Source organism: Dicentrarchus labrax, unplaced genomic scaffold, assembly GCF_905237075.1.
Source record: "Dicentrarchus labrax unplaced genomic scaffold, dlabrax2021, whole genome shotgun sequence".
In the NCBI taxonomy this organism is placed as follows: Eukaryota; Metazoa; Chordata; class Actinopteri; family Moronidae; genus Dicentrarchus; species Dicentrarchus labrax.
Window position 1 is genome coordinate 30,999,933 of NW_026136719.1, and position 144,179 is coordinate 31,144,111.

The 144,179-nt window shown below is 41.3% G+C and overlaps 1 protein-coding gene and 2 long non-coding RNA genes across 3 annotated transcripts in view; 2 read left to right on the forward strand and 1 right to left on the reverse strand.

The window, feature by feature from the left end:
- The window catches only part of LOC127351376 (uncharacterized), a 9,686-nt gene extending 5,072 nt beyond the window's left edge, over window positions 1–4,614 (forward strand). Inside the window, exons 2-3 of the long non-coding RNA XR_007880895.1 lie at window positions 4,176–4,285; window positions 4,376–4,614. This is a non-coding gene — a long non-coding RNA (uncharacterized LOC127351376). The remainder of the gene's footprint in view (window positions 1–4,175; window positions 4,286–4,375) is intronic.
- A 19,869-nt stretch (window positions 4,615–24,483) lies between these two features.
- LOC127351373 (uncharacterized) lies at window positions 24,484–46,941 on the reverse strand. The gene is made up of 3 exons (XR_007880882.1): window positions 46,808–46,941; window positions 46,543–46,640; window positions 24,484–28,423 (listed from the first exon to the last, which is right to left on the reverse strand). It is a non-coding gene; the product is annotated as an uncharacterized LOC127351373 (long non-coding RNA).
- A 124-nt stretch (window positions 46,942–47,065) lies between these two features.
- tshz3b (teashirt zinc finger homeobox 3b) lies at window positions 47,066–89,966 on the forward strand. The gene is made up of 3 exons (XM_051378844.1): window positions 47,066–47,602; window positions 48,035–48,523; window positions 84,679–89,966. The coding sequence occupies exons 2-3, from the start codon at window positions 48,484–48,486 to the stop codon at window positions 88,305–88,307; spliced, it is 3,669 nt and encodes a 1,222-aa protein (XP_051234804.1). The 5' UTR covers window positions 47,066–47,602; window positions 48,035–48,483; the 3' UTR covers window positions 88,308–89,966.
- Window positions 89,967–144,179: the final 54,213 nt, after the last annotated feature.

Sequence of the window (144,179 nt, forward strand, 5' to 3'; positions counted from 1 at the left end):
GTTCCAGAGCAGTGGCTGTCATTAGAAAGACAAGCCTCCTGGCAGGAAGCTCCTGTCATGTCACAGCCTCACACTTAAACGCTGTCATACCTGATTGATACATACATCGCTGCTATTTGTGTGTGTGTGTGTGTGTGTGTGTGTGTGTGTCTAAATAGTATTCCAGATGAATGGTTCTTATCACTACATTTAATTGTAGAACCATTTTCCACGACCTGCGGTATATGTCATTTTCTCTATCATTCATTTAGGGATCGATTTATGGGATGTTGTTTTCATAATGGAAGAGTGCAGAAGAAAATGTTTCCCTTAAGTCATGAATTTAGATTTTTTCTGCCCTACAAAGGCAAACGATAGAAGGAAGTGGTTTGGTGTTTAAAAGGTCAAAGGCCATGGCGTATCCATCAATTATATTCAATCCACTCTTTTTTAAATCCATACCTCTGTACATATAAGGCATTCTGATCATAATAAGCACCGTAAACACACTGCATTATGACAGTAATTATGATCTAGCATATATAAGTGAGCAAAATGTCTGTATAAACTTTCTAGTGCAATCATTATTGCCACTTGGCAGCTTGGATGTACTCCCCTGCTCTGATGTGATGTGAAGAATACCTCAGTGCACCACTATAATGTCACTCATTTTATGCTCCCATCAAAAGTGTGTCAGCTATTACGTAATTTGCATGCAATTAGCATAGTGATGCCCAAAGGGCCTGAGGTCACCCGGAGCGATAAAAGCCGAACATGTCGGTTAATCGGATCACAGCTCACATCCAGTGCAGAGACGAATGTATTCGCTGGAGGGATTCTTTAATTGGACAGGGCACATTGTGCTTGGTTGTACCTGAGGACAGTTTATATCATTTCCATACTGTATGCTTTATATGGCCTTGCACAGTTGAGCCCGGATTTGTGAATTGGTTTCACTAAAAAACTAGAAAGACACATCCTCCATTTATAAATCATATCCATGATTTGAAAGGATAAATAGAAACAGCCCTAAGACAGGTGCTTTATCTTTGGACACTGGATTGCAAACTTTTATGAATAACTATTTTTACATGATTACAGAAAAATCTATGTATGCAGTAAGACTCGTCGCTTTCTGCTTTTTTGTTGACCCACTAATAAAAGTTTACAAAATTACCACAGTAAAATTAGACTCTCAAAAATGTATTCTATTGGTTGACACATAATGTCAGTCTTCACTCATTGGAGCAGCCCTTGATGACCTTGCAATTGTGGAAGTATAAATGTTCTATTATTACTGGCTAGTGCAATGGCAGGATGACTGATGACAGGGACTTTCTGCAAGAGCTCTTGAAGTTCCTCAGGACATACTGTACAGGAAGGGACTCCTGAATCCCAGAGAACACATCAGGTAGAAAGCAAAACTGGAGCACACCAGTTTCATAATTTTTTAGCACAGTTCAGAGATGAATTTCAGTAGTGAAGTATTAACAATAAGCTCAACAAAAGTGTAGCTCTTATGGGTGCTCACTACACTACAAAACCAGAGCGTATTTAGGCAAATGTGTAAATACGTAAATCAATGCAGTACTTAAGTACAAATATGATATACTTCACTGTACAACATTGAGGTATTACTTTTTCTTGACATTTTCAATACAGCAATTTTGCTGCAGAGTATGTTTACAGCATACTTTTTGTTACTTTTTTTTTACTTGAGTAAAAGAATACTTCTTGGCTTTCAGTCTTAGATTTATTAATCCTGATTTGGGCTTCGGTTTCGTGCAACAGTTACAACATGACATGCTTGCTTTCGGTTTATATTTTTTTAATATGCTTTATGTCAGCTATCTGTGTGTTATTATGTTTATGTGACAATACAGTATGGGCCGGAGGTCTTCATAGGTCCTATTTGTGCCTGAACCCACAAAGACCAGCTAATGTACTTCTTCGGTACTGAATGGGACCTGTGCCGGTCCTGTGCTGGGGCAGATCCTAGAGCTAGGGGTTTACGGTGGCCGACAAGGGCAAATGTGCCGCAAACGGCAAAACACTGCAAACACAGGAATGATGCAAAACCAAAAACACACAAACACATAAAACAAATGCAACAGAAAAACGCAGCAACAGAAAAATGTTGTAATCACAGAAACAAAGCAGAAGCAAAAACTTACAAACCCACAAAACAAATGCCAAAGAAAAATGCTGCAATGACAGAAATGAAGCAGAAGCAAAAACTTAAAAACCCACAAAACAAATGCCAAAGAAAAATGCTGCAAATACCAAAAACACACAAAACCCAAAAACAACTGCAAGAGAGAAATGCTGCAAATTCACTCCACTCCCTGTGAGCGGAAAGAGGAGATTATTAAATCGGCGAGGTTACGTCAGAGAGAGTGGATATTTTATTTTCCTGAACATTTAAATGAAATGAAATAAAAAGACCTTTTTTAATATTCCACTTTCAGTAAATTATATGGCTGTTTGATTTGTGTTTTCTGTGTTCTGGTCTCATTTGAATCTCTCTCCACCACCCTCCTCCTCTATCGTCTAACATTAGTTAATTAGAGATAATGGACATCTGGCCGGGCATTATCCCTTAGATAAACACAAGCTCTTATAAATATAAAATAAAAAGTTTCTAGCACGCTAACATTAGCTACGTAACTATAACTTCTTCTTCTTCTTTGTCTTTCGGGTCTGGTCCCACAGGACTGGTCCATCCCTCAGGTCGGGTCCCCCTAGTGGCCTGGCACACTTCCATTTTGTGGAGTGAATTTGCAACATTTCTCTCTTGCAGTTGTTTTGGGGTTTTGTGTGTTTTTGGTATTTGCAGCATTTTTCTTTGGCATTTGTTTTGTGGGTTTGTAAGTTTTTGCTTCTGCTTCGTTTCTGTGATTGCAGCATTTTTCTGTTGCTGCGTTTTTCTGTTGCATTTGTTTTATGTGTTTGTGTGTTTTTGGTTTTGCATCATTCCTGTGTTTGCAGCGTTTTGCCATTTGCGCCGCATTTGCTCTTGTCGGCCACCATAGGGGTTGGGGTCTTTAGTGATAGAAGACTGGTGGGACAGAAGGCATGGAGTTAAATTGGTTGAAACAAAGTTGTCCTAATGTCGTCATCTTGATATTATGTTCCCAGGTGTGTAGGAAAGTTGAATGTGGGCAGAATTTCATGCATCTTGGACCTGAAAAACAATAAATAAATTCTTATCCAGTATGAGGAATATTCAAGGATTCTGCAAAACCCTGGATACCATTTTTTTTTAAATCCTTCTTTCTACAAGGTCATCACAAAGCAACTACACTATGGATAATGTTAAGGAAAGATTGTGGTAATGGCAAATCATTTATGGTTAAGGTAAATGGCAAGGCAACTAAAAAATTTGAAGTTGGGAAAAGATCATTGTTACAAGAAAAAAACAAAACAATACTAATTGCAAGTCTGTGACTTGAAGTGATCTCTCCCACATGAAAGTCAAATCCTCAGTCGAACAATACAAACACATTAGTATGTAACACCAATGAAAAGTAGGCACTGAATGCAGGGATCTGTAGGTCACCATCCATTCAGACATTAGAGCTCTTCTCATTAGATGCCCACCATGATGCCCTTGAAAGTGGAAAGCCGTCCTAAGTGGGTATACTCCAGAGAACAGGTAGTGAATTACCCTAAGGAAATAGTAAAAAACAACAGTAATAAAGGCGAGGCTGTAGGTGGCTCTCAGAACGCTTCGCCTCATACTGTACATTAATCATCCTAATGCCTGACTTAAAAACTCTGCATTCTTAAATAGGGAGGCGGGGGTATAATATACACACAAATACCAACATGTATTATACATGCATGTAAGCCCTTGTATTCAGATGTGGACGTACATGTAGCGTATGAATTCCTGGGTCATATTCTAGAAAGGTTTGTATCCCGCATGTCTTCAGCCCAGTTGAGACACTCATCACTTCTGCTGAAGTCAAAGGGACAAACTCCACACCTGTGCTGCATTTGTTTGTACTAATTAATTACTCCTGGCTTAATTGGCGTGCCTGGGACATTTGACCATCCAATACCTAAAAGCACACTGTCTGCACACCAGTTATCATAACTAAGGTTAAGCGACAAGACCTGAACTTATCACCTGTGCCTTGCTAATGTGCATACCTATATAAGTGTGTCTAACCTCTCTCTCCCATTTGTCTCAGGTCTCACAACCCTCCGCCTAAACCCAGTTCTTCTCTCTTTCCCGGCTCAGCGGTCAGCACTGTGGCCTCATAGCATAGGTCCCTCCCGAGTGGAGTTTGTTCTCTGCCAGGTGCTCCAGTTTCCTCCAACCATCAAAGACATGCATGTTAGGGTTAATTCTTCCATCTAAATAATTCTTCTTTTTCTTCATCTATTATAGGAACCACTGGGGATGATGAAGCCATAAGCTCATCGAGACGTGTCCAACCTGAGTCTCAACCCCTGTGTTCCTAGCCGCTCCAGCCCCACCATGACTCCATGACTCCTCCCAATGGAATCACCTCCTATTTTCATCCCACCCTTCGACCCCTAATCAGCCCACAGTACACGACCCTGATCCTATCAGTACCCAACATTCTTCCATAGTTTTACAAGCTTTTACCTTTGTTAGATAGTGGAGATGGGGCAGGAAATAAGGGAGGGGGAGATGTGGGTCTGTAACAAAGGTCCTTGGTCAGATTTGAAGCAAGGACACTACTCTTACAAGGTCAGCGTCGCCTAGGACACCCCCTTCCACTTTTCAGCACATTTCGTCAAGTGGTTGTATATCAAAAGTGGGAAAAATGAATATTTAAACATGTGTTGCCCAGACAGCAGTCTTCCTGGAGTGGAGAGGATTACTCACCTACAAAACAAGCACGCCTAAACAAGAATCTATGACACCGCTCCGATCCGCTTAACAGACAAACGACAAAAGAAACAAACGCTTCCAGCAGTCTCCACTCTACCTGCCTAGCAAGGCCTGCTGATGGAAAGCAGCGGTGGGTGGGTGGGAGGATGGGCGGGGGGGGGGACTGATATACATGCCGTGCCCTTAAGGAGATGACGGCCCCTGTCACAAGGCAGAGGGCCCTGCGACACGCCGGGATATAAATCTACACAGGAGATAAAGAAAGTACATGATGAATTAAGCCGGTGCATATAAATTCTTAAGAGCCTCCATTTTAATGCCGGTCATTATTCAACAAATTTTTCTAAGAAATGCCACATGGGCAGGAACAAGTAATTAGGGGGAGAAAAGTGAAACTGTCACCCGTAATGGTTTACTCCGCCGCCTCACCTTATCAGGGGAAGAAGAGAAAGAGGGAGATCGAGAGAGAGAGGGAGAGAGAGAGAGCTCCATGGGGCCATGCTGTAGCCACCAAACTGCCATTAGGCCAATTCTGAAGACTAAGTGTTCAGGAGCTGCAAATCTACCCACAGTCTCAGTCCTGCATTCAAAGCATTGTTAAAGGGAATGTTGTTTTCCTTACCTCAGTCTTGCTCTCTCTCTCTCTCTCTCTCTCTCTTTTTCCCCTCTCTCAAATCGGCCAAGGCCTCAATAAATCTGTGGTCACGGGGGATATTGTTAGTGTTGGCCAAAGTACTATTAAAATGAAGGTAAATTTATGGATGACACTTTGTAACAATTAATCAGGAAATGTTGATTAATAAAGTTGGTCGGTTATCCTCCTGAAACCGAGGGAGGCTTCGCCGCATTGTCAGACTGATCATTTTATTCATTATTTTTGATTAATGTACCCAGATACCCTGACTCTAAGAGAAGAGGAAAAGAGGAAAAGAGAAAAAGGGGGAGGGGGGTATGAGGGGGGCACTTATCCTCTATGCAAAATCATAAATAGTGAATGAGTGTGTATACGGGTATAACCTTGGCCGTGGCAAAGGGATTTGAGGGGAGGGTGGGTGGGATGGGAGGAGAGGGGGAGTGAATGTGCGCATTCAGCAAAATAAACTGCAAGTGGGGATTAAGGAAACAAAATGGGTGGGGGGGCAGTTTGATGAACATCACCTCTCTGGACCTGTCCGTCTTCGCTGGACGCCCATGATTAATTAGTTTGTTTAGATACTCAATTAGCCCAGCCATGCAGAGAAAGACATGGAAAGAGCGTGTGTGTGTGTGTGAGAGAGAGAGGACAGAGAGATGAAGGGTCAGGGAGGAGGGATGGGGGGGCATTAAATGAAACTGAGGAAAAAGATACAGAGAGGAGGGGAGCTGAAGGAGGGAGAGATGGAAAACTGAGATATGAGAGAGCAAATCAGGAAAAGTGTGCAGATTACTTAGTTTCAAACACTCGATGTAGATAATTCTATCTTGTGTAGATCTGATGGTGCTGTTAAAATCCTATATCAGGGGTTTAAAACTTTTTTACACTACGGATCCCTGAAATGCTGCATTGCCTTGTCTGCTGTTGCACCAATGAAACCTACATTCTGTGCGACGTACAACACAAACTGATTTGCTCTCATCTTTAAATCATTGTTGTTTTGGGCCTTAACATGTTTAAAGTCCACATTTATGATTGAGATATTCACATGAAACCAAGCAGATACTTCTGTTGTGTTGTTTCTGCTCAGATTCAGAAATGTCAGAAGTCAGAAATAAATGTTTGAACAATGAAATCTGTTTTCGAGATCGAGGTAGAGGCGATAGTGTGACTTTGACACAATTTATGAATTTGCTAGTCCACATTATTGGTTCTCTTGAGACTTGAAATTGAAGTTGGTTACTCCTAGAGAAAAAAAAGAAAAGGGACTTTCATCAAACTTAGGATCAGAGGTGGATCAGATCAGAGATCAGAAGAGTAAGTAAGAACAGAAGTGTACCTTCTGGCCAACAGTTTATAGTGAAATATCTCCGTTTACAATTGCCACTCTCGAAGGCCAGAGTGCACCGTGAGGACCAAGACTTCAAAATCCAGTACTCTTTTAATTGCATAGAGCAACAAAAAGCCTGTGACTCAGGGGGCAGACTTTCAAATGGTTTATTATTATTAGGTCTATTTACAACATCCTGGACCTGTTGGAATTCATCATCAACCAGTTGTGTGCCTCTAAATGCAGAATAAATGTAGTGGCAACTATACTGGCAGCTTTCTCTCTGATAAGAACCAATGCTAGGCTCCATTACGGGAGTAGATTTGTGCCACTGACGGGTCAACTACATTTGATTCTATGAGCTCATCTAAAAATCCTTGTCAGGTCCAGTGGCCCTATCATCAAGTGTTTCAGAAAACCATTTTTCCTACCCATATTTGTTAAGAATTTTTGTATAAACATGTTATTGTGCTTTTATCAAGCTGCAAAGCAAGGTATGGGTGTTTTCATTTGCTTTAAATGATATGTCTGTATGGTACTAAATCACCTTTAGTCGCCTGAGCTTGGCAGTGTCTTGGCAGAAGTCACAGGTCTTCACCAAGACTTGATGAGATGCAAAAAGGTGCCTTCGAGGACAATTCAGCAGGGGTCACTTGCAGCATTCAAACTGCTGACTGTAGGTCAAAAAGCTCTTGTGAGACACTTGCATTCGCAACAGGCAGACAGGTCAAAATCGAGCAAACAAGAAGAACCAGTAGGCAGGTAGGATGTCTGCAACAGGTAATCATCAACATGACAGGTAACCTGACAACATGTTATAAATGCTAGGTAATCCATGACTGAACTTCAGTGATGCTCCCAATGGACAGAATAAAATAAAATATAACTGAGTTAAATTCTTCCCTTAATTTTGTCTGTCTAGAGATTTCAGTGGATGGTGGAAGTAAATGGGGCTGACTGGAATTATACACTTTATCAACTGTCCCTTTTACTAATACAGAGGTAGGCAACCTGCAGCTCTTCAGCCTCTCCAGTGGGTCCCTGTGGCTTCGACAAAAAATAATATGTATGGCATTTTCATATATCATTGTTGCAGGCCTAAAGTCGTTCTTACAATCTCCAGTTGCAAAAATGTGTAGCCATTACACGACAACCTAAGAAAAATCACATGTAGTCAACTTAAATGGTCATCATGTGTTACATTCTGGCCTTGCCTATGCCTTATAAGAAAAGTCTGGGGAAAGCCTTAATTGTTCATTTAACCTTTTTTACATGTACTGTGTGAGTTATAATATATTGTTTAAGTGTTACTATGTTTTTAATATGTTTGTTAAAATGTAAATGTCTTGAAAGCACTCTGAAATGCCTTGGTTTTGGCGGTTGAGTAACTTTTGCTATTCATTTAATTGGCCACCAACTCTAATTATTCACAAGTGTGATTATTACAAGTGATTTATTAGCCAGATGATTACATTTTAAACACCAACCTTAACGTTTCGCTTTTTCAGCATCACAGTGAACTGTTGGGTCTCTGTAAATAATGTTATAAGGAGTACGGTCTAGACTAGCTCTATTTGAAAAGGGTTAACTTTTGTTATTAATTGGCGCTATACAAATAAAATTGAATTGAATCACAGCTGATGATATGGTATCTATTTGTAGGACTACTACTACTGTTGTGTCAATGACGCTTCCTTGCTGTTTGTCTGTGTTGTTTTACATACTCTCAGTACTTATTGTGTACAGCTAATATAGCTTTGATGGCAACATAGAACGTGTTCAACTTGCACCTGATGTTTTAACATTGGGGTCGGGTTGTTAGCCAAAAATGGCTCTTTTGATAGTAAAGGTTGCTGATCCCTGTTCTAATAAATGGAAACGAGTCAAAATGTCCATTAAAATTACAATCTTGGTGCCAACAACCTGTTTGCATGATTAAGAGCACCATGTCCACCTTTATTATCATACTGATGTACAAGGATTTGATTAAAGTTGCTGCAGACTGTGGAATAAACTGAAATAACACATTCTGTACCTCTTGAGAATCAACTTGATGAGGGCCTCCATGTAAATGGACTTTAAATGTGTGTATTGTGTGTCAAATTTTTGTTGGTAATGCATGTTTTGTGCATTTGAATTTGCGTGTATGTGTGTGAGAGAGACAGAGCTGTGTGCATATGTGAACTCAGTATTGTCCTGTGAGCGCCGCCACTGAGGCATGCTGACTCTAAGACTGGACATTAATTATGGACACTTCTATCTCTCTGATCAACACAAGCTGCTAGACATACAAACACCCTTCTCAAAGGTATACAAGTGCTTAAGGCTTCATTTTCTGAAGACTGACATTAATATTTATTTGGATTATAGCAATAGAAGATATACGCTTTATATCCATAGATAAAACACAGCAAGTGCATCATGCTATATCATAAAAAGCTAAAGCTGATTGATATGTGTCAAACAGACCATGTGCACACCCATATTCTCACACGGTCAAGCGTGTGTTCAGTCAGGAGCAGTGTGGTGCCAAGAAGCCCTCTTTTTCACTTCACAGCAAATTTGCAAAAACAACTGTGAAAACACAACTGTTCTCTCTGACTGTCTCTTCTCCTTTGTTCTCTGCTCTGCTCCCCTCCTATCCACTCTCTGCAAGCTGGGACAAATGGCTGCTTTGGGACAGCGCGTATGTGTGCGAGTGTGTGTGTTTTTGCGTGTGTGTGTGTGGGGGGGGGGTGTCTCATTGTGTTACGTGTGATAAACTGCTGTGACAGCAGAAATGTTTGTGTGACAAGCGCTCCGCAGTTGGAGTCCATTAGCTGCCTCTTTTGAGTCTCCTTGGCGGGTTATCACTCTGACACACGCACACACACACACACACACACACAAAATAAATGCATATACTTAAACACTCACACACACGTATACACTGCACAAACAAGACAGCTTGCTACCACTCTTGGTGCTTGTGTCCTAGCAACATGTGTCTCAGGGCATCACTCTTGTGTCTGTGTGTGTGTGTGTGTGTGTGTGTGTGTGTGTGTGTGTGTGTGTGTGGGGGGGTGTCATTTCCTGCAGCATTCATGTGAATAAGAAGAAATTGTTCTAATGGTTGGACTTGTGAATAATTTGTAAAATAGTCTCAATATATACCACCTGCCAAGTAAATAATTCAATTCTCATGCATGGTATTTAAATATATAAAGGTTCCACTACGACTATAATGCTCAGACGTAATTATGCACCATTTTAAGTGCATTATACACACAATATGAGTAATGATGATTGCTACTACAATCGGGTATAATAAACCCAACGTGAAGAAATGTGTGTGTTTGTAATGCACCACGATGGATTTTCAAATCAAATGTGTTGTCATAATACAGTATGTTGTGGATCTGAAACCTTACTTTGTACTCTTTATATTGCAAATGTAGCAAAACAAAAGTTACCAGCCCTGCACAAAATAAGAAAATTATATTGTGATTGGTAGTGACAACTGTACAGCTATAAGAGTTACAATATACTTAATATGTGCTTTTGATTGCATGTTATATTGACTTATTTACTGAAGTTATTAAAAACCCTTACTTTATAAAATATTTGGTAATACGAATGATATATGGCCATTTCACCTTTATAAAATGTGCATGCCCAATTTGTGGCAAAGGAAAGGGTCACCACTTAAATACTTTAATACTTTGGATACTTCATTAGTTGTCCTTCAAGGCCTACCTTTATCAGGAAAGTATAGCCACATTCTTTTTACTAGTAGGGCTGTGTATTGGCAAGAATCTGGCAATACAATACATCTCACGATATGAATGGTTATGATTCAATATATTGCGATGTATTGCAATACTTAAAGCAAGGTGATATATATATATATTTTTAAATCCAATGTTAGGGCTGTCATAGTATAAAGACCATATACATAAGAGTTATTACTTTTAAGAGTTTTTACTATGTAGTGATTGGGGATTTAAAGACAAAAACTGAAACGATGTTTTTGAGAATCCATACAATATCACAAAACTAAATATCGCAATACTCGATGTGTATCAATATTACTAACACCCGTATTTACAACCAAGCGCACTATAGTTACTTTCCATTCAATTTCAGAGCCAAAAAGTTCTCATGAAATTTCTGTACTGCGTAGTGTCCTCAAAATTCCCATAGTGGCCGAGAAAGGAGACCATATAACTGCAACATCCCCGGTTCAATTCCAGCCAGGGTCGTTTGATGCATGTCAGACTCCCATTCATTCAACTGTCAAAAATAGATGGAAATGCTAAAAAACAATCCACAATGGATTAGAATAGTTAGTGTCATTTGCATGTATACTACTTAAAGGCAGAGTTAACCATTTTTTTATTTTACCGTGTGACACCTGTCAATGATAACACAGTAATATACTGCTCATTATAACATCATCTTTTAAGCACTTAATCATGTAGGCAATAGTGAATGAGTAAAAGAAATTTGAGATTTCAGACACACCAATGTTTCAGTAAAAATCACTGGGTCTTTTATGTCTTTTACCCCTGGTGCAGGATCAGTACAATATGAGCCCGCTTCTGAGACCCAGCATCCCCACCCCCCTCCATGGCTCCACAGTATTAGGCGCAAATCGCTCCATTCCCGGAGTCCAAATTCCCTTTGGACCAGTGCTGCACTCGTATCACTGCTGTCTGGCGTTTAGCCCGGCCTCGCTTTCCAAATGGGCCTAACCTTGAGGGACTTGTTTGACCCCCCGACCAGCTCCATCACCACGCCACCCCCAAACACCCCAATTCATGCACATGTGCACAAACGCACACAGATGCTTGCTCTTCCAAACCAAGTGGATTGAATAATTGATGCATATCTTTCTGATGCATTTGTTAGGCTACACAAGTCAGACAGACTGTCAGAATGTGTGTATGTGCATGTCTCTTCTGGTCTGTGTGTGTGTCGTATTCAGCGTGTCTCCCAAAATCCCCCACCCCCCATCATCACAGAAAACATGTACTGTCCCCTCCGACATTCATCATAAACTCCATATGTTGTTTTTTCCCTCTCTCTGTCTCTCTCGTTTCATTCTTCCGGAGACCCAGTACTGACAAACACACAAACCGTTTCTGATGTGAAACAGTGGACCAGACGAGCTTTTAGACCTCTCACACTGACAGTTGAGGGAATAGAGTGTGGAAGGCTGTGGGAGGGCCATGCAAGTTTAAACAGACAATAAGAGAGGGGAGAATAGTTTGTTTTTTTTTTTTAAAAGAGGGAGAGAGATGTTGACAGATGAAACAGGGAAAAAGGCAGAGAGGAGCCAGAGAGGCATTGAATTCACTTTGTGTATTTCCAAGTCAAATGTCTCAACTATTTTGCCTCTGCGGTGGCAAAACTGTATTTGTGGCATGGCACCATGTCTTTTGTGTCTTGTTTGAGGGAGAAGACTGTCATAACAAAAATGCATATGAGCCTTTAAAAGACACAAGACCAAGGGCAGGGCAGCAAGTTATTCAAAATTTGGTTTTACCCTTGAAACACACACAAATTTCTACTGGAAAACAAAAGTTTTATTTTAATGTAGTTCACATTACAGTAAAGTCAGGTTAGGTCAATAAATATATTACATCAGTGCTGGTTTGGTTTGCTGTAAAGTGGTAAGACAAAATGCAGAAAATACCACTGCTCCATCCTAGCAAGCAGCTGGTGAAAATGACAACAGAAAGACACAATAACAAACATTCATCAAAACTACAGGGAGGATGAGGCTATTCATTCTAGAGGCAGGGAAGAGAAATATCATCAATATTTGACATTGTTTTATGGAGAAGCCACTTGATTTCGTCCCGGGTCCTGTGCGGGTGACCAGCAGCAATCAATTACCATTGACAAGATTTGTGTACATGGAAGGCCTTCGCACTTTGTTTCGCTCTGCCCTGCCTCTGTGAAGTTGCCTCCTCAGAGATCACAAACCAAGTCCTTAGTGAGTGCTCCATCTTCCCCCTGACTGCATGGCATCATTACTCTGAGCCTGCCAGTATAAGGAGAATATTGGACTAATTATGTGGCGTGGAAGTGAAATTCAAAGTGGTAGCAAGGCCGCTGCTCTCCTGTGATGTTGAACAGACTGAGAAAGTTTACAGCAAATTTCGTGGACTCCCTACCCACTGTAGGTGTAGATATAGTTAGATATAGTTGTAGTCATTTGCCTATTATTTAGCAAAGTGCTTTCTTTAATTATATATTTCATTATGTTGCCAGTGCAATTACTGGACAAATATTTGTCATAGTGGACTACAATAGGAATGCTAAAGTACCATCATGCATCCCTCGTTAGACAACAACATTGATGTTGAACCATTCTGCAAAACCCTGGCATACATTCAATGACAGTGTTTTATAATATTCAATGCCAAGGTTTTTAAACATATCTGTATGACAACTAGGTTAGAAGGTTAGGGAAATATTTAGATTATGGCAAATAAACTATGATTGAAATATATGGTAAAGGTTAGGCACTTTGGTACAATGTGGTTAGAAAAAGAACAACCAAACTTTAATTTCACATCTGTGACTCAAACCTCTTGCATAAAAGTTGGAAGCACTACAGTCCCATCCACTATCCCGACCTCCACATTTCCTGCATTGACACTGAATGCTGTCATTGGATGTGAATCATGAGGTCTGGAATCTCCCTTAACTCTCAGGGACACTGGGCTGGCAAACGTCATGACAATACTCCACAGTTATCGCAATGATTTATAGGCAAGAGAACAACATATTTACCTTTGTGGGTGATGTTTTAAGCTGCAGTTCTGTCTCCGTCCAAAGAGGTTCGCAGAATGGCATTCATGTTCGGGGATGGGAAGAGACATTTGAGGGCTAAGGGCTTGATTCAAAGAAGGGCTCCTGCTACAGCCATGCTTTTTTACTGGAAAGCCGTCTGCTCCAACAAATAGAGGAATAAAGACACATGTACAGTAACTCAACCAAAAGCAAAACATTAAAACTAAGACCAAGTCACCTATTAATTATATTAGTAATCTTAACAGGTCTGTTTTCCCTGCACCTCTGGGTAATATAGTATTAGCGTGGCATTGGTTTTAACAGCCTTGAAATACCGAATGGATAAGGCTTCTGTCAGGACTGCTTAAAGAGTGTCTGATGAGCTTTCACCGACATGTATACTAATGCAGCACCTATGACCTGCATTTGCTAATCAGGGTAATGATTTTCAACCATGAAAGCTTAAGTGCTTGTTTTCAGTCAGCTTGAAATACTTTTTTTTTCAAATTCACATTTCTTTATACAAAGTTTACTTTTTCAAAAGTCAATCTGGACTACACCGTGGATTACTATTCATTCCTTTCATGCATAATAAGCCAATGACCATATCTTTCAAATTTCATAAAGTGCTTTCTCACTTAAACTCCATTTTGCACATTTTGACATATTGTTGTTAAATGTACGTTGCGAACCTAACATAAATCCTAAATGGATATTGAGCTCCTATTTACATTCTTTAAAAGGGAGCGAGCGAGGCACAATCCACAATGTCACAATGTCATTGTGTTTGTAATATTCTGTAAATGTTGCTCTTGAGATGTTGTAGTAGAGAACCAGTTCATATAACTTACTAATTTCATAAACTACTTTTCTAAGCCTATAAATGAAAGGAAATCATTCTCCAATCCAATCCTTCAGTGCGCTAGAGACACCATACAGCCATACAAAGGCAAACAATACTACCAATGAAACTGAGAAAAATGGCCTCTAAGTTGTTTGAATATACAGCCAAAATGGAGATACTGCACTCTGCTTTGTATTCCTGTGAACAGATATATAAGTTTATCCAAGGCAGTGTGCAGTAACTAACTGCTACTCTTAATGTCTTCTTCCTGAGAAAATCTAATTGGATCTGTCATTACATAAAATCAGATTTTTTTTTTTATTGTTTGGATGTTCAACTAATTGTGTAATTAAGAAAAACTCAAGCAATCCTCAAACATTATTTTGTAGGGTTTAGGATGGATTTCTTTTAACTGTAAAATTCATGTTAACCTATATTGAGACTTAGGTTGTATGTATGCAGTGTAATATCTGATTATGATTATGCTGACAATTGGTCCACCACTGCTTTTGTTTTTAGAGTGCGGTTTTGGATTAAAGATGTACGTAGTAACTGTAACTGTAACTGTCATTACAAAGACCACCCTTATTGTGAAAGTAGGGAAATGTGTAGAGGGCTGAAATACATCAAATTTAGGCACTATTAGTTTTACAGTGTTACAATTATACCTGAAACCGTCTTGTGCATCCTAGTTAGCACCTGCAGCCTATTTCATTGAAGAAATCCAGCCATTTGATGATAAAAGCTGATTAAAACAAAAAGCACTTAAGCTGCCTAATGCTTCACTATTTTCCCTCTTTAATATGCAAAATCATGCTGCAGCACACTCCAAAATCTAATCAGATCACCTACTCCATAAGGACACCTGTAGTTTCTATATGGAGTTGCATGTATCGTTTTTTTTTCTTTTGTAAAATAATATTAACACATAATACAATAAAAATGCAATCAATGGGATGCTCTGCACATCACCACTTTGTTTTAAAGAAGTGATCTCACTTCCTCTTTGAACATTGTTTTTATACTTCAAAAAAATATTCACAAGGGGAGGCAGCTGCATAAACTGACACCAAAAAAGCAAAAGGGGCCTCAAGCTGTAGAGCCTTTTACTTGTGGATTATGCCGCACTTAGAGCTTGCACATTTATCGTAGGAGTTTTGACTGTGACCCACAGTAATACTAGATGTATAGAGAATATTTTTGCATTGCCACATAACTCACTCATAATGGCTGTGTGAACGGCTGGTCACTTTAGACTGTTGAGGCTGTAGTAATGTAGCGTAGGTAACACCGGTCCCTCTGAGTGCCGCAGCACTAGCAGGTGATTTGTAGCTCAGGGAGACTAATGAAGTGGTCGCTCTGCCACCCTGCTTCTTTTGCAAGATCAATTCGGCGTCAGGGCGCGTACGGTGGCCGCACTTTATGAATGATGGAAACCTCCTTAGGCCATCCATATACCTGAATCCCCGGCATCACTACGCAGCCCCCCCCCCTCCGCCTGCTTTCCCCCTCAGGCCCCCCTGCTCCAGGAGGCAGGGATTCAGCAATCTTTCTTGTTTGGAGAAAACTACATTACCATCAGCCTCCTTGGCTCTCCGGCCTTTGCCCAGCACACAGGCACACACATATACACTCCCTGCATAGCTCAACTCTAAAAACACTTAATAATTGTGTGTTTTGGTATGCATGTGAAGATCTATGCACACACTCCTCTTCCCTTTGTGCACGTTCCCCCTTTTTTCTCCCATCAAACCCACTCCCAGAGTTGTCATCATTAGTGCAGATGATTTGATCGAGTTGACGTGAGGCTTTTCCGCCACGCTTTGGCCATGATGACATCCTCTAATACAGAAAAGGTGTTCAAGAGGCCGGAGAAAAGAGGAGCTTTTAAACTGTTAATGCATAATGCGATAGATGTTTTAGTCAGTGGATAATAATGAAAATGAGCTAAAGCGGCGGGCAAGGGAGCCAGTCGCTCTCTCCCTCACTGGCCTTTGATCCCATCCAGTCTGGCTTTTAAAGCATCTGCTTCCGTAATGAGGAAGAGTTTACCATAGCCGATGCAGATTCAGGAAATGAATTCAAAAGTTAATGGTGTATTTGTCCCGATGATTAAGAGCTGTGCCTTGTTCTTTATGACATTGCTGATCCTCGCCATAAAACAGGTTGTGTCGAAGGGAAAAAAAGTATTTATCATAAGTTATAACAATTATCCTAAAATACCCGGGGAGTAATTATGGCTGTTTTAAATGTGGGTATATTCAGTGTAGGTGCTTTTAATGTGACGGGATGAGTGAGGCCTTGGGCTGGCGGCACACGGGCCGATCTCGGTTACAGCGTGTGTCAATAAGAAAAATCTGTCAGGGGTGTTTTGGTATTCCGAGATCACAGTGCAGCTCATCTAAAGGCGTCAGTGGCAATTTGAGAGCAGGGCGTCATATATAAAGATGTCATGAGCCGAGGCCTCCAGCTGAGAGGTTGAAAGGGAAAAGTAGAACGACAATGAATACTTGCCACAGTTTTCTGGAAGCTATGAAATTTAAAGGCCTCCCCTTTCATTTCTCGCTTAGATTAAAATATGAAGAAAAAAAGGGAGGGAGGGAAGGAGGGAGGGAAATTGAGACAACAGATCGTGAGTAAGACTCAGGGGAGGCGGCAATGGGGTAGTGAGAGGACAGAGAAGAGGGAGCTTGAAGCCTTTTACTGTTAATCTTAACTTTTGAGATTGATTGGTTCAAGCTCGCTGCAAATCAGCACCTGCATGGCAGTCGTCTTCTTTAATGATAATCTGGGTGTCAGCAGCAAAAAGAGGGGGAACAAAATAGGTGGCAGTGAGAAAAGGCAGAGTATAGTCGTCCGATTGAACCCGGTTGATAGCCTCCATCCCTCCCTTCTTCAGCATCTCTCACCTTCCCTTCATCCTTCTTCTCCGGGCTGAGAGGAGAAGATGAGCATGAAGAGTGTTTAATGTTTCCTCTGATTCCACAGCAGAATGAGCTGGGCCCCTGGCACCTGTACTAAGAAATCAGCTATATGCGGATGATACTGTAGTTTAGAATATTTTATTGTTGGGAGAAACTTGATTTCATGTTTTATCAATAAAAGAAATGACACCGGGTGACGTGTGCATGCAGTATGATTCATTTAAGGTAGTTTTATGGAGAATGAAAAGTTTGGTACAAAAATAAATCTTGATTTCAGATCTGAAAGATTTACTTTTTTTAACTGCAGCTGATTTCCTTTATCAATTGTCTTGATTGGTTTTCAAATTATTTGGTTAATTATTAAGTCTATAAAATGTCAATGTCAATCACAACCTCCCACAGATGAAGATGGCACATATACATTTCCTCTTTTGTCATTTGAAATGGTCATTTCAGCCATGTAAATGACCGAGGACCGTTAGATGCAGTTGAAGAAGTTGTCACATAATAATGACTTTACTAATGCACCTTATAGTTATAAACATATTAGCAAACAATAACCTATTTACACATCCAACAGAGACAGAACAACATTTTCTGTCATTGAAGTTATGTCTCCTAACAATTCATTCAAGTCCAATATTCACTAATTAATTTTAGTCCTGTTTCGGTCTCTACCAACTCCTGAGGGAAATATCTTTGTTTAGCTGCTAAATGCTCCACTACATTCACCAGCTAGCTGCCAACTTTGACTGTCTGCCATTTAGTAGTGGACTAATCTATATTTAGGACATTTAAGCAATGTATTTATCATTATACAAGACAAGGTTATAAAATGAAATAAATGTTTGCAGTCCCTTCATGCCACACATAGAAAAAGAGACACATAACAAAGAAATCAATAAAATGAAATAAAGAGTAAACAGAGCTATTCATATACTTACATACATACACGTATTTACCCAGTATATAATTCTGCACTGCATTTTTAGAATTTGCGTCTGGTGCAATGTAAAAAGATAAAAATAAGATAAAACTGATAAAACCGATATCTGCATATGAGTGCTGAACGGTAGGCAAAGGACACGATTTTGGTATCAGAGGCGTTCTGGTTTCCTTTTGTAGTCAGAGTAGTATTGACCAATCACGTTTGAGTGATCTCTGGTTGCATGCAGATAAACAGTCTGAAACCGAATTAGCATTCATATGCAGATATCTGTGTATAGATAACTGCCTCCTGTGGCTGGAAATGATGCTGGTGAGAGCAGTGAAACTAAAACAGTAAGGTTGCAGGTCATAAAATCAAAACAATGAGCTGAAAGATGCTACAATGGTTTGTAGCGCTGAGGGGAAGTGCAGAGTTGGGTGATAATTCTTTGTTGGTTTTGTCACCATGAAGAAACATCTTTTATATCACACATTGTTATTTGAGCCATTGTAACATATAGAAATAAATTAGTGCAGCTTTCTGTGGACAGAAAACATTTTAATGACGTGAAACATGTTAGCCTGCCAGCATCAGAGCACTTGTGCTTGTTTGATGTTTCCACATGAATGGTATAACAAAGCCCAAACATTTAAGACAAAACTTAACTTAACTGTCTTGAGAATCTTTTTTTCTCCCGCATATTGCTTTTTTTCCAGGTTGGTTCCAAATGTCTCTTCATCGTTACAAAATAAAAAAAATAAATAAAAAAAACTGCATTACACCCAGGTTTTACTTTACTTTAAAGGTCCAGTGTATAGGATATAATGGCACATAGCAGTGTAGTTGCAGATTGTAATTGGAGGGTGGCCCCAATACGTACAGAAAACATGAGTGCCCCTATCTAGAACCAGTGTTTGGTTTGTCCCTTCTGGGCCACTATAGAAACATGGCAGACTCCACAGAAGGGCAACTCTATAAGGTTCATTCTAGGTAAGTTAACAAAAACATAACAATTCCAATATTCAGGTGATTATATACTAATGAAAACACAGTTATGCATATTTTATAATGCCAATAGAACCTCCTGAATGTTACAAACTATCTTTGTATGGAGTACTTATTCTAAATCATAGACATGAACAGCAACAATCTGGAAGCATATTGACACTGTAAGGAGTCAGCCACACAAACCTTCATTTTCTTTCCCTGCTGCATACACACAGACAAAAACTACACTGCAACACACACGTAACACAGCTGGCTGCTCACACACATGTATGCACACCACACACACACACTTTCCTTCAGAGCAACAGGAGATAAGATTGACTAAGAGATACCGTGCAGCAGCCGCAGCAGCAACGGCGGCGGCAGCACTGAAGCCCTCTGCTTGTTTCCCCTGAGTGTTCTACATTTATTTTTCCTTTATATATTATTCAAGTTCAAATAATTAATTCAGGATATCAAATCAAGATGTAGGAAATCAATCAAGAGCCTTTTTCAATCTGCCTTTCATTAAGCCAAACCCCCGGTCCTGGCTGAGCCTGTAGCGGAGCTGGCCTGGACTTCTATAAAGACAGACTGAAACACTTACGTGGCATCCCGTCCGCTGGAGAAGATGACTGCCTCGCTTCGCACGGCCATGCTGAAGTACTTAGGCTGCATCCGATTGGGTGGTTGGAATTATTTTTGTTTAGCGCTGATATAAAAATGAACCACATGGCAAGCTGGGATCTAATGGTCCAGTTTGATAATGACTTTGTTCACCATTTGTACGTGCTTCCTTTTTAAGGATTTTTAGAGTAAAATTCATGATATCAGTGGTTGTATTCTGCTAGATGTGACCAAGACTACTTTTTAGAGGAAAAAAAAGATCACCTTCTTCCTTTGATTTCACTCACTTTATTGTCTTTATTGTCTCAACATAAAATGTAATTTCACAGCCAGAAAAGAAATAAATGCAGTGCATGAAACACATCCTCTTTGGATACACTCCACCTAAAACAAAAGGATCAGATGCGTTTGTGCAAGATGAAGCAGCTTGTAGCCTGAGCAGAGATTAAGTAAGAACAGATGTTATTAGAAGAAACGATCCCCAGTCACCAGACATGTATATGTATTATCTTTATGCCCTGTCCTCTTCTCCTGTCTGCCGTCACCGTGGCCGCTGACTTTATGGGAAACCCACTCTGATCCCGCTCAGCTCTGTGAGAATCAATAACCCTGGTCAAATGATACCGAGGGGCCGGATTCATCTCATCCCCCCTTTTAGGTGGATACTTTAGCTACATTTGGTGCGGCGACGGCTCTCCCATCTCGAGGCAGACGCAATAATGTTGCGGTAAAAATGTCAGTCAGAGAGCAGTGAATGTGAGGAAGGAGGAGGGGGAGGGTTGTGGACAGGTAGTGAGTTGTGTGTGCGCGGCTGTGCAGCGCTGGTGGTTGGAGGGGGCAATTTATTGAAGGAAATGTATCTATATTCTCATAGAGCCACTGTGAAGCCGAGATCTCCATCGCGGTGATAATTCGCGGTTGTTAAAGTGACACAGTGTTGGTAGGCTGGCCGAGGCGAGGAATGTGGGGGCCAGACCTGACAATTAGAGCTCTGTATATCACACACACTCTCAAAGGAGAGATGGAAGAGAGAGGGCAGGAGAGGTCAGGACACACACACGCGCAAATGCACACTCAGGGACAAATTTAACACACTCGCAAAGGCAGGCATGCACGGCGGTGGACATACTGTAAATACAAGCACTTGGGAGCAGTGCATGCACGCAGACAAAGCAGATAACAGATGGCTCACATTTGCAAAAGCAGAGGAAACAACAGAACAACAAAACACTTCTCAGGTAAGTGCATAATAGAAGCTAATTTAATTTCCTCTCGCTGCTCATTTCTAAGTCACGAGACGAATGTGACTGATGGCAAAAAACCTTCGCATGCACATCTGTGCATTGCACATTTGTATGAGGCTCACCTGAATCATGTTTTACATCATTAACCATCACTTTCTCTGACACTGCCTCAGAGTAATACCATCTAATTGGACAACAGAGGAGCCAGCGCACTGTACAGTACATAATAAACAATTCAAGATTCCCATGCAGGTTAAAAAAAAATCTATTTCCATCCTCAATACACTCACAAAAACATGCACATGCTTCATACATTTATTTTCCCATCGCCCTTTTGGGTGCATCATCAGACAAGCCAGGCCGAGGCGTAAAAACAAGAGTCAATATGTGTCTGCGATATGAAGGTGAATAATTGTTGTAATTAATGACCTGTGGGTATTAACTGGAGCCATCTGATGGACCTCTGAGGCTAATTCAGCGACTAAACCTATCTGGTATCGGTAGCATCATTCACACTCTCACAACAGCATATTAAAAGATTCTGTAATTACACTTGTGTTGCATTATGCCTAATATGTATCTGTGTGTTTGCCCTTGTGAATTGTGCGGCCCTAAACTTCTCCGTGGATGTGCACGAGTCTGCCGGTGTGTTGTTTTCCGCTCACGTCCGGCCCCCTTACTCCTCCGTGACACACACACAAACCTGTCCAAAGTGTCTGAACTTATTCCGTGTAAGATAGCTGGAGCCATTAGCTTCCTGTGACCTTTTACCACCCTTTCTCTGCCGTCACATTCCGCCTCGTCTGTGTGTGTGTGTGTGTGTGTGTGTGTGTGTGTGTGTGTGCAAAAGAGTGTTTGACCACAAAATAAAAATAAAAAAAGCTACGAATTTCCACAAATCCATGCACCAAATGGTAGCAATGTCTGAACAATAACCACTCGTAGATATGTGTAGGTATGTGCTGCAGTTAGTTGCTGAAGGTACATAACCACACACACACACAAATACCTACACACACACACACACACACACACACACACACACACACACATACAGGCATGTATTTGCAATGGATTTTTCTTTTCTTTTATTTGCTGTAATTGGAAAATAATTCAGGCAACGTCAGGACGAATCAATAAAGAATTAATGAAAGGAGAGGGGGAGTCATTAAAGGCAATAAAGAGGGAGAGGTTATGATGAAGATGGCATCATGGAGACACAGAGGAGACAAGCGCTGCTGCTGCTGCATGTGTGTGTGAGAGAGAGACAGAGGGAGTGTGTGGAGAGATGTTTTCCATGTCGCAGAATAGGTTGCAGTTTGTTTCAGTGTTTTGCTATAAAAAGCAATAAAAGCTGAATTAAACATACACAGATATCATTTATTTTCTTTCTTAAAATCGCAGCAAAGAAGCAAAATGGAGCTCCTGTGTTGTTGTTCAAAGTTTGGTTTGACAGCAGAAAATTACACTTTTTAGTGTTTTTAACATAATTCCAATAGCACATCTGTTAATTAATATCATGTTCGTAAGACACCCTTTTATCATTTTATGCTTTAATAAAAAGACCGTCCGATTCTACCGTTTCAACAGCCGGTGTCACACTCAATCATTCAAAAGGGTAATTATATGACACTGCTACACTAAAATACCTACAGTCCCTTAATAGGATCTGAGCCATCGAGATCCAACCTTAAGCTTCCATCCCAGCCCCTACCACTCATCTGAGTGCCGTAAAGCTGCCAGAAGAAACAATACTGCCTCTCTCCTCACCGCTGAGGTTAATGGCAAATGGGGCTATGGCTGCCGGTGATATTGTTGGATAAATGATTATTGATTAGGTAAAGGTTGAGCTAATCATTAGGCTTCATCCATTTTACGGACTCTCTCCGTGACCTTTCTGCCTGGCCCTCTTGGATCACCAGGATTTCTCCATACGATGATTTGATCGCTCCGCAGATGGGCACAGGGGAGGAGAGGAAGGGGGGGGAAGCAAAGGCAGATTATTAGCAAGAGGGAGCTGAAGGAGCGATGGAGGAGATGAGGGCGTGAGTGTGCTGAATGTGTATGTGTGCTGATATGAGGCTGATGCGGATGATGAAGTCTCACTTAAATGCTCCACCTGTCCGCCAAATGTGCAGCATTTGGGTTGATGTAGTGGGTCATCTTTGATTTTAGAGAGGTTAAACCTCAGTCAAAATGTAAGATAAAAAACAAATTTAAAGTCTTTGAATTGCATCGATAAATACTTTAATTATCCCGATATTGAATATTTGTGCAGATGTGGGGTTTGGGGTTTGGAAAGGTGCATGCATCACAAATATTTATGATGTTCATCTAGATGAATATTTAATTCTTAATTACAGGAATAGTTTAATATTCCTCAAACACATTTTTTTAACCGTCCAATTGGGAGTTATTTACGCTAAACTCCATATTATATAAAATATTTAGTTGGGAAAAGGATTTTGGTGCAGAGATCTGTTTTGTTGTTTCAAAATTAAAATAAGAAAATAACTAAAATGGCTTCATTAATCTGGGTTTCACCAGAATATTTCCGCATCCTGATACCCTTGAGCATCTAAATATTATTATATAAAATATATGCCATACAGACTTTTGGTCCAAAATCTTGTGTATGGCCATCCAGAAACCGTAATCAGTTGAACTCTAATACACGTGTGAATCCAAGCCTGAATTCAAATTCAAATGCATCATTTAATCTGCAACTGCAGCCTCTCAATAGCAGCATTCTTGAGTTACAGTGTTTTATATTCAGCTGGGTGTATAGGCTAAGCATTAGATACAGTATAGACAGAGTGAAAACACTCAATATGAAACATCCGTTCTGAAACCTTGACATGGTGACAAGGAAATGCCTTGCTCCTAACAGCTCTATTTATTGAATTGTAGCGAATATTCCTGGCAGCGGGACTTTAACCAAACCCAGACTGGGGCTCACATCTGCACCCAATCAGCGCAGGAGAAAACCCCTCTGTTCCTTCTCCGTTCCATTTACTCACCAAGCCCGGCACTGGGAAACAGAATGTTTATTTGAAGTAATACTTTGCTCTCAACTACTGGATGGCAATACGTTAGCATTTTCATTGCTGCATGCAGAATCTGTTCAGGAGAATAATGAAGAACATGAGTTTTTCTCTCTCTCTTTTGTTTCGCTACAATAACCGGAAACTGATGGTATGAATATAGAACACATACATATTGGCAGTTGTTTTCTCTAGTTTTCTTGTGCATATGCCATTCACCTTACTCACAATGACCTGAAGCCTGTCTAAAATCAGTGCAATGCTGTAAAATTCAAACAACACACTTTGCATATCAAATCTTCAGTTTTTATTGACTTCTCTTTCCAATTATTATATATTTTTTTGCAGTTGTACACTGCAGGAGTAAAATTTGCTTCACTTTTTTGGCCTCACATTTAAGTTTGTTGCCTATACATGCTGTCAAACTTCTCTGACAGACAGGCCTGATGTCCAGCTCTGCAGCAAGCACAGTCCTTTGCAAGCATGCCCATACAACTGTAATGCAGCATACATAAAGAGGCATAAATTATTCTACAAACACAAACCCATGCACACATATATCTATGTACAGTACAATTATGTACATACTAAACACACAAATGCATGCACCTATGCACAACCAGCATACAGCTATAAAAATAATTCAGGAGAGCTTTTACAGTAAGTGGATGTTTGGACACACACATAGACCTAAAGGTGCTTCTTTGTTGTATCTTGAATTGGAAATGGAAGCAAACATAACCGAAAGGTTCTGTCTGCAATCCTGGTTTTACTGCAAAATTGTAAAGATGGCACGCAGTAAAGTTCTCTTTTATCGGTCAAAATAACCGGCACCCTAAAGGCACTCTAAATATGTAACATCAAAATAGTATAGCTCCTAATAGTAAGAACAAACTGCAAACGCCTAATCTAAGGCTGAAATTTAAGCAATGAATTGGAAAACAAAGAGACAGTGTTGTTTAAATACACATAATCACTGTGTTCATTATTAAAAGGAATTATGATATTTTGGCACATGCACAGCTATACATTTTAAATACTTATATAACAATGGAATTAAAAACAATGCAAAAAACTATAAAAGAAAATGTTTCTCTACTAATTTCTGCTGATGCTTTCTGTCCACTTGTCTGCTGTTCTTTTGGTCTCTTTTCCGCTCACACAGTTGCATCCGCTTTCTTGCATCAGCAACTCTGGTCATTTAATGCACACTGAACATTTCCTACTGCTGCAGCTTCACATTAAAAGCATTTAACTGGCAAAACACAAGTTGACTTTTATTATGAAGTAGTCGTCACAGGAAATGCAGAAAATTGTTTTTTCAGGAAGTTTGACGCTGGCTGCCCGCTATCGTTCATCAAAAGTGCATCTACAAAAGAAGATAACTGTTTGATATATTGCAGGGAGTAATAGAATAAGAAGGAGCAGCCACAGTGAGCTGTTAGATGAAGAGCTGCACACCTCCAACTTCTCAGCCAGGTAACCAAAGATACTTTTACTGTCGCTGTTCACAAACTCATGGCCTGTGCAGAATACAATCAGATCACGGTTGCTCACAGAATGATAAAAAAAAAAGGCCAAAATATTGCCTGACTTCCTTATTAAAATGACAATAGTTTGTTTAGCTGCCCCCAGAATCATGTAAGCTGTAGTATTAAATCACATTTAACTACAGGTGTCACGTGCAGAATAATGGTGTAACTGCATATTGCATTTCAACTGGTTAAAGGTGATTAATATTTCCTGGAAATCAGGACTGCGTCCTGCAATTACAGATTTCAACATCTCTCCTCAGTGAGGTGGTGGAGGTCTGAGAGCATTTTCTATCTAAGTATCTAGTTATAATTATGGATTAATTGCCATGTTTTTTAGTCTGTTCACACTGAGTCAGGCTTATGAAAAATAACTTGAATTGTGTAAGAAAATTAAAATATGAAACAATAATAGGCTAATTAGGCCTAAATTAAAGTTTTAATTATTTACTTTTTCATAGTCTGGCCCTCAAGTGTCAGCTTAGAAAAATTCTGGCCCTTGGACAAATGCAGTTGAATACCCCGGATCTCAAGTTTAGAAGCTAGAGGTAAAATAAAAACAGCTTTTCACCAAATTAAAACGAGCCAGTTGACGTTTGTATCAGTGATAGTCATAATGTCTTCAATACAATGATCAACATAAGGTCACAGAGCAATGAGGCAACCTGGTAAAGAGGCAAAACTGCATTAGTCCTCAAGTGTACTACCTGAGCACTGATTGGCTTTGCAGTTGAAACTTTATCAATAGAACCTTTTCAGACTGTAGAACTATTGGATGGATTGCTGTGATTTGGTAATAATAATAACATTCATTTGCATATTAAAAAAACAATGTTACAAAATGCTTTAACAAAATATATCTGCAATATTTAATCTGTAACAGATATCAATATCATAGATCAGATGATTCATTGATTGGTAATCGCCCTACTTTTTGTCTACGTTTTTGACTTATCCATTGAGATATCTCAACAAATATCAGATGGATTGCCATAATATTTGGCACACTACTCCTTCATATTCAGTTAAAAAAAAAGTTACAAAAGTATTTAGTTTGGTGCAAAATAATGGCAAAGGTCAAAGGTGCCAACAAATGCATGCAAACAGAGAGCAGTTTTCAGGTGTTTATTTGTGGCTGTGAACAACAAAGATTATATAAAAAAAATATATAAGAATTCATATAAACTGCTGTTTGCATTTTTTTAAGTTAGGAATGGAAACGTTTTATATTTTATTTTGAACATAGCACTTTTTTGCAGTACTTGAATGTTGATTCGGCCCTCCTGTGAAATGACAATACCAAGCCAATTTGAGTTTGTTAGAACGCTAGCATAGTGAAACAAACTTTATCGATCGAGTAAGTATCCTGTATACATGCTAAACATCAGCATGTTAGCGCTGTCACTTAGCATGCTGCCATGCTAGCCTTAGCATTTAACATTTCTAACGGATAAAAGTCAGACAGAACCTTATAATTCTACGGTCATAAAATCCCATTTCATTTGGTCATGTATGAGATTCATTGCTCTCCTACAAGCAGCTGAGCTGGCACAGTGCTGAAAGTACTTCGACACATACTGAGACGTGCAGATGATTCCAAGACAAAGCAATGTGATCTCACTCTATATTGGTTTATTTCTCGACAGGCTACTTTGTAGGTGAAAGCCGATTCATCTGCACTTCTTGTCACATGGCCCTCTCTTAGCCAGGAAAAGAAATCCTTCACATTCTGCTCACCATCTGAATATCGTCACTGTCTCCTTCCCTCGTCCTCTGTCCTGTATTCCTTTCTCTCTCTCTTTTTCCCCCTTCCTTTCTTCACCTCTTCTACCCCTGCCGTTTTTCATTTAAATATTTCATCCAGTTGTCTCGCGGCTTCTGCGGCTTGCCAAGTGTCATCTAGATCCCAGGGCCCGACACTAAAGTGGAGCATGGAAGTCATTTTTAGAGGCGTGTGTGTGAGAAAGGGAGAGACAGAAAGAGAAAAGAAAAAAGGGGGTGGGAAGAGAAGGAGAAGCAGCTCGGCTGGGGTCTGAGACATCGGGTGGTGATAAGAAGTGAAAAGGTGCAGAAGACATGGGAGTGATAACTAATGTACTTCCTGTGTACTTCCTCTTCTCCCCTGTCAACCCCTCCCGCTGCCAACACCCCCTCTCTCCTTCAGCATAAAAGATATAACTGATGTGTGATGCATTGTGTGTGTGTGTGTGTGTGTGTGTGTGTGTGTGTGTGTGTGTGTGTGTGTGAGAGAGAGAGAGAATCTGGGGTGATCTGACGTGTGATGTAAAGGAGTCGGCCTGTGCGTGAATGTGAAGATGTACATTTATGTGTCTGTCGGACAAACTGATGGCTGATGTGTAGAGAGAGTGTGTGTGTGTGTGTGTGTGTGTGAGAAAGAGAGTGTGTGTGTGTGTGACTAACTGATGGGTGATGTGAAAGTGGAGTAGTGAGGGATGACATGGACAGATGGGGGAACGAGGGGGGAGAGATGAGTGAAACTTCTACTTAGTAAAGAGTGATGTGTTCACTCCATTTAACAGACGAGTGTGTTTCTTTGCACCTAGGTGTGTGTGTGTGTGTGTGTGTGTGTGTGTGTGTGTGTGTGCATACGGTCTCTCATACCCCAGGTGGATTGCTGGTTCCGGCCGAGGTCAAATGCACTGGATCATAACCAATGATCTTGCAAATCTGTGCATCGACCTGTAAAAACAAAGAAGAAACAGAGGGGGTTTTGAGAATGAGATTGTGACCACGACGGACCAATCTGTGCCGTCCTTTTGTCCCCACGGTAACGCTGACTCTTGTTGTAGTTTAGGTCATAGCTGTGAAAACACAACGACAAACACGGTTTGCCTTTTAACACATTTCTGCCCGCGTTGTCAGGTAGCTCAGCCTCCCCCTGACATGATGCGCCACAACCGCGCGGTATAAGACGTTAGGAGCGGTAAAATCACATCGTCTGTACATGTCCATTTCCTGCTGAGAGGATCGCCTTATCCCAAGTGTAAATGAAAGTCATGCTTCTGTCGCTACTGCGTAGGTTGACGGGCTGAGCTCACTGTGTCTTATAAATAGAGTAAAGATAGAGAGAGGTTTCATGGAGTAATTATAAAATGCGTAGCCATGGTGTCCACTTGGTTCACAGTTACTAATACACTACCTCTTAATATGAGCAATATTAGCAGTGTAAAATAGTGTCACATGCACAACATTTATTTTCACATGCTTTTAAAGTCCTAGAGGTACTTTAGGACTGTTGTCTTTTTGCTGTGTAAAATTACTTGTTAGATCGACAACAAGAAAATGAAATGAAATGGAGCTACAAATAGACCCACATGCTGAGCAATTATCAGACACAATGATTGTGTAGTATTCACGTTTTCACCCATTAATGGTATACAGACCCAGGACTAAATTTACTAGTAAAAACTTCACATATTCTTTTCCAGTGCCTGAATTGGACCAAACAATCTGCCAGTGCTCTAATTCAGCATAACCCTAACCCTAATTCTTTTGGAATTTTAACAAGGACCTTTTCAGTGTTGTTTTCTAAGTGTTGAGCTAGCTATCACACAGTTACACTGTTTTAGAAATACCAAGGTCCATAAATGGCAAGGGGGTTTATATTTCCACGACCATCAGACAGTTATTTCACAACCTTTATTGTATACCCCTTCGAAAAAATACTGGTGACCTCAGTGGTGGGTATGGCCATGTCCACCAGAAGTGGCGCTACTCAAGAAATAAGGGTACTCTGGACAAAACTCAGGAGTGCTGGTACTCCAGACCAATTCAGTCACTGTTTTCTTCTATAAATTGGTATCAAACATTACATAACTTTTTTTTTTACATTTTCTGGTACACAGATAATAATGAACTGGTGTTTTTATTAAGGTACATGTTCGCTAACTCCTCTACAAAGACCAACTCCACTCTGGAGCTTTCCATGTTTTCAGTCTGGTGCCATCCAGATCACAAAAGCACTGTATGTCAACGCATCCAGTGTGTTGTAAAAAAGACCAGAAGTGGCCACTGTAAGGTTTTTCACAGCTCAAGGCCTCAATAAAGATTTCATATGAAGCAGTCTAATAAGGGAAAAGCAGTCTTCAATTCAGCTGTTCACAAGTCAAAGGCATAAAGGTCAAAGTCAAAGGTTTGCAAGAGTCATTGCTTCATATAAAGGGGTTGCAAACAAAATAGGCTGGGAACCAATGTATTAGCCTGTATTTATTAAAGGCCTTTAATCGTTGAACATCCACCGAGTGCCTGGGATTGGATTTTTTGTGACCCTACCATAGATGAAGGCATATTATTTTTCCTTTTCTTAAATATTTGTATCAATGGGTGATAGTATAGTAGTTTTAAAGTAAAATTAGCTACCAATTGTTAACAACAGAATTTTTGGAATAGGTCGGAATAACAAATTACATTACTAGTATTATCTGACCACAACCCGCCAGAAACTACTTTTATGATTACGGCTGTTACAGTCCTTTGTAATACAGACCAAAGAGGTATGGTCTGACATGTAGGCCATATGTAATTATAGACTGACACGACGAAAAACGATTTTCTGTGAAAGTAACTCTAAGTTAGATACACACAGACACATACAGATGGCATATATGCAAACAGTGTGATTCTATGTCTTAATGGTTTTCATCTTCGAAGTCTCATTCCAATTCCCTCACACACACACACACACACACACACACACACACACACACACACACACATAATAACTGACCCGTGTGTTTCTGTTCTCTGTTCCGCTTGCCAGGCTGCTCACTGACCCCCCGCATGTGTGTTTGACCTCTCAACTCTGCTCTTTCCCCTCAGAAGAAAGGCCCTGCTCTCTGATGCACCTTTCTAAGTCCACATACACACACACACACACACACTGATCCATCCTTTGAGTGCGTGGATTTAGCCTTGCGGGGCGACTCTGGTCAGGCTTGTGCTCATCCACAGTAACAGATAAAAGGATATATCACTTCTTCAATCCCTAAAACCACAAGTGTGGGCTGCTGGACACACACACACACACACACACACACACACACACACACACACACACACACACACACACACACACACACACACCAGGCACTGAGCTCCTGAGTCCCCAGCTTAGCACTTGATCCTCTCTCTGGGAGCTTGACACTTCAGAGGGAAAGCCTTCACAAACTCCTTCGGACTACACACACACACACACACTACTGTATGTTCCCTCACAGGGCATACAGTAGACGTCCAAAACCTCGGAGGGCCTGTTCATGGTGATCTGCTGGTCAGCATCTGTTTACTGTCGAGGACGCTGCTTCATATTTCCACGACCATCAGTCATCACTTGCACCAATGAGAATCTCTGTGTTTGAGGTGCAGGGGACACATCGAGAAAATCACGCCAGGAAACAATCCTCTGAGTGACTAAATATCCTAAAGCTAAGACTGCTCGTTCTCTGCAGAAGGGTAAAATCATTTGAGCATATTGACCTCTACGCTGGCCTCCCCCGAGGTAGGGCAGATTGTCGGCTGTTTCAGCCCAGCAGTAAAGCCCTAATTCAGACAGGCGTGGAGCAGACGTGGCTCCGACGTGGATGTCAACTCAGCTAGCGTCTTTGCGGGGCCCAAGGGCACCTGAGCGCCAGCTTGTAAGGGAGAAACTGTGGCCACTGCACCCGAGGGTGTCCACATTTAACACAGTATCCTATCTACTGTTCAGGCATACGTGTGGACAAGCGATATGGATGTTGGTTCAACGTGAGGTCAGTGTGAGTGTATGGGGGGGCATACATACAGTTCAAGTGCATGAAATGCAAAAAGCTTATTTTAACTGACAGATGTTTCTCTTGTGGATTTATTGTATGTGGGATAGGGAGGATTTTATTACATACTATAACTCCTACTCCACCCTTTACCCTATACATAGTTTAATATATGGCTAATTCAATTTGTCAAATGTAGCTGATGGGTGACAAATGAAATAAAAACCCAACATTGGTGAGGTGATGGGCTATCATGAGCCCCCAAAATCAGAACTCCTTGTCATAGATTCTCTACAACTCTACTAGAGAGATTAACAGGTTCTCCCAAAATATATTCCCTCTTAGGTGACTGCAAAGGCCAAATGGGCATATGATTCGCATCATTTTCATACTCACAACCCCATTCAGTTGTATGTTTGTTGTATGTTGTGGAGGTTTAAAGGTTTTCAAAGTCTGACACTGTGGGCTCTTCAGAGAAAACTGAGACGACTGCCACTTGGGCTAGTCTGAGTAAAACCAGGCTTGATGGACTGTTCCTCGTATTTCCAGCAATTTGGTTTGGCTCCTTTAGTTCCTTTTGGTTCAGTATTGAACAAGTCAACGTGTCTTTCAAGTCAGCCTTTTGTCAATATTCAAATCAAAACCACAGACCTTCCCAACCCTAAATCAAGTTCTTTGAGTCACCTAAATAAAACCATAACAACGTTAATCGTGCTTTAGTTGCCATGGAGCTAATATTGTAGGAAAAACAAATTAAATATACTGACAGTGAACATTTTGCAGACACAGTCCGTGGCCTAGGTCAGTTTGCAGATACTTTTAATATAAATGTTTGCTCATTATGGTGATAATAAATGTGATCTTACAAAATGTGTTAGGTGATACAAATTATCTGTATATGAACATAATTTTTAGGATACAGACATGCAGCTAAATCCTAAACCCTAACACTAAATACTTGGGAAGACCTTGAATTTCCCTTGGTTGATTTCTATATCCCTTTTTACTAATTCAAGACTCTAACCTAAACCTCACAAATTTAAAAAGGACACAGACCCACGCAGTTTAGTTTTTACATATGTAGAACCAAATGACCCTTGTGTCACATCTGGGCCTCTCATAAGTGAGAAAGCATCAGCATTTTCACAGCAGACTGGAGCGCGCTCATTCTCTCTCTCTCTCTCTTCCTCTACGTCACTTTCTCTGTAGCTCTCTACCACCATTAAATGAATCTATCTCTCTTTCCATTTAGCAGGTATCTTACACAGGGTAGTGTTGGTGTGGAAGAGGGTGGAGGAGGTAGGCTTCGGTGTAACAGCAGGGAGAATGTCACAGTAAGATAAACACAAGGGTGCAGCTGAAGTGGCTTTGGGCTCAGCTCAGGCTGATGTGACAAGAGTATCGGCCCATGGTTTGTATCCACAGAAGCTGTCAGTGTGGAGTGGCTCCCACACACTGTCGATACATCCAGAAATATACCGCATTTGACTCCTGAGTGTTTCTGTAACCTGGTGCTGTGTTTGTATATAACCAGCAATATCATAATAGTAAGTTAGCAGAGCTAATATGAGGATGTTAATGTTTCACCTGATCCATCAATACCTCCTAAAAAGAAATTGCTTTCAGCACTGTATTGTAATCAACGGCAACCTCTGTGGCTGAGAAATGAAGCCAGCACGGAAGTAACAAAAGCTGCAATTCCATGAACGGCCCCTTGAGGCTGGGAGTCAATCGCCATAAGGCCCCATATTAAAATTTTAAATTTTACCACAGAAACACACGGTTCTGTCTCTATAGCTAAATCCCCCTTTAATGACTGTATGGAGGGTAGATTGAACAAACTAAAACAAAAAAAAGTCATGAAACTTATATTAAGGCTTAAATGTATGCATAGATAATGGCAAGGTCGTCACAGGTGGCTGTTTTCAGTAACCAGGCTTCATTCAGCTTGCCTCAGCTCCACCCATGCTCCTCATATTTGCTCATTTTTGGATTTGCCGGGAGTCGGCAGAGTCAGGACTGCCAAGACAGTGACAGTCAAAGCAGACCACACTGAGCTTCACAATTTTCACATTTAAGTGATTGATGAATTTATCTTTTTCCCACTCTGATGCTGTCCATGTGCATCATGCAATGCAGCAAGTAAAAACTATGGCTAGAAAGAAAGGGGGAAGAGTGTAGCCAATGTTATGCTGGTAGTTTGGAAGTAGGGGTTTAGGGAGGTTTGATCTAAAAGGAAAACTATGGATTATTACTTATTACTCACTGAGATCTTAGAATACAGTGGATGTTCAGACAATAACACTAAGACTATAATATTTATATGTATATATATTTAGAAGAGGTTATTAAGGGGAATTTGTTATAACCTGCACTGTCAGTTGTAAACAACTACCACAGTTTACAGACCCACTAATTAAACTTTGACATATTTTACTTTGTAGTTTTGTGTGCTCATGGTTGTCTTGTTAAATGAAAGATGCAATGATCCCCTTTGAAGAGGGGCCTCAAAACTAAGACCCAGACCCAGCCTATAGCTCAGGCAAGCAGCCAGATAAGCAATCATAACCATAATCTGAGCTGGTTTTGACAGTACAATCCATACTAGTGCATTTAAGTTAGTGCTAGCAAAAGTGTGGGTCTACAGTGGTATGTACTGCTTACAGGAAATAACCTTATGCTCACTCAGTTCTAAAAAAGGCTCGCACCTTCTCCCACCTATACTTGGCTTTTATATATTACCAGATTAATTCAAAACAGAAGCATGACCATGTTAAACAGGGTTACAAACTCATTCAAATACTGTGACAAAGCACTACAAACCCATATACTCTACTCAACCTGACTTCATTTGGCTGCTGCTAATACCAGATCTTTCAAGAATACCTTTCATTCACATACCTGGCAGCAAAATTGTCTCTCTCCTTTAATGCTTCAAAATGAAGGGTGATTAATCGATTTTACAATACTGCCTTTAAAAGATTCCCAAAAAAATGCATTACCCGGTTAGCTCACCTGGTAGAGCTGGTGACCATGTACCGAGTCCTTGCTGCAGCGGCCTAGGGTTCGTATCCGACTTGTGGCCCTTGCTGCATGTCATCCCCTCTCTCTATCTCCCTTTCTTGTCTATCTTCAGCTGTCACTATAAGTGAAAGGCAATAAAAGACCCCAAATTTTTTTTTTATTAAAATGCATTACTGGTTTCTACAAAGAACTTGGAACTTACTGAGTTAATATCTAAAAATACAATTACTATAATAATAATAATAATAACAAATTTATTTGTAAAGCGCTTTCAGGTCAAAGTGCTGTACAGAGCATAGGAAATACAGTTTAAAAACATTTCAAATAACTAAAACAAAATTAAACACACACTCGGACTCTCAGGAAAACATACAGAGAAATTAGGCCTCATACACAACAGTAAACAAATGGGTCTTTAGCTTTGCTTTAAAAGCCTCAACAGAACAAGCCTGCCTGATGTCCAGAGGTAAACTGTTCCACAATGTCGATGCACGGAAAGAAAGAGCCTGTTCACCAATTGTCTTCTTTTTAACCTTTGGGACACTCAGAAGACCCGTCCCCTGAGAACGCAGGGCTCGAGCAGGCACATAGGTAATCTTATATGTAAGATTAGAAAATGTTTCATGAAAGCGGTGTACCTACATGTTTGAAGGATTTCATGTACATTTATGGGTTTTTAATACAGATACATTTTATGACTCATAAACCACCATTACTGTTTGCTATTTTCCAGTGGCCTTGCAATCAGTCTGAATCCCAAAATTGAACTCATATCGGCGGGTCTACTTCATAAAACACCCAGTATTAAAACACAACTGATATCAGCAAGCGCATAATCGCAGCATGAGATGGGAGGTCACATCCTCTTCAGTATATGAAATATGGAAATTTGTCCCCCTCAATATTTGGCCAGACATCAGATCTTCCAAAAGCTGAAAGACAGCAATGTATTTATATTCAGAGGTAAACTGATGCCCTTACCACTGCTTCATGTTGGTGTACATGTCAACCATCAACAGTGAACACAATAGCTGTGTGTACGGCTCAGCAGTGCATTCCAATTTTTTGGGTAATTCTATATTTTCTGCACACCATGCACAGATCCCTGATGTACAAGTTGGTCACTTGCATGTCTAAACAAGCAAAGAACCATCTGCATCACTGATGCACACACAAAGACTGTCAAAGAAGTCTTTCAATGTAACAGGCTGGAGGATGATCCAAGATTCACTCAGTCAATTGTCTATTGAAAACTGGGTTTGTAGTTCATTTGTCACTAAACTGTGACACTGTGCTTGTGTAGCAGAGTACCTCAGGTCGTATGAGTACAGGCACAGCTTCATTCCCCAAATCAGCAACATTGACCATTGGTGCTTCATTTTAATTTGCTGATAGCTGTTCATTAGCCTATTTGGTCCTCCCCAGTGTCTTACTGAAGATTGAGTCAATGGGACTGGAGGTTGTTGGGGAAAATGATTTAAAACAATGGGAACGACAAAATTCCTGAACTTTTTTACTCATAGCAACTTGATAAATTAATGCGCACAAACATCGTTGCAATGCCTAAAGTTGAAGTTTAGTAAAAAGTGAAAATTGGTCTTTTTGAAAATTAAACACTGTTTTATCGAGAGGGAATTTTGAAATTAAATGCTGTTACACTATCAATGTAATATCCACAGGCGGGACTAACACTAAATGTACTTTTTCACAATTTTTTCTTGTAGGTAAATATGTAAAGCCAGAGATACCAATAAGTCTATCACCATTCAATCAATCAATTCAACAATTTTATTTGTATAGCGCCAATTCATAACAGAAGTTATCTCAGGACACTTTTCAAATAGAGCAGGCTAGACCGAACCTTTAACATTAATTACAGAGACCCAACAGTACCACCATGAGCAAGCACTTGGCGACAAGGGCAAAAAACTGCCTGTTAAAAGGCAGAAACCTAGGACAGATCCTTCGGCTCTAGGTGGGTGGTCGTCGTCTCGACCAGTTGGGGGGGAGAGGAGGGGGGGGGGGGGGCGACAGACAGACGACAGGTGCACAGCAACAACAGTATTGGCAATGGCAGTCAAGCAGGACCATGGCAGGAGGCTCCACCGGATCCATGAGAACCTGCGGACGAACACAAGAACTCCGGGAGAGTGGGTTCACACACCCTTGTGTCACTTCTGATTTTATTTTAAATACTCTTCATTCCTTCTATATAATATATTCCCTTCTCCCTGATCTCATTTTCTCTTTTAATTTGCTTGTAGTGAAGCTCTCTCTGTCTCTGCTGTCTTTCTTTATTCGTAAAAGTGATTTGTGTGTGAAAACAAGCAAGGAGGTAGAGACCCTACCATCTTAATGTTGAACATAATTAATAAAAGCAGCCCATCCCAATTTAAGAAGCTGATTAATGCAACAGATACATCACACAGCATGGAGTGAAGCATCTCTCTACCTCTCTCCTTCTCTGTTCATGACAGGATAAAGACAGAGCATGACATTATTGGGTTATGGCAGAATATGCTTAAAATAAATCCTTGTAGACAAAATCATTTGTTGATTGTCATGGTCAAAGTGTTACAGTTGCAATTGCATATAATGACCACTAGTTCAGTATTTGTCTTTATGTTGATGATATACCCATTTACTGCCATGATGTACATCTTGTAATAGCCAGTGAGGAATCTCAAATCTGCTTTCAATTAAATAAAATAAAAAACATGCCTTTTATGTAGGACTTTAAATTGATTAAAATAATTAGAATTATTTGTGTCCTGTTTTTGAACCAACCAATGTTACAGTGTGTCACCAACTGACACGTGTGTAACACAAGTTAATGTTTTAATATAACGCGTTACCCCAAACAAGATTAACGGACAAAACCCACCTGTTTCACACAAAAGTGTGTAATACACAAGTCGGCAGTGTCACACATTCTGCAGTCAAGTTAGCAATAATAAATATGCAAGTTAATTTACTTACGTAACTAAAAATAGGTCAACGTTGACTATGGGTTCATGATGGGAAAAACAGTCCCTTGGGTGAAGAAATGTGTTTGACCCACCCATCCTTTTTTGTTTGTTTGTTTGTTATGTATTAATAAGCTAATAAGCAACATGAGAGACATTTTCCAAAATGTAGCTTACTCCATTTAAAAATCGTTTTAATATTTGAAACAAGCTGGTCTGTCCTTAAAGGATAAGGCTGGTACTATTCTACTTTTTTCTTATTGTCCACAAACCCATGAAAAGACCAAAACCAATAAATGAACTGATCCTTAACAAGTATCGCCTGTGTGGCCAAAGCTTAATTTAGGTTATTCCGCTGTGCCATAAAGCTCCACTGTTGTCCAAAACCAATTTAAAACTCATCAATGAGTTACACCGTTGCACTGGGTCACAAGTTCCTTTATTACAATAGACATGGGTATTGTATTTGATTTAGTCCCAATAAACCTTATTAATCCATGGCTGAAGATAACTCCCAAAATATCCATTAATTACTTTTGTTGAAGTTTGGTAAAAAAAAAAAAAAAAACTACAGCTGTCGAATTACATGGGAGCTATTGGGAGCTCAGCTCACCCAAAAGAGATGTGAACTCCCTAGACAGCCTCATTTCAGAAATGTAGGGGGAGCCCTAATATATTGTAATATTTGGTGGTATAAATTTACATTTTTCTGTATATTTAGATTCTTGAAAATATTAATAGGCTAATAGTAGAGCACTTGTCGACATCCATGTTTATTCTTGCATAACAATTTCCAGTAATTTGTGTCAAATTAATGCTGTGTATTCCTGCTCTAGCCATCCATGTGCGGAGGCACACTCGACACACATTACGCACTGCTCGTTGTCTCAATCAGTCAGTTTGATGCATAGGCTACAGTATGATGGTGGATTTGCATTATGATGTTGCCTCTGGATTTTTTTTTTTTTTACTAGGCAGCAGGCGTTTAAAGTAGCTGTGGGAAATGTTGACTTTCTATGTTTTACGTAAGACCAACATTGGAGGCTGTGGGTATGTTCATAATTGTCATGGGATGCAACCTAGGTCTGGTCTGTTTAACAAAGTAAACAGCTGACATTTTTATTGTTTCCTCCAAAAGCCACAGTGTAATTCCACCGCTGCTTAAGAACATTTATTGGCTTTTTTTAAACAAAATGAAACTGTACATTTTGACCCTGTAAAAACATCTTCAGTAGGAACCAATTAGCTCGGGGCTGAGTGACAGACTAAAAAGGGAAGAAAAGTATTCAGAGACATAATTTCATGATGCCAAAAAGCCAAATAGACAGAACAGAAAAGCTCACCTACACCTATTACTACAAATATAATTACTATTTAAACTACTGGTACTACTGCTGATACACCCACTGCTACTGCACCACAAACAATATTAAGAAAAATAACTAACTGATGAGAAATGAACAGATTTTGAATGCTTCCCGGTAGAGCCATGCAGTTGAAGACTATGAACAGGAAAACATTGTGATCTCTTGCAACATAGTGTTCCAAATAAATTAGATAAAGAAAACCAGGTAACTGGCCTTTTTTTATTTAAAGAGGAACTCCCTGGGGCTCTTACAGGAGTCCTGGTGGTCCCTGAACCTGACTTTGAGAAACCACTATTTTCGAGCAGTGTAACCAATGAAGTACAGTAATGGAGTGTGGTGGCCTGAAGTGTAGCTATGAAGTCTTCCCTAATGACTCTAGCACATGTGTGTCTGGCTTTCAGCCCTCTCATTAACGTCACTGGACACTGTATACTCTGTGGCTGTGTGTGTGTGTGTGTGTGTGTGTGTGTGTGTGTGTGTGTGTGGGAGACGCCGCTGTTTGCCAATATAGCAAGACTTAGAGTGCTCTGGTGATCTCATCTCCGCTTAAGTCTGCTCACCCTGTGGCTGTACGTGTGTACGTGTGTTTATGTCCACACACACCTACGCAACTTGCTATGTACTACATGTAGAAGAGTATCCTTCATGCACAGGTGAGGGATGTCGTTCACTCTCCAGCAACTGGAAGGATGTAATATGCGTCACGTCCTTTTATGGAAGATAGCTCCCTTTTTCTTCATTTTTCACTCTGGAGTAAATGTTTAGTAAATGTTTCTATTTCATTTTTGTTTCAGTTACAGATGTTGCAGCTCTGGTTTATGAATAAGCGAGACCTGTGTGTGTGTGTTTGTGTATGTGTGTGTGTGTGTATGTGTGTGTGTGTGGTAAACAGGGTGGTTTGCTCTGTGGAAGAAGGAATTTCCCCCAGCAGTCCCCATCAGTAATAGTGCCTGTAATGAGCTGCAGCTGTCAGCCTGGTTTCCGCACACACACATGCACACAAAACACACACATGTACACAGTACGGAGGAAGCAGTGACTCACTCAGCAGTGTGCCGTCACACTGTATGCTGATAAACAGTGTAACTCATCAGACTTGCATCAGACACTAGACAAAAACATTTCCTCAGAAATACCTATACTCCTAAAAATTTCTGTGGATTTACTTTGCAGTTTATGACTTATTGTATCACTAAAAACACACTGTTTGTGCTTCTTCTTTATATCTTTATTGAGCTGTATAAATTAGTAAAGATATATATATAAAATATGTGTCAAAAAAATTTCTGAGGATTAAGATATCAAAATCCGCCTCTTTTGTCTTCCATTAAAGATGATTTATCATCTCTCATTCTGCATTCAGGGACGTGTACATCACTTTATCCAATAAAATTGCACTACAAGGCAACCCTTGGCCTTGTTAGCCTGCAAACCTGCAATATCACGGGTCGTGTGCCAGTATCAGCAAAAATGTGCCCGGTTGCAGTCTCATTTACTAATTTATCCCTCATCCATTTCACTGCATCTTTAATTCTAATGTTCAATTTGTGGTCCTGGAAGCATGACAAACTGAAAATGTTGTTTTATCAGCTATAAATACTTTGGCTAATTTTATAAGAATTGCTTATAAACATGATTTTGAGCTGCTTACATGTTTCAGAGAGAATGATATATTACTCCTGTTTGAGTCACAGGAACCCCAGCTGTAAAATATGGTTAAATAAATAGATTTTCATAACACTCGTCGGTGCTGACAATACTTTTTATGCAGCACTACTCCTCCCAAATCCCAAATAATGCCTTCGTAGCCCATGTAACACATAAACCATTTCCTTTTTTGGTGTATGAACAAAGCTTCGTGGTCAGTTCAGTGTTTTGTCAGGCCTGGTTTGTGTCAAAAGTAAAGCTTACTACTTCAATCATTTTCTAAATATAGGGTTTTAACAAGGTAAGACGATAAGAAAATTAATTGATGGGGGAAAAATGGTTCATTTAGAAAAATGTGTTATTATTTTTACTCATATTTCTGTAAGATCCCAAATCAATGCTTAAAGCATTTTTTTTCAATAAAACATTTCTATTTCATAATGTTGTTATTATTATGACAATAGTTGGGACCAATCATGGACCACCACATGTCTTTCAAGTGTCTTATTAATTCACAAATCTATTGCTACAGATGTAGGCTATGCTAATGCAGCATCAGTCAGGAGTATACTGGCCCCCATTGCAAGTTTGTTGCCACTGACCCACCGGCCTCCCAACAAGTCTTTCTACTAATTTGACTTTTTCCCCTAAAATCAAAAATCCCAACCAGTAACCCACAAAATAGAGAGAAAAGATAATAAAAGCAGCACCTCATACCAGCCCAGCTGAGCCGCAACTTTGTGTTTTGACTGGCCTGGCCCTCGGTGACCTCTGCCAATTTTTTATCTCATTTCACTCTAACTTTGTAGATCAGACTTTAATTTTGAAGCGCGGACCACGGGACAGTGATGAATAGGCTACATCAAGCAGGGCTTAAATTACCCCTCTCCCTGGTGGCAACACTGACCGCAAGGAGAGGTGTGTGTGCGTGTGTGTGTCTGTGCTGTGTGTGTGTGTGTGTGTGTGTGTGTGTGTGTGTGTGTGTGTGTGTGTGTGTGTGTGTGTGTCTGTGCTGTGCTGTGTGTGTGTGTGTGTGTGTGTGTGTGTGTGTGTGTGTGTGTGTGTGTGTGTGTGTGTGTCTGTGCTGTGTGTGTGCGTGTGTGTGTGTGTGTGTGTGTGTGTGTGGTGACCTAGTAACAGCAGACAGAGAAAGAAAGAGGGCTGGTCAGCACTTGCCCTCTCAACCCTGCTAGCTCCGCAGCACACCCAACAAGGCAAGGGAGGGGGGGCAAGTGGGGGACACTGGGGAGGAGGGGGGGGGGCAGAGGGGGGAGAGAAAGAGAGAGAGAGAGAGCATCCACTCAATCTTTTTCAGGTTCTCTTGTCAATGCCTTGTCTTGTTTTTGGTGGGAGTTTGTAACTTTTAAGGTTATTTGAGGAGAGTCTAACCCTGGCCTCCTTTTTTCTTCCTCTCCATGCAAATAGGCGCCTGTTCTTTTTTAGTGAATACCCCCACCAGCGGTCTGTGTTAGGGAAGACGAGTTTTGGAGGTCATTCAGATATCGACGAAACCTTAACACTACATAATAAAACAGTCTGTCTCAAATTGAGGTTGGCCAGCAGCCACAGGCACGCCCGAGGCTGAGAGGAGGAAAATCAAAAACAGGGTGACAAAAAGCAGATTTCTGAGAGAAGTAAAAAAAAAAAAACCAACAACTTATAAAACTAAAGGAGGAGTTTAAAGGAGGCTTGTGGACTTCTCATTTCAGCCTGTTCACCTTAATAGAGCGATCATTCCTTTGGCATTTTCTTAAGACTGAAGGAGTTGCACTTATTTCTAGTAAATGCATTTTTCCTCACAGAATTTATAGATAAATGTTTGGGGGAAATGCAGTTTTTAGAGCTAATATCAGAGAAAATGATTTGTTAAGAAGAATGTTGTTTAAGCAAGCTTATATTCAAACTGTACATGGAGGTTCATTTGGCCAGCTTTCATATATTTATCAGTCATTGTCCCACTTTTTGTCCTGAAATGTTCGGTCATGCTGAGACCGCGTTAAAGGGATTCAGGGGCTGTGACACAGTCTGGGGTTTAGGAGAGATACAGTACATCATACGATTTCTTTCTTTTTATATTTTGCTGCGTTTTTTTTCCCAAGCTGCTCTGCGGACTGTCCCTCCCCCTGGCTCTTTATCCAGTCTACTAGAGACCAGTGTGCCGTGAAGCCGGTGCGCCACGCCGCTTCTCCACGCCAACGTGATCATCGCAGAAGAAGAAGGAAAGGGAAGAGAAAAAAAAGAGTAAATCACGGGTGGTGTGGAGTAGTGGAGCTCAGAGATAAATCACAGTACTTGTGCTTAAGCCTCCCCGTTTCCACTGAACCGAACGCATCTATTTGCGTTTTGAGAAGGGGGCCGAAATTCACTAAAGCCCAATCTGGACTGTGACAAAGCCCCTGCAGCTAAAAGAATATGGTAGTGAAACTTTAAAACTCTCATTTACTGATTATATTTCTGGGAGGAAAAAACTTAAAAATATGTTTTTCTCTGTGATAAATTATATTTTATAAGTCACCAAAATACCATCTTAAAAATGTAAAATATTCTTATGTGTATGTCTGCGCGCGTTATGTCCGTGCGCAGTAAGGTCTCCACATAACTTAAGTCAATGTATTCTTTGTCATGGCTGCTCGGTACTAAATAACAACAATAATAAAACAACAGTATCGAATTTGGAGTCACTCACTCCAGCGTGAGCTCCAAATCAGTGCCATTCCGTGCGTCCGTGGAGAGGCTTTTGGAGCTCCGACTCGTGCGTAAAGACAGCAGCGGCAGAAGGCAGAGGCAAGGTCCCGATTCCCTCACTAGTACTACCCTCTTCACCACACACACACACACACACACACACACACACACACACACACACACACACACACACACCCGGGATACTGAGGGAGCACTGGCATAAATTACTGACCTTTATGCGTAAAACAGAGGTTTCACACACATGCACACACACACACACACACACACACACACACACACACACACACACACACACACACACACACACACTAGATGGCAATTACTTTGGTTAAAGCCTACAGGAGTCTGGACCTGAGTGTGTGCTTACGCTGACATTCTTCTTCTCTCTTCAAATGTTGGTGGAATCAGTATTATAATTGTTAATGATTAACGTCATCACTTGTATACCAATTTCCCCCCGCGTCTCCAAATAGAGTCTTTGGCTCATACACTCACATATGAGTCATCCGCGCGGCTGTCATAATATCCCTGCGCGAGTCCGAGTCCCATAATTGCACGGAACTCTGATGTGTCGCCGCAGATTCATTTCGCCGTGTAATGCATATTGTTTTAAGAAGGAGGAAGTAAATCCGTCCGTGTCGTCAGTGAAACACGAGCATCACGGTCGCGAGAGAGTTCAATCAAGTTAGTTTTAATATCAGTGAGCAGATGAACATTTGTCCTGTAGGCCTGCTGGCAAGAATGAACTCTATCTGCATTTTATTTTCCAATGCAGAGGTATTCTTGTGTGGTACAGGCAGGACACTATTTAAATGGTGCATTTGCTTCATTTAAATACATTCCTACTGTCCTCAACCAAAGGAAAAAATAAAGAAAACAAGAAACGCACCTCTGCGTCGTGCGCAAAAAAACAACAACTTTTGGGTCAAAAACATAAAGTTTTGTTCTCTTTCACAATAATCTGAAAGTTAAAAATAATTTACCCATGAGATAATAATTCAGTTGGGTTACCAGATATATAATAAACTGCGTAATTTGACCCAGAATTGCACCGCAAGTCTCATAAACTACAAAGTTCGATTCCAAACTGTTTGATCAATCGATAAGTTCGGGTAATATTAGCGGTTTTTAACAAATGATGCAGGGCTCTACCTGCTATGAAACATACAGTTACTTTTTATGACTCTGGTAAGTATTTTTTCTTGCTGATTTAAGCGCAGTGAAGCTTTTAATCCATCACAACATTTAAATACATGGTTTTGGAAAGTCGTTATGTAAACGTTTTAATATCGTGAAGCATCGATGACTGATCAGTGTGCCTCTGTTTTTGTGTTACTCTCTCTCTTCCTCTCTCTCTACCTCTACCTCTCTCTCTCTCTCACACACACACACACACACACACACACACAACACACACACACACACACACACACACACTGCATGTTATCTTAAGTAGAATTTTGAAAAACTGACCTTAATCCAAACAAATAATTATTAAAGTTAAAACGACAATTATTGTTTGTTTCTGTACTTGTTAAACTGTTAGTGGTGATGAAAATGGAAAACTAAAACATTTAACTTTATGTCACTGACAAAAAGTCATTGACTTGCTTTGTATGACATTAAATTTAATATTCACACTGCTGTTCTCACGAGTCCTTGGCGTCGTGATTTTATTTCACACATCGATGGTTGAAAAGAAAACAGTTCATCAAGTTGAGAGCGCATATTGTAAGCAAACACATCTGGCACACAGCGAACTGTTAAGTTTTCCTACCTAACCCCAGTTCACAGCCAGACTGGTACAAATCTGTGTTATATACCAGAGACCGTCGAACGCTTCAATTTGGAGCATTTACACCACTTTAAAGCGCATAAAGAATTATTTTGTGATATCCCATTTTAGTTTTGTATTCATGCGTTTGGCAACTGTATAAATCAAAGCATGTCTCTTTCTCTCTCTCTCTTTCTCTTTTCCCTTCTCTCTCTCTCTCCCCCTCCCTCCCTCTCTCTCTCACCCAGACATGGTCCTATAAGGTAGGCGCAGAGGGTCTTGTCTGCATGTCTACATCCCCATTAGTGAATACAATGTGCCCGGTTCAGAGCACTTTAAGCCAGGATGAGACTACATTTACAAAAAAGAGCAGAGATGTCTCTCAAGCTGTGCTACACAAAATAAAAAACAAAACAAAACAAAACAAAACATGCGACCGAAAATTCTATTTCATTAAACTATTTAACAAAAGTGGAAATAATAATAATGTATATTTTAAACAGTTTGGAGTAAGTTTGAGTAAGTTGAGATTTTATATTAAATGATAAACATTTCAGACCCACTTTTATTTTTTACTTTATGTTCAAAGGGAGGCGACCTCGTCAATGTAAGCTCATTAATAACATACAAGATGCTGTGAGATTTACTCCTGATCACAACACAGCTTCCCCAATTGCCCGGACACCTGAGCAGGTAAACATCCTTGTAATTAAGTAGATGTTCTTTTCTTCTCATTAACACAATTATATAGCAATCTAATTTTGGTTTTTCATCCGGGCGCAAACCCGCGCTGAGCCCGGCATGAAATATTCTGCAATATTTTATTCTGAGGAAGTAAAAGTATTTCCACGGCTCAAAAATCAGCGACACGACACACGTTGTTTTTGTTGTTCTTGTAGATATTTGAAAAGGAGAATAAAATTCTGGCGCCGTGAGGAGCAAAAGACACTCGGACTGCTATTCGGGAGTGATAAAGCCAAACAAAAGCGCAGCGCGCTGGCTGACGGGCTTTTGAGAAAGTGGACTGTGTCAATCAGACGGAGAGGAGAGCTCTCCATCGCCCGTGAGCGCGCGCGCGCGATGCGTGCGCTTGCGCGTGTGAATGAGTGTTATGTTTGAGTGTACACTGAGGGGTGGGAGGGGGTATTGTAGTATCGCAAGGAATGTGCGCACGGCAGCTGTGTGTGTGTGTGTGTGTGTGTATGTGTGTGTGTGACACTGATGGATGCGCCAATGGAAAGACGGACAGATGCTTGGGCGGATCTAACGGCATGCAGTGGTGGAGCGGCGCACACAGTCGCGGCGAGATTAGGGCGAAAACATCCTCGATCGGCGGAGAGTCACCAATCACCAATCCTTCCACCGAGCCCGGTGAACGGAGGAGGAACGGACAGACTCACCGGTTTACGCGAGGAGCGACGCGGAGAGAATCTGATTCCCTCGGCGGATCCGACGAAGAAAGCGGTTTCTCCGGCTATTGACGAGCGTGAGAGACGAGGCGCAGCAGCACCACATCTGGCGCAAAGGAAGACAGGAGGAGAGAGAAAGACAGCCTTTGGCAACTCACCCTTTATTGCTCTCCCTTGTTCTTCCGTTCCCTCTCCAAGAGTCCTTTATCCTTTGTTTTCACCGCCGTGAAGTCACGCGTCCCGCACTGAGGATTGCCTGAAAAAACAGAGGAGATTATTTTTATCCACTTCACCAACTCAGTTGAATCCAAAAACTTTTATTCCTCACTGTTGAGGCGAAACACTGCGAGAAAAGGGAGCAGCGGCCTCTTCAGAAAATATCTGAACTACCTACATCTCAACTGAGGAGGATTGTGAGCTTACCTGCAAAGAGAAAAAGTACTTTATTCCATTCGGTGCCAATAAAAGGGACAGCGCTTGGTGAGGGGTTTTGCGCCTCTCCGGTCACTTGAGGCGCAGGAAGGAGAGCGGAGCGCAGTGTTGGGAGACACGTCTGATTCGCTGCGTGGCTGATTTAAATAGCTCCTATCAGGCCACGGAACGAAAAAAAACGGGAGAAAAGTACCATCAGCGGCCAACAAAGTGTTTGGCAGTGGGCGCTAGAGCTCGGCTGATCCGTGCGCTCCAGCCAGCCTGCATGCATGGGAGCAGCCTGAGCCCGTCCCCTCCTCCTCCTCCTCCTCCTCCTGTACATTATTACAACAAGGGAGACCCAATCAAGCACGTATCTCGTCGATTCACTCACACACAGACACACGCACACCACCACGCACTCGCGCGCGCGCGCACGCACGCACACATACTGACTGTGTGACTTGCCCTCAGCGGATTTTTCAAAGCGCTCTCGGACAAAATATCGTAGCCGTGCCAGGCAGGGCAGCGTGTGGGCGACCAGTCCCGGTCGTCACCTCCTCCTCTTTCTCCTTCTCCTCGTTTCGCCTCCGCTGTCGGTCCTGAGAATAACAAACTGAAAAAGCTGCATGTGGCTCTTTTTTTTCCGCTCGCCGCCAACAGGACTTGCCAGAGGCGAATGGATTTTATGAGATGGTTTCAGGCACGTTTCAGCTGGTCCACCTCTTGGCTTTGAATTGTGCGTGATTACCGGGAGGGGAGAAGCGAAAACCTCATGGATAGCGCGGCGGAGGATCAGCCCGTAAAGTAAGTATGCATTTCCGTTCCGATCACGCTGTCAGCCTGCTTGTGCTTGTGAATGATACTGTATATGAGTGTGTTTTTGTTAGGGTACCATGTGTCTGCATGTCTGCTCCTCTCCTCAGAGCAGGCTGCAGTATGACTGACATTACGCACATTTCGAACCAAAAGCCTCCGATTACCGTTTGGAATAGACGGGGCTAGAACGAGGCAGTGAATGACAGAAAGAGAGTGAGAGGGGGTAAGAGAGGCAGAGGGGGAGATAGAGAGAGAGAGAGACGGGGAGAGAGAGACAGGGAGCTACGTGACGCCTATCAGCGGCGGAGAGGTTGAACCGTAGAGGAGGCGCAGGGCTTCAGTTGTGTCAGCTCTTGATGTGTTGTCCCCCTTGTTTGCGGACTTTTGACTGACGCGATCATTTGATTTTATCCCTTCAAGCTCGCCTGTTGCAGCCTCCGACGCCAAGTAAAGAGGATCACACGGAGGCACACGGCGCTTTTTTAAACCTCCCTTCTCTGTTTTTCTACCGCGGAGCCCCCTCTGTTCCTGCTCCCGCCGCGTCCATCCAAGTCGGAGCGGGCGAGACAGCGACCGACAGAGAGAGCAGCCAACCGGGGGTTGATTTCCCCCTCTCGCTCTCCCTATTTTTTCTTTTTTTTTCTTTTTTACTATCTTCGCATCTACTGGCTCTTTCTCCTCTGATTTATTTTTGTGTTCGAAAACTGCACACCCTCCCCTCCTTACACACACACCCACCCCGATCTATGTGGGAGCCCTGAGAGCGCACCCAGGGGGGAAAACTGTGTATCAAAGCTCCGAGGATCCCCCAGGCAACCTCGGATCACCGGGGCCAGAGAACAACTCCCTGCCGGGCCCCCGAAGCCGACATGCCGCGGAGGAAGCAGCAAGCGCCTCGGCGCGCCGCAGGTAAGCACTGGCTTTTGGTTTGCTTGCAAACTCTCTCTCTCTCTCTCTCTCTCTCTCTCTCTCTCTCTCTCTCTCTCCCTCTCTCTCCCTCTCTTCCCCTCTCTCTATTTGTGTCCCCCCCCTCCTCCCCGCCTCCCTCATTCAGTTACTTTTCATTAATATTTCACTCACCCACATAGTAACATTTATGTAGCTGCAACATCTTTTGTTGTGTTCTGTAAACTGACAAGGGAAGGGCCAACATCCAGCACCGTGCATACACTTTCCCCAGCTCCACAGCCCTCAAAACAACTTTTCCCTTCTCATACTACACCTATCCTATCATTTCTCTCATAGTAATTTCCAATATAATCAGCTGATGTGCAATATCAACCATACAGTACCTCTGTTATACCACCTATTAGGGAAGATCCTTAACTCCACATATTTTTCTTTTTAAGTACCATCAGTAAACACCACAAAGGTCATTCTTTTTGTGGCCTGTAGAGCAGAAATAATTAGTCACTTGGTCAATCAGTCGATCAACAGAAAAATCTCTAGTCCTTTGCTTTTCAAGAAAAAAAAAAGTCAAACATTTGCAGTCACTTGTACAAACGCGAGCATTGCTGCAAATCCTTTCTCAAAGACATTTGAAGATGTCACTTCAGGCTTTGGAAAACTGTGATGGGCATGTTTCACAATTTTCTGACGCTTTACAGACAAATCCACAAATAAAGAAAATAATGTTGATACTGCAAATAATTTTTAGCCTGTATATTATTCGTATTTTTCATCCACGTATTTGGGATGAAGAGCGGGTTTGGGCGTTTACAGGTGTGACCCTACAACAGTCATCCTATTGCCTCTCAGAAAGGTCACAGGTCAGCCTCGGCGTACCAGTGCATGTAACCTAGAAAAGAGTGTCAGCGTGAGAGTGTGAAGCCCTTTTCCCTCCTTCGCTCTCCCTCCTCGCCTCGGAGAGCTTCCATAGGTCTCTCTTTTCACTCCTGTACGGCGCCTCCTTCTCTTCCTCTTCCTTCTCTGCTTGTAGATATTGACTGTGGAATTAAGGATCTATACTGGAGAGGTTTGGTGGAGCCCCAGGGTCAGCTGACTGTCACAGAGGCCTTTGATGCTCTCTGATTTCTGTCGTGGAAGTCGGATTGACTCTGAAACATCCCGAGAAATCACAGGAAGTGAACTCTTGTAGACGCGTTTGTCTCACACGATCAGCATCTTTCTCTCGATTTTTCTTGCCGTTCTCATTGAGACATTACTTTAATATTCCCAGTGCAGTGCCGGTTTGATTGCCCACCAGTGATACTGTTACACCATCATGTTGCTGCAATATTCTCTACGGGAATTTGGAATGTTTTGATACACAATATTGGGTTCTAATGACCTTATTGTATTTTCTATCCCCCATCGTATCAGTATATTTCGACAATATTCACATAAAAACGATTCCTACAGTTTGCTCTTACTCATTGCTGTGTATTCCTTTGGGACTTTAATATAGTAACCTCTCTGAAAATTTTCTTGGAGATTTACCATCCTTGTTTTTCATCAGGGCTCGGCCTGTTTTCTTTCTCTCCTTCCCTTCAGTTTCTGGGAAAGACTTTTTTCCTTCTAGTCTAAAGATTATTTCACAGCCCAGGGAGGGAGTGTATACTGGAAGAGAGCTTTAATGGACAATTGCCATCTTTGATTTGACGCCTGATTGATCACCTGTCATCTGGCCGAGCCTTTGATCTGTTCATTCCCGATAAGTGTCAATAAATCACCCCTCGCCTCCCCTCCCCTCCCTTCCATCCCTCCCGCCCGCCCTCCCTCGCTCACTCTGCTATAGCAGATGAGGGCCTGCTGAAGTCACGTCTGGCCTCACAAACTTCTCGCCATTAACGCCACCGTTTAATTGCGTGTGTATCTTTTTTTCCTTTCCCCCACTTGTTTTTAGCCTCTCCCCCCCTCTTGGCCTCAGACTGGATGAAGAACTGAACATCAGCTTTTATTTCATGCTCCCGTTAAAGTGGAGGGAGAGTTTTGGTGTTCTCATCAGATCATTTAGGAGACTAATAATTTGTGTTCTTTTGCAAAATGTGAGATTTTGAGTCAATTAAACAAATATGATCCATTATTTTTTTGTAGCTCTTGCCTCGTAGGAACGTGGCAAATTACCATTTGTATTTATTATTGTGAATTATGATTTATGCGTGACCTTTAGCATTTTATTCTAAGCCGTTTTTACCTTAGCAAGCTCTTGTTTGCAACTTTCCTTCCCTCTTAAGGAAGTTCTCGAAAATTGCCACCAGCCTAACAGTGCACATTCTAACACACATAATTACATATGTGCAGCGGTGCATGCCCAGTAGACATGCTGCAGTGACTTTATAGTACATATAAACCAGCATGCAATGCCTCTCGCACACACACGCACACGCACACATGGAGTGGTATGAAAAATGTAACTATTAGCCTAATCGTGAGGCGGAAGACTGGTTTGCTCCATCAGAAGGGCCCGTCAGAGAGACTTTGTTTCATATTTGATTTAATTGTCTGCCCTCTGACAGCCACATTCATCAATGGCCCTAATGGTCAATCAGAGGCTGGCACAGAGAGGGAGAGAGTCTTATGTATTCTCAGCCCAGGGCCTTACTTGATCAAAATGTTTTAGCCCTAATGGACACAATGGGTGGGGGCAAAGGAATGGGGTGGACGGACGGATAGATGGATAGATGGATGGATGGATGGATGGATGGATGGATGGATGGATGCATAGGGGGATGACTGAGAGCCTTTTTATTCCGCCGGAATGAGCAAGTGAGTGTGCCGGCAGTGAGAGCGGCAGAGAAAATGAGGCATTTATTTCTTTGATGAGCGGACGAGAACAAACACGAGGCAGGCGAAGGAGGAGTTTCATTTTAGACTATTGGCAGCTTCCTATTTTTTACCCTTCACTCCTCCTCCTCCTCCTCCTCCTCCTCCTCCTCCTCCTCCTCCCCTCATCTCCTGCTCCCTCCCTCCCTCCCTCCTTTGCTCACAGCTGCAAGTTATAAGGTTGAGGAGAACTGCATGGCACACAAAGAGTGATGACAAATTGATTGCGCCGTAGTGATGGCAAGAGTTATGGGAGGATGGCAAATGATAGGCCTTGATTAGGAAAACTGGGGGGAGGCAGTGGGGGCGAGGGCAGAGTACCCCCAACCTTGAGTTGTTTTATTTTTTTTTTTTTTTTCTCTTCTTTTCTTTCTCTTTTTCCTCTCTTTTATGTCATTCTGATTCGGCCTCTCTGTTCCGCACCTCGAAAGTGAAGCGCGGTATATCACAGTGAGCTTCAGCGACTCATTCAACCATCACATTCGTTAAAATGGCATACACTTGTAAATCTGGCTAAAGGTCAGTGTGTTTATTGAAAAGTTCATTTAAATCCGCTGATCTGGAGCCTGTTTTTCGTTGGTTATTACCAAAACAGACCACAGGAACATGGCGTCACAGTCAGCTCCTCTGCAGGGCTCTCGGCTTTAAGAAATAACCCTGTTTTTTTTACAACTATCCCCATCCTTTCCACAATCCCACACAGAAGAAACTCCCTCTTTCTTTTCCAACAAACCTCCCCACCACCACCACCACCACCACCACCACACACACTTTCCACCCCAGCGACGGAGCGCACTCAGCTGTCTAAAAAGAGGAGTTGTTTTGCCAGCTTCATTAGCGTTCTCCTAATTAGCCGAGCATCTGATGGATCTCTGACAGGCCTAATGATTGGAGATGACAAGCTCCGCACACTGTCACGCTCGCCAATTAGGTCTGTGGCATAGTTGGATGTAATCAACTTGATCTTACACTGTCCTCATTTGCACCCCCCCTCTCCCACCCAAACGCTCCCCTTTTCGACCCCACCATAGGTGAGGCTTTTGAACGGTGATGGCGCGCTATTAGCGCTAACTGGCGCTAGCTGGGTAGGAAGCTAATGCCGGTCATTTCTGAGATCAGCCGTGAGGATGTTGCATGGACCAGATGGGATAAACGATGCATCTGATATGTGCTTCATGCTGGCTTATTCATGTACACATGTATACGTGCGCACAGACACCACTTTCTGAGCAAGGGTATTTATTTTTTCAGTGCTCCCGACATCAGGAAAGGACAAAGCTCAGGCGAGCGGTGGGCTTTTGTCCGTGGGCTTCAAAGCCAGGCTAGACCAAACAGATCATTGTTACGGGAGAGGAAGCTTAAACATCAAACATCTCGTGTATTTTTTTTACCTGACGACTTTTTTTTTTGTTTTCACAGTTAGAAATTCTACATGACTCGCTTTATATCCTCACATGAGCTACTGCAAATCTATTGTTCCAAAGCTATGTAGGTTATTTCAAATGAAGGATGTTTAGCAGTAAGTAGCAGCTGCGTGGTGTTAACATAACTCTGTGTGTGTGTGTGTGTGTGTGTGTGTGTGTGAAGGTCCTCCTATGAGCCGGCTGCAGATTGATGACGTTGACACTGGTCATTATTAGCTACTCAATGACACTTTCCCGGAGTAGGAGGATTTTTCACCGGCGTTGATTTTTCAGAAACACCTATCATCAGCACGGTGTCCAAAGAGGCTAAGCATGATTTATGTAAATATTAACATCAAGACAGATCTGGTTCTGTCCAACAGGAGATAGATGGCAGCCGAGGAGGAAAAGCAGCTGATTTCTGTGATTTCTCTGCCTCTGCGTGTGTGTGTGTGTGTGTGTGTGTGTGTGTACGTCTGCGAGTGTGTGTGTGTGTGTGATTGATTGTAGATGAGAGCAAGAGATTAATCATGCTTGATGTGTGTTAACGTTGCACTCGCGGTGGATCTAAGTCGAGATGCAGTGGCCCACTTAGATATACTCACTCACACACACACTCTCGCAGACTCACAGGAGGGAGCGGGCACACTCGCACACACTCACAATACAAATACACACATTGCTCGGCTGTGCATGGCGTCGCACACATTTTTAAAAGGAATTTTGAATGTATAGAAGCACAGGGTGTTTGCTGTTTTATATTTTACGTGAGAGGTGGTCTTGTTTGTTAGAAATACAACATGTTATGATATACTGGCACTTTGTATCATAGCCTATAGCCTCGTATAGTGGATGGCAATAGGATCTAATGAAACACGTCAATATACTGAAGCTAATTGACCTTGTTAAAAAGATATTGATAATTCTGTTAATGAGTGTGTGATGAAGAGAGTGAAAAATGATTTTATAAACAGCAGCTTTCACAAAGCCCTTGGCTTCAGCCCACTATAATGGGACAAAAATGCCCTTTTTGTCTCTTGTGCTCTTACCCATTAGTGCTTTTAGCTTGTACAGTCATTAGCCATGTTTACTGTGGCTGGGATAAATTCAGCTTTTTTTTCCATAATGAGACTTTTGGATAAATCATGCTTTTCAGTCCCAAAACCTTTCCCACCTTTGATTTTTGCCTCCTGCACTCCAGTATCCCTCTGCAACATGCCAAAGCTCGTCACCTGAATATGACCTTTTAATACACGCTAGAAGAAGGACTCAAGTCCTTGACTGAAAGATGAAATTCAGAGGTCACTCATCCTTGAAGTGAAAGTTGTCCACTCCAGTTCCTAATGAAGTAGATGGATTTGAATAACGGCGCTTCTGCGGACCATTTGCCCGAGAGGCGGTGGTCCTTTTGTGCTCCGACTACTTCCCGCCTGAATCAAACGATATCCTTCTTTTGAAATGCACTGATCACTCGTCCGATCATTCTCAGATGTTACTAGTCTGACAGGTCAGATTGTGGAGGAATAAAAGTGAAAGTATGGTTTCCTAAATCTCCACAGTATTTATTGAGACAACTGAATAAAAAGCGTGTTTTTCTTTCCTTTAGAATGACATACTGCCATGGATGGGATTTTTAATTGCGGTCATCAAAAGTGGAGCTGCTCTGGAGGCAGAAATAAAGACACTGACTGTCTCCATCCTGAATGGTCTGATGGAGGACAGAGATTTGAACTCGGTGCAGACTTTCTATCTTTTAAAAAAGAGTTGCTGTGGCAAAATCAGGCTCGTAATCAGGCTCCCATTGTTGTCCTTTCATCGTAATCACCAAATATTCATCAGAAGTGTTTTCTTTTACGTAGATGCTTGTTTTTCAAATTTTCTTTGACCTTCAACAAATTTAGTCCTTTTTTAAAAATTTCCTCTTGTTTTTCTACGTATGCCCGCATTTCCCAGCCTGGGGGCCGGTTTCCCCACAAGGGGTCGCAAGATTAATCTATGGGGCTGCCAGACAAGCGATTATATAAAAAAGAATTCTGCAGCACAAATTGATATTTGTGTTTGGATTTTTCTTGTGAAATAGTTTGATCTGTTCAGGACTCAAAAACACTCAAATGAAATGATATCAATAAAGAAACTGCTCATTACAGATGATGCAACCTATAATGAGGTCAGATGCAGAAATTGCTTCGTATTATAGGGTCACAAGCAAAAACGGTTGGGAACCACGGCTTCCATTCTACCAACAAGCTACCTAAGCCGGTTACTACTACTGCCTCCCCAGCAGTTCCAACAAATGTACAACTAAATCCCAAACCTGCCCTCACTAGCCTGTCTTGGACTAAAACTTAGCATGTATCTGAACGTTTGCATGTATGCTGAGCTGAGAACACTTTCAGTCCCACTCTCAGTCCCGCTCCCCGCGTTACTTTGTGCAGAGTGAGTCTTTCCCAGGCAGCTAACTGACATTGTGATTAGTTATGGCCTTCTTCTGCTTTTCTCAGTGCTCCTGCCCCACAACGCTGTGCCACAATGAACCAAGAGAGGGAGAGCGGCAGAAGATATAAAGTGGGAGAACTGTTGCATAGTTAAATATTCTATCATAGGGAAAGACAGAAAGGTAATGAGATTGTAAAAAAGATTATGTGCACAGGCAAGAGAAAGTAGGAGCAAATGAAAAAGCAAGCGAGTAGACAAACGACAATCATAGCGAGAGAGACAGAGGAAGAGGGAGGAAGAGAGAGCGGGAGGGAGGGAGGGAGGGGAACTAGAGCTCCCTCATCTCTCCCCTCCACCCCCTCTTCCCTTCCTTGAGGATAAGTGGCTGATGGTTTATAAACAGTGTTTCTTTCCCTCCCTCTCCCAGAATCTTCCGTCATGGCTCCCATTAGGTTGACAGCTGTCAATTAGAGCTCCCTTGGTCTGGCGCACTGCACTTTATTGCAGGCAGTTGATGCTGTCATTTTGCTCCCAGTTTCGCCTTGAGCGTTATCACGAGCGCTCAAACAGTCAATAGCTGATGCATCAGCAGTTATTTCTTAAATTGGCTCACAAGGCTGCATCCTTTCCTCATTTTTTTCTCCCCCCAAATCTTCTCCCTCTCTCCTCTCTCCTCCGTGGTCTCCTTTTTTCTCCCCAAAGATTATTTTGTGAGGAGAGGGGTGGGTGTGAATAGTGAAAGAAGGGTTGCAGTGCACAGGACACATATAAACAGAGAAGTACGCTAAAGAAAGAACGTTTTTTTTTTTTTTTTTCTTTAGGGAGGGGGGCTGTGTAGCAAATAAATATCTAACATACAGTATGTTTGAGGATGGTTGAAGAATTAAGGTGATCTATATATATATATATATATATAAAAAAAAAATCTGTCATGAATGATACAGTGATACAAAGGTAATCATTCTAGTACATGTTTGATTATTTTTCTGATAACAAGAAGGAGAAGAGGAAGAAGAGAAAGAAGAAGACAGCAACTATCTCAAAATAACTGAACTATGTGTTCTGATTGCGATTAAAGTTGCAAATACTATATGCAAAGGAATGAAGTCACACGCTGATACAATACGTGCAGTGAAATACAGGGTGGCACACACTTGAGACTATGCTAAAAATGCTAGTGTGCACTTAAAGAATAATAACTAGAATACAAGTAAAAACAAGCTGTAATATGGAATATACAAGCTGTAAAACATGCTATACAATAACATTTTGGACCCGTCCAAGTGCAAACAAACACTGATGGCGGCTGATTTAAACATGTTAGTATTTTGTGTCGGAATAAGATTCATTGTTAAACAATAGACTTTAAACATACCTTAAATAATAGAGATCAAAGGTTATTGGTGCTAATCCCACCCCTCGCTGTGAGTTCTGATTCAAAGGGCACCCTGGGAAAACGGCTAAAACAGGAAATGGAGTCCGCACACACACTTCCTGTGCTGACACAAAGCAGATATATGTGTATTTACTGCTATGATCCTACAGCAAACAGGTCTCACTCGTCATCAAATACTGAGTGTCTATATTCTGTATTATGAAGGATATCAGGAGGTTTCCATTATTTGAAGAAATGTGGACTTTTGGGTGAAATATTTTTATTTATATCAGTGCTGTTTCCAACAAGACAAGTGGCTTCTTTTTATGGTTAGCTATATTTTTATAGCATGTACAGCTTGTTATACTACCTGTCATGTTCAGGGGTAATGTGTGTGTGTGTGTGTGTGTGTGTGTGTGTGTGTGTGTGTGTGTGTGTGTGTGTGTATAGAAGAGGCTCATGGAGTTAAAGGAGCTGCAGGCTCAGTTGGACGACGAGACAGTGTCAAGACGTGGTGTGTGTGTGTCTTTGTGTGTGTGTGTGTGTGTGTTTGTGTGTGTGTGTGTGTGTGTGTGTGTGTGTGTGTGTGTGTGTGTGTGTGTGTGTGTGTGTGTGTGTGTGTGTGTGTGTGTGTGTGCATCTTTTGAGTGTCATCTGGGCTCGGCTCCAGGTCTGGGTTTCTTCTTACCCTCAGTGGGGGTTGCCTTTATGTCTGCAAAGTGTGTGTATGTGTGTGTTTTCGTGCTCGCCTGTACAATCAGAGCTCTTCGCTTCCCTTTCCCACGGAGGCTTTGGCCCAACCTAGACAAGACTGGCAGCCATCAGTCAGTGTGTGTATGACGGTGGCTGTGATGAAAGGCAGGGGAGCCAGTCTGAGGCCCTGGTAATCAGGGCCAGCCTGGGCTGACATCCTTCTCAAGCTGACAGTGCCTTCCTCTTCCCTCCTCACATGCACACACACGCACACACTCACGGCTGAATGGTCACTACTCAGTCACTGCCACAAGACAGTCCGACATGCCTTTCCTCCTCCTTGTTTCATGTTCTGATCCGTTTCAGATGTTGGAAATTATCCTCACCCTCTACAACACCGCGACTATGTGTGTGTGTGTGTGTGTGTGTGTGTGTGTGTGTGTGTGGATCTGAAGGTTTATGAGTCAACCAGGGAATGCATGGTTTGCTATGGTCTGGTCTTATAAGGGTGTGGTAGGAAATGTGTGTGTAAACCAGCGTACTCACCTCCGCCTGTGTGTTTCTGTCTGTTTTGTGTGTGTTCTCAAAAGAGGGTTAAGAGCAAGGAGGCAGGTGAGAGAGAGAGAGAGAGAGAAAGAGAGAGAGACAAGTCAGCCATGCTGAAAGAGAGAAAAAAGTGAGAGAGAGAGAGAGAGATGAGAGGACTGAGGAGGAAGGCTGTTTTATTTTATACTGCGAGGGCCTGTTGCTAATTAATGTTTCTTGGTCGGTTTCTGTCGGAGCTGAGTAATGTTTTTGATCTTTATGCCTGATAACTGCATACCTAATGAGATTTCAAAGCTGGTGGAGATGGGAGTTGCTGCTCCCTGCAATTATTGACAGATGCCTTTTCTCCGCCACTGGCTGCCGCGCCATAAATCCTTCCTCAGTAATGAGCTTGAGAAGTGCCACCCTGCCAGTGAGCTAATGAAACCGAGCAAGGGGGGCCGCCTGTGTGTGTGTGTGTGTGTGTGTGCGTGCGTGCGTGCGCGCGCGTGTGTGTGCATGCGTGCAAAAGAGTGCATCACACTCCTCTGACACATTTTTTTCTCTTTAAATGCACTCTGCAGATGTCAGCCACCTCGCCTGCTAGCGACAAAGAGAGAAAAGAGGCAGGAGAGAGATAGGCGACGAGGAAGGGGGGGAGAGAAATACAAAGCAGAAGCCTTAGCCCTCTGTTTCTCCACTTTATGAGAAGTTTCAGGGTGGTGCTGTGGGGTGCTCAGGTTACAGCCCCATGTTAAGGCTATTTGTCTAGGTTTGGCTGTTTTATTTGAAATACTAGTATCTCTGTTGCCAAACGGGACTGTGATTGATATCGTTGCGCCCCCCTCGCCGCTCACCCGCCCAGATCCAGCAGTCGCTTCTCTCTCCTTTTCTTCTCTTTTTCCTCGATGAACTCTTTCTCTCTGTAACTCAGCCAGGGAACGCAAAGGGCTTGTGAAAAAAAAAAGAAAGTGGCACACGAAGAAAGAGAGAGCCCCCAAAAAGAGGGGAAACTGCAGAGGGAAAGAGCAGGGCGACCTTTTCTTTGCCCTGAACCCAGAGAGAATATCTGGTGTGGGTTTGAGCGCATGCAGGCATGAGCTTCCATATTAGACTTTGCATTGATGTGGTGTGCTTGCCAGTTAACGTGTGTATGCGGATGCACGTATGCTCGGTGCGCGCTTTTGGAGGTTTCCAGAAACCAGAGGAGGGGAGCAGCGAGTAGACGAGCGCCGTCTCTCTGCCAAACAGTCGATTTCCCCCTCTCATCGTCCGCGCCATACATCACAGACCCACCCTTCTCTCCTGACACAATGACGTGTGTCATTTATCAAACAGGGCCTTGCCAGGGCCTCACATGTGTGTGCGGGAGTGCACAACAGTGTGTGTGTGTGTGTGTGTGTGTGTGTGTGTGTGTGTGTGTGTGTACGCCTTTGCGTGTGTATACAGGCACATGCGTGTGTTTCGGTGTGTAGGGCAGTCCTTCCTCCTGCCTCTGAGGTCCACTCCTCCAGGGAAGGAGGACGGGGGTGAGGGATGAAGAGTGAGAAGGAGAGAGAGAAACAGACAGAGAGAGGGGGATTACTAGTGTCGAATGAGTGAGTGAGTGTGTGAGAAGTTGGGGGAGTGGAGGAAGAAATCGGCCGGACTAGTTCCACTAATGTTTTGGCCCCGGCTACTTTCCATATCGCCCCGTGGGTGATCGGGAGAAAAACAGTGTTTGCGAGTGATATTGATACAGCAACTTTAAATAGTATTTTACACACAATTACTCACATTTCACATCATAAATACGTATAGATTGTAAATCATACCTCCATTAATCTCCTTGATGCATGTGCAGGCACGCAGTTGTGCTTGTGTGTCAATAACAATCTCTGTATGTCTCTTTCCCATGTCCGTGTGTCTTGGGGGTTGCTTGCAGGCGTATATCAGTCACAATGTCTTATCTAACACACGCACACACACACACACACACAAAAACTCGCAACCGTGCACAAGTCTCTCCCATGGGTTCGGGCAGTACAGTCTCTCTCTCTCCTCACTTCTCCCTGATTCAAAGGGAGGCCTTATAGAAGATGGATGCTCCTTAAAAAAAGAGCCCGTTGATGGATATGAATCTGGCCCTGCCATTCATCACTGCTGTATTATTTAGACTGGATCGCTACAGAGCTGTAACCTGAGCTACAGCTACGAGTGTGTTTGTGTGTGTCTGTGTGTGTGTGTGAGTGTGAGGACACGAGAGGTGAAGGAGGGGGAAAAGGGGGTGGGACAAAGAGAGGACAGTCAGGGTCTCAACAAAGACAGGGAAAGAGGAATAACAGCAATGTGAGGAAAAGAAGTGACTGGAATTGTGCAGCAAATAAAACAGCAAGGAGGTCAAAACATCCATAAAGGGTCCTGAAAGTTCAAAGGTTGCAGCTGATGGTGGATGTTAACGGACACCTCTCTTCTGTTTGTCTGCTCCAAAGCAATGGATGTCCATATGCACAATAATATTCTGATCACTTAGAGCAATCAGATTTAAAACTTTTCCCATGGTCTGAAGTCACATAACTTATATAATGTTGTGTATGATGGCCCATCCCCATCCGTTATAATGGAAGTTGCTCCTTGGTTGCATATTTCGAGAAGTTTTTCCACACTTCCACATCAGGCTTCCACATTTTTCGGGCCCATATAGACACGCACATCCTCTCTTTACTGAGCGGGCTAATATGCTACTGGCTAGCTCCCAGTCACAAGAATGGCACTAACTAGTTAAACGATCCAGCTTTCTAAGACTTCTTTTAAAATTTCTGTTGAACCTAATTGTTGGTGTCACATAACCAGCAATGCAGACTGTGGCCACTACGTCAAAAACACACTCAACAGGCTCACAGCCCAGTGTTGTTCCCAGAGGCCTTCATGCAGTTGTTAGTCTGAAGGTCTACTGGAGGCAATGGAGAAACTTGTCTAAAATCTGAAACCAGGGCAGGTTTAAGATGAAGGAATGTCTGTGTCTGACTTTGCTAATGTTAGTGTATGATAGAAGAGACTGGAATGGCGTGTCCATTTTTTTTACTGCGTGTTTCCTCTGACGGTGGCCAACTATGATACTCAGAGGATTTCTATTTTCTAATTGCAATTTATACACTCTAAAAACAGCAGTATCTTGATTAAGACCAGTCTATAAATGTACCGACTAAAACTGAAAACTGAAGTAGTGTCTCACTGCCTGAGATTGTCATGGTGTGAATTACTGACTATAATCTTGGGGCTTTACAGCTTTGGCAATGCCATCCTTACCCTAAACAACCACCATGCCTAATAACTGTTTGTCTACCAGTTCACATGAGGCAGTCATGTAGCAAACATGCTAACAGTGGCAGATAATTATACTGAAGGAAAGACACAGAGGCCTCACTGCACACACGTCATTGCAAATAGCAGGTCCAGCTGGCTTTTTCATCCATGACAGGAGTTGGAACCCAGTCTATACAGATACTCCTTGTCAGCACTGTATGTACATGTAGTCCATAACACATTCAATATGTGGACACAGTCAGTGAATAGGTGGTCCAGATTATTGCTGGCGAAACGTGGTAACACTTTAATTACTTTAATACTTTATCCAGAAGGAAAAATCTATAATGCAAAATACCATTTGTGTCATTTGCATCGTTATGTGCACTGCTGAAAAGCGTACAGCACTTAAAGGTTCTGTTTTTGTAACTGGTGGTCAAAAGTGATTTCATTCCACAGTCCGGATAATCTATCAACCTATTGTTTGATATGGAACTGTTTTGTCACCACTGCAACCACTTCTTGACAAGATGTAGCAGACTCTTGATGATTTCTAGATAATTTGTGATCTAGTCTTGTTTTTTTTTCAGCTCTTCACTGATTAACAAGACAATTGAACACTGTATTGATTATCTAATGCACCTTTTGAGCAGTTCTTGGTGAAATGAATCCAAGCTGAAACAAAAGTAAAGAAAGAAACCCCTAACCCTAAGAGGGAACAACAAACTGTATGGTTCATTCTCAAAACTCCTTCCACATGCACGTAACCATTTTAAATAGGAACAGTTACATCTTGGGTTTTTTTTGGTATGCTCCCTCCTTCCCTCTCCTCCATCTCTCTCACTCTTCCCAGGTTTCTATAGCGCCAAGGCAGACGTGGTGATTTATTGTGGCCATCCATCTCTTGTACTCATCCATCACCGGCCGGTTGCTAGGCGATCATGGCAGCAGCTGTTTGCTTTTGAGTTCAACAGAGGGGCCGTCAGTCAGCGGCGGCAGGTGAAAAGCATTACGAACGCGCCGTTGTCACGCCGAATAATTAATCAAAGGCGGGAAAGATAATTAAAAAGATATGACCCTTGTTGGTACTTGGTCCTGGGTTTGCCCAGGAAGGGAGGGGCGGTGGGGAGATGGGAAAAATAGAAAAGGTGAGAAGAAGAGGACTCTTTCTTTGTCACTGCTTCTTTGCAGTATCATGCTCAGATGGTTCTAGTGTCTTTATGATTAGTCCTTGCTTCTAAAAAATTTTGTATTTGATGACTGCAGACTTTGCCATAGCTTCGGACGCCTCCTCTCCCTCCCTCAAACACTCAGAGGGACATGGAGGAGTGGAATGAGTGAGTGCTGATAAAACAGGCTCTCCTGTTAGTCAGTGGCACTGCTCCATTTAATTAGGAGGAGATGGGCTGGAAAAGGGAGAGAAAGGGTTTTTAAAAAAGGCCTGGCAGAGAGAATGAAAGAGCTCCTCAAAGTGGTGTGGATTCATCCGTCACCTCCAGTTGCACTTGTGCAGCTATATGCAGAAACCAGACTGAGTGATAACCACCTGCTCAGTCAATGTTTCAAAGATTGGTTATTTTTGGCATTTTAATTTTTCTGGACAGTTTCACCACGAGGGAGAAAAATGGGAGAGAAAAGGGGAGAGAATGACGTGACAGAGGTTTGATGCCAAGACGTCAGTAAGCTTGTTGAACAGTGCCCTCCCCACACACTTTTCTGACGATGTGACAAATGTAGGCAGGAGGTGAGAAAGTGGGCATGGTTTGAACCTCAACAAACACCACGAATGAGGGGAAACGTGTGCTCTTTATCCCCATTTAAAAAAAATATTTGCATCCCTTCCCTCTTTTGCCTGCTGATGTGTTAGACAAACTATTTGTTTCGAACATACTAGAACCTTTAGAATGCCTCGCCTTTACTTCCTGTCACTTTTTTTTAGAAAAGTTCTATACTTATCCATTAAACACCATACTGTCTATGTATCCATTTTACCATGGGAATCATTATTTTAAAGGAGGTAGAGAGAGTCAAATTTCTGATGTCGTGTCAAATTAGCAGAGGATACCGCTGTGTCTCTACAATAGCCCAGAATGGACATTGGCTCTAGATAGGGCCTTCCGTGTTTTTGCGAGTGTTGCAGCCACCATAGTTTCTACTGCACACTTAGAAGGTATTCAGTTGGTTGCAATGTGGTCCTTTAATGTCCACCCATGTTCTTTATTCTTTTAGCTGAAATCTCTGGTGTCTAATCCATCTCCTTGTGTGAAGGTGATCAATTTGGCTGAAACTCTGTTGTCAGATAAACTCATTTGAACCTTATTCTAGCATTACTCTTAGAGAATGTCCTTCACACCTGTCTGCTTCACTGAAAAGCACCTTGTGACAGGTTTTTTTTGTTTGTTTTTTTCACAGTGATGTTCCTTAGTTAAAAGTTTTAGCTATATTTCATTATGGGTTTAACCTTTTTTATTGGTTGCCTTCAGTTAAGCACATTTCCCATTGTTTGACATCCCAACCCTCAGAGTTGGTCACAGATTTAACCTGTAAAAAGATTCATTCTTAGAACAAGGTGATATATGTTGGCGAAATGAAGGTGAAATTATCTCATTACATTACTATTTCTTCATTTGGAGAAGAATATATATAGAATATGATTTACAGATTTAGGATACTTGATGAAGTCACTCGTTAGGGGGATTTTTTTCTTTCTGTGTTTATAATCAGTCTGGTCTTGCATGTTTCTGGTGTTCAAGAGTGTGTGTTCATGATTGCTTGTGCGCTCATCTTAGCCTTCATATGAGCATTTACATCAGTGGTGAAGACAGGATCTCGAGCCTTCTCCTCTGTGTCACATCTTTGATCTCCCGGGCTGGGTGTGTTTTGACGTCCCTCATCGTCATTTATTATCTGGAGTTTATACAGAGCTAGCACACCGGTGGAACCAAACGTTCTGTACACACAACCAGTCAGGCTTTGAGACATAACAACAGCATGGGAGACAAATAGCACTAGCAGATAATGTATTGTTTTCCTGTTTTTTTCTGGAATTCTTCTTATATTTGAGGAGTGAGAGTTTTGTCGTTACAGCCAGTGTTCTCTTTGAATGAGTGAATAATGTAGTAAGGGTTTTAAATAGCCTTAATGTTGCTAGGCTAGCTAGTTTCTATCAATCTGACTGCAGTGTGTCACCATCAAAAGTGTCCAGCGAGTGCAGTTTAATTTACAGTCATGTGCTGCTGGTCAGTGTAGCCTGTTGTGTTAGCATGCAAGAAATGAATCCCTTAATAATGAGCAGCAGAGAGTGTCTCCTGACATTTTTACTCTAGCGATGGACCAGGGACAGTGCCATCTGTCAAGCGCCAAGAAATGTGCTGTCATAAAATGTCATGTTAAAAGACGGGGAGCCCTAAAAGATTGAGAAAGTCTTTCTGTGTTCCAAGAAAGGACCACTTACGAGAATTTGACAGGGAAGTGTGTGAGTAAAAAACTGGGTGAAGGAAAGCATATTAGCGGAGCAGTAATTGAGCTGAAAGTTTAGGAAATTACCAAACTTCCATCATGCTCTCTAGGAAGATGGTAAAATGGAATTGGAAAGACCAATTGGCTATTCATTTAATTTTTATTGTGTCATATTTACTGGTAAATAACTCAATTTAAAAAATGTTTCTTCTATCTTTTTATGTTTTGTGGGTTATTTTGTTATTATTGATTCTCTGTACTTAATTTATGTTCAACATCACATTCAGAAGTTGTGAAACAGGATATGGCTGCATACCTTGTTATATTTTAAGGGGATAGTATCTTTCTTTATCCAGTAATTTTCAAAAGGGACTCTTATAATAAGGGTCATTTTATATTGAGGACAGTACTTTACTCATACAGCCCAAGAGGCATACTTTCCACTCAATACTGCTGTCCACCTTCAAGCTTATTCAGAAGCCACAAAATATGTCACGTCAACGGCTCTTCAAGTAGTTTGCTGTTAAAATACTTAACCATGTATTTTATGTTTAAGTGAGTACATTTGTTGTTATCACTTTTGTAATGACTAAATTGCCTGATCAACTCATTCTGATTCTCTCAGTCACCTGATCTCTTCTGTTTTTCCTTACATATTTTTCACTAATGCACAAACATCACAGTCACCAATATGTCAATTTCCAACCCTCTTTCCTGATGTCGTTCCCAAAGATCTAAATGCAGATGTCACTTAGATCAGTGGTTCCCACCCTGGGGGTCAGGACCCCCACTAGGGGTCGCCAAAACTTCTTGGGGTGATGCAAAGCCTTCTTGATTTTAAGGGGTCTAAGAAAACATTGAAAACCCAACACACAACACAAGCTCTATTCACAGAGCCTTCACTCTCTGATAAACAGTAAAACTATTACAAAATGTACTTACAAAATGTTGTAAGTTAAAAAAAATTGTTTTGTAAGTGAGACGGACTTACTTTTGTAATTTGTATTTGTACTGTGAGAACAAACTACCTAGTAAAGAGTACTTAATCTGAAATGTTTATGTGATTTACAAAACTAAGGTAGTATCACTTAAAATTGCCAAGAATGTTTTTTTAACTTAAAAAGTTGAGTTTGTGTTACTTAATGTTATAAAGAGTTCGGTCTAGACCTGCTCTATTTGAAAAGTGTCCTGAGATAACTTCTGTTATGAATTGGCGCTATACAAATAAAATTGAATTGAATTGAATTAAACTTTTTGATGTAATCAGTTTCAACAATTTTTAAATTATTAGTTTTAAGTTAAATCGCTTTACAGTGTTGTATTAGAAAAGAATGCAGTTAAAACAACCAAAAAGCAAATAGCACAATGACCAAGTATCAGGGAGAAGAAAACACTGAATTTGTCCAAACTGAAGCTTATTAAAAGTAAATGAATGTTAAAAGAAAAACATGATACAGACTAATTGTGAATAAAGTTCCTACAAATACCAAAAAAACTCATATCTGCTCAAAATTCATCCACATAGCTTGTTTTACATAAGTCACTTAGTCAGGGGTCATCAGTTTACGCAATTAAATGAAAAAACATACTACAGAGAGAATTATGAAAAAGGTTCCTAAAAATATCTGGCTTCTCTCTCAGAATTCATCCACATAGCTTGTTTTACCTAAACTCAATAATGTCACTTAATCAGGGGTTGGGAAGCACTGACTTCAGTCACTGTTCCTATTGAAACACTAGCCATTTGAGCAGCCTTTGTGACAAAGCTCCTCTTTCAAGGCACTTAAATCTCTTCCTTTTGCCATCTTGATACAAAATCACAATCAACTGGGCCTGCTCAGCATTTTCATACATGCCATAATAAGATTTTAATTGCTTAATTGTACCATGCAGTGCACCTGTGTGGAAGCATCTGCATCCCTTATGTTACTCTGCTCATTTATTGAGGTTTTTCCTTTAAATTGTCACCCGTCTGTATTTTGCAGTGCAGGTAAAGACAGGGAGGGAGGTAGGTATGAAGACATAGGGACAGATAGGAAGAATCAACAGATTGACAGATACTTACCCAGGTAGTTGTGGAGGATAGAGAGGGAGCAAGAGTGGAAGGGAGACATGCAGCTATAGAAATACACAGAGCAGGGGAGGGGAGACAGCAGAGATGGAAGCAGCAGACAGAGCATCAGTCAGCATTTAACATTTTGCTTTCTACCTATTCTGCCACTCTTCCAGGAATGATTTAGCCTCAAGCCTTGCCCCAGGTTATATCCAGTCTCACTGCACTCTCTCTCTCTGTCTCGCTCTCTCTCCATCTCCCACCCCCAATTGCCTTTCTCTCTCTCACACACACACACACACACACACACACACACACACACACACACTTTCTGTGCTGTAAACATCACAGAACCCTGCGACACAGAAATGAAAGCCTCTGTTTTGATTGAACTAAATGAAAGAACACTGGCTATTTAAAGGCACATTGTCACACAGAATCACAAGCGATCCACAGTTGGGGAAGCAGACAGAGAAAGGAGGTGTGTGTGCCAGTGTGTGTGTGCCTTTCATTAGCACTTATAACCCAGTCAATAGACACTTGATTGGTTAACATGTAGCTATTGATTCATCGACCATTATAAGCTCGGGTGTTAAACGCCTCCCCGTACACAGCTACAACCGCAACTGTATGAGTGGAATTAACTCGGAAACACTTTGCACTCATATCTGAAGGCCTGGAAACAGAATGCATCTACAGTGATGTTTTCCTTTAAGTCTCACCTTTTAATTTTTGTCTGGTTGGAGTGGTGGGTGAGTTAAATATTATGTACAAAGACCAAGTCCTTGAGACCACAATAAGTGTGTGTTTTTGAGTAATCTATTATTTTTTCAGCATTCTTGAACTCTAATCAGCCATGATTAAAAAAAAACAACAACAATCTGAATAATGTCCGTTAAATAACTCCCTTATGTCATATGGGCCTCATTTCACTTGGCTGCACTGTATGAGTCGTCACCACACAGCTTAAGCCAAAGCAACCATTGTATATGTCAGCCAAGAATTTTGCCGATTAAGACTGATGGATTCATCCACTCTGACTTCTATCACGGGAAGCTGAAGCTGTGTCACTCTGGTATGAAAGCGAGACAAGATATCCATTATTTGAAAAGAAATAAAAAATCAACAAAAATGATTGCCAGACTCAAAAGTTAAACTCACTGTGAAATGTTACAGACATTACAGAGCATCCCAAGGCTTTAACGTACGAGCCGGTAACTTCGATGTAAATATTTGTGCATTAAAATTAATGAGCACCAGCTATGAGATAGTTTTGTTTGGTCATGCACAAAGCATAAAATTAAAAATACTCTGAGAGATAGAAGCTATTTAAAAGCATGTCCCTCCCAAATTAAGTTCAGCTTTTGAATGAAACGTCTCATTCATCAACATTTGTAACGTCACATCCCTTCAATTTCAGCTTATCCAAAAACCCAAAATTGACTCTTTTGGTGCATGAGTATTTTTAAAAATGCTGTCGGGTCAAATTGTCTTCGATCGCTATAGATAAATGCGACCCATTGTCTTGTCTCCAGTGCCCAGGGTGATGGGGTACAAATGCAGTTTTGTGTGGTGTGTGATTTTTTTTCCCTTTCACACAGATAATGTGATCAAGTCTGGAAAAACCTCCTATACTCTTATACTCGGGGTATTTTTAGTCATATGCCACGTGATTGGGGGCTTTTGTTAAAAGAGCAATCTTGCCACAGGATTTTGTGTGTCTGTGATTAAAAACACACACAAGGGTTGTTTTTGTAAATAAACCTGGCTGTGAGCTGATTTTTATAAACAGACTTTTTAGCAGCTTTGTTGGCATGTGGCAGAGTAGCTGACTCTCTCTCTCTCTGTGTGTGTCTGTGTGTGTGTGTGTGTGTGTGTGTGTGTGTTTAAGAGTGTGTGTGAGAGACAGAGAGAAAAGTTTGTCACTTCCTGTCGATACAGGAAACACCGTAGACAAAGTCCTGACAAGACTCAGTGTGTATGGATTCCACAGGGCTGATACAAATGCAGACCAGCACACACAAACACACACAAAAACACACAAACACACATCATAGTGAGTGAGTGTCTGCACGTGTGTGCAGTGCACTGTGTGTCTGTGTATGTGGCAGTTATGTTGTAAATCACACTAATCAATTGTGGCCTGTGTCAAGGCATGCCAGACATCACGAAGGGTCTGTTTTACATTGAGGGGGAACGTGTGTGTGTTTGTGTGTGTGTGTGTGTGTGTGTGTGTGTGTGTGTGTGTGTGTGTGTGTGTGTGTGTGTGTGTGTGTGTGTGTGTGTGTGTGTGTATGCAGCTGTCACATGATGTCCTGCACACAGCTGTCACAAATCACAGTTATGTGTCTCCAACACCACAGTTACTGTACGCATCCTGCTGGTATGTGTGTGTGTGTGTGTGCAAGGCTGTTACATGGAGAATCTTCCTGACATAATATGGGGCAGCAGTGGAATGGTTTGATGTAAGGGGCTGACTTGGTGGTCACACACATCACACACGCACATATAAATATCAGGAGAACATTTTCAGCTTTTTTTGTTTTGTTCGTTTTAACATCCAGTCGCCATCTGCATATTAGCATTAGGTTTAATGACTTGCTCAGGGGTTCATTGGCATGGAGGAGACATCGGCAGTCAAGCATGTGTATAGTGACCACTGTCTCCCAGCAGCTTCCACTTAAGCTACTGTTTTATTTTAGACACACACACACACAAACACACACACACACACACACACACACACACACACACACACACACACACACACACACACACACACACACACACACACACACACACTCACACATATTGTTGTCTCTTGAAGGTGGTTAACAACTACAATTTTAATAAAGTAGGAAAAATGAAATCCAGACTTTATGCACATTTTTAAGTGTGTTGTACATTTTTAGAGTTTATAGTTTATTTTTAATTGAATAGCAAATATTCCAAGATTTTAAAAATATTAATTGAAATATTATGAATTACTTGCATCTAATAGAATACAGTGATGTATGGTACTTAGGTGCATCAGCATTTTTAGAAACATGAAAATACTCAATACTGCATAAACAAACTGTATCACTACATTCATTTTTGTAGTTCACTAAAACCAGACAGGGCTAATGTCCTGTAGGTAATAAATATAGTAAAATGTGTCTTTCCAGAAATCAAAACTAATATTAAGAAAATAAAAACATAACATCTTTAAACCTTTAAACTACTGTATTGCAATGTTTGACTACACAGTATTTGTCCTTATCAATAATTAGAACTAGTTTTTTACCACAAACTGTTGTGATCCGTGTCTGGGAATTTTTGGGGGAAATATCTATAAAGAAAATAATGGAAAAAAACTTTGTCAAGCAGCATGTTCAGACTTGCTGCTTGTTTCTAACATTTTGCCACAAATATTACATCATTTAAGTAATAAATATTAGTGAACATGAGGTAAGTAAATCTTATTCCACTCACTAGCTGTGACAGTTGTCGCTGTTCTGATCCATTAAACAGCAAGTGTGTATGTTTGGATTAAACCTAAAGCACACAACCATTAATACACTGCAGTGTTATTTGCCTATACATGACACCATAAGCAAAATATGTTAAAGTAAATTACTGCAGAATGAAAGAAAATGGTAATGTCAGAGAAAGAGAATGTCCAGAAATAATAAAAAGAAGGGAACATATTTAAAAGACAAGTAAGGCACATTTTCATTAACCTTCTCAATTTGTCTCGATGCATCTTGAGCTCTTTCATCTCTTCTTGTGTGTGTGTGTGTGTGTGTATGTGTGTGTGCGTGTTTGCATGTGCATGTCTATGTATTCCCTTAAGGCTCGGTTGCCATAACAGCACTGTGAGGTTGTGTAGTTAGACAGGGCCTTGTTTGCCTTCTTGCTCTACCTGTAGCCTGGGTGACATGTCTTGTGGGCTCTTTCATATACTGAGGTGTTTTTACAGATAAACACACACACACACACACACATACACACAAGGACACACACTCACACACACATACATCACTGGTACCATTCTGACATTATTTGCACGACATAAAATACCTTTCTTCACTTTTTTTTTTGCTGGTCTTCGGGCCTAATTACATGATTTAAAATGGCGGTCTCCTTCCTGGCGTAATTCATTGCTGTCTGTGTATTTACCGCCCGGCTGGAAACACACACACACACACACACACACACACACACACACACACACACACAGTTGCACAAATCCAGTGCTTTGAAACTGAAAACCCATCTTTCCTCTCTGACAAAGTCACGCACGCTCAGACACACACACACTGCACCCCATGGACCGGAGGAAAGGTGTTGATGGCTTGGCGAGGGCCAGAGATCCATCATGTGACATTTCTGCAGTCGTCCTAACATGCTAACAACACGCTACCTACCAATCAACGTCAGGGAACAGCCTTGTTTTTAACTCTCAGGTTGCGTTTTAATTTCATGTTACTGCAGAGATGATGAAGGGGGAGAAGTTAAGGTGTATCAGAAGTCAAATGAAGAGAGAAAAAGCAAGCCTTTGATACAGAGCCACTTACAGGAGGTCCCCCAAGCTGCTGTATCAACATCTAATTAAAACTTTATTGAAACTATGGAACAATATAAAAAAAGACAGAAGCCTTTGTGGGATTGCTTTTTATGAAACCCCCTTGGATATTTTAATTTAAAGGAAGGCCTCGGACTTTGAAATGCAGCATTTAAATGGGCTGAAATGCCATTTTAGAACAGTGTTTAGTGTGTGTGCGTGTGTTTTCTGAAACACACTGTGGAATGGCGGTGACTTCATTTCGCTCTTTTCGTTTCGTTTCAGTTTGCAGCTCTTTTTGTCTCAGTTATTCATGTTCTATTTATTGGCATGACACACAAACAGCAGTGTTTGTTGCCAAAGCAAAACACAATAACAGACACTGAAACGAGAATAAATAGCACTTATGTTACATGTGACGCACTTGGAAAATAATTGTGAGGATATTAATGAGAAACAAGTAAAATGACAGCTGATGTTAGCGGACGATGAAATGACTTTGTGTTTTCTCTGCGTCCACGGCACCGGTTGTCCTCTCTGTCTCTGCTGGTGATCATACACATATTGACCAGGTTTATTTTGAAATCTTGGAAAGTATGTGATTTTTTTTGATGATGTGTGCAGCGTAGAAAGAAAAGAAGCTGCAGCTCTTCTTGGGACAGAGAGGAACTGTTGACTGTGCTCACTGTGTCTGGGTCTTGTCAAGGCTTCTGTCAGTTCAGTCACATCGGCCAGGTTGTCCATCATTATGGGCTTGTCTGTTTATATCCAGTAAGTTTTCACAATATGATACTAGAGAAATAGTAAGATAAGTAACCTTATCTTAACCCTGAAAAAATTCTTCTTTACGGCTAAGGAGAGGCAAACTGCCCTCCCTTTACATGATTATTCTAATCCTCCTCTGCTTTTGGCTACATTCACACTGCAAGCATTAGCGCTCAGTTCTGATTTATTGCTTTTTATGTTTGGCTGTTCACATTATTTTTTAAATGTGGCCCATATCAGATTCCAGTGTGAACAGGTCACGCTCTTGAGCTGAGCCGCATGTGCAAAAGAACTACAACATGTCATACACAAACATGGAGGTCGCTGAAGAGAACGTGTGTGGTTGATGTGCAGTGGAAAAAATGCACAAAAAATCAGACCTGTATATGATTTGGACCATATGTTGTCGCTGTCAAGCGGAATCCTTGTATCTCCATATTTTGTCTTACTTTCAAATATTTAACCAATCAGAAGGATTAAAACCAACAGTATCAACCTTGGCCACACAGTCTTCAGTTATTTTTAAAACACAGGGTTTCTTCATTTCCTGAAAAGTAAGTAGTTTTGGACCTACAAGGTTTCCACTACTGACAGTTACAATATGAAAATGGTCCAAATCAGAATCGAAAGTATCAGATTCCATATGATCTGTGCTGTTCACACTGTCATGAAATATATATATATATATATATATATATATATATATATATATATAATATATATTTTTTTTTAGCTCACATATGAGCTAAAAAATCCAGTTTGGGTAGTGTACCATCACTGTCGACCTGGAACCTCATATCTCCATATCTCCATATTTTGTCTTTTTTTTTCATAAATCAAGGCTATTGGTCTCTGTTTACATACTGTAAATATACAGTAATGTACTGACACAACTGTGACTAGTACTGTGTGTTAATTTTACAAGAATGCAGTAATGAACTGCAAATTCCTTTCCAGTTTAATTCTAAAATACAGTAAGAAACTGTAAAAAACGTTGCTGGAGAAGCTGCTGCCAGTTAATTACTGTAAATTTAAAGTGAACACTAACTGGGTTAATGAAAAGTATTAAAACCAACAATACCAACTTCAATTATTTTTATGGTTGTAACGGTTATGGACATACAGGGTTTCTACCACCGACAGTGACAGTGAGCTAAAAGAATCAGGTCTGGGCCACTCTTTCCTGCAGTGTGAACGCAGCCTTTCAGAACATTTGTTTCTAATAAGTATACAATTACAACTGTAATTCGGGCAGTCGCCTTAAAACCCAACTTCATAAACTCCACATTTACAAACATGTCAGCATGAATGACAACGATACTTGAATTCCTGTAAAAAAAAATATGGAAAGCCAGTGAAAACAGGCCACGTAGTGTGTGTGTGTGTGTGTGTGTGTGTGTGTGTGTGTGTGTATACAGTCACATTAAACATGTGTGACTGTGACTCTAAGCCTCATTAAATGAGCCTCATACATGGCTCGGTGCTGTAAACATGCTAATATTTCTTAATGGCACTTTCCTACATTGATATGCATGTGAACTCTGGGCCGTTAACCCCCTCCACCCCGCTTGCTCATCAACAAAGACCCGTGCACACACACACGCGCACATACTCGTCACCATTACGGGGCCCCCTGGCTCTCTTTTCCATTAATATCAAGTGATTGAGCGTAACATTAGCAGATAAAGCGGAGACTAAGATGACATATATGCTGTGGATGGAGGAATTAAAGCCTAATATAATCACTCGGCCTTGCATAGGGAGAAAACCATCGCTCGTCACTACGCCTGACATTTTGATTTCCGACGTTTCTAGCACAACAAGAGAGCAGCGGGGACAGATGGAGACTGATTTCTCTTTTAAGTAAAGAGATACTTAAGAGATTGTTCAAAGGTCTCCCACACACACACTGTAACCTGGTACCCAAGAACACACAAAATAAACATGCATGCACACGCAAAGTATTGATCTCTTACCTCTTGGGAAGGAGGTGTGTGTGAGGTGTGTTTGCGGGCGAGTGTGTCTTTGAGCTCTCGGTCCGGCTGGTTATTTTCAGTGGAGAGCACATCAGTTTTTATTAGCTTAATAAATCACCTTTGTTGTCAATCAAGCAGCAGAGAATAATTGGATATGGTTGAAGCCTTGCGTGATGGATTATAAATCATTCAAGATTAAATTAAAAGATAATGCACAAACTTAATGGTTTGTGTTTTGCAGTCTAAATTGCCTCGGAGCAGTGCTGTTTTCCAGCTTTATTGCCAGCCGTTTTTCTTTCCTCTAAAACCCCTCACAATTTAAACCTTTTATTGCTCAGACGGAGCCTCGCCACAGCTCTTTTACACCTGTGTTTTGTTTGTTTTACAAATTCATTTTTGGGAATTCTCTTCATTTCTTCGTGGAGGAGGTGCATTTCATTTCAGATGCGGCTGTTTTTAGTGAGAGTATGGGTCTGGGTGTGTGTGTGTATGATGAGTTGCATGCACCATCTCGCTTTATATGGATTTAAAGGCCTGAATCTGTCTTTGAGTGGCTTTCAATCAGTTCTCAGCAGACGCACCTCAGGCCTGCACCACTGATAACCAAACGGAAAACAAAAACAGGCATTAGTGCACAAGAAATGCGGGGAAAAGAAAAGAAAAGAAAGACGACACACAAATGCAGGCAGGAAGAGACAGAAAAAGAGCTATATCATGTATATTATGCTCCGGCGGCCAGTGAATTTAAGTGTGCCCGTTTGCGTTGGAACAGAGCGGGCGTTATCATAATCGCCTCCTGCCTACTTGACAGGACCTTAAAGTGATCCTGTCATTTTATTTACACCCAGACCACTGTGTGATTTACTACGAAACACACACGCATGCACACACACGTACACAAACGTTCCCCCTTGCTAACTTCCCTAGCGAGCCCGGCCGAGTAGGTCGGATGACATCTTTTGATCAGAGCTGTCCAAAGAGATCAGAGCAGACTGGCAGGTAATAGATACCAAGCAACTAACCAGACTGCACTGCAAAGAGTGTGTGAATGTGTGTACCTCTGGCAGCGTGCATGTGCGATTGTGTGTAGGGAGGATAGAAAACATAGACATTTGTACTCTCTATTTTAGCAAACCTCTCTCAAAGTGCAAACTGACATTACTGCATAATCGTGGCTGGCATACAGCTGCGCTTTCCTTTGCAACGTATTGTTCGAGCCCATGCATTATAGCATTTTTCTTCTGTTGTTGTGTGTGCACTCGCCTTCTTGGCAAGTCAGACCTGTGACAAATATGAAAGAAAAAGTAAAGGAAAAAACAAAGGAGGCTCATTAGTGAAAGTGAAGGAGAAAAGAGCAAGCCTATGTGTGTGTGTGTGTGTGTGTGTGTGTGTGTGTGTGTGTGTGTGTGTGTGTGTGTGTGTGTGAGGCGGACCCGAGATGACGGACGCAGAAGGAGAGAGGGGCATAGAGGGAAAGAAGAGGCAGGAAAGGGGCAGAAAATGGCAGTGAGAGAGAGGAAGAGCAGAGGACGAGTGGGAGGTAAGGATAGAGGGAGTTAAGATAGGAGAGAAACAAATGGGAGACGGTGGAAATGATGGATCTTGCGCAGCTCTGCTTGGCTAACTCTGCACATCCCACCGGTTTTTCTTTTTACACACACACACACACACACACACACACACACACTTCCCCCAGGATGAGTGCTCATGACCCCAAGTTGCCCTGTGGGCTTTGAGTGTGTGACTACTCCAAGTGCAAGTTATCTGAATAACAAAGGACAGGCAGAAGATCATTGACAACAAACAGTTGCCCACTGATAATATTTGTATCGTGTGAGCAAGATATTGCGCACACACACACACACACACACACACACACACACACACTGATATTTATTTTGGATGTCGCTCTGTGTATGCATCACCTACAAGGTGGTACATTTAACCAGACACCTCCATGTGTTGCCAACACACACACATAAGCCCTGTGCTAACATTTAGCATATATTATGTTGTTCGGTGCTTTAACTTGGCCAGTGCTCAACACCACAAACTATCTCACATCCGATTTCTGTCCAACTGAGTACCGTTGCTACACACTTTCCAATGAGTGGAGATACGCATGATGTAGTCACTGTAAATGCTGAGGAAGTGTCCTGCCCAACAGGCTGCAAGAGGAGGAAAACCCTCCATAAATGGTCTCTACAGAGCAACCTTCAGAGATATCAGTGGTACATTTTTTTGATAAATTGCATAAACTGAGTATCATTAGTATTATGTAGTATGAATTTGTAATTTTGGCATCAAATGACCAATTCTTTCACACGATTTCTGCTAAATGCTGCATGTGCATGCCGTGCAGGCTGCTGGGTCAGAGCGCTGGCACCTTTCTTTATTCCAATCCAAGCAGTGAATTTGTGGCTAGCAGACAACTGCTTTATGTCAAAACTTTGAAACTGAAAACATTTAGCAGCTCCAAAGGTAAATGCTGTGCAGTCTTAAATGATGTGGGAAGTTTTGTTTTCTTTTGTTTTATTAGGTGAGGAAAAACAAACCAACAACAATATGTTCTGTATTATTAAATGAATTAGTGCTAGACTAGATGAATGTGGCGTTCTTTTCACTCCCCTGCTAACACGTGCACTATCCCTTTAATGTCATTTAGCATTGATTCCCTGGTGGTTGGTCGAGCATCAGTGTGCTGTTTGAAATGTGTTCTGGTCTATAATGCACACATTAAATTCCCGCACTGTTCATTTCATTCAGTTAAAAAGTAATTAAGAATTATTTTTCTATTGGGCTTAAGACATACTCTGAAGCTGAGGAAGAGCTTTCTAGCAGCTAATGCATGGGCCTCATTATGGTTTTACCTTTAGTAGCACATAGAAGAGCGTCGTCTGAATTTGACTAACATTGTCACAACTCAGCCACTTTTCTATTCTATTTTTCATTTGTCACATAAGTCATTTTTTTCTCTGTCCAACATTTGATTGACTTCTCATTCATATTTCTGTTAAATTCGATCTTAATCTTATTCCTTTACAGCTCCTCCATAATTAACTAGCAGCTTTACAGTCGGAGTGAGGTCACATAGAGGCTCAGCGCTAGTGTGTGTGTGTGTGTGTGTGTGTGTGTGTGTGTGTGTGTGTGAGAGAGAGAGAGAGTGAGGGTGTAAAATATTCACCTCTCTCGTGTGTGTTTAGGATGCCAAGAGTTAGACATAGCTGGAAATTCTGACTCGATAATTAGTTGGCACACAGTTTTTACACTTTTGTCTGTATTTTTTTATAAATAACAAAATATGGCTGCTTTTAGACTGCACCCTCACCACACACACACACACACACACACACACACACACATACATAAAGTTAAAAGTAACTGTTTAGGTGTTAGTTGACTTCAAATGTGTGTAAAACTGTATATTTTGTTAAAGAAACACTGTGAATGTATAACTATGATGCACGCACTCTCTCTCACACACACACACACACACACACACACACACATCAGTGAGCGTGTCAGCAGCTCTCTAGCCCAGGCATACACTCTTGTATTGGCACTGTAACAGCAGCATGTAAATACACTGTCAGCAGCTCCCCAGCTGAGTGGCATGGAGAGATGATTAGCCAGGCTAACACCGTTCACACACACACACACACACACACACACACACACACAAACATTTACGGACATACACAAGCGTCTGTGTTTCTGAATAATCGCAGTATTTTAGTGTGTTGCGACGCCGCTGCAGCCACAGACAGACACACTAACTGTTGCCACTCCAAATCTAATCTCCCCTCTCTCATCCTCCCTCTCTCTCTCGCTAACGCCACTGCCAGTATGTGCTGTATATGCTAATATTATCTCAGCCTTTTTTGAAAGGCTTTTTGCATATTTCGGACTATCGTGCTGTTCATTACCGCTTATCAGCGTGGAGCTAGTTCCACATAAAAATAATTCATATATACAGATACAGGCCTGAGAACAAAATATAAAATACATTTTAGAGGATACAGCTAACAGAAAAAAAGTATCTCACTGCCATTATTGAAATATGATACAGGATAATAGGTAGTCAAATCAAACTGAATCAAGCTAAAAAACAAGTTTGAGCAAATCCATTTGTTGGTTTTAATTTATATATATTCACATTATTAAGATAGTGCTCAAAAATAAACATCACAAATTCCAAACAAAAACAACCATCCTAGCATTATATATGAATCTACATGATTTTAGTAAACATCTTTTTATTATTATATTATCTTATATACATTTTTGCCACAACTTTATGTTTTATTCTGATAATGGGCTTTTTTCTTTATCTTTAAGGCTTTCTCCAAGTAACCAAATCACTCTTTGTTCATCATTCATGTTGTTACAGAGCTATGGCATCGAACAGTGGTTCCCAACCGTTGTCCTTAAGGGATCCCTTTTTTTCATTTAATTGCGTAACCTGACGACTCCTGACTAAGTGACTTATGTAAAACAAGCTATGTGGATACATTTTGAGCAGAGATGAATTTTTCTGGTATTTTTAGGAACTTTATTCACAATTAGTCTGTATTGGGTTTTTTTTAACATTAATTTACTCTTAAATTAAAGCTTAAATTTGGACGGATTTCCAAGGCAGTGTTTTGTTTATCAGAGAGTGAAGGCTCTGTGAATATAACTTGTTTTCAGATTTTAAATAATAATCTAAACTTTAAAAATAACAATTTCATTTAGTTTTCTTCGAAGAAATTAATGAAATGCTGAGCTACAGGCCTACTGTCTATATTTTTTTAAAGTTTTCTTACAACCCATAAAATCAAGAATGCTTGAACCCCCCATTAAGCTTTGGCGATCTCCAGGTTGGGAACCACTGGCATAGAACACTATTGTAGGCGCTTGTAGGAAAACTGACTTAATATTGCTAATAACCCATTTTACATAGAGCCTGCTGGTGGGCGATTGGTGGTATCCACCCCTTTAATATCTTTGCCTGTATCGTGGACAATACTGCCAATTAATAACTAAGAATGTTTTATGATGATTTGGATTTTTGGATCATGTGATGAAAAACTTTGATTTTGTCTGCGGTTTGATTTGCTGGACTGAAACATTCCTCTCTGGGATTTTATCTAGAAATGGTCTCTTCATAGATCATGTCATGATATATCCTACTGTACTGTATATTGATATCGTAACATAAATCCCATTCTCTGATACAGCGGACTGGAGAAATAGTTAGCTTGCTGTGCTTGTTTATCATGGCAGAATTGGGATATTTCACACTGCAAAAGTAAAATGTATACTTTACAACATAGTGGTTTGTTTTGAAATTTACAAAATATATGTCTCAGGATAAATCCAAAATATCCAAATAAGAATGTAGTTTGTGCTCATACTTTTTCATTTTATTCTTATTCTGAGCCCTAGTAATAAGAGCAGAGTAGAAGAATTACACGAATGCCAGCTTTTGGCCTATAAATCATGTAAGATTAGCATAATAGTATAAACACTGAAGTGACTACCAAAAGCAATGTAGAAATGTGATTCTAAAAACCCTAGAAAGTACATTTCAAATGCCTCGTACCTATTGCCTATTACATGAGTATTAAAATATTTAGCAGGCAAAAAAACCCATAAAAAGCCATAAAAGCCATAAAGTAGAGTCAGTGTAATGTTACTTTATGCTAGTTAGCCCAGCATGCATTCTGCAGTGACTCACTAAGGCATGTGCGGTGATGTTTCCAGCAACATGGCGTGCCAGTGGAGGACTAATTAGTTCATCATATTGCAATGATACTGTAAATATGTTACAAGTCCGGTAAGTCATGTAGCTGGTTGAAGGAAGAGCTCCATTCGTCAGGTGTCGGGGTCGATCGAACACCTCTTGGGATCGATAGCACGCCTCGCCAATCCCAAGGCGCTCACTGCAGACTGCCATGCCCCTTTAACCACCCTCGCTGCACGCACACACACAGAAGCCACCCCACCAATTTGTCAGTGTATGTCAAATCACAATAATTAAGCATTATCGATCTTAGATTCAATTAACTTCATTAACATGGGTTGCACTGCTGATTGGGGAGGGGATGGGAAAAGAGGGAGGGAGGGAGGGAGGGGGGAGGGTGAGGGAGATTATAGGATCTCATCAAGTGGGAAATGGCGGGGGGCGGGGGGTAACCATGTTACACACAAATATACAAAAATACACTCACACATAGGAGAGAAAATTCGAACTGGGGGTTGCTCTCATTTCAGGCCTCCAGACTTGTCTTCAGCTTTGTCTCAACAAAAACATTGCCCTACATGAGGCTGATGTGGACAGTCTGTCCCCCTCTCTCTCTCCCTCTCTCTCTCACACACACACACACACACACACACACAGACACACACACGCACACACACACTGAAACTACACGGTCCAAGCAGAAGTGTAAACAGACAGCTCTGACGTGCCTGTGTGTCTGATAGGGCTGTTAAGTGGTTATATAAGCATGATAAACTGTTTCCTAACATCATAACATCTGCAGAGTGCATAAGCATTTCCTCACTCTACACACAGACAGGAACACAGACACACAGTTCAGAATCACAGCTTTGTAAGTGTTTTTGATGTGACTGTAAATCTGAATTCTCCATTTACTTCCATTTGAGCCATTTATTATTAGCATTATTTACTGTAAAAGCAGGGATTAGTGGTTTTGTTCAGATGTCAGGAATAATTTCCAAGCCCTTCTAGCTCTCCCAGAAACAACTGTGGTGCTTGCCTCGGCTTCCAAAATCGGCAATCTCTCCCAGCCTGAAAATGAGATCAAACCACCTCTTCCACCCTGCTGACAATTCATCTGGAACTCTCCGTCTCTCTCTGTCTACTAATTAAAAGAGCACCTGTATACCCAGTGTGTTGGGCCCAGGCTTCTTCTACTGCAGTGGTTGTATGTGTCTGTGTGTGTGTGTGTCTCTCTGCGTTGATGGGTTTCTCCATATTTATCTCACTATCCTAGGTCATAGTGTTGTGAACCTCGCAGCCTGGACCTAAGCCAGTGGCCTTGGGGATCATCTCTGCATGTTCATGTTTGTGTGTGTGTGGCCTCAGTCTTGACTTCCTTCCAAGCCAAGCCTCCCCTCCTCCTCCTCCTCCTCCTCCTCCTCCTCTTCTCCCCTCAGTCTCTTCTCCCTCTAAAACATTTATTCATGTCTCCTTCCTCCTTCCTGTCTTTGATTTGCACTATAAATTCTGTCGCAGCTTTATTTGACTGTGCAAGCTACAACAATAAATGCAATAATGGATAAGGTAGAGAGTGACCCTTTCCCCATCTTGAACTCCTCACACACAAACACAGTGAAAACCATGTTCTGCCAGCTTTTGGCTAAAGAATGGAGTTAGGGCAAAACTGCTGGCAAAGTCTACTGTTAGGGAAAGTGTACATCAGTTATTCCCAACCAAGGGGATTCTTATGCAGTGTGTGGCAAGATCGGAGTAAATAAGAAAATTTGCAAATCTGATATATTACCCAAAAAATATTGACTGGTTTCAGGTTGATTTTTAGTATATTTATTGTCACGATGACCAATAAACTACCAGCTATGACAGGCTGACTATACAGGACTGCAAGATTAATCGCAATATCCAAATCTCAGAAGCTGCAGTTTAAAAAAAAACAAACATAGAATGTGTGACAAAATAGCATTATAGTGAAATACTGTAGTGCTGCAGGCTTATAGATCTTGTTCTCAGGAAGTAAGAAAACATGTTTATTTGGTATTATAGACCCCAACACAATAGTAATATTTAGTTAATAGTCAACAATTTCAATATCACTGTGTCTTGAATTAAAGTGTATAATTATATTCATTTTATTAAGTGTTAAAATGTGGAACATAGTGAGAGGTGTTGACATTGGGGCACTTGAGCTCATCTCAAGACCAAAAATCACTAGTATACATTACAAAACACAAATGTTGCCATTGCCAACAGTGGATGGTGACATGCCAAAGAAAACTAAGTTCAAAATGAACTTAAACAAGCCAATTTTTTCACACTAAAGGATATTGTGGTTAGGATATATAAAATTGCTGAAACTGCCATCAGCAGGGTTTATGATGTCACAAATGCGAACCTAAACTGTCATTGTAGCGCCTTTAATGCAGGCCATTGTATCAATTTATTGTAACACTGTATCTATTAAATGTCAAAATGATGCCATATTTCAACATCCTCTGCCTCAGACAAGTCCAGAAATCAGTCGTGCGCTTCATGCTCCATGTAGGTGGATGTAGCCTACACACCAAGGTTTCATTCAGCAGCACACTATACCGGTCTTGGTGGCAAACACTATTTTCTCCCTGATCCTCTGCATGTGTCTCTATACATATCACACACTCGCAGGTACACAGATGGGCACCCACACACAAATACACACCATGTTCTTATCACACAAAGGCAGCTAATTTGAAGTGGAGTGTGTACGTTGTGTTTTAAAGGAGATTTCACATTGATGTTTGGCCTTGATGAGAGCACCGGGCTGCTGTATTCGGCTGTTTCCTCAGCCAGAGCATTGTTCTCTTAAACAGCTGTCGTTTTGGCTGATTCAGAACAGATGGCATGTACATGTGGGTTTGCTCGGCTGCATGTATGTGCGGGCGGGTGGATGTGTCTCCGAGACAGAGTCGGGGGGAGAGAGAGAGACAGGGAGAGATGGGGAAGCTCGGAGAAGGGGAGAGTGTAGGTATGAGTTTGTGCGTGTCTGTGTGTGTGATATCCATAAATGTTAAAACATGCAGCTAAATTGGATCATCAAGGTTTTAAAATAGATGTACTTGAATAAAATAAAAGACAAACAACAGTAAATCATGCAGCGTGGATGGGGTCACGTGACCCTGCAGTTTTTGGATTGCACATAACAGCATCTAATATAAGATAACATGTTTGAAGTATTTCAAATGGATCCTTTTTGTTAAACTGAACACTGGAGCAGACTGCATGTTCAACAGAGAAGCTTCCTGAAATTGCCTGAAGGCAAAGAGTTGTTAGGCTACAGCAGTTACAGTATAACTGTGTGTGTGTGTGTGTGTGTGTGTGTGTGTGTGTGTGTGTGTGTGTGTGTGTGTGTGTGTGTGTGTGTGTGTGCCGGTTTGTGTGATGGGCTCTGGGATATCTGTGTCTCTGTGCATATGTTTGTCCCACGGCGGTGTTGTATCATTGCCGATGGCAACCAGTGGCCTGACAATGACAGAGACTCCTCTCTGTTTTGCTGCTGATGCAGTACTAGCACATACACCGATACACACACAACCTGCAGTGCTCAGTTAGAGATTGGAGTCTGCAACAGCTGAAGTGTGTTGTATGAAATGGCTGGCAGGTTATGTAGGTATTACTTGTGAAGGCCCATATTTTCCAATGTTTTCAAGCTCGTATTTTTACAAACTGTAGGTATAATTATTTTGTCAACCTAGTTAACTTTCTATTTTTTTTTTCTCTTTATGTTGTTAATAAGGAATTTTACTGTGCATTTTAACCATAGATCTAACATTTATTTAACCTTTGAGTTGGTAGATTGTGATTGAATATGTGCTTCCGTGCCACACCCATCCCACTGACCGGCTTACTCTGTGTTTACATACCAGCTCAGATGAGTGATGGCCTGTTACAGAATGGAATGCAAGGCACAAGGCCGCTGACGTTCACACACACACGCTCATCTTCTTTGCCAGTGTAGTTGCTAAAACAAGAGGTTTGTGTATGCATGTGCCTATGAGTGCTTCAATTATTATTCAGAAATCCACAAAGTGTGGGCATTCAGCATTTCTCATCTTATGTTGTTTTATCGTTTTGATAGACTTATTAACAAAAGAAAACATTCATAGATGTAAAAAGAGGCGAGACTGTGATTTGTCTCGATACGTATTTTCTCTGTATGATTTCCATTGTATTATAGTTAAACTAGAGGGATTTGAATATAAATTGAAAGCCTCAAGCCCACTCCCCGAAGCTAAACTGTAAATAATAACTCTAAACTTTTTCTAATCTTTGGTAATTGAAGCAAATGGGTTTTGCGGGGAGAGATTTGTTGCAGGCAAACGTACATACATTCATTTTTATTTACGAGGAGGCGAGGGCTGAGCAGTGTAATGAGTGAAAATGCATGCTTAATTTAAATGGCGAGTGTGTCTGTTAGGGAATGCATTAGAGTCTGCAGAAGAAGCGTAAGACATATTAATTGACAGACAGGAACCGCTGTCTCCGAGGTTGATACAAGTAATTTATTACTTCAGAAACGAATGCCACCGCCAGAATGTGCTTCATTAATTTCAAATTTAGTTTTAATTTCAAGCTGTTGCCCCTTGAGAAGAATAAGGTGGCAACTTCTGTTTGAAGAGACATTTTTCCCCTCTCCCTCCCTCCATCTTTCTCTTTCCATCCTCCATCTCTCTCTCTGGCTGTCTCTGATTTTCTGCAGTACAGAACAAAGACCTGGGGGTGGAGAGAGAATGGGAGGGGGTGGCGACTTGATTCCAATTTGAAAACAATGTCAGTGTAAAAGGGGGAAGTTAGAATAGAATTACTGCAACAGTTCATGATAGGAAAGACTTTGTCTGTGAATGTCATTAGATGATTGCTCTGTTTCTAGTGCAGAACGTGAAAATGTCAGTATCTTGCATTTCTATCAGTTCCCTGCTTCGTGAACAAACAGGAATACAGAGTTGAGAATCTAAATCTTTAGATATGCTGTCATTGTGGTTCTAACAAATCTCTCTTTGTTTTTTCTTGTCTCTGCCTGAGCAGCATATGTCCCTGAAGATGAGAAGGAAGCAGCCCTGTTGGATGAGGACCTTGATGGAGACGACTCAGCTCAGGAAGGGGAGGAGCCTGTCGCCAAGTTTCTATGCCAGGACAGGCCAGGATCCACTGGCTTCCATGACTCCCCTAATGCTGCTGACTTTTCTGGTCAGGAGCTCGACAGTGAGTCTCATCTGAGCGAATCCAGTGACAGAATGTCTGATTTTGAGAGCTCCTCGCTTAAAAATGAGGATGACGTCCTACTTTCTAAAGACCCCTCAAATGCCCTGTCCCTGTCTTCCTCGTCTGCCATGATGGTTGCTGCCAATGCCGCTGCCCCAGTAAGTGGAGATGAGGCCATATTAGCCACAACAGGATCAGTGGCTGACAGTCTGGAGAAGATGAAGGCCATTTACACCTCTTTCCTGACCAACTCCTATTGGTCCACACTGAATCTGAACCTGACCCAGCCCCCTGCAGAAAAACCCCCTCGCAGTCACAGCAGCAGCAGTAGTAGCAGCAGTAGCAGTAGCTGTGGTAGCGGAGGCTATGACTGGCATCAGACAGCTATGGCTAAAACCCTCCAGCAGGCCTCACAGAACCACCAACACAGACTTGGCCTGGTCCAGCATCCCACAGTGGCTATATCTCAAGCATCTACAGAACCAAACCTCTTTAGTACTGTCCAGCTGTACCGACAGAGCTCCAAACTGTATGGCTCTATATTCACTGGGGCCAGCAAGTTCCGCTGTAAGGACTGCAGTGCGGCCTATGACACACTGGTGGAGCTCACAGTGCACATGAATGAGACAGGCCACTACCGTGATGATAACCACGAGACAGATGGTGAGGGTGCAAAACGGTGGTCAAAACCCAGAAAGCGTTCCTTGCTAGAGATGGAGGGGAAGGAGGATGCACAGAAAGTTCTGAAGTGCATGTACTGTGGGCACTCCTTTGAATCTCTTCAGGATCTAAGTGTCCATATGATCAAGACGAAACACTACCAGAAAGTGCCTCTGAAAGAGCCAGTTACACCAGTGGCAGCTAAGATTATCTCCTCAGCTCGTAAGAGAGCTCCTATAGACCTAGACATCCCTAGCTCACCTGACTCTAATGGAGGCACACCTAAGCCCACCTCGCTCAACGACTCTAATGACATACTCCAGAAGGTCACCAACCCTTACATCACACCTAACAACCGCTATGGACACCAGAACGGTGCCAGCTATGCCTGGCAGTTTGAGTCCAGGAAGTCACAAATCCTTAAATGCATGGAGTGTGGCAGCTCTCATGACACACTGCAAGAGCTAACTGCTCACATGATGGTGACAGGACATTTTATTAAAGTCACCAACTCTGCTATTAAGAAAGGAAAACCCATTATTGAGTCATCCACCCCAGCCCCCACATCCAATTCAACAACTGAAGAAAGGGTCCAGTCTGTTCCCTTGGCTGCCACAACCTTCTCCCCTCCACCTGCCCCAGTGCCTCCTCCAACCAGCATCTCCCCAACTGCCATGGTTGTGGAGATAAAAAAGGAGGAGAAGGAGGAGGAATGCACTAAAGAGTCCATCATCAACAATGGTAACAATCTCAACAAGGAGAAGAAGGTAGGAGGCGAGGATGAGGCCGAGGAGAAGTTTGATGTTTCTTCCAAATACACTTATCTGACTGAGGAGGACCTGGATGAAAGTCCAAAAGGGGGTCTTGACATCCTGAAGTCTTTGGAGAACACAGTGACCTCAGCCATCAACAAAGCCCAGAATGGAGCCCCAAGCTGGGGTGGATATCCCAGTATCCATGCTGCCTACCAGCTCCCAAACATAATGAAGCTCTCTTTAGGCAACTCTGGGAAGAGTTCCCCCCTTAAGTACATGTTTCATGGAGGGGAGATCCTCTCTCCCACTGGTAAGCCTCTGATCTCCCCTTCCAGCCGCCAGACCTCCCCACTGCCCAAAAACAACTTCCATGCTATGGAGGAATTGGTCAAGAAAGTGACAGAGAAAGTGGCCAAGGTAGAGGAGAAAATGAGAGAGCCCAGTGGTGTTGTGAGGGGCTCTCCTCTGAGACGTACCACGCCCTCACCCAGCAACAGTGAGGCAGGGGACTCAGCCCGAGGAGAATCCCCCAAAGAAAACAGAGCAGGAGGCTGTAAAACTCCTGAGAATACATGTGGAGTGGAAAAAGTAGTAGGCAATGGAAGTGGAGCCAATCACAGAGATTCAAATGGAGATATTTCCATAAAAGAGTCTGTGGAGAATGGAGTGGAGTCCACAGCTGTGACATCCCCCCTGCCTGCCTCCCTGTGTGGCAGTACAGCTATCATCACAGACCATCCACCTCCAGAACAACCATTCGTCAACCCTCTCAGCGCACTGCAGTCAGTAATGAACGTTCACCTGGGGAAGGCCGCTAAGCCTGCCCTGCCCTCCCTTGACCCCATGAGCATGCTGTTCAAGATGAGCAACAGCCTGGCAGAGAAAGCAGCGGTCGCTGCCTCCACCCCACCAGCACAGACCAAAAAGCCCAGTAATGACCACTTAGACCGCTACTTCTACCAGCAACATCTAAACAATGACCAACCCATAGATCTCACCAAAGGCAAAAATGCTGACAAAAACAGCAATAGTGGTTCTTTGGGTTCAACAGCTCTCTCTTCTACTATCTCCACCCCAACCTCAATTTCACCTTCCTCCACTGTCACTATGACCAAAGCCTCAGCTGCAGTAGCTTCCTTTATGGCCACCTCCCCTTTGAGAGAAAATGCACTGTCAGACATCTCTGACATGTTGAGAAACCTGACAGAGAGTCAGGCTGTCTCTAAGGCCTCCACACCTACCAGCCTGTCCGAGCGCTCTGACATTGAAGGTGTCACACAGGAGGAGACAGAAGATATTTCACCAGCCCAGAAACGTAAAGGCCGTCAGTCCAACTGGAACCCTCAACACCTCCTCATCCTACAAGCCCAGTTTGCTTCCAGTCTGAGACAAACAAGTGATGGCAAATACATGATGTCGGACCTGAGCCCACAGGAGAGAATGCACATCTCCCGTTTCACTGGCCTCTCAATGACTACAATATCCCACTGGTTGGCTAATGTTAAGTACCAGCTGAGGAGAACCGGTGGCACCAAGTTCTTGAAAAACTTGGATTCAGGTCACCCAGTGTTTTTCTGCAGCGACTGCGCCTCTCAGATCCGCTCACCATCCACGTATGTCAGCCACTTGGAATCCCACTTGGGCTTCCGTCTACGAGATCTGGCCAAGCTTTCTGGGGAGCAGCTGCTCAGCCAGATATCGCAGCAACATCATCAACAACGCCATACCAAAGGACTATCTGAAAAACTGCTTTCTAATCTTCACCCATCCAGCCACCCTTTACCCTCCTCTCTACCCACATCCCTACCATCTTCCTTACCCATCTCCCTGCCCTCATCCTTAACCACCTCTCTGCCCTCAACTGAATCCTCGTCACCCTCCCCCGACAACGACGACGACAGTGGGGCCGTGTACCAGTGCAAGCTCTGCAACCGGACTTTTGCAAGCAAGCATGCGGTCAAGCTTCACCTGAGCAAGACTCATGGGAAGTCCCCAGAGGACCATCTCATGTATGTGTGTGAGCTGGAGAAACAGTAGCACTGACTGTGGACAATGCTGCATTCTTTTGTAATGGCTCACTCTTTCTTGCCCTGTCTCTCTTGAGCATTTCACAGACATTTCTTTCGAAGAAAATAAAGGATTATTAACGTGATGGAACTGCACAAAGATGGCATACAACTACTGCTTTAAGTTTTGGCACATGGTTTTAAATTTTGTGTTGTAGCAGTTGCTTTTTCTTTTTGTTTCTCTGGCCCAAGACAGGACAGGAATAGTGACTTTTTTCAAAATGTGCAGACAGGGGCTGTTGTCATTGAGAAGATATAGTATATGAAGGTTTAAAAAAAGAGATTCTAAAATGAAGTGGTGTGTATTTTGAAACTTGTGTAAATGGAATTAAGGTCCTTTATATTTTGGCATCACTGGGTTGTGATAAGCTGCATGCATAAATGAAACAGTTTAGTTAAACATTTTATAACTAAATCTGGTGCACTTTCCATGATTTTGTTTTCTTTTTTTTCACTCTCCCGCTCGCTCTATCTTTATTCTTCTTTTTGCTGGAGTCAGCATTTAAAATTTAACCCTCTGAGTACGTTAAAGCACTTCTACACCTAAGATCCAAACATTATCGACTCAAGATTTGGGAATTTAAGCTATTGTGAGAATTAGATGGACAATGTGTGCATTGTGTCTGCAATGCCCGTTTCCCAGACATACAGTCTAATCCTATACATGAAAGCATTTCATAAAAAGGAGATTCTCTATTCACTGCAAGGTTTTCATTTTGGGCTTAATATTTGTCTGAGAGATGCTTGCAGGACTTGACACAAGCATTGTAGCTATGTGGTAAGAAAGAAAAAAGAAATCTGAAGTATTTTACTTTGGTCGATCAGGGACCTATATTAATTCAGGTCTGTGTAAAATATGTATATAAAAACATATTAACTACTTCCTGTCTAAATTATGCATCATTTCTATATTTTTAATTTAAAAGGATTATGACTATCTGCTGGTGCACAGTATATGAAGACATAAATAAAATTGTTTTGCACAATAGTTTTATAAATGTGTTATTTAATCAAAGGATACGAAAAAAGATAGGTAGCAAAAGGATGACAACAGGTGAATCTTTTTATTCCCAACTCGTGCTCAAAGGGTTAAAGACTCTTTTTACCAGACACTACTCTTCATGTGCCGCTGTATGAAGACTAAAAAGATATAAAAGGTTGTACAAAAAAGATGTTACTTTATGAAGATATTTCACATGTAAACTGTTATTTATAAGCACTCTTGGTTGTTTCATATCGTTGAATGCCTTTTCGATTGGTCCTATTTTTTTGTTCTGTCTAATTACTCTGCCATGATTCCACACTGCAGCTTTATCTTTTTGGGATATGAAAGGTAACCATGGTTACACTAACCTCTTGAGTGACAAGTTCTGCTACATTTTTGGCAGTTAATTTGCTGAAGTAACTGACAGCTGCCAGTGTAGAGAAATAAAAAAAAATCCTTATGTGTAAAATATCGGCATGTAAACAGCACAGATACTGTAATGCATTCTGTGCCGTTAGTCTTTTTCATTTCGTTCTTTAGTTTTTCTGTTGTTGTTGTTCTTGACAATGAACCCCCATTATATGACTTCATATAACCTTGTTTTCTACTGCAGCATTAAAAAAAGGAAACCGTTTTTTGCAATAATGTGTGTGTGTGCATCTTGTGTCATGGCTATCAATTATGTGTGTGCTGTGCAGTCCCTAATGAGCACATTAGACTGGGAGTGTGTCAGCGTCTGTCTGTGACGAGCTGCAGACTAGTTTACAGTGAGTGGCAGAAGCGGGGCCGTGTGGGAGACAAACACACACACACACACACACTCATATGCAAACAGACACCTCATTGTTGGGCTTTCCCACAAGCCTCTTCTGCTGTCCTAGTGGCTTAGACTAAGGCATATATTGCATATATAAGACTGAGCCTGTAACAAAAGGTACGGCCACAGGAACAGTTAACAATCAAATGGGGAAAAAAGTTGTTTAATCATTGTGAGGGGGCAGTGGAGCAATCAAACAACCAGAAAGCAACCAAGCTCCATTCTAACCTTCTTTATCTTTCCACATGGGATATGAAAATATAAAGAAACACACACACACACACACACACACAAGTTCCCCTTCCATATCTCCAGCTCTATAATTACCTCCAACGTCCATTTTATGAGTACTCTCCGCAAGGTAAGAAACCTGGCAGGCATATTTGTTTAGGCTTCATGGGAGATGACAACAATGCTGACAAGATGAGCAGGTCCTTTCAAGTGTTTATTTATTCATAATTTTCCCTGTCCAGAGCTGTGATTAAATGGGAATTGTATCACTATCAATTTGGTGATATGTGCTGCACAGCAGTATGATATAGAAATAGCAGATGGGACAAAGAGTTAAAGCTTGCAGGAGGAAGAGATCTATGAGAGCTGCATTCTGTCCGAAGATCTACATGAGAATCAGTATATTTTCAGCACAGATGAGGGAGTGATAATACAGAAGTAGAATAAATGTTGAAAAACTAGCACATATATCATCAACACACGTGCAAATCTGCTCATACAAACACACAAGTGCATTACGTAAACATATAAAGTGCACACATTATAGCAAAGTGAGACAGTGCAGTGCGCTCCTGAAATATATCACATTATCTGCTCTGTTCTGCCGCTTAATATACCATGCTGGAAAAAAAAGTACACACCTCTGCACAAACACAATATAACACAAAAACACATCAACTCTGGATTGCACAGACCAGTATACCAAATGATCTTCTTTTCTTCACACATAGACGCACAAAAGGCCAATACACACACACACCTCTCAACAGCCAGGTATAAGGACTTCATCCGCAGTGACAAGGTGCCACTTTGTGTGAAAATGTCAGCCTTCAACAGTGGAGCCTGAAGTCTGGCACCGTATTCAAGGCTCTCATTAGCCTCAAAGAAAATATGCGTGAAATTGAAGTGTAAGAAAGCCATTTTCTCTCTCCCTGCCTTCACATCCGGTGAGCAGAGGCAAGGGCTTATTAAGGTTCAAAACTAGCATGCAGGAGACAATGGGTACCACCACTGGGATGTCTACACTCACACTCACACACACACACACACACACACACACACACACACACACACACACACACACCACACACAGGGAAACAGTTTCACATTCATGCACTTACTGTATATCTCAATGTATTTCTAATGTGCACTAAACGCCATTAGTTACAGTCAGTGAAGTAAAATGATGAGTAAGCGCTGACCTCCACACACTGATCATCCTGAGGCTAACACCAACATTTCTTTTTCTTTAAAGCACCCTATACTCATACAGCTTCAGTTAATCTCAGTTTAACACATCACCATTATGTGCACCATTTATGTAGATCATGATTATTTAGAGCTGAATATTCACAAACAGGGACGAGGGGTTAAAGTTAAAATATAACAATTCAGTCCTGGTTGACAACTCTTGTTACTAGTGATAATGTAAGAGCAGTTTCATAATGCAGGCTCCAGAGTCCCACTCAAAATGGCACATGCATTGACCACTGGGGGCAGTTAAAGGACCAGTGTGTAGGATTTAGTGGAAACCATGCAGTGGCAGACTGTATCACCATTTAAATAAAGCTCAGCATTGTTAATTAACAACAATGTTGTTAATTGGTTAATTGGCAAATTAATTTCTCATGCAACAAGACAAAGAGTATATAGCCACGCTAGGTAAAAAAGCCCAACACTGGCTGGTTGAAGCTTTCAGAAGGAATGGCTTACGGCTTCTTTTAATTATTTTAATAATCTTTTACACCATTGTAAACACAACAGATGTCACCTTAAGCTTTTAGAAAGTTCTCAAGAAATTTTGGATGGATTACCATGAAGGTTTCTACAGACATTCATGGTTCCCAGAGGATGACTCTTACTGACTGGGTGATCAACTGACATAAAATGTCTTGACAACTGTTGGATGGATTGTCATAAAATGAACAGACATCCCTGCCTCCCTGTTGAATTGTGTTCTCCTTACTGGTCTCTTAACTTTTCCTCTGGCACTATCATCAGGCTACAAAACAGCAAATACCTGAGAAACACGCTGAACTACAATGGTTTACATGGTAAACATTAAAACAGCTAAACATCATCATGTTCTTAATGTCAATGTATGCATGTTAGAATGTTAAATGTTAGTATTAAATAGAAAGCACTGGTGTGCACAACTGCAGACACACTGGAACCTGGGGGTCGGGACCCCCACTAGGAGTCACCATAGGGGGTCAGGAGGCCTTCTTGATTTTAAGGGGTGTAAGGAAACATTTTATATATCTCAGCATTTTGTTCATTTCTGTGAAGGACACTAAATTAAGCCTATTAAATGCTGTTAAAAAAAATAAAATTTACATAATACAGACAGAGAAATGTATAAAAAGAATTTAAATTTTTTTAGGAAAACTCATCTCTGATGCAGCATTCACTGAAAAAATCTGCTCAAAATCCATTTAAATCACTTGTTTTACACAATATTACTGCAGTAATTGTGTTTACTGTTCGGGTTCATTGTACAGTTAATTAGTTATTCTCTGTCGTTAATATTGTGCACTGAATATAATATGAAATATCCATAAAATATGTCCCTTAGTGAGGGGTTGTCAATTTATTCACAAAAATAATCAATAGCTTATAGGACAATAAAGATAATCATTAGTTGCAGCCCTACTTCTGTCCCAAGGTACAATATGTGCACATGTGGTCCTCCTAACTGTCTAAAAAATCCATAGCAGTTAAACATGATTGCCCTATTCTGTGAACTATGTAAAAATTTCAATAGGTAGTAGACTTTCCAAGATGTAAAAAGACTGCACTGCCTGGAGCCAGCAATGCCAGTGCACATTAACATCTTAATAGTGGTTTTGGAGATGGTGCTATGTGCCAACATACCACACCCTCATTGTAACCCACACAATGCAACCGTCAGAATCCCCCAGGAACATAGAGAGAGCCTCCACAACAGTAAGCTGCTCACATGCATTTGGGGAAGGTGTGCTGCAGATCCAGATAGCTTTATCTAAAGCAGGGAGCTGGTGGGAGGGTGGGAATACAAGCTCAGAGGATCTCCTCCACACAATGGAATCACACGGCATAACACAAATAAAGCCAGGGTACAAGCAAGCACACTCCCCAACAAAGACACACAGGGAGAGCGCCCTGTCCATCTCACTTTCTCTCCATTTCTTTTTCTGTTCCCATTTCTTCTCTCTCCTGTTCTTTCTTTCACTTGCACTCACAGTGCGACAGAGAGACAGTCACACAGACACATACCCAGACCAGGCAGCTGCCTCACACATCCTATTATTTGTTTTCCTTAAACACAGTTCTTAATGGTAATATTTTATGCCGGTTGGCTTGAAAGTCAACCAATGGAACTTTTTCAGAGCAGGCCTCAACTCTCTCTAGTATGTAGGATCTGATTGGCTGATGCCCCCCAGGAATCATTTTTTTAATTCAAGTTTAAAGTTTATTATGACAACCCATTCCTGAAAAGAAAAAACCTAAGAGGTAACTCAATTTAATCAGTAGAGATGATGTTGAAACATCAAAGAATATAGGGATGGCAATGTTGGTCCACCTGAAATATCCAACAGTTGTTGGATGGATTGCTATTAAATAATGTACAGATATCCTTGGTGTCCAGATAACTTTGGTGATCCACTGATTTTCCTCTAGCACCATCATCAGGTAATTTTTTTTATCCGTCAAGTACATTGGTGAAGGACCAAATACCTGCAAAACTAATGGTATTCCCATCAGCCTTAGTTGTTCTTTTTGTTTCATGCTGATTAGCAAACATTTGCATGCTACAAGACCCTAAACTTTGATGGTAAACATGGTAAATATCATAGTTGCTACACATCAGCATACTGTGAGCAAATTAGCATGCTGACATTGGCATTTAGCTCAGCAAGGCTTTTATATCTACATACGCTGCAGGTCACCTTCCATGGAGTCTACCATGTTTCTACACTAGCCTAGAAGCCACCCTGACTCTAGATAGGGCCTTTTGCAGCCGCCATAGTTTGTCATTCACCCTTGGAAAGGGGAGGGTGAAGCAATCAGTAAATACACAGCTGGATGCCACTAAATCCTACTCACTGCACCTTTACTCTGAAAATGTACAACTTAAAATACTTAGGACTGAATCAGCAGCAATGAAAGTTAAAGTTCAGAAATAAACATCCAAAGTCGTTATTCAAAAACTCAGCAAATCCATTTCATCAGGATTGTGTGCGAGAAGAGCATAGACAAGTGCAAAATAAAATCTATTGTGAAAAAGCCACACTTTGACAGACTTTATGTTGTTCAGTTTTCCATTAGTCAGAATATGAAGTTTACTGACAAAGTAGGTGTTCAGACCTTGTGACTTTTATTCTTGTTTTAATTTGTACAATTTTTGGAGTACTACTGCCAGGTATTGCATAAAAGTTCAATTGTTGGGGCTGTTAGAAGTAACTTCAATATTCTGAGAGCATATTACTCACATTACAGCTGAAATCACAACAGTTACATACACACACAGGCTCTCAGTGAGGGGACTTTAACAAGTTACAGCTAGCATGGCTCTTTGCCAACATGTCGGTCAAACAAAACATTATTCTGAGGAGAGACTTTATTAAAAAACAAATCCACACAGTGTTTTGAGGATTTTGTGACAAGGAGGGAGTTGAATCGGATCAGGGGATAGCAAAGGAAACACAACTAACCTCACAGGTCATTGCTGCAGACACCTCCTTAATGCTTTGCCACAACACTTGTACAGTGAAAACTCTCTATTTTGACAGCAATGTGTACTTTATTGAGCCTTTATTCTGTATAACAGTATAGAAAAATGCATCAACTACACTGTTTACTCAGTTGATATTGATTGACTGGAGTTTCAACTCAAACAGGACCTCAGCTGCCAAAAAGCTCTAAAAGTGCAGTTCGCCTTGCTCCAGCATGAGTTTCAACAATCTACTTGCTGACCTAAATCGCATCAGACTGATTTGCAGTTTTTACAACATGTTTTTTCTCGGTTACGTAAAGGCATTATTTGCCTAAATTTCACATGTAGTACTGTGGCTCTAGCCATGGACTCTCTACAATCAAACAAAACCAGACAAGAATACTGAAACAAGTTCTCAGGCTGCATGAGACTTTTCTCGGGATACACTGACGACACACACTAATTATGTGGAGATATGGGCAACGATGCTGTGTTTAATCACATCTGAAATTCCATAAATACAAGCTGTCAATTGTGGAAAAGAGTTTATGTCAGCCCCCTAGTGATAATTACAAGTACGACATATGGAAATACTTTGTGGTCACTGATTTCTGACTTGGCATCTTGAATTGCAGAACATTGTCAATACAGGCTGCAAACACTGCAGCCACTCCACAATTCCTGGCAGTTCAAGGTAGGGAAAATTAAAGCCTAAATTGTATTTTCTACTAATCTGCTTGTATTTGCTTAAAGTTGACTCAAAAGTAGAATAACAGCCTGCTGTTCACCATCTTGGGTGTGGGCAAGCCTGTCTTACCTGCAGCAACATAACTTTCCCACTTCTTTGTGTAGTGAACACAGCACAAGCACTAACAGACTAAATTGGATTCAATCACCTGTTAAACATCAAAGAAACATTCTAGATCACTCTCTGATTCTCTGTCCTCAAGTCCCTTAGTTGTTAATTCACCAAGTTCTTCTTGGTAACATTACCAGGGCCTTGATTCGCTAATGTCTTGCTTTGGGAGAGAGTTATTCATTTGTACAACCACGGATGTCTCAGATCATGGGAATGGCATATGTAAATTCTGTCTTAGCAGACTCCTTGGGCTAGATTCCTTAAGAAGGCTACGGGAAGAGTGCCAAGAGACTGGGAAGTTGCACATCAAAGTCATACATCAGAAGCAGCTGGAAGCTAGAAACATGACATTCACTTGCTTTTTTTAATACAATATTTAAAGAATCCATATAAGGGTTAACCAAGAGGATTCATGCTCTAGTGCTGCTCTGAATCTCGGTTTTGGTGCATATAAGAGGGAGAATAAACACGTAACATTTTATGAATAAATTGGGAAAGATTAACTTATACATTATCCACATTGTCATAACCCGGCTCCTAGGCCATGACAAATACGGCACAGGACACAATAGATGGCAAGAAGTTAGTGAATTTATTATATTAACTTAAACAACTTAGGTTATCAATACAAATGTGAAGTGTGTCAGTCAGTAACATCAGTAATGTAAATGTGGATGTGTGAGCAATATGAAGTTCAAATGTTGTCAAGTGAAAACAAAGCAGAAATCAAACAAAAGCTGAGAATGTGCAGCCGAATGAGAGACCAGAGCAAAGCTGGGACAGGGATTTTATCCTTTAGGAGTGCCTGACCCAGGTGCTCCAAATCCGTACGCTGCTGATGGTACCTTCAAGGACACACAGGAAAAACAATAACTGGCCCACCACATCAGCACATCAACATGTTAGACAGGGACCATCACAACATACATTATAAAATCACTCATAAGTTATTATTATTAGTTATAGTTATTATATTATGGTTACCATAAAACTTAAATGAATAGCCCAGGCTATTACTTCAATCACTGAACTTACTTGCATAAGCATGAATATGAATGTAACTGATCTAACGTTGTGTAGCATGTCCATATTGACAAAAGTTCTAAGCAGCTTAGAACTCACTCAAGTGGGTGACCTGGTGTGTTTTAAGATATGAAATATGCCATCATCTGTCTGCACTGGCCAATCATGTTCTTAGAACCTTGGGATTACAAATGTATGGGGGAAACACTACTTAAAACCATACAAATTATGAAGAGGTATTGTTTTAGGCTTCAGATTTTGAAGAAGACAAGTTGTGGTTTCATTTAGAGGTTGGCAAGGAGAAGCTGTTTCCCCTTGTTTTAAGTGTTTTTCCTAAGCTAAGCTAACCAGCTGCTTGTTGTAGTCTTACATTATTTTATAATCTTCTCATCTAACTGTTGGAAAGACAACAAATAAGAGTAATTCCAAAATGGTCAAACTGTTGCTTTAAGGCCTGGTCATACAAGCTTTGTTTTTAATGTACTTGCTATGATCAGTGCATCCACGAGCAGAGGCAAAGGAAGATCATTTTAGCGTTCATTTTTTATAGCAAGTTTTGCTTTGGTGAAGTCTGATACATATGCAAGTGCAGTGGCAGACCCCAAGAGTTCAAAATGGAGCAATCTATCATATCACCTGAGTCACACCATCAAATTTGATATAACCCTGCTCTGATGGAGCATAAACTGCTCAAGAAAAGAGAAGCAGCATGGTTTGCAATCAGCTGTGAGACAGCATTCGATAATATACATCTCTCTTGAAATAACTGTGTCAACTGGTTAGCGTAGGTAGCTAGCCTAGCAAATAGTTAAGGTACATGCAAATGAATCTCACAGTCCTTAACTTATGAGGGTGAAAAAGAAAGGATTTAATGCAGGGCTGTTGTATTCAATTCCATTAGGTGTCTCCAAAAATCGGATAACTCAATGTACCATATATTAAGTCCTGACATTAAAATATTTTGTATTTATTTTTCCATTACAGCTATCACTTCCCATACTAACTACCATGTTACAAAGTATGCTGTGATTTTAATGCAAACCTCACTGCTCTAATGAAGAGTCAGTCACTCATTGTATGTTTGCTACCTCCAACACCGTAGATCCTCTCTGGCCCCACACGTTTCCAAAGTATCTTAAAATAACGCATGTGATGAATGTGCAATTTCCCTAATTTACGGCTGGCTGCTGTACTCAGGGCTGTGGGCTGGATGGAAATCTTAAATGGGGCTTGAACAGCACTCCTCACAACAAGAAATCAATATGCCATGCAGCCTAGAGAGGCGACCCGCTATCTACTGTGGCCGAGGCAACGCTCGTGGGGTAATTTCCTCTAAACGCTACAAACACAGCTCAGCCACTTCACCGACACAAATAGAATCCTAGTCACACGCTCTGACACACATACACTCAAGAAGATGTATGCTGAATGTGTACGCCAGTGTGTGTGCTTGTGTGTGTGTATGGTTAAGATTCAATGACTGAATGTAGTGTGTACGTGTGTGTGTGTGTGTGTGTGTGTGTGTGTGTGTGTGTGCTTTCAGGCTTTGTGAGTATTGTGTAGGTATTATTTGCTTGTTTTTTTTAGGTAATCTGTGTAATCCATCCATCCATCCATCCATTGTCTGCCACTTATTTTAGGTCAGGTCACGTTGTCAGCAAGGCAAAGCATTGTCCCGCTCGTCCTTCTGCCTAGCAACGTTTTCCAGCTCCACCTATGTGATCCTGAGGCATTCCCAGGCTAGATGACATACATAATCTCTACAGCATGATCTCAGTCTAACCTGGGATCTCCTACTAAACCTCCAAAGGAAAGTGCAAGGAGGCATCCAGATCAGATGTCCGAATCCCCTCAACTAGTTCCTTTTGATGGGAAAGAGCAGAAGCTCTACTCTGAGCTCACTCCCATGTCAGTTGACAGCTCTGCTCCTCTCTTCTCTGTGTCCAAGACACATGTCTACAGATCTGATAAGACTGCAAAGTCAGTCATTGATCTTTGGCCTAAGGTGTTACCAGGTACAATTATGAATCCCCCTATGCTTGAACGTGGTGTTTGTTCAGTCCTATAACAGAGCAGCAATCAGGCAGACCATTCCTCCCAATCACCCCCTCCAGGTTTCTCCATCGTTGCCCATGTGAGTGTTCAAGCAGAACTACACAGTCCCTAGGCAGTATCCTTTCCAGGACCCCACCCAGAGACTCCAATAAGGCAGGATACTCAGAACTGCTGTTTGATGCACAGTCAGAGCCCTCCTCGCAGAAACCCGACAGCAAGAAGACCCTCTCGTTCTTTGGGGAGAATCCCAACACAGTGATGCTCAGCTGCATGCTTGTGTGTTGTGTGATGTGTGTTGTGATATTTTTGTATGCATTTAAAATGCTTATACAGCATGTACAATATAAGCCTAAACTTGATCATTCTTGGTTGTATATAAAAAACATTGTTCGATGTGTTTTTGATCAATGCATGTTATCTATGCAATACTGAAGCACATAACTGACAAGCATCTAGGATTCTGCAAATCTGCAAAGTTTGGGAAGGATAGATTATTAGCAAACAATAGGGAATGCCATCAATTATAAATCTGTTATTAAACAGTTGCCTATTTAGACATCCAGTTTACGTACCTATTACTGACAGAGCAACATTCATTTAACATAATTTTTCAGGAGACCAAACAGATCTATGTCCAATATTAAGTCCTATCTTTGTCATTTTACTGTTTTAAGTGGCTCCTTAAAACCCACTTAGGCAAGCCTTTTAAAAGAGCTCCTTCCCTCTCTTTGTACTTTTTTTTTTTTGTGTCATTTTGTAATTCGTACCTCTTGTTTTACTCATATATATATATATATATATATATATATATATATATATATATATATATTGTGTGTGTGTGTGTGTCAAGCACTTTGTAATTTTGTGTTTTAAAAAGTGCTATATAATTAAAGCTTTACTTACTTACTTACTAAACTTATTGTTCAGTGGGTCCATCAAAGCCTGTTTTCATTAAATAGTGGTGTATCTTTTATCAAATAAAGTGTGTTTAATCAAATCCTTCATGTTGTATTAAACAAGATAACATTTGAGAATATTTTTATCGATTCAATTACACATTAATCAACTGTGTTTTTATCATTAACACCCACACATGTACGTTTTGAAGATACCGATATAAAAAAGATAGATAAGCAAAGTATAGCAATAGTAAGACAAACACCATTGCATTTTAGCATGTTCAATTAGTTGTCAGAGTTGTCACACACAGATAAGCACACAACTAACAACGACCACGCCATCGAATGTATGAAATAAGAAAAGTTTATTGCACATAATGAACGAATGTGAACCGATGTGGTATACTGAGGGATGAGGGGTGAAGGGACAAGGTGTGCTTAAGTAAGTTTGAGCGGAAATGAGATGATTGCAGGGCGTGATCTTTGTTCCCGAACCTAGTTATAAAACATAATTCATGGTTCAATGAGGACTTGAGCTCTCCTGAGTGAGGGAGGGTTGCAGGTAAGTGAGTTCGGACCACATCCATTACGAGCAAGGATGCTTCCTGCAGGTTCAGATATACAACATGAAGTGTGCATTTATGAGTTTGTGTGTGTAATGAACCTTGCCACTACATGAATAGAGTTCTATAGTTCTTTGGCAAAGTAGTTTACTTAGTAGTTTAAAATGTTATGTTCAAGTATGTGGGGAAGCCTGACCAGAGTGACTGGAGAAACACTGACATTGTCATTGTTGTTGATGTTGTTGAAGTAGCACCTTGATTTAAGTGTGACATACAAAAAGTGAAAACAAAAAAACCACCAAACAGTTATACTACTACTACTACCACTCATCTCATGTTGAAACAACTTACACTGACTACATTGACATTCACGTTCACCAAGAGCAACTGAGTAAAGCTAAACCCCCAAATCTACAGCAGAATCTGTGTTGGCAGAACCATGTCTCTAACAGGGGCATCTCAGACTTTCCCCTAAAAAAAAGGTTTATCATTACTAAACATACGCAGCACACTCAAGACTGCAGAATGCCTTACCATATTACGTAAACTCATTAACTAGGGATGTCCTGAAGTTTTTTTAGCTCCAGATCCAATCCAAGTCATTTAATATTGTGTATCTGCCAATACCAAGTTTCAAATTTTTGGGGGTATTTTTTTTTTTTTTTTTTAGACAATACTTTCCGTCATCTGTACATCTTTCGCTATTACATGAATTATTTCTTCTTATTGACTTTTTGCTTTGGGGCGTGTTGAGTGTGGCTGTATCGGCTCTCTACCGCTGCCCCTACTTTCACACACACACACACACACACACACACAAAGCTCAGAGTGGAGAGGCAGACAGCGGAGAGAGTGGACATAAACAGTTTTTGCAATGCAACCGATCCAAAATGTAATACTGGCTAAAGCAAACAATTAACAAGCATTGTTAGAGCATTGTAGATGTGTGAACTGGGACATTTCTCTCAAAGTAGTATAAGAAAAACTTACTGTTACCTTTAAATAAAATTACAGTTGCTATGTGTTACATCATGTGGAAACAATATGGATATATGCATCTTATTTGAGAAAAATCAAGTAAGCTTACACAAAATCATTTCATTTTTCACATTTTATGCAATAAAGAAGAAAAGTCATCTCCACGTGAAGTTGACTGCAGTGTACAATTCAGCTGTATACAGTAGTTGCTGAGCATAACTCATTCCACCATCTCTAACGCCAGAGCTATTTCTGGAGTCTGGATGGCATTATTATTGTACTTACAGTGTAATTGCCATCAACTGTCAGTGATGTCATCCCCCAGTTTCTGAGGAGACTTTCTGAAGCTTGGATTTATAGGTTTAAGGCTTGCCACTTTCTGTGCCACCAGTCACTGAAGCCATAAAAACTACATTTAGTCATGCAGTAGGGAACCTGGGTGGAGCTCAGGTGGGAATAGCAAGTGACCACCATCTTAAAGGTCCAGTGTGCAACATTTACGAGGATCTATTGGGAGAACTGTAATATAATATTCATACTTGTGTTCTCATCAGCGTATAATCACATGAAGTGTTCTTGTTACCTTAGAACAAGCCTTTTTTAACTATGGAGGGCGGACACGTTCCTCCTCTACGGAGTCTGCCATGTTAAACCTCTATATCTAGAGTAGCCCAGAACAGACAACACAAACACTGGCTGTAGATATGGCCTTTCATGTTTTTTGTGAGTTTCTCCACTTTGTCTTTCCAAGAGGTTTCAGCTCACCGCTAAACCTTTTATACAGTTTTCCACTTTAAAGCCCCTACAAGGAACTTTGATTTTGTGTTGATTCTGGCGGCCCCTGTGGACAAAAGCGGTAAGAATAACTACATAGAAATAGCCAATCTTCTCACTGCTGGTCTTGCTTGTTCATGTAAATCTTGCAGAAACATCAGTATCAAATTGAAACTGTTTCATTAACCAGTTAAAAACTCCTTGCAGTAGGTTCCACCCACCAAGGTTGAAATTATCTCTCCCGCTGCAAATGTTTGGATCTAGAACTCTATTCAGCATTCTGAAGATGCCATTCAGCCTCTGATGATGAGGTATCTAATAGGGTCAAAGGTGCAACAAGCTGACCCTAGTGATAAGAGAAAGTGCTTAGTGTCATTATAAGTGACCCTCAATAACATCACGTCAGTGGTCAAATATGCCCCCGGTGTTACATGTGTGCGCTCAGGCGTGAATGTGTGTGTAAATGCCTACATGAGTGTGTATATAGCTGTCCTTAAGGACCTCAACCTTCCCAAGCAGAGCCTTCGGCACTGATAGTGCAGCTGCTTTATGAGGTCAAATGTGTGACCCCATTCAAAGGGATGAGCTGTGTTTCGTTTAATAGACACAACACAGTCCTGCTTCATGCTCAGAGTAGCCTTTTGTGATATCAGCAGATTAGTGCAAATTAGATTTGCTCTAATCTCGAAATTTAATTTATCAATTTCAAAGTTTGTCATTAAAGGAAATTCATGCATTGAGACTGAAACAATGCATGTCCTAAATGTTGTTAGGGCAGTTCATTTGAAGGTGGGGAGAGAAGATCTGAGTGGCTATTGATTGGCTTGGTGATCACTCTATTAGAAGGTAGCCATGAGGTGAAAAAACATAAAAGCACACTGGTTTGATCATGTTTAGTGTGATCAACAAATTATCTGAGGTTTAGTCATAGTGTTGCAGCTCGACTGTGGGAGGAAGAAAAAAAAAATGGACTGTTTGGAATCATGCAGCTGGTGCAAACTTATTTTCAGGATTTCAGTAGTACATGGAAATATATGGATTTGTGCCACATGCACATAATGTACGCTTTAAAAAGATATATAATGACAAAGAAATCAAGAAAGAAAATGGAGGTCTTATTAAATCAACACTCAAACGCGGATGAAGCGAGTAATCTGAGTAGTTAAAAATTGTGACGATTATGCTAAGGAGTGTTGGAGAACTAGTTTTGAGGAAACTGCAACCAGGATCTTATGTGGGACATGTTTTTTGGGATATTACCAAACTGGAAACAATATATTAACTACTCCTGTGAGAAAATGAGTGTAAAAACGTAAATTAAAAAAATTAAAAGACTAAACCTAAGTTTGGCCTGAACAACCACACTGAGAAAAAAAATCAACACCCTCACATCACATCACACAGTATCTCATGATGTCTAACTATTTACAGGTGTGACTTATTATGATTTTTTCTAAAGCTACATGAAATGGTTCAAGTATATCAATGTCTTGCTGACTGAAGGTAAACCAGATGACAAACAGATCGGTGCAGTGTTGGCAGAAATGCATGCACTGGATTGTTATGTAGTAGGGCTGGGCAAGTTAACGCGTTAATATCGCGTTAACGCATTAATTAATTAACTGCGACAATTATTTTATCTCGCATTACCGCAGTTTTTTTACCTATTATTTTTGTTTTGAAAGTCTGTTGCTCACTGGCTCTAAATACACATACAGACAAACCATGGGTCACAGGAGTGGAGTGGAGGGAGGCTTCGGCAAACTACGTTGGATGCAGTGTGTGGGAGAAGTATAGATAAACAAAAGCAAGACAAGCTAACAAACGCCATAGCAAAGTGGATAGCTTTAAACTGCAGGCCGATTAGTATTGTGGAAGATAGGATCGCAACGAATGACGGCACGTATGAGCCTCCCTCAAGACGCACCATCACAAGAAGAATGCACGAGTTGTATGAAAAGGAGAGGACTACAAAAGCAACGGCGATAAAATATGCACCAACTGTTGCTCTCACTGGAGACTACTGGACATCGCTGGGTCTGTAATGAAAACAGAGAGACATTTCCCTGACACGTACGCCGAACATTTTATTCATGTTGCACAGCAGTGGAACGTTTCAAATAAAGTAGTGCAAGAAATATTTTAACTGCTACTGCTTAAAGGGAATACTGCTGTTAAAAAGCCGCATATTGGTTGTATAAGTGTAAAGTTGTGTATAAGTGCAAACCAAATGTGATTGCACTTTTTCTCAGGTAGTACTTTTAAAATAAAAATGCGCAATACACTAATTTTTTATTCATTATTGAATTTTGCGTAACTGCGATTAATCGCAGAAAATCATGCGATCAATCGCGATTAATAAATGTAATCGTTGCCCAGCACCATTATGTAGATGAGGGATCTGTGTTCCAATTCTCACCTATGATCATAATATTTACTTATAACTAAAATATAATTCATTTTTCAACTTAATTTTAAGCAAACAAAATGAGTTTATTTCATAGGAAGTCCAGGCTCACCCTTAAAGAACCAGTGTGTAGGATTTAGTAGCATCTAGTGGTGAGATTGCAGATTTCATTCTCAAAACTCATTCTAAGGTAATGAAAACACAATTGTTATTCTCAAATGATTATACACAATTAAAAAAAAAACTATGATTATTATATTCTATTTCAGAAATAGATCCTCCTAAATGTTACACATTGGAGCTTTAGAGGTCAGACATCGAGGCTCGCCTTCTGTGGAGCCCGCCATGTTGAACCACCATGTTTCTACAGTAGCCCAAAATGGACAATTCAAACACTTCACAGCCTGTTCCCAGGTTGTCCAATACAGATGCAAGCACTGTTCAATTAGTTGCAATCTGCAACTTCACCGCTAGATGCCACTAAATCCTACACACTGGGTCTATAAGGAAAAAGTGAGTTCAAATGTCTGAAACGAGCAGATAGTCAGCTAAGACCTCTGGTTAAAAGGTATCAATTGAGGTGGTGTGGACATTTGAACAGGACATACTCCCAACCAGTGGAAGTACTCCAGACATATCCAACTGGTAGGAGACCCATGCAGGTCCAGAAAGAACATGGAGGGAATAAACACCCCATTTTCTTCCATTACATGAAGGCATTTGCTGCATTAACCAAAGCAGAAACATTGTCTACTTTTTAACATTTTAGCATTAACATATTCACAAACAAAAATTCCTCAAAATTGGTATCGATAGTTTTATTTGCAGCCACTTTCCACACTCACCCCTCATGTGCTCTGCATGATCAGCTTAAGTCAGGAAAAGGAGGGTTAGGGTGCTCCCTATTCTGTTTGCCTGATATCCAGGAGATCACACCCCTCTCACTGCTCCGCTTCAAGCTCATTATTGCGGTTAAATTATTTCCTCCCACAAGAACGTTAATTAACACACAAGTCCAGACCACGTCTGGCACAAATTGATTACAACATCAGAGCCACAGAGTGTGTGTGGCTGGCCTCTGCAGGAACAAAAGGCGATTGGCCCTCAGTGGGGCCTGCAGGCCTCTGATGACAGCAGAAACATATTACATATGCCACACAACGTATAGCGTACTACCACCAGTGTGTGTGTGTGTGTGTGTGTGTGTGTGTGTGTGTGTGTGTGAATGTAAAAAAGAGTGCATGTCTTCTCTGCACATGCTAATGAGAGGAGGGAGGTAACGCATGTGTGTAGCTTTAACAAAAGGATAGTGGTAATCAAGAGGTATCAGACACAAACACAAAAAGACAAGCGCCTGCGTGTCAGCACAAACACACACATACACAGACGCACTTCAAACTGAGGACATGAATTTTGTCATTACGACGGAGCAGGATGGGTAATTTCAGGCTTGGCCTCAATCACCAGTGTTAAGCATAATTTCGGTCCTGAAGGGGTTAATTAGGGGCTGTGAGAAGAGGACTGAATTAATTGGCTTGTGTCTGAAAAGACAGAGAAAATAATAGAGGGGGAGAGATTGGCTGTGACGTTTTCATACATCAGAATCAGAACAGTGTAGACCTGCCTCGGCTATAACTACATGTGTAATAATTATCAGAAGTGTTTGATTGAAAGTAAACAACTTACAGATGTTAAAGAACGAGGCTGGAAATACTTTTTTTTTTTTTTACTGTCAACAAATTCAACAGAAAGACCAACACCAACATTAACTTGATCCTACTCACAAGTATTGTCTGTGCATATAAAACATAATATATCTTACCTCTGTTCCATGGAGCTACATTGCTGTCCAAATCCTATCGCTGAGCCACACTGTTTCACTGGATGACATGTTCCATCATTGCCATGAATACACACACACTGTAGTTTATTTTGAATCCATCCTGTCTCACTAGTGCTAAGCTAGTAAAAGAGGTATCACACACCAGACCTCTGAACTGCCCCCACGGAGCCAACAACCGAGCCAATCAAAGGTACTGGAAAGCAACACAGATGAAAAGATTAAAGATTAGATGTGCCCGCTGAAAAAATGGTGACAACAAAGGCAGCAATCAACACATTCATTTCGGTTGTTCTAATTCGATTACAAAAATAGCAACTTTTAAATTAGTATATCTTTAGTCAAAATGTAAGATGTAAAATTAACTGCCTCTAGCAACTGCTGCAACAGCTAAGAATTACATTGGTTGGACAGATTCATCAGTCACTTGGTAAGTCGAGCTCGATATAAACTGAGTTTGCAGTGGTAGGTACTGCCTCCAGGAAATAGCCATACGCTTACACTCTAAACTCTAACATGACAAAAGCTCCCACATACTCGGCTTTTATATGTTACAAAACTAATTGCCTGCCTAAAATGAAGCATTACAACCTTAAACAGTACTAAAAACTCACTTGAGCACTATGTGGCCGCTGATACCAGCTCTCAAACTTACTCGCGGCCCTCAACACTTCCAGCAGCCTGTCAGCCAACGAATACCAATGGGACCGCTTAGGAGCTTCAGGGCTCACCAGATCTGTTCAAGTAGATACCAGAGTCAGACAGTAGATTCAGTTCATCTGTGGATACTATGCATGGCTGCTTGCTGCAGTTTGCTTAATAGTTAAACAATGTTTAGTGCCTGTCGGCAGGGGGGCTTTAATGCCAATCTTGAAAACCGATTGATGGTAAAGTCGAGCTGAGTCTCTGCTGAGTTGAGCCGTTATGAACTCAACTCAACAGGACATTGTTTGTGTCAGATGTGTCCCGACATGTTGGAAAGACTCCATTTGGTTCAGGCAAGGGGGTAGAGTGTTCAGCAGGAAGAGGATGACTCATCCGTAATGATGTCTGTAGACTTTACAAACTGAGTCGCAGAAACGTCCACAAACCACAAAACTAACTTTGGTGGAAGCAGAGAGGTGGCATCCCTACCTGTTGGTGTTGCATCAATACTTATATTGACTCTAGGTCATTTCTATTTTCTGCTACTGTCATGATAAAACATAGATGGGAATTGATACATTATTATTTAACTACTGTAAAAATAAACCAATACTCTTGTAGCAACAACACAGCAAGTTAAGAAAAAACATTCATAAGTTATTATACTTAAGTAGCCTACAGCTTAATATTTTGGGAGGATACTAAAAAATACTTCCATTCCACTCAAAATACTCAATACATTTAGAGGTCCATACAACATAATACTCAAACCTACTTGTTGTTTTTCTTCTTATTATATAGTTTTGTCTTTTTTTGTTAAATATTCTCTCACAACCTATGGGCTTGAGTGCCACAAACTGTGTAGGGAGGTCGGCTTCTATACCAGACTTATACTTTCAGTTTGTAGAAACGAAAGCTCAACTTAAACACCGAAAGACGATGCAGGATGACATGAGAGGCTCAGGAGGAGTGAGCTGGACTGGACAGGTGAGAATATCTGAGAGGGAAGCTCTTCGCATCTGCATTTTTTTTTAATCTCTTCTTTTATTTAAGTGGAGGTGCGTTGATGGGCGCCACGCCTGAGTGCCCATGAAACAGAGCTGGCAAAAAGCTGATGATGAAAAAGAGCCCTCCATCCCCTCACTCTGTCTCTCCGTCTCTCTCCTCTCCCTTCCTCTCTGCAGTACTGAAAGGCTCATCAGGACTTGTCATCGCTCTAATGAATATCATTTAAATTGCTTTGTGTATGGGAGTGAGTTTGGATGTCGATTTAATTTGCGCATGTGTTTGAGCTCTTGTGCTTGGCGGGGCGGACGGACGGAGAGCGGCAGCCCTAATGAAACGCCGGCCTCGGTGACAGGTTGACGAGGCCCGACCCGATCAGACGGCTTTGAAAAGAAATTCTGACAGGGCGTCGGAGGTAGGGAACGCAACACACACACACAAGCATGCAGACAGAACGGATACAAAGATGCAGAAATGCACAGACACAGAAATACACGCGTTTACACACGCACGTGAAGATTAAGACACAAGATACACACTTGTGCAGGAATATTAATGCACACCTATTTGCATACAAACTCAACTAAACACATGTACAGAGATAAATATCAGCACACATCAAATCTGCATTCCAGGAAATAAACTGACTTCAAGCCAGGTTTGTGTTATCACAGCATCCCAGTGTGTTGTGCTAGCGACGCTAGCTGAGCACCTGTCCTAATTTGCAGATCCTATCCCCTTTTAGTGCAGCCGCGCTAATGATGGCACCTCAGTGTCCCTGAGCTGGGGGAATATGTAAAATAACACCGCTTCACTCTGCTCAAGATGAGCCTTACCAGGCTATAAGCATGGCCTTATCAAAATGAAATTACAATATATGCTGATACCGTATTTCAGCAACCCCCCCACTCCAAATCCTCGCATGTGCACTCCCATCGCCGCACACCCGGTGAAATATTACAACCTTTCCCAAAGCAAAAGATATAAATCCGCATTGAGGAATTGCAAAAACAGCACAAAGCATTCCCAGGCCAGCCTCTATCTAGTGAGGCGCTTATGATTTAGCATTGCAGGTGTATCAAGAGCTCACTCTCCCCCACTCTCCCCCACTCGCTCTCTCTCTCCCCCTGCCTGTGGCACACACTGGCTAGCGTGGATGCGACGCCACCCGCTCAGCCGCAGCGCCCTGTTTCATTACTATCACCCAGAGGTTTTTTAATTGAGTCAGATCCAATTATGAGCCAGCAATTAGCTATTAATGTAATCAATTACTCCTCCACGCTTGTCACATCAGAATGTGATGCAGATGTGGAATGTGTGTACGGTGCATTCAGCACATTAGCAGGTTTATCACAGTCATGGTGGGGATAGGGAAAAGGGCCCAGGTAAAAAAAATAAAATAAAAATAGAATTAATTAATTACAAGAAATGAGAAGACAGCACTACTACTAGGCTGGTGATAGGAGTGGAACCTGTATGAACACTGCATACGATCACATAACAGCTGTTCGGCTGAGTTGCTGCATATAAGTACATTTACATGCACATGAGAGATTAGGTTATGTAGTAACCCTGTTTCTGTGAAATCCACATATATGTGCATTAAGTCAGTAATCACATTCCCCCCTTGCTGCTGACCTTAATTTGAACAATGGCTTAGTTATTTAAAGGTTTTCCTAACAAATTCATCTGAATTTTACACAAGTCAACTGTTCATGTAAACAGATTTATTTAGACTTCAGTTTTAGCATTAGTCAGACCATTTATGAAATTATTTTGAATACAAGAATGCTTTGTTAATTCACTCTAATGATTTTTCCTTTCATCTGGTGTCACAGCGTTATTTCCCTGTCTAATTTCTCTGTTATTCACATGCACGCAAGTCGAAAAACTCATTAGAAACACAGTTATGCGCATACATGGCAATTCCTTCATCCTTATCAGAAATCTTTGTTTATGAGAACATCATCTGATGTATTACATTTTGTGGTGCCACGTTCTAAGAATAGTTTTCTAAGATGTAACTAAATGGCTGTTTGAATAGTTTGTAAATTATTTACTAATCCTTTATAGATCAGTTATAATCTATAAATAAATAATTAGATTTGGGGTTGCCAGGTTGGGGGAAAATCCCTCTGGCTCCCTCATAGAGAGTGCCTTATTAGAAAGTGGCACCAATCTTCTGTACGGCTTTACAAGAAGCCTACATGTTTGTCTCATACATAATACCATTCAAAGTAAATACAGAAAGTTATACCGAATGCTGCAGCCAGACTATAGTGCCATTTTAACTTCTTTACTCACTACTTTTGAAGCACTTTGAAGAGCTTTTGTGCCCGTATGTACCTCAGATCTTCTAGTAAAACTGCTAGTAGTCCCGTAAACTTAAAACTAAAGTGATTGTGCATGTGCTGTCAGGGCCTTCTCAGTGACTTCTAGAAAACTCTTTTTTTTTTTTTTTTTTATAGATTTCTTCATTAAGTGGTGTTTATTATCTGTCACTATGTCACTTTTAACTTATTAAAATTATTTTGTGTGTTTAGTTTTTCGCGAAGCATGTCATAAAACTGGTTTGAAAAGAGCTATTTATATAAAGGTTATTATTATCACAGTGGTCGTCTTATCCTAAAAGATATATTATGAGGTTCCATTTATGTCATGGATCTTTACACATTCTGTCAGTTACTGTGTAATATTTTCCACTTTTCAGTTGAAATGGCTTGTCTGTTAGCCGCTATGGTTTACATATCTACATAGCTACAGACTCAACCTCCCCAAATGACACAAATCTTACTCTGGACACACAATGTGTTGAATGAAAAAGCATATTTGGGCTGTTACAAACGCTCATGAGCACTGGAAAATATTGAAAAATCCCAGCGAGTGAGACACAAAGAGAGAGAGAGGTCCCTGACAGTCCAGGCAACCAGGCAAGTTAAACAGACACACATAATAGGATATTAAACTTTAACTACCCCATATTCATTCCAATCATCCAGGAGAGAAATGGCCAAAACTTCAGGCTCCAAATTTCATTTGTGTCTCATTGGAAAGGTTGAATTTATGAGGCCTTTTTGTTAACAGAGAGGTATGTGCCGGATTAAAAAGTTCTCCAGGCCTTTTTGCTCTGGTCTCTCTCTCTCTTAGTGACATATGTCTTCATTTGTGAAGGCTCGGCTCGTGCCAGGGTGGAACTTTCATTGGCAAGAGCCCGTTTCCCCCAGGAGAACTGTTAAGCAGTGCACAGGAAATAAAAAGGAATGCCAAGTTACTTCCTAATGTCGTGAGTGATTTCATTACCTCAGACACTGGACTAATTTAGGGCAAGCGAAGGAATGGGATTTCAACATGCAAAACAGCAGACACTTACCCACCAGCAAACTGCATAACTCTGAATTCACACAAAACTGCATTCATAAATGAAAACAAATGGGGGATATGAAACTGCAGAGAGGTACAGTGGAAAATACACTTAACTGCCTCACGTCCTGAAGGCAACTTCTCTTTGGAGTAAAGCCTGCTAAAAGGGCGAGTTGAAAACCATGCGATTAAGGGGGACTATAAAAGCAGGAGAGGAAGAAGAGGCGGAGAAATGAGATCTCACTGCGGGGCGGACGTGAAGCTTAGATGATCCTGTGATGAGCGGAGGGCGCTTGTCAGGACGGGCGAGGTCGTCGCCAGCCGAGATCTCTCTCTTCTTAACTAACCTGCATCTTGACAAGGCAATCAAGTCCCTCCCCAAGTGTAATTAAATGATAAGTTCATATTTGAGGGACAATTGTGCGGCGGCTGGTCGGAGAGCGCTGTCACGGCGAGCTGCTGGCGTGACGAATACCCTTATTAGCAGCCACACTGCACCCTGTCAAGAAGAGGGCTGACCGGGAGTGTGTGTGTGTGTGTGTGTGTGTGTGTGTATGTGTGAGAGAGAGAGGTAGTGAACGAGGTAGTGTTCACACACACACATATATCCCCGATCACACAAGAGTAGGTATGCACACAAACACACGTTGTTGCACTAGGGCAGAACAGACACACACATGCACAAACACACGCTCTCGCCACAGCCGCCAGTGATCGTTTAAGATATGCCTACAAAGGGCAGATGGAGGTAAAGGGGACATGCACTCCAGCGTGTCAGCACAACATGCATCTCCCTGTAAATCAATGAGAGATGATGTGAGCTCTGTGTCCCAGCTGTTTGATATGCAAAGGGCTTTTCTATGCAAATTTGTCTCGACAGCTTTAGACACAGAGCAGGAGAGTGGCATCAAGGCCCAGGTGTACCGAGGGAGGGAGGGAGGATCAAAAAATGAATAAAAATCCCTGTTGAATGACAAACGATTTGGACAAGAGGTTTGTTTAAGCACCTACGACTCCCCCACTTGTCCCCCTTCCCCACCCCCCACCCCCTTCCATTCACCCTAATGCTGGGATCATCTCTCAAAACGCCAAAAAGGTGCTTGGCAGACACAATGTACCTACAGCTATTACGAAAGGGTGAGCAAACATCACACTATTCACAAAATGTCTTCATCAAAAGAAGCTCCCCAGATAGCGTTTTGTGTTCTATTTTCTCTGTTGGTGTCTGTGTGTAAGATATATCCCCTCCCTTTCCTTTCATGGGGTGGATCTTGAAGTGTGTGCTCGCTTTAATCCCGTGTGTGCGGCTCGGTGTAGTGCAGGCCTGCTCTCGGCATGACTCCCATTGTGGCGTTCGCTCATTGTGTCTGTGGAATAAAGCTGCCTCTGTTGTCTAGCCAGCTTCCTGCTTCAAACACCGCATGGCTGCTCTGTGGAGATCTCCCTCCTCCCATCCTCCCCTTTTCTCCATCTTTCTCTCTCTCTCTGTGTCATTCACCCTCTCATCTCAATTGTTTACCTCTGTCCTTTCAGTCTGTCTCGCTCCCTCTTACTTGATTCTACAAGCGCCCCTCCTTTCCGCCCCTCTTAAGAAAATAAACCCGCTCTTTTGAGCACATGGCTGTACAGTGAGACGGACGAGGGAGGAGGATGGGAGGGTTTTTTTTAAAACAAGAGAGGAGTGGGTAAAGAGGTGAAGGGATGAAATGACAGCAGCAGCCAAAGAAAACCAAAGACCAAAGAGGGGGAAATGAACTGACACATACGGCACAGAAGCATGACTCACTTTTCATGATTGCTTTTCAATGCCTGAGTCATTTCTGAGCTGCCACTCGAGCTTATATACAAGCGCTAATGTTCAACTGGGGAATAGCTGAGACAAAACCGAAAGGGAGCATGTAACTCACACCGATACGAACTTGGAAAAAGTGGCAAACTCTTGAAATTCTCCACAGGTGATACTTTTCTTTCTGTCCATGACTTCTTGCAGCAAAAACCAAGTGGCACGACAGTAAAGAAATGGGCTCCACTTCAGATTTCAGGTTAATAAATCATAGAGGAGAGGCTTGTTAAATTGAACTTTATATAACTTCTGTGTAAAGGTCAGCGCTCTCTTTTTCGGAGGTAATTTAAAGATTAGAGGAGTCAGTGTTTCCATCACACTCACACACACACATTCGGGTGGGCATGGGTGCACGCACACGTATGAACACGCACATGTGCCATTCACATAAAGCAGCAGGCCTTAGGTGAGAAGTGGCCTGAGGTGAGACTTTTTAATCATTTCTTCACTCGTGCAAACTAATCTGGGTGCCATTTACACATACCTGAGCAAAGTCCAACTCTAATTCCCATAGCAGCTAATGATAGAATTTCCATTCTTTTCTTTGAATCGAGGCCTTGTTTGACGGATTAGAATGTCATTAAAAGCTGCCCATGCTGAGAAGCTCCAGATGTTGACATTGATTGTAGTGAGGGTCAGCTGAAAACTTCTGACGTGAGTAGCATCAGTAGCTAACTTGATGGAAACTTTGACTTACTTAAAGCTTACTTACTAAAGTAGGTAACTAAAAATTACTTTTTGGCATAACTGTTGAAACTGTCGCTATATTCCTGACAGTAGTACATGAGACGGATAATCTGTGAAAAAATCTGGTTCCTCTGGCTCCTCCTAGAGCTCCTAATGACATTAGCAAGAATCCACTGTGCCTGAATGAAAACCAATCAGAGCCAAGAGGAGTCTGTAACACAGTGTCAGTCACTGCTCGTGCACACACTGTGCAAGCCCCCTTACCCCATGAATCAGGCTCCCAGGAAGAGCACCGGACTATTAAGCCAATTTGACACAGTGGCCAAAACTTATAATTACAGCAATGGTGGCAAAATACATTTTCCTATAAGGTTACATTATGAAAGAAGTAACTGTAAAACCGGGGTTACATTATTTTATATTATATTACAGCCCCCATGAAATGACTCGTTTAACGATCAGAATTTGATCCATTCATTCCGATAACATCCACAGCTGATTTTCAAATGAATTCAAAAGGAAAGGAAATCAAGCAAAAGGTTGCATGACACCATCTGGCTCAGAAATACATTCTGCCATATACATACCTTACAAAGCTCAATCAATCCGTCATTTATTTGGACCAGCGATTGCTCAGCTAGAAAAACTAATGCAAGCACAATATGAGCATGGAAGTAGGAAGTGATATAGCCCTGATCCCAGAATGTCATACTGCACTGCTGTACTGCCACAACAGCCCTGAGAATGTGGACATATTAGTCACTCAGACACTCATCATTAAGAGAATAATGTTGAAAATACAAAATTGCAGGTGGAAAGCCACGGAAGGGCATCTATCCTATTTAAACCATAGGGGCCAGCCTGGGGCCAGGTGTCGTTTTAGAAGCCCCAGTGAAGTGATCTCTGAAACTAAGTGCTCGTTTTAGCAATGAAGTCACAGGTCATCTAAAGAAATAAAGAATTTCTGTCAGAGACACTTACGTCATGGAATTGACCATTTATAGCAAATAGTTATACAGTTAGATTGGGTGGAAACAACTCTGCTGTTTGAAGCAGCTCCCTGAGTGCAATGAGGATTCTGCTGAGAGAGCTAAACCCTACTAATAATCAGATACATGAACTTAAATCTTAACAAGAAATACCGCATAAGGAGGAGGTTGGGGTGGTGAAGGGAGGTGTGGCAGCAAACAACATTGGAATGGGCACGATTATCAGAGTAACAGTGATAAGTATCTGGTTAATGTCCACGCTGTGGACATTGTGAAGCACACTGCAAACAGCTGATGTCAATCAGCCGAAACAAGCAACTTCAATGCTCTGCCTGAACTAACTCTACGCTTCATTTCAGTCAGAGACACTTACCATTGCGGAATTGACCATTTATAGCAAATGGGAATAGTTTTATTTAGTGAAAAGTACGCTGCTGTTTGGGGCTGCTCTCAATGAATCCGAGCAGTGAAGAGGATTCTGCTGAGAGAGCTAATCCCCCAAACAAAATAATTACTCCCTACTTAATAAGTATTAGCAGGGAGCACATTAGAACCCAAAACAAGAGAGACATTGCAATCCGCCATCCTGAATCTATGCAACAAGCTACCATACCTAGCCTATGTGAAGCAACGCAATGCAATTCTCCTTGACTGCTATCAAAGCCCTTCTCATCCGAGAAGTAGCCCAGACCGAATACCTCAGATGAACATTTATTGAGATACAAACAGTCTTGATTCAAGAGAAACATTCTAAACGAAATGTATTTCAAGTATGAGAAACAACAAGTGTGTTGTGATTACCCTTAAATGCTAGCAAATCCCTACTCATCTGATGTATGAGATGTAACTCTATATTATTGATCGTGCTCAGACGAAAATACAACAGGATTGTTGATACAAGGGAAACATTCTAGAACTAAAATGCAACTAGACTATACAGAAACACATGCTTTCATGGAGATGGGGAATCCATTTAATATTTAACATCACACTGCATGTGTTGTTGTGATGGTCATTTTGTTTGTCTGTTGACAGAACTCTAACTAGTCTTACAAATACACTGGAGCTGGTATCATTAGTGGAAAATGAACTTGCTAACTTTATACTCTCTGCTGTGAGGCCAAAGTATGACTTTCTTTTGCAATTACTTTTACATCCATAGACACACTCATGACAGTAACCCTTTTTTAATCAAAGGGTGCGAGCTTCACCTTTCTTCTTTTCATTAGGTAAGGCTGCACTATCTTGTTTGACCACAGACATTGGCTGAAATTTAGCAGCTATTACCAAGAGGATGCTGTTTCATTCATTTGATGAAATGGGAAAATATGGTCACAACAATGTGTCTTAGGTAATGCCTTTTAATGGGGACAACATAAAGGTCCATGCTCGTTGCTACAGGTAAGTTGCCATTGGCAAATTGCCATTCTACTGGACACTAGACTGTATATTATTTATTAGGTTCTGTTCATACATACCACATACTGTATCTAACATTTTGTATATTGTTTTGTATATATCACAGTTACATCTCTCTTTTTCTATACTACCCTACTGGTCTGGTATTTATTCAGCACATATGTTTATCATCTTTATATATCCCTATATGCACTTGTTGGATGCCAAACTGCATTTAATTTATTTGACCTACTCTGTGCAATGACAAGTTGAATCTGATCTAATGTAATTATCACCAAGTGTTTTGTGTAGGTGATTGGCTGCTCACGATTTACTTTGAAGAAACAGTTGCAGGAAAAGGATGCAAAAAGAAAGACTTCAAGTGATAGAAAACTTGATTATTGCATGATCATACATTCTGTGATAACAAACATCACATCTTTATTGTATGTTAGGGAACAAAATCAAAGGAAAACAACGGTTTATTACAGCTTAGACATTCTGGCAATCAATTCTGTCTTTTTAGAACAACATTGTACTCACCAATGTAATTTTTGAGCTCTCAGAACACAGCAAAGTTGTCAGACAATCAGTTCCAGCTCAGCACCTGTAATGTCACTCATGCCCGTTTTGCACAGGATAACCTGTGAGTGTGCACGACTATGCCAGGAGTGGTACACCAAAGTTGAACCAGGAAGTCAGGCTTTATGTTATTTTGGATGTCAGAATCAGAATCAGAATCAGAAATACTTTAATAATCCTTACTGAAATTACTTCAGTGTATACAACAGACAGTTTGGATTGTAATTTTACTGTCTTTTTTTTCTATTCCAAATAAATCTGACTAACCTGGGAGTTTGGCATCAACATGTATCGTCATCTGACAGAGAACCCAGTAAACCACCACCAATTGTGTTTTTTTAAGCTGTCTAAGTGACTGGAGTGGAGTAAAACTGAATAAGTTCTTCAAGATTAAGAGTACCTTTTCTAGCTTGAGTGCTAGTTAAGTGCATTATTCTGGCATAAGAAACCCGGTGTGAATGATACCCTGATGGCTGGATGGCTGCTTGATGACTAGAGAGAAAGCCGGCGAGTAGAGAAGAGAGAGTTTGAGCTCAGATGTCCATCAGAGTAATACTTTAAAAAAGCACCTCCCTCCTCCTCTCTCTTCCTCCTCTCAGAGAGGCCTGTCACATGCACTTTGCACTGATGGCTGACGGATCGGGCCAAGACACTCGTCTCAGGGCACTTCTCTATATATCGTTAATTTAATGCATGATGACGTGGCCAATTACAGTGGGCCTGCACGCTCAAATAGCATGTCAAAACCTGTGTATCAATCTATTAGGTCCCGTCTCCTTGCACATTACAAGGCACCTTAAAGCCCGTCCCTGGCGCTGGGGGAAAGTGCTGACCTCATGGGAAACAGGTCTCTGATCCTCTCTCCGGCCTTTTAAAGTCTATAAAATACACAACATGACTTAAACTGGCATCAAAGTGAGATCAGGGGTAGGTATAAGAAATATATAGCTGTATATGCATGGATATGTATGCATATATTCAAAGAGGTATTGTTACGCAAGAGGCTTTTTACCTCTTAGTGTTTGAAGTGCACTAAGTTGGCATGGTCCGTGGTAATGGGAAGGGGTTTGTTGGTGCACTGCAATGATGGGCTGAGCTGTGTTGCCTCACTGAAAACTTCTCTTTTGTCTCTATCTCTCTCCTTCCCTCTTTCTTTCCATGCCTCCCTCCCTCCCCGTGGGATTTTCTTCCTGACAGGAGGGGCTGTGAAGTTTGACTGGCTCAGCTCAGGCTTTGATGCTGTCACTTCCCATCCACTCAGAGAGTTCAAGGCCATCAAGCTCTTGCAAATGAGCAGACACCGGCGCAGGGAGATGTACCAAGTGGTGAGGCCAGGGGCATCTTGTCCATACCCATGCCCAGTGCTACACTTTCTCAGCTACAGGGTGATGGTGTGCTGTAATCAGTCATGTGCCTTTTACAAAGTATTACACATTCAGTAGGAAGGTATTTACCTAACAAATAGGTTCACAAATTGTAGTTCATTCTAGAGTTAATTTCATATTGTGTGACAACAACAGTTGTATTTGGCAGCAAATTATACTTCACAGCAAGAATTAGTTTCTTTATGGTACAAAAGAGAAAGTGTGCACTGTTTTCCAGCACTAAAGGAGCTCAAGTATTCACAATGTCGGCTAATGATAGAGGAAACTTGTATATTATTAAGGAAGTTCAGGGGAAGAAGTGTTAAAACCACAGACAATATCTCTAACATTACCTATAATAACATCTTGTAAGCTAACAAATTGTACAGGACACTGATAAATGAATATATAAAAGTAGAACATATAGGAGGGTGGTAAGTGGTATACAAGTTTTTTTCGTTCAGTACACCCTGTGACCCAAACAGTTTCTGTCAAAATAGTCTATTTATGTGGAGGCAACACAGTGTGGTAAGGGTTATGGAAAGATTGTGATCATAGTAATTAAACTATGGTCAAATATAGACTATATAAATATTAATAAATCATATATATTCAGTATACTATAACCACAAGGCAGGTTTTAAACTTCTACAAATGGACTCTCAAAATGACCTAACTACAAAAACTAAATGGAAGAAGAAAGAGGTGATGGAAGCAAGGCAGCCCAGTGAAGGGCAGTGCGACGGAGGGCAGCGTGACACAGAGCAGTGCAACACGGAGCAGCCTGAATCATTTCTGTTTGCTGCTCTGACACTCTCACCTCCATGTTGAATGTAAGTGAAGTCAGCTAAACTACTTTTGAACCAGATGGTGGTACAACACCGTCTACTGTTTAGTGTGATTGGCTCTTCAGCTGACAGCACTATCAGCAGCCAGGCAGGAAAGATACTCCATGGTGGTCAGTGGTGTGAAATCTGATGTTCTCACACATGATGAACAAATCGCAGTAAACTTTGATTCTTACAGTTAAAACGTGAGACCTGACATGTAGGCTGTTATAGGAGTTCAGTGTGGGCTTATAACGTTCAGTATTTATAAACAAAAATACATATAACATTACACTACACTACATACATATGCATACTACATATAACAAAACGTGTGAACCACATGTATGGGACAAACTGAAAGAGTGAAGTCTACTCTTAAAATCCTAATTCAGGTACAGCCCTAGTTGAGGTATGATTAAGGTTAGGCAACTAAAACACTTGGTTAAGGTTAGGGAAAGATCCCGGTCAGTAAAGTTGTTAATTGCAGGTGTGAGAAGAATACAAAAGTATTAAAAGTAGTAAATGTACTACGCCTATTCAAAACTACTCCTGCATTGCCACATACACACTACTTGTTGTACTAACTTTAAACATTGACATTTGACCTAAATGTTGATCCAGTGTCCTATGTCGAGCTAAATATAGGTTAAATCTATGTTGTTTCAATGTTAACTTAATGTCAACCAAAAACAGACCTCTCTGAACTTTGTCATTGTTACAATAGACCACAGCCCATGCGCCATGAGCACATTTGGTCCACTGACTATATTAAAATGTCACTATCACTACAATTGTATTTGGCTTGCACCCTCTTTCTCCACCAAAGAGGCTTTGCCAGTCACAGACACCAGACACAGCGGCAATACCAGTGTGCCATTGAGTGTGGAGTTTCAATCAGTTGCACCATGACAGGTGAACGGAATGGTGCGGCATCCCTGGTGTGCATAAAGTTAGGGAGTCTGGAGGAGAGTCTGTGAAACTGCATTGCATTAAACATCAGGAGGCACTCTGCTGGGTGATGTGATGAGTACTGTGGTGAAAACTATTACTCTCCTCCGATCAAGAGCACTTAATCACCATGAGTTCTGTGCTTTCCTGTCTCAAGTCGATGTGCAATACGAGGACATAGTGTATCACTCAGATGTGTGCGGGGACAGTTCTGGAGTGGTTCTATTCGCTGAGATCTGAAAATGACCAGTTTCTGGAAAGCAAAAGGTCACAGCCTTGTTGAACTGAGAGACGCTGCAGACATTGCTTTTTTAGTTGATACTAGACATTTTACCACATTGAATAAGAGCTTGCAAGGAAGAGATCGGCTTGTGTATGAACACACAATATTATTTGTTATGAAGCTGTGATTTCTTGAGAGCCAAATCAACAACAGCAATGCTGCACACTTCCCAACTCTGCTGGAAAGTATGTCCAGTTTCCCAATTACCAACATTTTTGTGAAAATAGGGAAATATGTGACTGTGCTCATATCACTGATCACCCAATTTAACCAGCATTGAGACAAACATTTACCTGTTGTAAAACCCTTTCTCTCTGTTGACGTGGAAGGAGTACAGGAGGGCGGGGAGTTGGTTGACACCAGCAGCTCTACAGGGGAAAAGTCCAAAAGTCTATATCCCCTGATGAGGTCAAAGGGACACACAGTTTATTTGGCTCTAACATATTGAAGAGCAGTAAGAGACACAAGTCCAAGATAACTGACTCTGTGATGTACTTCAAATCTCCACTACAGGTCTTCCACCTGACAACAAGTCTTGAGTATCACTCCATTAGGAGTGATGTTTACTGGTGACTGTAATGGAACAGTGATAACATCTTCTTACTGCAGTATCAGTGTACAGCAGAAAGTGCTTAAAACTCCCTCATTAAGATAGTCTCTAAAAATAAAAAGCTCATGGCCCAGGGCTAAGTACGTTTTTTTCTCCATGTGTCTCCTGGTATGAAACATTTTGACACCCCTGTTATAAACAATTTTTGATTTACATTTCAGTTTTATCGGAAGAGCAAGAAAGCAATCATTCTAAAATGTGAACACACTTCGTAGATCGCAAATTCCCTTTAGCACAGCAGTGTTATGCACTCTGAATACACCTGCAGGGTTAAATAAAGCATTAAAATGTGTTCATGTGGACATTGCTATAAACAAACAACTCTTACAAGATAAGCATTCCCTGAATATGTATGACAATGTCAGCAGAGCTACACTCGACTCACTTACTTTCCCCAGTATCAGCCACGTAGGCTACAGGGAAAGACAGTCGCGTGTGTGTTTGTGTGCATGGCTCTTATGCAGTTTTCAGTGGTGTTATGTAAAAGATCCAGTAGGGTTTTGGAAACTGTGCTCTACCTTGTTGTCTGCACTACACAGCTGACAGATACAGTGATAAGAGGAGAAGGTGTGTGTTTGTGCAAGCGTGTGTTGAGGGTAGAAGTGTGGTTGTGTGAGCACACGCTATTTGTGTGTGTATTTACGAGCTTGGACTTCAGAGCCGAAACCATAAGTGCGACAAATGCACTTGTGTGACGGTTTCATGTGTGTTACTGGATGTGTGGGTTTGGGGTTGGAGAAATCAAGACTGTTTAGCGTGTGTGTCCCAGTGTGTGTGTGAGCAACAGTGACGGGCACTGATCTCTGGAGTGACAGGGCTAATCTCCCCAGTTACTGTCCCGCTCTCCTCGTCCTGTCGTGCTCCAAGTGGCTCTCTGATCAGCTCGCATTAAAGCTAAACACTTTGACTGATTTGGAGGAAAATCAAAATCAATTTGTACCAGGGCCCTCTATTTGGAGCCGTCCCCCCCGGGCCCTCGAGCTTGTCACATCCCCTTGGTGTGGAATTGACGTTTTGACACGCAAAGTTAGATTAAAAAAGAGACTGAGAGAGAGAATAAGAGAGAGAGCGAGAAAGAGAATGAAGTTTTCTTCCCGCCCACTTCCATCATTTCCCAAACCAGCCATGAGATCAAGGTAGCCGGGGACGTGTCACCACTGAACAGGTTCAATCATGGGATGTCAGTCAGCACCGCCTGGCTCTAAGCAACCTGGTACCTCGGCGCCCAGTTATGTAAGTGTTAGCGTATGGCTGTTTTCAAAGTAGGTCCCATGATACTGAGAAGAAACCGGCGAAAGGACTCACGAACTGATGAACAAATTAAATTGGCGGTTGACGGACGGGGAGACCAAAAAACTGCTCGGGGACAGGCTGACTGACGGGCTTGATTGAAAGCGGGGCCACAGAGGAGTGACAGGCTGACAGACAGATGGAGTGTGACAAGCTAAAGCTGGTGTGTGACACCGAACACCATCAGACATAAGGCGACAATTGTGGCGTTTGATGGACAGAAGGTTGTCACGGCGAGTAAAAGTAGCGAAGGGTGATTGGCACTGGGAGTCTTATCTAAGAGGTTTAGAAGTTTGAATATTTGCATGTGTGTGTGCATGCGACAGGAGCAGCAGTGTGGAGCGGTGAGGGAGGAGGGCATATTGAATTAAAAGTGACAAAAAGTGAGGATGTAGGATGAGGGAGAAAGACAGAGGAAGCCAGGAGAAGAGAGATCAGGTCATGTGGAGGTGAGTGGCCTTATCACACACACACATAGAGGATGTGGTCCATTTGCAGTGACATGCGTAGTGATATCTCAGCTGGCGTCGGCGAAGAGACGAGCTGTTTGTCGGCCTTGACAGTTTTGGGTGGGCTCAGTGCATCACACCAGCTCCTCCACCGTGAACTCTGCTGAACAAACGTCAATCTCCCGTTGTCTTATGGGGATTTCAAACTAACAAAACAGGCAGAGCAGAGATAGAAATAAGGGAATGAAGGGATAAAAAATGCATCGAGGAACACAAGATTTAGGCTTGCATCATGATCCTCATCTGTTTTTTCGCCGTGTAATCTCCTGCACTTGTAATGAATTGAGATAATGTTGTGACTTGTTTGTAAAACAAGCTGTTTTGTGTGTTTGTGTATAAACACATGGATCAACTTCACTTGATTTTCAGGCTTCATCGGTTCTTGATAACTGCAGGGTTCCAGACCACCCCCATTTAATTAGCCTGATTATATTGTTAGGTTTTTTTTACTCGCCGACATAACCGTAGCGGCTCTTTTAATTAGAATTAATTGCGCTCTAAGTTGAGGTCTTTCAATGAACATTAATATAAATTGTTAACTAATTAATCATCCCATTGCTGACTCTTCCCCCGTTTGTTAAAGCTTATCCTGACCTCGCTGTGCCTCTGGTTCCTGCAGAGGATTTTCACCGGCTTTTTCAAAACCAGGCAATTGACACAAAACCATGTGCCATTCAACGTATCGTATCCTATTGGTATTCATTAGGGTCACTCCTCCCTGACCTCCCGGCTAATATAATATCATGGTCAGTGTGTAAGCGAGTGAATCAGGCGTGTCATGGTGCTGACATTACAGGCAAGTCATGCTCGCTAATGGGCAGCGGCTCTGACGTCCAGTGCTGTCACGTGGTTCGACCCTGCAATGTCACAGCGCTGACAGGCCTATTAGCTTGGAGGGGGGGCATTGACACAGATAGCCCCTGACAGAGGGAGATGTGGGAGAGAGTAGGATCTGTTGACACAGATAGCCCCTGATAGGAACCGAATGGTAGGAGGGTAATATATCTAAGAAAAGTGGCATACTGTAAGTCTTTTTGAAAATCTTATGTCTGTTTACTTTTTAATTATTTTTTTATCTTATATTTATTTTCATCCCCCAGTGAACTCATAAGATATTAATGCTGATTCATTACATGTCAGATTGGCATCTTGGTTTGGTAGAAACAGCTTAATTCTTAACCTGGCCTACAGGCTTAACCACCCAATGTAACATTTCAACAGATCCAAGTTAAGGTCAAAAAATTTAAACCTAATTTGTGACTAAATTAAGGCAGTCTGTATGACTATTATTTGTATATATAAAGGCCTATCAGTGTTTTTCCATACACACCGGCTCGGCACACCAGCACACCATTGCAAGGATTTGCATTTCCACAACAACAGGGCTACCTGCTTGAAGGTGTGTCTTTCTAGGCGGAGAGCTGCGATGGTTAAGGGAGCTTGAATGATTGAAGATTGAATGGAAAGAGCAACTGGCGTTAACGAGAACAAACCAATAAATCAAATTATTTTATTCTCGATAGTGACAGGAAAGGGACACAGGTTGGATTTGAACCCGTGGCTGCTGCAGCAAAGCCTTGGTGCATGTGGTGCCAGCTCTTCCAGGTGAGCTATCCAGGTGCCCCATAAAATGTTATTTTAAATTTTTTATTATTTATTCACAGCGGTAAAATTCTAAAGCAAATATAAACACAGCCACCTTCCTCCCAGCAGTATGTAGACTCATTTTTATAGAAGAAAAGCTGCTAACTAAGCTCCACTCCGGTGATAAACACATTTAATTTCCTATAAATTCTTCACAATAAAAGTCCCAGGTTATTTTGGGATTTAAACGCTTTTATCATGAAGCAGCAAAGTCAGGAAGTGGAAGTGTTGGGTTTTCATCAGCAGTAACTTAACACAACTCCTATACAGCTGAAAGCGAACATGAAACAGTAAAATAAAGCAGTTATCTGAAAGTACAAACAGGGACGCAGGGGAGAAACCAAACTTCAGACCACAGAGATTCAGTTAGAAGAAATAACAGCATTTAGAGACTTGTGCTCTGTGCTAATGGAAAAACCCTATATCATATAATAGTACAGCCATGTTGAATTTGTACAACTTTTTCAACCATTTGCATTATCATCTCACATACAGGAACTTGAACATGTTGGTTTCTAAACTGCTGAGTGGATTATTTTAACTGAGCATGGCCAGGCAATAAATTAGGCTAGTACTGTTGAGACCAAAAAAAATTAGCAGTAACGGGGTAAATACTGAGAAGAGAGAATAAACCTAAGCATCAGTACAGTCTTATGTGGGTAACTATGGCAATTCAAGATTCAAGATTCAAGAAGCTTTATTTATCCCGAGGGAAATTACTGTGCAACAGTTTCAATACAAAGGTGGTAAAGTAATACAGGGTTAGAGTAAAAATAAAGGCTAGCATAAAGTAAATCAAACAATTAACTAAATGCAACAAAATGCAAGCACTAACAGGTAACATAAGTAGAAAAGAAGAAAACAAGTAACTAAAGAGAGAGAAACTGTTGCTGGCCGCCGCTAGACACAGCGCCGGAACCGGAAAAGGTGTTAGGTAGTATGTTAGGTTTAGAGGGGTGGGTTTGAGATAATAGAACATTAGTGTTCCCTCCAGAACATTTGCAGAGGGATGTGGGCCACAACTGGGGGGAAAGATTCATTTTAATGGCTGAATTTGGCATCTTTTTTACACAGTGAATGTAGATTTCTGTTTTTTGGTTTCTTAATTTCTTTCCATTAATATAAGTCAAATGTCAAATGCTAGTACAAAGGCTGAGTTGCACTTTTCTAAAGGCTACATCATACATACAGCTTTGGTTGTATACCCTGTGTCAAGTTTTTCTATTTGGAATGACACTATGTGGTTCTCAAACTGCAAATATTTATTATATTTGAATTATTTGGGAGAGTAATAAAGATACATTTGTATTGTTTATTAACTTTTCTGGTATGCCATGTGCAAAATTATAGCACCAGTGTTGACTTACACAGCGAGGACCACACTCCATGGCAGTCAACAAGGTCCTGATCCTGCACTGTCAACAATACAGGACTCTCTGAGGGACTAGACTATTGGCAATGGTTACCACCAAGAGGAAGTTCCAGCCAGTGACTCACATTGCTATGTCTGTTTGTAAGGTAGATCCTAGTGTAAGCTCTGTGCCATACAGTGACTTTTGCCAAGTCTATTTTGCTGGGGCCGTTTGCTGTTGTGATTATTGCTTAAGTCAATGAAACTCCATTTGAGCATAGCATCAGTTTCTTGCCTTTATCTGCACTTGGGTCCTTATCTGACTACTGTTAACAACTAATCCTGTCATGAAATAGACTTTGTGAGATGAAAATGATCACCAGACCTGCCCCTGTAACAGAGGGGGTAGCTATGGTGCAGTGCCAGCTAGGGACAAAGCACCTAATCTGGGATCAGTTCCCAGAAAAGAGGGCTATCTGATATCACCCGACCTGTGAATGATTAGGATCAGTCACAGTGCATCCACCAGAGAGACCTACGCATACACAGCAGACCTACACCAATTTACTGAGGGCCTAGGTTGGGTGGTTTTGGATGGGCTAGAGGATCTAAAGGATCAGAACTACAGCTGCAAAATAGAGACTGGTGATTTAAGGAAGAGGCGGGTATGTTGAAACAGAGAGCTCTCAAGATATAACATATGAAGTACTCAGTCTAGGAGAGGGAGGGGGAGAGAAATGGAAAGAAGGCAGTGTTCCTTTTCAGATATGCCAAATGTCTAGGATAATGGTGTGACATACCCATAATGCACTTGGGGCTCCAGGCTAGGCGGGATGACACTATCTCAATCATGCTCCACCGTCAATGCTGATGTTCCCCAGCTGGCCCAGGAAGACAGCAAGGTTAGAGTACACACACACACACACACACACACATCCACCCAGTTGATGGTTATAGCACACTCTCGGTCCCCTCCCCATCTCATTCATTGGGATGTGTTGCACCGCAGGTAATGGTGATGATAGAAAACAACCAGGACCTAATAAGAGCAGCAGCTAAATGACGCATTTCATCTCGGTTGCTCATCGCAACATGTGGAGCTGTTCAACTGCATTATTGTCTCAGCGCTGGACTATGTTGAATAGTTCTCAGAAAGTGCTTTATTTTAAGGTTCTTTCGTCAGTATCTCAGTTTGAGGCAATTTTTCAAGCAGACAGAGTGGATAACAAACCCACCATAATTCAGCTTACTGTTTGCTAAGCACTCCAGCAGTATACACTAACAATGATGGCAGATTCACACTCCCTCAGTAATTTTAAACAACAGGTCCTTGATTTCAGACAGAGATAGACAAAAGCAGACTAATCATTTCTAACCAGTCATCATTGAGTTTACTGGCAGAAATGACAACTGTCACTGGCAGATTTTATCAGCCTTAGCTAGCAATGTATCAAGTAGGCCTACAAGAAAGAGCGAGGCTACTGACAATATGCATTTCAGCAACAAGAAGGTGCTTCAGCTCAATTGTTTTTGGGGTTTTTTTTCTCTATCTGTCTATACTGGAAGTGGGAAAGTGTCAAGTTTTGTAGAAGTTTTATACCATACCATAACTGGATCCTATATGGTGGAACGTACTGGAAGGTTGCAGTTGCACAGAACCTGGCGAGGAACAAAGGCTTACAGTTGTGCAAATGTTTTGTTAGGCAGAGCCTGATCAATGCTTTGGTGATCAGTAATTTCTCACTACCTGTAGAGCAGAATTTGTGTAGTCTGGGTTAGTGTTATCACTGCTACTAACGGCCATTTCTCACTGAAAAAAAACTGTAGCTAGCCAGAGCTGACAGATGTCTATCAAAGTGTGTCCAGTGGTAAAATAAAGAAAAAAAGTAAGTGGCAGTCAGTGCATATAAGCTTTTGTGGTAATAAGTTACTGCAGTGCATGCATTCTTGACAGGTTCAATGTGGACATTTGTGATTCCCTAATAATCAATAACCCAAAGAAGCCTTGTACCAAACGTATACAGTCTGCAGAAAGAAACCATTGTCCATCAAACATGCAGATTTCACAAGTGGTGGATCAAATAGTGCTCCAGTTCCTCTTGCTCAAACTAAACAATTTGGTCAACAAGACCAGTGCAATTCTTCATTGCTGCCATTATTGCATTCACTTCGCATACGTTCACTAGTGATTATTCCTTTCCTGTTTTTTTTGTTTGTTTGTTTTTTACCTTGCTACAGAACATCTCAACAAGCTACAGCGCCATGCGTTTTTTTTTTCATTCGGTTCTGTGACTGTGTGGTATTTTGGTGACTCACCGTGAACTTGGCTGCACCTTAGCAGATAGAGATACACAGTAGGGGTTGTCAGTAAAGATCAAACAGTGCTGAACAGTTTTGGTGTTCAAAGATAACAGGGATTTGAGCTTGCATCACCCACCTTCTCAGACCATAGCAAAGCCGTGTAGTGCAAGTGCATTTGTGTTATGTACTGCTTTTTTTCTTCCTTTTGGTTTTACCCAAGGATGCATGATTAAACTCATCCTTCCTAAAAGCTTATCAAGCACTCTTGTATTGCCCAATTTCAATCTGTTTCTCTCAAGCAGCAACAAATTATGAACAAACATACGAAGAGGCCAAACTGAATAAGCTGCCATGTATATTCTATATCTACTGTATATTTCACATTTAGTAACCTTTAATTACTTCACAAAACAGTAATATTTTGCTTGCACCTTATTCAAGCAGGAAAAGAAATGAGCACATTTCTTCCAAAAATAGTGTCTCTTTATCTTAAAATGAGATAATGGATTCTATTTTTGTGTACCCAGCGTCGCTGCGCATACTTGTGATGAGGTCATTTTGTGACCAGACGTGGGTGTGTTACGACGTGTCTACACAAGAGACAATTCAGTCGTGTTTTTCATTCGTCCATCTCATGCGCATCTGACAGGACAGATATGCTCCTATTTTAATCGACCCAGCTGTCTATACACACATAATGGCTGGTGTCTTCACTCACGTTATACAGCTACCACCAGAGCACTCTGACAGTTTGGGGATCCTGTGGAGAGTTTCCCTCAGCAGGAAACTTATTACTGTCTGGGACGTGCAGAGTTTCACATATGAATACAGCAGCTCAAATATACAGCAAGAGCAGATGACTCTTTTAAAGTTGAAGTCACTCATCTGGACATGCTGAAGCTCCTATGGTCATCATTTATTTGGGGCGTAATATTGTGTGATTTATGTCTTAATGATCCATCTTGTTGGAGATCACAGCCAACCTGTATTGTAATTAAAAATGTAGAGCTGTGGGTGAGAAAATGGTGCACACGCCTGTGGCCCTGGTTACCTCTACCTGCGTGTAATGGCTACCTTGCTGAACTGCTGCAGGGGTTGGGGCATGCACCAAAGCATCAAAGTAGTTATTTTTAGGCACTTATTTCACAACCCCCCCTTGGGTACCTCAGTGGTGGATACAGCCACGCTTACCAGAGGTAGTGGTACTCAATCAGTAAGGGTACTCATCTGGACAAAAATCAGAAGTGCCGCTTCTCAGTACTAGTGAGTACTCGCCCATTTCAGGCACTGGTTAGGTTAACGTAGCTGCTGCTACCATCAGTTAGGTCAGAACTGGAGAAAGAAGAGCAAGGAACAGCACTAAAAGCTTTTAGCTTGATGGGAAATATGTTTTCCCTTCTCTCCCGACTGGCTTTGGGAAGAGTTTGACTGCTTTAAATGGTTTGTTGATCCGATTGGTTGAAGCCTGCTTCTGATAGACGGTGATAGACACATGGTTCATCCCATCACCTGCCAAGTGTTTTTAGAAAGTGCCTGCGCTTTTCCAAACAGTTTCCAACAGCAACTTTCCAGATTGTACTGTTTAACGAACTATCTGGTGCATATTTAGCCAAAAAGCAAAATTGCATTTGTATATTTAACATACCACAATTGAATACTTCAAACAAAGCACGTAATGCTAGCAGCCATTGGGCCTACATATTATCCACCAAAAGAAGTCAGGCAAGGTGTTCATTATGAGTATTTTTAACCATTATCCTCCATATTTGGCATCTCAGTGAGTGTTTTCTACCTACCACCTCTCTATCTCTCTCTCTCTCCCTGTCTCTTTCTTTCAGCTGCAACCAACCATCGTCAGTTTCTCCCCTCGATGCTGGGAGCACACAGGCAGACTCCTTCCACTCACCAGGGTGTAATCTCTCTTTGTTTACACTGCCAAGGGGTTATTTGGCTGTCTGTTAGAGTGTGACACAGACAGCGCTACACTGTCAAAGACAGCCTCAGCACACTGCAGACAAGCCGATTCTGTATTCAGTGTATCTAACACGTCAGCCTGCACTGACAGTATGTGATGGCCTACAATCACACAATACGCTCTGAAAGACAGGATCCATCCATATGCCAGAAAAAAAGATTGGAGAATAGCCATTGGCTGTGGTTACACTTGTCATTTCACCCCGAGTTTTAAGATGGGATTTTGTCAGATTGTATCGCAGTATAACCACACTTGGCTCAAAATGGCTGTCATGTGATTCCTGTTGCTGTATTTATTGAAATCTGAGTCTGCATTATAGTCACTGACCCCCTGTCTACCATGCGTTCACATAGTAATCTGTTTCTACATTGTAGCTGATTGCATTCACATAAATACTACGGTGACCCTGAGAAAACATCATCGAAACCATTTGAATACAGCTCACCATCCAAGCATCTGGAGAAACTACGGTTGCTGTGAAACTCAGAAGGCCCTATCTAGAACCAGTGTTTGGTTTGTCCATTCTGGGCTACTGTAGCAACACAGTGGCTCAACATGGTGGGCTCTGTAAAAGAAGACCAGGTCCCCTTGTAGATAAAAACAGCTCAATCTAAAGTAACAAAAACGCAACTATTTTCAAGTGATCATACACTAATAAACATACCTATTAATATTATATTCCATTTCTGCCAATTAATGCCCATAAATGTTACACACTGGACCTTTAAGTTGCAGTAAATTGAGCTCTCAGGGCCACCGTAGAATACAGATAAAATATCAAGTCTGAACTGTTTTAAAGATCACAAAGCAGTGTGGTAAAAATCTAACTTTGTGCAAGTTAAGATAACACCCGTAGTGAATAGCATGTACTTGTAACCATGTTGGTCACATAACAATGCATGTACCTATATTCACTCACCAGTGTATTCTCTAAGCAAGGCCATAGCCAGGACTTTACAAATACTGACGTCAGGAGTTTGAATACCTTCAGCGCCATCCCTCTCCCCAAAACCTGTTATTTCTTTAAGATTCTTTAAGATGCCTCTGGCGTCTGCCCTCTTGTAGGCTCATATTAGGTAAGACCTGTTGTCTCGAGACTGACAACCAATCAAAAATGACTAATTACAACCTATTACCATGGCACATCTAAGTTGAACACGGAGAAAAACAAACACCTGGATTCTATTGTAATTCCGACGTAAAGATAATAAAATAATTATAATAAAAGTTCCGGTAAAGACAAAAGGAAAATAACAGTTTAAATATTTATTATGAAACATAATTGTACAACTTCATCATACATTAATAGAGCCATAGAGGATGACAACAACCTAGTTTTGTGGTTATCTGATTGGATAATTTATCCAGTACTTATGTGGAACTGTTGTGATACCTGTCCTCTTACCTGATGTTTGTGTAGACTGAAACGTTGTAAATAAATATATCAGCACTAAGCGAGACAATGGAATGTTATTTCATTGTATTTGTTTTTTTTCCACCTTTATTTAATTCAGTTCATGTGTATATTTTTGTAGTGATATGGTTTACTTTATCACATTAAGCTTAATTATAATTATTAATTACACCAAACACAAAGATGAATAAACCAATAAATATTATATATTATTATTATTATATTATATTCACATTATATTTAATAATTACATATACCAGTTATATTATTTATCATCATTATTTGTCACAACTTAATTTCAATTAATATATTAATAGAAGAAGTAATCTAGTTTTTGTACATTTGTCTGTGTGTGTGTGTGTGTGTGTGTGTGTGTGTGTGTGTGTCTAAACCAAGAGTCAAATATACAGTAAATATAAGACCACTGACTGAATGTAAAATCCCCTAAGGTCATAAATATAGAAACTTAGATACTTTGATACGAATTTGACGTGCATCTGCATGGTCACGTTGGGGAGGTCAAGATCTGCTTAACAATACTGAGAGATGCAGACTTTACTACAGAATCGAATCTGTAATTTGTTTAATTATAAACCGATTTAAATTAAATTTGTTTCTAAACTTGAGAAATTGTACCTGATACTGGTTACTTGTCAGAATTAATTCAGTTACTGTGGGGTGGATCTAATCAGCTCTATGCGAAGAAACAGTCAAGAGTCACCGCTTGGAAAAATGCTACAGGCATGTAAGGCCTCCGGATGTACAAACAGACCAAATATTAAAAAAAAAATGTCTAAGCCTGGAAACTGTCAAGAAAAATTGTGTGGGGAAAATAATTCACCTGTTGAATTAATTATCCTGTAGACAAATTCCACATTTGACAAAAACAAGGAGGCTTTATAACAATATTATAGACATAGAAATCCACATTTTAGGAGAAACTGACAAAAAGGTAACATTGTAAATAATTTGCATTTGAAGCAGTGGAAGTTGTGGTTATTCAGAAGGTTGATTTCTTGACATAGAGCACAGATGCGCCCCTTGTAACTGAATAAATTCCAACACATGGTTATGTGATTCTTCCTAGCATCTGAATTATACTTAATCTAAAAGTCATGTAACACAAGAAAAAAAAAAAAAAAAACGTCTTACTCACTAAATGGGTCTAGATGTATGAGTTCTGCAATCACACACTAGCACTGTTACTGGAAATGTAGGTGTAGTTCAAGAAGAGAATGACCCTTCCCCCTGACAGCTCAATGGACAGGCTCAAATAGATGTGAATTGTATGTGTGCAATGGCCATTCACCAAAAACAATGAGGGTTGTTTTCACTGAAAAGAGGAAGGTGAACAACTTGGGGGGGGGGAGTTCATGCTCAGTGCACAACAGTAATGGCTCACGCTTAAAAAGAAGTGGCAAGTGTTATTTTTCCCCAGAAGACTCACTTGTGAGGAATGAACTCCTAGTGAGGATGTCGCAGAGAGAACATAAAGAGTGATGTCCCTTCTTACCCGGACACTCCACCAGTCAACTAATACAATATCATCAGATTTTACTGAATGTCAGTGTCAAAGGCAACTTTTTCTAGCAGCATAATAGGCATATGATATACTGTATGTGTACACGTGTCTCTTCTACATGTGCATGCATATGTGTGTGTTTGTTGTGTAACAGGAGATTTGCCATTCATTAAGGATTCTGGTGCATGGTGTGTATTTTCATTACTCACACAAAGGTGCGCGCCAGCTAATCAGACTGAAATCGCCAAGTGTGAGTGTGTATGAGTGTGTGTGTTCTTAAAAAGCTCAGAGACAGATTTCATCCATTACGTCAATTATGAATTAGCACCTCTCTGCCATCTCTCGGCTCTCTCTCTCTCTCTGTCGACTGCTGTCTTAATTAGCCAAACACAGGGCATCAACTCATTCTTCCTGCTGCAGGAGCACTCCTCACACACACACACACACACACACACACACACACACACACACACAACACACACACACACACACACACACACACACACAGAGAGAAAGGGAGAGACAAAGAAAGGTGTACAGATTCATGCAAGCACACGCTGTACACGTGCACACAATATGCAAGATGCAAATGTGCAGAGGCAAATATGTTAGCAGCACACACACACACACACACACACACACACACACACAAACACACACACACACACACATCGAGTGCAAGCTAGTGGTTTTAAATGGAGTGTGGGGACACATAATGAGACAGTCCTTCACATAGTGTCATGGTGTGACGATCTGTTACCACTCTCCTATCTGGCCTGTTTCAAGTGTAATATGAATCAGGGCCCTAACAGGCCCTTAGCACATAGATCTGTCACTTCTCAAAATGCAGTCTACTAAAAAGGAAGTGGAGTTGAAACATGGCCTTCTCAGCCGAGTAAGGTTTAACGTGACTAACAAACCAAACATTGCCTAAGCCACTATTTGTGTGTGAGTGAAGATTTTAATATCAAATTCATACAAGTTGATGAGCTAGACTATGAACACAAAGGATTGTGACAGTAAAGGGTTAGTTCGGATATTTTGAAGTGGAGTTGTATGAGGTACTTATTCATAGTCAGTGTATTACCTACAGTAGATATTGGTTGGCACGGCCCCAGTTTGGAGAAGCAGACAGGAGTGCCGGAGTGGATGCTAAGCAATGTACTGCTGTGGACAGGGGCAGTAGCAAAGCGTATTTTAGCCACAAACCCATATCACCTTATATGTTCGTTATATGTTGGATATTTTCAGTGCTTTTCTTTCAATGCTCTCTTCAAAGCCACCAGACTCCAGTGACCAAAACAGTAATTTTACCTTTCAGAACATGGCAGTTGCTGCCTCAATCTGTTAGTGTGTCTGTGTTATAATCTGACTTTGGTGTTTTGAATGGGCAGTTTGAATCCAAACTAACAAAAGGATGAATAAAACAGTGAGAAATTACTCTTTAGTAATATCATTTCCTTTTTACTCATTATACTTTTTGTCAACAAACGTTAATTCACCCCCATTTAACACACTGGCAAATGTTAACATTTACTCTGTGTCCCACCCTTAACACTGTGATACTTTATTTGATCTGATTTTTTAACTACGTGCACAAGGCGCTACAGATTTGCAGTTCTTCCCGTTTCCTCTCAATATGACTGTAAACTTCATGTGAAGTTGCAGAGTCAGCCAATGACTACAATGACTAACACTCACTCTGTCCAACCACGACTTAGTGAAATTGCACCACGAAGATGCTCAGCCCCTCTTTTGATTGTTGTTGAACCTGAAAAACACTCAGGTAGAGAAAGGTGGACAGATTTTAGGGACAGGTGCGAGGAGAAAACAGAAATGAACTATACTGGACTGAGAAGTGTATTCAGGAGTACAAATACTTTATTACATTACTGTGAACCATCAAAATGAGGCACTGCACACTGGAATGACTTCACTGGGATTTATTTAGGAGTGAACAATACGTTCCTGGAGCTTCCTTTTATTACATGATCCTGTGACCTACCAGCACCCAATGTTGGATGGGTTTTGTTTTTTTTTACTTAGTTATTGTACTTAAGAATTTTTTTCAGGTGTCTGTACTTCACTTGAGTATTTATTTTTCGGACAACTTTTTTCATATTACAGCCAAGGTTTTTACAGAAATATCTACTTATCTACTAATATATACTTTTTACATTTTCAAAATGGATCCGTCACTATAGTTTTAATGCATTTGAGGGTTATTATTGATTATTATTGTTATTATTATTTATTTTAGTTTTTCTGCATCAGACAAGAGAGGAAAACTTGACCCTATTGGAAGTTTCAGTTCATTTTGCACAGAAACAGCTGGTAGAAATGCCCTTCAGAGAAACCACAAGCGTACTTTTTACTTGTATACATTTCAGAGCCTGTACTTTTTACCAGAGTTTCTTTTTACATAAGTATCTGTACTTCTACTTGCATGGAGAATGTGTGTACTTTTGCCACCTCTGGCTGGGAATAAGGGGGAATGAGGGTGTAATTGCACACATAGAGGGAGGATAAAAAAAAAAAAAAAAAACAAGATGGAGAGAATATATGAGAGAATGAGTCAGAGAAGAAACACATGCAAAACAAACACACAATGTAGGATATGAACAGTTCTGAAATTATTCCAGGCACCTTTTATGTGCTCTTATCTGCATTGTGTGCATTCTGCTATTTAGTAGTGTTCCTGATCTATTGCCAACAACAAAAAGAGATAAAGACTTCTGTTAGACAGCTTGAGTCAAAGAGACAATATGGAAGGTAGGCATGACTTGAATGTGTCAAACTTCAAGTCAGAATCAGGAAAAAACACAACTTGCTCTATGGCTGTTTTCATATGCTGGTGTGAAACGCTTCAAAACTTCAAGAACGTTTAAGAGATGTGTAAAGCAATGTGGCATCATTAACAGAAGAATACTGTTAATTTGGTGCTGTCTTAGTACAGTTATTGGTTTGGATTCAGAGAGTTGTCGGATTATGATGGTTATGGATTTACAACATCATAATAATGAAACAGAAAATGTAACTAGCATCGAGTAACTGGAATGAACAAGTGCTCAAGCATTCATTCTGCATTGAGTTAAAAATAATTCAGTACCAGACAGTTACTTCTGCTGCACATTTGAGTGCAGACTACTTTGTGTATTTTGATTGACAAATGGACAAGTGATCAGAAAGGCCAAGCTAACCAGAGTGTATAAAGGGGCCGCCTCCAGCATGGTGTGTGTTGAGTAGCAGGCAGTCTGACAGGCAGTCAGGCTACTGAGCAGAGCCTCCTGCACACTGGGCTAAGTGAGTTAGCATGGGGCTGCTGGCTCTGTAATAAAGCGTTTAATGGACACACAGCTTCTCCCTGCCTTCCTGGGGCTAACACTAAATCCCTCTTTACTGTCGCTTGCCCAGATGTTAGTGAGTTATTAATTTCACTCTGGAGGCTGGTGCATCCATCTCCAAGCTGAAATACACATAAAAAGATGTTTTAAGTCGGATGTGTTTCCGCAAACTACACTCGTGCAATCACAAACTGAGGTGCATTGCATATGCTGTAGCCTCATCACACAGCCAGGATTGAAAATCTCCCTGTAACCGCTATGCAAAAGTACAACTGTTCTATAAAAGCCAATGGATGTGCTGAGCCGATTCCAAGGATATAGGCACAGGCTATTTGTAATGGATAGGCTAAAGTCGATCAAAATCCGATCCTTTCTTTTAGGGCTGTATGTAGGGATGAGCAAGTACACCATTATCTATTTCTGTGTAGCCAACTAAATGATCTGAATTTGTAGCCATACTTGGAGTGGGCGGGGTTTCACTGGATGTGGTTGGTTCTTAAACCATACGTGGGCGGTGCTAACCAGAAGTTGTTTATGAAAGCCTGAAATTGCTATGGGTTGATCAGAAGTTGCTATATTTATCGTAAAACTATATACAGAATTGAGCTTAAGATGTTAGAGTAATGGAACCTTTTATAGAACAGAAGTTTTTTATAACAGTTTCTATATTTACGAGTATAGATATTGACACATTTTACTTGATTGATACTTGTAGTTGTAAAAAGTACATTGTCTGTACCGAGTACTCGCTCAACCCTAGCTGTAGCGGTTTGCGTGTTCGTGCCAAACTGTCCCAGTCCGGGGTTCAATGATGAATGAAAGAACCCAAGTTCACAAGGGCAGGTTTTGTCCGGAAACATTTAGCCGTAGTACTGCAACAGCTGCAAGACCTACATCCTTTAAATTTGGGGACAATTGGGGTTCTGGGTCAGCTACAACTGGAGCGGAGAGAGAGAGAGTTGTGAATGAGACAAGGATGGTGTGTCGGCGTTGATCCACAGTTGTAAGAGTAACACAGATGAAAAGAAAGAGAGATAGAGAGAACGGTGGTGGGAAAAGGAGAGCAGTGAAGTTGTCAAACTGGTTAGTAAATGTACAGTGAAGGTTACAGTTTGTCAGTGAATAAAGGCTGCATCTTCTCAAGACCAAAGTAAAGCTCCCGTGCATTGTTTCCTGGTTGTTTCCCAACTGCTGGAACAGCTCTGCCAATCAGCTCCGCCTATGTTGAAGGAGTACAAAGTACTAACTCCAGTGGAAAACAAAGTAGAGGTACCAAGAGTAAAGTTGATACCAGATGCGGCCATAGGCTGTGTTCAGGCAGACAACAGTGTGGGCTGATGAAATGTAGATTGAGACCACTGTGCTGACAGAGTGGAGTGCCAACACAGAGAATGTCTCAGCACAACACAAAGCAACATCATACAGCATGGCGCTGTGTTTTAAAGCTAAAGTGAAGATACTGGTATCATGGCCCTCCATTGGTACCAACCATGGCTCTGAAAAAACTGGCATGGCCATTTCAAAGGGATCCCTTGACCTCTGGTCCTCAGGTTCTATGGCTAACCACGAGTGTCCCCTTTACATATATGCCCACTTTCTGCTAACCCCATGCAGTTTTAGGCAGAAACCACACAATTTCACCTAGTGCATTTGAATATTCTGCATACTGGGGTCCCACCACAGTCTTTGACTCATCATTCACATTTTGCATTTGGAGGTTGCAATCAGATTGAATGTAATGTGTAGGCATTTCAACTAACAACAAATTAAAAAATTGTCTTAGCGGACCTGTCAGAATGTTGGTCACATGGCAAAGGTCAATCTCAAAATGTTTTTCAGAGCATGTTTTTGGCCTCCAAGACTTCGTTTTGACATTAATATCTTTTAGTTTTGTCAACTACATTCCTGGTCCGAAAATAGGGCCTATACGAGGGATAAGCAGATTAATTGTGTGCTTATAGGACTAGCACCCATAAAAAGGCCCCAAAACAAGCAAGTTACAGCTGATACCCTTTTGGGGGGCAATCAAATTCCTCTTAGGATCTGTAAAAGTTGAATATCAGCAAACTGCTATATTGGTCTATCCAAAAGGTTCCATATCACCTTGAAGTTCATAGAACATGATACAGGTGGAAGCTTCAAATGTATTTATTTACCTGCAGGATTCATTTGATAACGATGCTTTGCTGGTTTTGTGGTGTACAGGCCTCAAATGTGACACACACACACAGAGCCCTCAGGTCTTCTTTGCAGTAACAAGATTTTCCCTGTTGGGGACACTTATCATGTCATTTTGCTTCTGCTGAACCTTTTAGAAAAAAACAGACGACACATGAAAACACAATTAACCTGCCTGGACGGAGCAAAAGTGTCACACTACCAAGTAAGTATGAATTACTCTGATGTGTCCAGGCCGGGGGTTAAGGCACTGAGACTGGACAAAGAGTAATCTGTTATGGAAAGAGAGGAATCCTGAGTAAAATAAAACCCGGAAGAAAGGAGCCGTTGATTTCTGCTGTATTCAGAGACGCTTTAAATGTTTAGCTCAGACACAAACCTTGGTGAGCTGGCTACATGGCAGACAGGATCTCTAGGGCACTGTTTTGTTTTTACATCCTTTCTCTCTGTGTCTCTTTTTTCCCTCTTTTTGTTTGGGTCTTTATTTCCTCCCACACCAGTACAAAGTGTTGTCTGGACAGCTCTGATGAGCTGGGGCGTCTCCAGTATTAAACATGTAAGCAGGACAAAGAGATAGAGGGAATGAAGCTGGGTGGGAGGGGAGAGGAATAGTGAGACCGAGTCGGCATTCAGCAAAATGCAGACGCGTCGAATCTGGAAGCGTGACAAAAATGTGTCCGGCCTAATGATGTCAACTAGTGTTCTCACCGCCCCTCTGTAGTGTGTGTGTGTGTGTGTGTGTGTGTGTGTGTGTGTGTGTGTGTGTGTGTGTGTGTGTGAGCGTGTGTGTGTAGCTCGTCGATTTCAGCTTTCTGTGTTTCCTCTTCGCCGTCTGACAATCTGATTGTCAGGGAGAGGCTGCACTTCTGTAGGGATGAGACGTAAACCCCCCACGCCACACACAGCATACAGTATATAAACAAAGAACTCTTGTGCGTTTCCGCTACATCCACTTAACAAAACTCCTCAGTCGAACACTTTTTACACTAAAAAACAAATGGTTGCCAGACGCTGACAGTCTGTGGCGCGGGCTCGTATCTGTGTCTTTAAGGCTAACTAGGTGCTAAGGAGTGGAAGTTGGTGAGGAGGCTCTGGAAAAGGTCACGCAGAGTTCAGAGCCTGCTGGGGGATGAGTGATGGCCATGGAGCAGGGGCTCTGTTGCCGGGCCTTGTTCTTTTCTGTGCTGCCTGTCAGCCCCCACAGCGGTAGGCTGAGACTTGATGGATTGGCAGCTAGTGAAAGGAAACGTAACCCCCTCCACCACAACCGCCACCTCCACCAATCCCCCATTCCCTCCTAGCCGTCCAAAGACACCCCCCCTTCCACCCTCCACCTTCTCTTGCTGCTGAGGTTATGCAAATGTAATTGTGATAGCACAAATACAAACAGAAAGACACATGACAACAAGGATGCATGCCACAATGTCCACAATGGATGTGTGTAGTGGTGCGTGATCATTATTAGTATCAGAAATTTGGAAGTTATGTCTTGTAAAATGTAAAAAAAAAAGAGAATACAGACATCCACACATGACAATCCCACAAGAACGGTAAATGGTGTTAACAGTACTCTACTTTTCCCTCTGTGTACAAACAGGGTGAGGGTCACTGTGTATGTGTGAAGTCCATAAGGAGGTGATAGGTGACTGTGAGATGGAGAGGATGAGGAGAGAGGACGCATGCTGCTCAAGAGGGAGGAAAGACGGGAGGCAGGGTGAGGGGTGTTGGCGGGTTAAGGGTTTAAGTACAGGACATCCCCTGACCCGGGGTCAAGTGCAGAGGACGCCTCAGGAGGCTTGTTTTCTGGGCGGGGGGGCACGGGGTGGGGAGCTTGTTGTACCTGGACGGACACAAAAGAAGGCCAGGCAGCGGGGGGACGGCCTGCTAAAATAAACATCAAAGCCTGCTGGCTATGTCCCGCTTTTGTTGCCTGGAAATGGCAGGCTCCCCCTCAGGGGTGGACGAGGTGAGAGGGAAAAGGAGGATGGGGGTGGTGGGGAGGAGTGGGGGGGTTGCAAAATGAAACGTGCTCAGTCTCAAGCCTGCCAAAACTTCCTCTGGAATTTGTGTTTTTTGACTGATAAATAAATCACATGGCCTTGTAACCATTTATGTACTTTTTTCTTTTTTTTACTTTCACTCATTTCTCAAGCTATTTTGGTCATGCTGGCATGAAACCAACTGGGAGGAATCACTTCCAGACACCAGCATACTTGCAAGTGATTATCTAAAATATGTCATAAGTCACCAGATAAAAGGTAATTACATTACATAACTTAAAATAAGGATGAAAAACCAGAGTGCATCTTGTTTTCTTGTTTTTTTAAAATGCTACAGTCAGGATGAAGGTGCTCCTTGGAGTTAAAGGCCACAACAATTGCAGAGAAAAGGGGGGAAAATGGCTGGTAATTACATTACATATTCATGAATAGGTATCCCAAAATAATGCTGTTATAGTGCTGCGCTTTGTCTATTCTTTTAAAAATTAAAAGGTGCCTTTAACCAACTCCAGAGCCTCCACAGTCATACATTATGTTTTCTGTAAATGTGTATAAAAATATAGATCAAGACATTGCTGTCTTCCAAGTGGCCACCCTACTGTTTTGAGGTATTTGCTGACTATCAACAGCTAACTGAACATCAGGCCCAGAAGCACAGTAAAGCCATGCAGGTCACACACTCTCCAACTCTGAACAAAACCAGGTGGGCTAACTTTAGCAAGCCAGCTCAGTAGCACGTAGCTTTAATAAGACAACTCTGTAGCAGCAAGAGTCACCTCCAGCAACCCCACCAAGCTAAGAAATCCTGGACCAGTCACTGAATGGTAAATGTATTTGCATAGCTTTTTCTAGTCTTCTCAAAGCGCCTTTTTTTTCCATTCACCCATTCATACAGTCAGTGCCGGCCCGTGGCATAGGCAGTATAGGCAAATGCTAAGGGCGCCGTCCATCTAGGGAGCGCCACAATGGGGGAAGAGAAAAAAAAAAGGTGCAACTTTCAATATTTTATACTAAAACTATTTTGTGCTATTATTTTTTTAGTATGAAAAAAGCCCACATTAATTTAACTGCATAGCAAAGCCTATTAAATAATAATAAGACTTTATTAAGCCCCCCCTCCTCCTCTGACTCATTAGACTCTACCTGCTCTCTGAGAGATGGTTGAGTTTTCTGACCTCAGAAACCATTAACAATGACAAAACCACCAAAACTTTCCAGTGCCCAGGGAAGGAAAAAAAGAAAAGAAGAGGAGGAAAAACGCGACAAAGACAGAGGTAGAGTAAAGATAATGTGATGAAATGATTTGTCTGTTGCAGAACGATAGTAACCTTTAACCTAACACTGTTTGTTAATCAATAAATAGCGTTAGCTCATTTTAACGTCAGTTGATGTTATGGAGGGGCCAATAATATATATAATACTCCCACCTTCTATTTCTCAGGGACATTTGTAAAGATTAGATCTGTTCAGCAACTGTTTACATTTGTCTACATTTTTATTTGTATTTATTATTGGTTAGCTAACGTTTGCTCTGCTTGTAACAGTCACACACCTTTATATATTAGAGTTGTAAGCCTGGTTGTTTGTTGTGTTACAGTTCAGTATTGTCTAAAGTGTGTTTATAGTCTTAAAATTTACATCCATGTTAAAGTGCTCATCATTAATGTTAATACTTTCCTACATGTTATATTATTCTGCAGTTTACTGCTTCTTTACATTCTGATAATCAGCATTTCACTGTAATGACAATAAGATTAAATCTAATCTAATTTGCATATCAGAAGAAATTGCACTGTATATCATTCATGTACAGTACAGTGAAAGTAATGCATCTCTTAGGTTGTTCATTTTTATTATTTAATTTTAATCTAAAAATGTTTTTTTATATATATTTATGTTTTATGAATGATGCACTGACTGGAGAGCACTTTAAATTCCGTTGTACCTGTGACAATGACAATAAAGATCTATTCTATTCTAGACTGTAACACTCTTCCTGTTACAGTGGCTGCTGCTGAAAGAAACTTCTCCAAGCTCAAACTCAGTAAACCTTACCTGAGATCTACTATGATGCAAGAACTCAGTGGACTTTCCATCATAAGCATCAATCATGTGGTCTCAAATCAGTTGTCATATGATGATGTTGTAGATGACTTTGCTGCAAGAAAGACTATGAGAATATAACTGGTGATGTGAGGATGACTAGGTGGTGGTGTAGTTTAATTTATTTTATCACTTGTTTACAGTTTTTATTTTGTAGGTAGTTACATTTTATACTTTTTATATTTCTTGTATTATTTATTTCTAATTTATTATTTTCTTAATTGTTTTGATTGAGCAACTTGTTTCTCTAAAAATAAAATAAAATGTGAAAGACAAAGCTATTCAGTTTCTTGCGTGAGTATATGTATGTATGTGTGTAAAATCTTGCCTAGGGCGCCAAATTGGTTAGGGCCGGGCCTGCATACAGTGATGGCAAAGGCTCATCATAAACAGAAAACAACATAGTGATACACATTCAAACATCGATGCACAGCATCAGGAGCAATTTGGGGTTCAGTATCTTGCTCAAAGACACTTCAACATGGAGCAGGAGCTGCCAACCTTCTCTACCTCTACCTCCTGAGCCAGGAGCCAGATAGAATGCAGAAGGCTGTGAAGTGTGTAGGAGAAACTAAAGAGGCCCCATCTACAGCAAATGTTTGCCTTGTTCATTCTGAACAATTATGATGCATGTAAACTTCACATTCAGTCTGAACACACCTCAAGACTCATTTTGATGAAATTAGGGAAAATGCATCATGCCAGTACTCAATCCACACAATATCTGCATCATCTGTAGAGAGCGACGAGTTTCACTTGTTTGGATACAGTAATCAGCAAAACCAAAAAAAAACAGCAACTCTTTTCAAAAATCAGCTTAGTTAATACATAGCAGAGACACTTTTTCATTGATAACAGCCAGAAATTTTGTTTGGATGACACACAAACATAACATGAGAGTTTGTGACTCTAATGGATGGTAATTGCTTTTGTCAGCTGGACCAATTCAGACAATCTAACTCTGGCATGACTGCTGCTCAAATCAGGGTGCTGTGTGAGTTGACTCGTTTAACAATGTGTGCGTGTGTGTGTGAATACCTCGGCATGGATGAGGGGACAGGAGAGGGATGTGTGTGGAGAGATGGGGGGGGGTTGGGTGGGGGTAGCAAGGGAGATGATTATGCCCATCTGTGGCGGATGCCAGGTGTGCAACCCTCCTCTGCCCACCCACCCCCATCAAATCTCTCTCTCTCTCTCTCTCCCTCACACACACACACACACACACACACACACACACACACACACACACACACACACACACACACACACACACACACACACACGGAATATGCACACACACTTTTGCATACAATCACACTCCATCAGCACTCTCCAGCTGGCAGGAAAGGCAACAGCCACACTCACTGTCGCTCTAACTGGTATGAAAGGCTGTGTGTGTGTGTGTGTGTGTGTGTGTGTGTGTGTTTGTGCATAGGGTGTAGGATAGGGTACACGTCACTGTATATGTCTGCATGCACATACCTTTTTAGCTGTGTACCACTGTATTTCATGACAGTATGTCTACATGGATCAGTACATGT

Excerpts from the sequence above, each read along its gene's own strand:
- tshz3b (XM_051378844.1), top strand. The coding sequence starts at position 48,484 with ATGCCGCGGAGGAAGCAGCAAGCGCCTCGGCGCGCCGCAG. Across the intron at positions 48,524-84,678 it reads AGCGCCTCGGCGCGCCGCAG|CATATGTCCCTGAAGATGAG; the intron begins GTAAGCACTGGC and ends CTGCCTGAGCAG.